At 45.4% G+C, this 140,285-nt stretch overlaps 1 protein-coding gene and 1 long non-coding RNA gene across 2 annotated transcripts; one reads left to right on the plus strand and one right to left on the minus strand.

Annotated features, from left to right (window-relative positions):
- Positions 1–7,724: 7,724 nt before the first annotated feature.
- On the minus strand, positions 7,725–63,583 carry WNT9A (Wnt family member 9A). The gene is made up of 4 exons (XM_031607836.2): positions 63,443–63,583; positions 30,995–31,254; positions 25,918–26,180; positions 7,725–14,645 (listed from the first exon to the last, which is right to left on the minus strand). The coding sequence occupies exons 1-4, from the start codon at positions 63,535–63,537 to the stop codon at positions 14,172–14,174; spliced, it is 1,092 nt and encodes a 363-aa protein (XP_031463696.1). The 5' UTR covers positions 63,538–63,583; the 3' UTR covers positions 7,725–14,171.
- Positions 63,584–67,281: 3,698 nt separating this feature from the next.
- On the plus strand, positions 67,282–75,587 carry LOC149917619 (uncharacterized). The gene is made up of 3 exons (XR_016467568.1): positions 67,282–67,359; positions 75,268–75,373; positions 75,458–75,587. It is a non-coding gene; the product is annotated as an uncharacterized LOC149917619 (long non-coding RNA).
- Positions 75,588–140,285: the final 64,698 nt, after the last annotated feature.

Consider the following 140,285-nt stretch of genomic DNA (forward strand, 5'->3'; position numbering starts at 1 on the left):
GCTTAGGTTGGAAAGGACCACGAGGATCAACACCCATGCCATGGGCAGGGTTGCCAACCACTAAATCGAGTACCAGATCATGCTGCCCAGTGCCCCATCCAACCCAGCCTTGAGCACTTCCAGGGATGGGAAGTTTTTCTGGGCAGCCCATGCCAATACCTCAGTATGCTCTCAGTGAAGAGTTTCCCTCTGACATCTAATCTAAATTTCTCCTTTTTTGACTGTAAAAGTCAGTTTCCCTCCTGCTTATAAGCTCCCTTTAAGTCTACAATGAGATCTCCTTTGAGCTTTCTCTTCTTCAGCTACAACAATCATAACAGCAATTGCCATATCACTGGGTTGATATTTAGCTATGTTATCTTCTGAGAGAAGGATAGAAAAAGAAATGAGAAAGAGAAGGGGTGTGAGAAGAAAGAAGATAAAATCTCAGTAGCACAAGATCAAGTGCACAGCATTAGTCATCTTGATGCAGGAATTAATTACAGCTCTTCTTCAAATGCTGGAATCTTCATCTTTTAAGATGTACAAAAAAAAAAAAAATTGATTTTTCATAATGTTAAACATCTGATTTCTAAACATCAAAAAATTGTCAACTGGCAACAAGCTCAGAGATTAGCTGACAGCTGATTAAGAGGCAGAAGTCCCAGCCAGGTAATACTTTGATTTTTAACATAAAGCTGATTATAGATATTGTTGGATATACTTTCTGAAAACACTCTGTGGAAGGCTCCTCGTGTCCTTCAGGGATCTTTCTCTAGCTTACAAGTACTCGGCCTGGCTTATACATGCCAGGAGCTGAGGTCACTGGTATGAGAAACATGAGGGTGTGAGAAGCTAAGTCTTCATAGGAAATTATAGAAGCTATAGAGTGCTAACGCTGACTTCAGAAACACTTTCATGAAAGCACTGAGAGAAAATACAGTGCAAAGAAGGGAGGAAAAATGGAGGAGGCAAAGTCATGCTATTGATCCTTCTGAAAAAGGCTGTGTCCAACTGGAATCCCACTTACTCTATAAACTGCCCAAGTATATATTAAGTTAAAGGTGGATGGAGGCCAGCAAAGCAGATGTCCTAATCTAACCTCCACCCAACAGGATCCCCAGGCATTTCGCTGTGGCTCGGTGTCCTCCACCCTCTTGATCACTTTGGGAAGGGAGAGGAGCAATGTGAGCAGCAACAAGGTCCCAAGGATGCAACACAAAATACACATCTCATCCTCTCATAGGGCAGAGGACAGCATAGATGGCATTTCCAACCAAAAGTGTCAGAGCAAGAGCCACACTCTTTCCCTTAACGCAAGAATCAGTCAGTATGCTTGGAAATGAGTGGAGATGCATTGGCACAGGGAGGTGGTGGGGTCACTGTCCCTGAAGGTGTTCAAGAAGAGAACTCTCTTGAACACTGAAGGCCTCATTGAATTACAGAATCACAGAATCACTAAGGTTGGAAAAGACCCACAGGATCATCCAGTCCAACCATTCACCCATCAAGATGCCCAAGTCCAACCCCAACCTACCTCCATGGTGCCTGTAGAACCATGAAGGTTGCAAGAGATCATCAAGAACCCCAACCCTAACCTATCCCACTGTGCCCATAGAACCATGGAGGTTGGAAAAGTCCACTAAGATCGCCAAGTCCAAACCCAACCTACCCCCACCATGCCCATAGAGCCATCAAGGTTGGAACAGAGCACCGAGATCACCAAGTCCAACGACCAGCCTAAGGCTGGGGTTACTTTGCCAGTCAGCCAAGATACCCCACAATGTAAAGACCTCCTACTATTGTTTCAAATGTCTTCTTTATGCTTTTTTTTTCCCATGTGTTTCCCTGATAGAAGTAACTAAGCTCATTTTTCTCATCTTTAATCCTTAAAAAAAAAAAAGAGATCTCAGACAAGTAAAGTCTTCTGACCTTCCAAGTCAATCAAGTAGGGTTAACTGCCAGATTTTCCTAACAGATGTTGGAGGATTCCCCAGGGCTGGAGCTCCCTCATATTTACACCTTAGTGTCCAAGTACCACTGTTTTCTTTTTATTCCCCCTCCCAGCAGGCTGCCCAGTCATCCTGGGGCATTGCTCGCATAGAACTTGGTCCTGCTTTAATGAGCATAATCCCTTGAGGGATACTTCCATACAAGTGAGGGGGAGAAATGGGCGATAATTTATGATGAGTGCCCTTGCAATTAGCACCTTGTATCCAGTGCTGCCTGGGGAAGATGAGAAGGCCATAAATGAAAGCATTGCTGGGGCAGGCTTTTCATTCAGGAGCCGCTCAGCATAGAGGCTTCCATCCGAGATTCTTTATCAGTGGTACATTATCAAAGAAAAGACTGAGAATGATCCAAAATACAGATTCCAGACTGCAGTTCTGATATTACCTACCCCACCAAGCTGTCAGTTACGTGGATGAGGGATTTCAAACTCTGATCAGAGCTCATCACAGTTTTCCTATTAACTGAGGAAAGTTTTATATCAGTCCCTGGGTTTGGCATCTTTATAGTCATTGCTGACAGCCATGAATTGTAGAGGGTATACGAATACAGATAACACAAGATGTGAACAGTCAGTGGAGAAAGAGAAGGGTAAAAAACATTCCTGGGTGCTGGAACTTGGTTGGGTATATTGTTAAAATATGAGACATTCCCCAGCCTGCTTTTAGTTAAGTTAAAAGCACACACCCAAGCAATTTATGGGCATGGATCAAATGTTAGTGTAGGCCAAGGACTGTTCCCAAGAGGCATTTTGAACAGAGCCACCTTGTTCTGGAAGGCCAGATCATTTAATAGGTTAGATGGGGACTGTTTTATGCCAGGTGGCATCAGCTTCAGGGCTATGTTGAATTAACTCATGAAGGTGTAGCCAGAAAGCCTATCCTGCTCACTGCACTGACAATGTGACTCCTGGAAGCAGCAGCATAGATGACCTGGGAGAGCACATAGAAAGTGAAATGGCTCCTCTGCTTTTCTGAGCCCCTTTATAACCCAGGTCCTAAGGGAAATGCTTTATTTTGCATCTGACAGCTATCCCCTCTATTACCCTGGCTGCAGCACACCAGTACTATAGCCAGCAGCACATGAGGGAGTCATATGTTTAACATCATCTCCAGCAAGCCTTGATTTCTCCTGCAAAACTGGCAATTGGCAGGAGTGGAGGAGATAGCTTCTAGTACAAGCCAGGCTTGAAGTGAATCCATGAAGGAACACAAAATGATGGAATCATTTGAGTTGGAAGGGACCATTAAATGTCATCTAGTCCAAATACCCTGCAATGAACAGGGACATCTACAGTTTGATGAACCATGCTGTTGTCCCCTGCCTGCTTCCCATCACATGAAGGCTGCCCAGGGAGGTGGTGGAGTCACCATCCCTGGAGATGTTCCAGAACTGTGGAGATGTGACACAGTTGTTGGGCATGGTGGGGGTGAGCTGATGTTGGACTTGATGATCTTACTGGTCTTTTCCAGCCTTAATGATTCTATCATTCCATTATTCTAAATAACTCTATTAGGACCTTTAGGATTCAAAAGTCCCTGTGGACCTTGAATTACATCGCTGATGATGGTGAGTCAACACATAAGACCTGACAATGCCATCTCTTCTCTTGGTGATTAGATTTATTTTCTTACTGCCCATGTAAGACAGATTTTTATCATACATGCCTGTTTTATGGGAAGCTCTGTATAAAACTTGTCTCCTCGTTTTTATTTTTTTCTCCCTCTTCCCATGCTGTTTTTATGCTCACAAATACAAATGCTCTCCTCTATTCCTCTCTGTTCAGTACATCAGTTTCCTAGCTTGGCAGCACATAGAATTCCACAGAAAGCACATCCTTCTGTGCACATCCCTCATATGTGCACCTAGAATTACAGAATCATCATGGAATCACAGAATACTTTGAGTTGGAAGAGACATCTTCCACCAGCCCAGCTTGCCCAATCCCCATCCAGCTTGGCCTAGAGCACTTCCAGCACTTCCAGCTTCCCTGGGCAGCCTGCACCATTGCCTCACCACCCTCATCGTGAAGAATTTCAGTCTATAAGCTGAAGACATCTCTGCTCTTTGCTGATTTCCCTTAGTTCTCATGCTTCCCTGCTTCTCAGTGCATCCACGGATGCTGAAACCACCTTTTTCTGAAGACCTAGCAATGGCCTTAAGGAAAATAATGGGAGAGAAGGGGAAAGGAAACCCATTTTATTTTTCTGGAGGTGTAGTTTCTCATTTGATACTTTTTTTTTGTTATTATTATTTTTAATCCCATATTCTTACAATATGCATTCTAGCTTCACCCACTTCCTCTGTGGGAACAGCTGTCAAAACGCTGCTACATCCTAGGCTACTGCGGCTTTACGACTCACATTAGCAGCTCTTTAAGGGTCTGGCGGAGGCTGGCTGTGAGGTTTCAAGCCTGAGATTTCTCACTACCCAACTGGCAGGAAGTGTAATGCAAGGTCAGACAGGAAGACCAAGGAGTCAGGGAGGTCTATCACAGGGTTTGATGGGCAGTAGACCGAAGGTAGTTTCATGGATCTCCCATCTCCAGTCCTATTACTTCCAATCACCCACTCTTCTTGCTTACAATTACCTGGGCCAAACATCAGGCCAAATATCTGCCAGGTTGCTCAGGCCTTGGTGGTGGTCATTCTCATCCTGATTTGGTCTGGGGCCAGCTGAGGAGCACCCACAATGCCACATTTTGTAAGACCAGCAAAAAGCGAGCCCTAGCACCTACTCCTCTTTTGTTTCCGTCTGTGACCAAATGATTTCGTTCATGCAAGCATATCCAGAGTAAATTCACCCCTCCTTCCCTTATGTCACATAGCCTATCCTTTGCCTAAATCAGCTGATTCTTCATGGATATCGCCCCGTTCAGTTCTGCCACCACACAATACAACTCACCTGTACCAGATTAGCTCAGATGATCTCATTTTAGATGATCTGGGAGCTCCTAAGAATGGAATTCCTTGTGATGGATGGAAGTTCTGTAGAGGCATTCCTCCTGAGAGGGGGTGTGAGGTTTGATGCTTGAGCTCTCTATCGATGAGATAGAGTTGGTAAAGATCAACGTAAGGTGGCCAGTGGTGTCTGAGAAAAGAGGAACTGTGCTCCCAGCTCCACTGGCTGCAAAGGTACACTGAGTAAAAGAGGGACAGAAGGTGACCAGCCCATATTCCTCCAGCTGTACTGTAAATATCTGCATTTAGGCAGATCAATTTTCTTATTAGGCATCAGGTTTAAAGCAGAAAGCATTGTTCAGGGTCTCCGCAGTCCATCCAACCATCCTATGGGATGTCAGCTGCTCTAGGATGGTGGTGCATGCAAAAACACTCACAGTGTCTTTTTCAACAGGGGAACATCACATTTGATAGAATCATAGAATGATTGGCTTGGAAGCAACCTAAAAGTCCACCCAGTTCCAACCCCCTGCCATGGGCTGGTTACCTCCACCAAACCAGGATGCCCAAGGCCTCATCCAACCTGTCCTTGAGCACCTCCAGGGATGGGACATCCACAGCTCTCTGGGCAACCTGCAGGATTTGGTTATTACAAATGCTGCTGCAGTGAAAGCTTTCAGCTGAAGCTTTAAACAGGCAAAGCAACACAGAACAAAAAAATGGATGGCCCATTGGTTATAGAGGGTTATCTCACTGATTTAATTAACCTCTCTCCTTCAGTGGATGCTGTAACTAGTAAGAGTGCAATAAAGTGCATTGTATGCCAACACGAGTGAAGTGCTGGATTGAAGAAATAATCATCTCTGAGGACAGACAATGCTAAGTGTAAAAAATACTGAGGAGCCATTTTGTAGAACTTTGGTTAAAGGCCTGTATGTGAGTGCTGCACCACCATGGAAAATGAGATTGGTATAAGGTAGGTAAAATAAACACAAGAATTTGTGCACACGCAGGAAGAACAAACAGAACTGGATAACTCAGACTTTGTGAAGCACTTTGGAGACACAATCTAGAGTTCTCAAAGTCTTCCAGTGCACCTTCAGTAGCACCATTCCCCTTTTATAGATCTCACCCACCATCTCGGGTTGGCTTTCTGCTTGTTTGAATTTTGAATCGTCTGGACCACATTTAGCTGCCCCAACAGAGTGCCAAACACATGAGGATGAGTACCTGGCCACATGAAGTTGCTGCAGGATAGGAAGCCACCTCCTGCCAGCTGAACTCCCTACTGCAGGTTACACGCTTCTTTATTTTTTACCCCATTCCATGAGGATGCTGTAAGTTAACATGGTTTACTTGAGTGCTGAGGGAGATGACAGGAGTGTTTGTGCCTGGTTGCCTGCCTCAAGTGTAGCACATTAAGCTAAATAGCTTCTTGCTTCATAGTCCATCACCTATTCTCTCAACAAGACCTCAGCCACACTTGTGGTCTACTCCAGAGTTAGTTTGGGATTGGTTCTGTTGTTACTTGGTTGGTTGGTTTTTAGACAGCTTGCACAATCAGATGGAGCTCAAGTGGCTACTGGTTAACTTCTTACCTTCCTTCTTATCCTCATGAAACAATATCACATCTGTGAACCACTGAACATCTTTGGCACTGTGGAAAGCAGTATCTCATTGCATGCATGTACCTACGGGTTGTTCCTCCGAGGCTTTGCAAAACCAAATCACCCATGCTGAAGTCATTATTAGGTTGTGAGATGAACAGCAACAGGCTCTGAATAATTAAAGCTGCCCAACTGAAATGAATTTTATTTATGAAATAGCCGCAGGAAACCTTTGTGAGGAAAAAGACATCTGAGTGGGCATACAATATGTAGACTTCAGCAACAATCTTTTCTTTTTTTTGGTGCATGCTGTCATTCAGCCAGACTAAACTTGAAAGTGTCCTGCCTATTCTGAGCTCCTATCATTCACTCACTCAATCAGAGCAACTTTGCAGTCACAACATGATAGTGATATTCTGCCAAGCTATCATGGCTTCCCCAGCTAAACATGGGGATCACCAATCTCCTGAGTTTGTTTAACATTGCATTGGTCAAAACACTGGAACACACCTGGCCCAGTCCTGAATCAGCTCATACTGTGTGAGGTGATTTCACTCAGAGCAGAAGATCTGAGCTGGGAAAGATGGAAGTGTAGGATTTTGTCCTTGATGCTTACAGGTCATCATCATTCAGAATTCAGACAGAGGCACTTCTTCAGCTCACGGTGATGCTATGAGGACAATTACATTTTAACACGAGGTACTATGCTGGCTTTGACTGGCGGCCAAGACGAAAGACCCAAGATGGACAGACCTCAGAGCTCACTTGACAAGGTTGATCGTCCCCAAGGCTGGGCTTGGAAATGACCTGTTTTCCTTACAGAAAAGGAGAACACTTCCTCCTATGAAGAGCATCAGCACTCCTTCCTCTGAAAGCCCTAAGGCTTTTGAGGAGGGACAGACCACAGTGAGCCCACATCAATGAGGATGCTCACTATTCAACCAATTAACAGTGACCAGTTAATTTTTTTCCAAAGCATACTGGGACCTCACGCTGGAAATATACCATCCTACTCCCTAGGGCATCACTCTTGACTCTCTGCTAGGCTTTCCAGAATTTCAAGGCTTGCATTAGCCACAGATATGGGTTGGTTCCAAGACAAGAGGTTAGGAATAATGCTGAAAGAGACACAAGTGCTCCCACAACCACAGAAATTAGACTGTTTTCAACAAGTGTGAAGAAAGAGGAGCACGCTTCAAGTATAATTTAAAATACATTTATTGTTTCATTTGTTCTGGCTTTTTTGTTATACAAAGATGTTAAATAACTTAAATACATTCTTAACAGTCACTCAGAATCAGATTTATACCTACAAGCTGTACATATGAGGTAGAGAAAAATAACTTAGGCTCCCATAAGACAATGGAAAAAAAAAAATACTAATCCTTCATGTTAGTATTCCCACCTCCCTTTAAAAGGAAATACCATCCCAAGCGTGCAAAACAAATCCTAGACTTTACATTCAAATCTCAAAGGTCTGGAGACTGGGGAGGGGTGGAACAAGGCAAAATTCCCCTCAGATTTGGCAACTGCTCCTTCAAATGGGTTCATGCCTAAGGGGAGCTTAGCAGGGTTTTCCAAGCATGACCTTGCTTAGTCCTGAGTTCACCTCTGCATCTCTACATTTGATCCCTGCTTATCCTGTTGTCAGCTGGGAGAAACTGGCACCTTGGCATTGGCCGAAACACCTTCTTGAGTTGCCTACACTGACTGCAGACAGAGCCATGGCAAGCTTTCAACAATTTCCTTCACTAAAGGGGGATGATTCCAGGCCAGTTGCAAACATCCCACTACACCCAGCGTGTCAGCACCTCTCCTGACTGTCCTCAGCAAGCCCAAGATGAACAGGAAAATTTGGTGAGGGTGTTCCATCAGGTCCCCCTGTCACACACTGATGAGCAGGGGTTTGCCCATTTTTGAAAACACCCAACAGCAAATGACAAGATGTCTTGTTCAGATATAACCCTGCTAGCCTGCTGAATTTTCATGTGTCTGAATCCTTTATGGTCTTCACTTACACTCTCCTCACTCACTGGCCGTGAAGAAACAGTTACAGGAAACCCATCATGATGCCAGAGCTAAAACATGTTTGCAATATCCATTTTCTTTTCCTTCCCTCCCACAAACTCTAGAGATCCACTGCTTTTTGTTTAGACATATTCTCTTTCCTGGAATCTGTAAATAGCTTGGTCAAATCCAGCCTTCATTAGTAGCAATGGAATTGAAAAGGTTATCATTAATAATATTTATGGAACTAAGCTAGACCTGACTTTTACAGTCCTGATCCTGTGCCATATTGAGCCTCCTCTGCGTTACACAGACAGCAATGGTCATAAAATGCATCATTCATTTTGCAGGAAAATACTGCTTTCCAAAAGTCATCACCTAGTTAGCATCCTTAAAAACAATGGCTGGGACAAGCCGACCCTGGAAGCCAGACTCTGCCTACCAGATGTGCATGCAGAAGCAAAAAGACTGGGAATGCAGAGCTTTGCTGCACCTGTTTTAGCAATACAGTATAGATCTAATTTTACTGCAACAGCAACTGAGGAATTTTTCACAGGCACTATAATCTGCCAGAAAATTACCTTAAGGAGCATCTACACCATGAAAGTACCCTTGAGAAATCTGTCCCTTCATCTGGATTCTCACCCAAGCCTACTATGGCCAAACCAACCTAATTTCTTCTCATACATTGGCTAAAGTAGGGCAGCTGAAAAATGATTAAGAAAGAAATTCAAGACCTGGGATGAAGGAAGGCAGACGTGGACAAGCTGGCCAACCATGAATAATCCTCAGAAATTGTTTCTTCACTGCCCAGATCTCCAAACCAGCTTTGGAAAACAGATGCTACATAGCTCATCCCTTGCTTCTAAAGTTGAACAGCAGGCTTCCTGAACTGCTCCAACTCCCCAGTTTTACATTCAAATTGATGCAAATCACTTCTGTTAGATCAAGCCTTGAATTTGGTCCTTTCCTTTTAAACTTCCTACTCACTCAGGTGCTTTCATTCCAGCTACCTTTGTAGAATGCATTCTCCCCAGCCCAACTGATATCAATGGCAAATATTTAGTTATTGCAAATAGGATTTCCTCCCTCCAAAGCTATGCCAACACCAATAAGCACAACTAAAAATCAAAAGCTTGAGGTTTCAGGGTAGGGTTGTTGGGTTTTTTTTTTTGCATTTTAATTGCAAGCTATCGATTCTGTTCATCTCCATAATTCATTTTCAGTGTCCATAAAGAAAAATCCCCTTTAAACATGTCTCATTTCACCAAATGGAGTTTTTTGGGAGCTGGAAGACAATGAGAATGTAACGTTGAGGATTCGTTTTGCACATCTCCACATCCAATATATATGAGTCAGTCACACAGAATAGAAGCTTGTTAAAAAAACAGATGACGGGTGCAACAATTATTTGTGTGGGTTTTTTTTTTTCTTTTATTTCTTTTAATAGAAAATTCTAATATAAAACAGCAAACATTTTCAGTTTGCCTTGTTTACAAAAATATTATATATATATATATTTATATTTCTGACATAACTAAATGCACTATTCAATAAAAATATTCTTCCATCAGCTAACTTCTCTTTAAAAAAAAAAAAATAATAAAAAAGTTATATAAATAATGGTTGCACCCCCCTCCCACCCCCCTTCCCTACCCCCACCCCAAAACTGATCTTGCAAGTCTTGCTGGATCAGCTCAGGAGAACCAACGCTTTGACACTTTGGGGGATAGGAGGTGAAAGGAGATCAGAAGCCACAGACCTCCCCTACACCCATCTATCCTTCTCCAGTTACATTTACTGCAAAAATCTGTTTCTCGGGGGCAGAGAGGGGGGGGGGGGAAGAAGAGAAAAAGTTGCTTTGCACTCGTTTTTGGTTTTTTGTTTTGTTTTTAATGAAGTGATATCATGAAAGATTCCGGGCCCAAATCAACTCCTATAGTAGTTTTGTGAATATGAGCAATTTCATTGAATTGCACTGGAGATCCAGTGGTGTGGGGGTAGAATCAGCCTCTCTGGAAAAATCCAATTTGAAACAGCTGTAACCCAAAGGACAGCAGACAGTGTCTGACAGAGGTTTCCTGCAGAAAACCCAGATCTCAAAAGAGTTTTGAGCAGGTTGACCAATATTCCTTCTACCTACTACGTGCCTCAATGCCACTCGAGCTCCATTGGATTCTTCCAAAACAAGGTTTTTTTCCCCACATTCTCTCTTCAAAGATAAGGCAAACGTCAGAAAATGCTGGAGTTAAACATCCCCCCGTGCCACCCAAGAAACACACACAACAAGGTGAGGGGAGAAGAGGAAGAACCCACATATGCTTTACCACCCTAGGTCAAAAGGCCAAGAAGACAAGTTCTCCTGATTTCAGAGTGTTAGTACATTTTATACACTGCCTATACATTTAACACATGTGCCTCGCTACTATTTAGTCATTTATAATTATTTCTTTTTAACCACAGGAGAATAAACCTTGCTATTTACAATATAGAACAGGCAAGTAATATATCCACATTAACATAAATACAATTTGTTTTTGTGTGTTTGTTTTGTTTTTTTTTTTTTTATGCTTTTTTTTTTTTTCCGGTTGTTTGTTTGTTTGCTTTGTTTTTAGGGTTTTTTTTTTTTTTTTTTGGTTTTTTTTTTTTTGTTTTAAATACTTACAGAAAGCATCCAGGCTTCAGTGCGTGAATTATAATACACAGAAGAGCTCTTTCACTCAGTAGTTCATTCACTCTTTGCCTCGTTCTTCTAGTCTAGCTTTGGCAGCCTGCTCATTGCCCACCCATCTCTCTCCCCCCTCAAACACACCAAGCTACCCTACCCCACAGACACAGGTATTTCCTCTACAATTGATATCCATGCCAGCTCTGCCCTCTCTTCTGCATCTAGGGACTCATTCTCCTCTCACACCAGTGCAATGTGGAGTTACTCCAGCGAGGTCAACGGAGACAGAGACACCAGTGAAAAGAAGGAAAAATGAGGCCCACGGTTTAAATATAACAATAATAATAATAATAATAATTAATAATAATAATAATAATAATGCACATAAGTTGTGGCCCAATATTTAACAAAGAACAAATATCTAAAAAAAAAAAAAAAGAACTGGGCCAGAAATAGTAATTCAGATCCAAAAACCCTCACGTTTTGAGCAGGTTTGGATCCAGCCTTACTTTGGAGGGGAAGAGCTATTCTAGCACACACACATACACACACACACACAAATGAAACGAAGAGTTTGCACATATGCACATGCGTGTGCGTGCGTGTGAGAGAGAGGGAGAAAGAATTTAACATAATACCACATTGAAACCGTAAGAAGGTCCTTCTGAAGGGCTTTAAAATAAATAAACGATCGTTCAATCTTTATATATATATTTATGTGTCTGCATGAGTGTAGATACATACTCGCATGCAGACACTGAATAATAGGTTTTTTAGTCAGTTTGTTTTTTAAACCATTAGATAAACTGCTTGCGAGTGACTTTCAAAGAGGTGCATCTCCCAGAAGCCATGAGACCTTCCTGCAAAACCTCTGTGTCGGATGCTCCACCAGGCATCTGTCGTGGTGGAAGGGACAAATAACTGTGTGTGCACCACTCCTTGTGTGGATTACTCCTTCTGCAGCACTACCACAATCTCCAGATTTGTACAGCAAATAAACAAATATCAAAAAAGAGCCAGTTTGCTTTACTTTGCAGGACCACAGCAGTACTAAAAGTAACCTCTTGTCCCTCCCGAGTTCCCTACCTCTAGATTTGATGCCAATAAGTCAGGTTGGGCTGCAGTTATCTGTTACCAAGAAAAAAAAATATCTTTTTTCCTCCCAGTAGATGCACATAAACAGCTTAAATATTAGTGGCTATTGTTTGGGGAAAGAAAAAAAAAAGAAAGTTAAAAAAAAAAAAAAAAAGAAAACAACACAATGCCTTGAAAAATAATGGTCCATCTTGAAAAACTGCTCTCTTTTTGCTTGGCCAACCTCTACTACTACTTGAAAAACTCCAGCCAGCCTTCCTCTTCTGAGAACCAGATCAATGGTCAGTACAAAATGGGTGGAAATTGCTACAACTGGACAATCAAAAGCTGATATAAAAATAGAATACAATGCCCTCCGCTCTCCAGTGTTTCCTCAGAAAGCTTTGTTGAGGCATTCATCGGCCACTTCCAATCCCAGAAGCACTTTTATAATGACTAATAGATATTATTGCATCAAGTCCTGGATTGAAAATATCCTCTTCAAAGGGAAAAAGAACTGCTGAAGATTGTCATCTATTTCACAGCGTCAGAGCAATCTACCTCTGCAGTTGACTTCTGGCTTCTCTGGCCACTTGTTGGGTTGTCTTTGCGTTGATAAGATGTTCCAAATCCAACAGTTGGTTACCATTTAGCAACTGTATTTTTTAAATACAGTTCTCAATCTAGTGGTTAAAACAAATCTTAAGGTCATAGGGTTTACTACATACAGCTTGTGTCATGTACCACTGCTGTAGTTAAGAGTAAATGGAATGATGACCTAGTAAAAGAAAAGTCAAATCCTCCAAAGGTCCGATCCAGTCCAAAACAGCTGCTGTACAATGCAAGACATTGCTGCGTTCCAAGATGCACTGGAATTTCTCTTGTCCTCCTCAAAAACACATGTCCAAATTCAGCTGACATAAGACAAAAAAGTTCCAGTTTAGATTTCTGAAGCAATTTCCACAGGGTGAATTCAATCATTAAGAGGTGGGAAGAGGAGAGAAAAATGCCATGCACAAAGGGAAAATAAAATTATCTAGTGGTTTGTTTGCTTGTTTTTTAAATAAAAATTAAGACAGTGATAGTGCTGAAGGAAGAAGAAATTGTATGAAAAAAAAATAACACGACTGAAGGACTGGAAGGGGACAGGCACATCTGGTATCATAATGTCTTCCCAACCTCTTTCTTGGATATATTGCCATCTGCAACATGGTGGACCCGACTGTATTTAGTGATTAAAGCACGTGGATATGGAGCTGTCATTAAAAAGCTTACCATCCAAGTGGGCCTCTCTGTCAGAGCCTTGTTTGCTGGATGTGCAGAAGTGTCATTAAAGGAACAACCTCTACAAGGGCTGTTTTTGCTTACCGCACCCTTCCTTCTCCTTAGCTTTAGAAGAGGGAAAAAATGACCACTTCTCATATCTTTGCACTCAAAGCAGAAAGATCTTTTTTTTTTTTTTTTTTCCTTTTTTTTTTTTTTTTTTTAAATCTGTCCAGCTCTCTAAGCCGCTGGGTAAGCTTCAGGAATAAAGCAATATAGGTTAATTATTCCAGAAAAAAAATCTATCAGCTCAGAAGTTCATGGAGGACTGATGAAACAATCATGATGTTCCAAGGGGAAATGATCCATCCAATTGCATGGACGACGAAGGTAAAGGTCAACTGGTGTCTAGCCCCAGTGTGACAGGCACTTATTTCCACATGGTTGGACCTCATTAGAATTCAGTCTACAGGAAAAAACAAAACAAAACAAAACAAAAAGAAAACAGCAACACAGCTGGGTCACCTGTACCCTACAAAGTGCTTATGTCTCAACATAGCTTTCAGATCCCAGAAGGTCAATCAAACCCTGTTTGTCTCCATATGTAGTTCTCATAGATCGTGACCGCCCGCCGCCGAGGGTTGCCATCAGGCAGAAGATGTGTCAGTCTTTACAGGTGTAAACCTCCTCTCTCTGGGTGCATTGCTTGCATTCCACATAGCAGCACCAACGGACCTGGCACTGGCACGGCCGGGTGACCACCCTGCTCTGCGTATTGTGCCCTCGCCCACAGCAGATGCTGTCACAGTTCTTGTCTTTGTAACATTTCCTTCCCGATGTCCCAGGCGAGTATCTGCTCATCAGACAAAAGCTTGGGGAATCGTCAATGTAGACAAGATCCGTAGTCCTTGGGATTTGATCACTGTGACCGGGGATGGATTTCTTAGGTGGGGAAATGTCTCCTTCCCCCGTGGCCTCGTTGGTAGTGCTGCCCACTTTGAGCGATGTCTCGTACTTCTGCTTCAGCTGCTTCCCTATTTCGTGGAATGGAGAGAGCTGCCTCCAGCACGTTCGGACGGTGCAGGACCCAGACACACCGTGGCACTTACAGGTTGTCTCCACACCAGCTTTGATGACCTGCAGACACACACATCCCCAAAAGAAAATCAGTTATGGGGAGAGAAATCAAAGCGTAGAGCAAAAAAAACAACCAAACAAACAAAAAATTCATTAGAAGAAGACTTCTGGAACACAGGGAGGATGACAACACAAAAACCATCTGCTGGAAGAAGACAGAAAACACTCAACACTCTTGAGAAGGGTTTCAGTTTCCAGAAATGACACCTGCCAGAATACTGCTTTACATGGATGGTTAATGACACTACTAAAGCATTCAAAGACGTTCTCTGAAACATTTACCTTACACAGTCAGGGATTAATACACATTGTAATACCTATTTATACATTAATAAGAACAAGGAGTTAGGCTGTAGCAAAGGTGAGTTGCTTTCATGAAGAAAAGGATGAGAGTGCTGCTGGAATCCCCACAGAGAGGCAAGGGCACTCCAGAATGTGTGTGCGTTATGTGCACAACACACAACATCACCACCTTAAACCCATGTAGCTCTGAATTAGCATCGCAGGCTCAGTGGAAATGCACTTAAGCCACGCATAGCATCACACCCAGTTCACTTCATCACCAAGGAAAATCTTCATCTAGCTGCCAGGAAGAGGAATTTGGCTTCTCACAAAGCCAGTTTCAAGGGCAACACATAAGATCTATGTTGCAGTGAGGAGCCCCCATCACATAATCCCTGCAAGGACTATGACAGGGCTGGTGGCCTCAGGGAGGGCTAGGGGAGCAGAGTCTTCAATTCTGCACAATTTCTGCAAAGAATATGGGGCAGACACCCTGCAGAGAGGTGAGGGGGTGTTAAACTTTCAGTCCTGGCTATGAGAACAGACCTCATGCACTAAAGGTTGTACTATCTACCTGATCCTGTATACACAGAAGCTGCCCCACATCAAGCATTTAAATTAAAAAAAAAAAAAAAAGTAATAATAAAATAAAAGAATTAAAGCACTTAGTACTGAGGTCTTCAAACTCACAGTGGAGAAAAGAAAAGGAAAGCATTAAATCTCTGGAAAATGAAGTAAACCCTCCACATTAGTACTGCTACATTGAACTCTGTCTGCTCATACCTCGTCTGCAACTATTAAGGGCAAGGCTTAGTTTCAAATTCTTTCTTAATATATTTGTATATTTAAAAAAAAAAAAAAAATCCTTATATATATATAGATGTCCAAATAAGGATTATCTCACAGATCTCCGTAGGAGGGAAATAATTTGTTCAAGATATCAGGAACTAAGCATGTGTGACTTGCTTCCAAAACATAAGTCATTCTACATATAGGAAGATGCTCAGATCTTGCATGGGGACATCTTGCACAGAGCTAGCACAAAGCATAAATACAAAAGGAAGAACCTGTGGAACCCTGGTATGTGGAGGGGAGAGGAGGGAAATAGGTTATTTTCAACAGAAGCAGCAGCATGGGAAGTAAGCACAGTATCAGGAAGGGAAGAGATGCATGCAGACAGTTTTTCATTTGTTACTCAGCTCAGAAAGAGATGGCACCAGCTTCCTAGATGCCACAGAAGACCATATGTCCATAAGCCAAATGATGCTAAAGAAGTACCCTTTTCTAATTAGGCTGCAATAAAGATACTCCTTGGCAATAAAGAGCATATCCATCTTCTTCTAAATGGCATCTGGATGGTGTTGGACTCAACAATTCTTCTGTGTCCCTTCCAACTTGGGTTATTCCATGAATGCTTTCCCTGACCTTCCCCAGAGAAGGGCTTACTCCTAGGACTAGCCCATGGGCAACATGAGAGCAGGCACGTTTGGACTGTCACAGATAACCTGTATTTTGCCCACAGATTATAAACAGGTATTTATAGCTCTCCCTCCCACCAAAATCGTTTACATTTTGACTTTAAATGGCTGAAGTATAACCACCCCTTAAAATAGCCATCTAGAACAGAGCCTGTTTTATAGAGCTGCCTCCTGTCGAGGTACTGCTGAGAAATGCCCTACACTGGGGCATCTATGGTTTCTAAAAAAGAAAAAAATCTCCCCCTCAGCCCATTATGGCATCTGCCTACATTAAGGCCTCACGACAGCAGAGGATTGGCTCCAATCCATTTCCTGACCATGCGGTTCTTAATTATTTGGCTACACGAGTCCTGCTGAGCACCATGTACAAATGTGCAATAGGTCATGGACTCAGAGCTGGGGTCTGGCCCAATCCTGATATTACAGAGACATTTTTAGAAAGACACTATGCATAATACGTCCTTCAGCAAAGCCCAGCCAATGGTCACACTTCATTCCTGTGACAGCCAAGACCTTTTCAGATGCAATCCAATAATACACAGTAGCATTCAAACAAGTGATGGGTTACAGAGAGAGATGTGTTACTGCTTATAGTACTCAGCTGGGCCAGCTTGGTTAGGGGCTTGTCACGCTTTGCGTGCCAAAGCGTCTAGCCAACTCTGCAAGAAATCCCACAATGTTAGACAAGAGCGTACAGAACACATTTCAACACCAAGAGAAGAAAAAAGAAAAGAAAAAAAAAAAAAAAAAAAACCACAACAAAACAGCAATCCTCAACCATGTTTTCCCTCATATAAAGTCACATTGCACTGGTTGTCCAGAAGTGAGAGCTGAGCTCATGTGAAACAAAGCTCCTATACCTGATTTCACGCCCAAGCCATCAGCAAAATGGGCAACATTGCTGAGATACTTGCAGAAGGGCTACACACTGCACTCATTCTTCTGTTCAGGCTTTTCTCAACCCTCTCGCCACCCCCAGCACCCATGTGCATCTGCTCCACCTGGAAAAAGAGACGAATGCCATTGTGTAGAGATGGGAAAGTAAGCAACCAAGAAGACTTGGCTCAGCTGGTACCCGCAGCCCTTGGCTGGATTTAGAGCTGGGTGAACGAGGCGCAGACATGAAATGAAGGGTGGGAACTCGAACATGGGGTTATTCTTGTCAAGAGACACCTCTCCAAAGCTTAGTGGGAGAGCTGGCACTCAAGGCAGGAATACCAGCAGGTACCCAAGGCAGCACATAGGGCTGGCAAATGTGGCACGATACGTGCTGGAAATCCACATTCCAATGGATCAGCAGCTAGCAGGTGGCCTGAGACCTTCAAGTAGGAATAGGCATGTAGGTTTAGGCACGTTGGCTTAGACATCCAAATCACAACATCCAGCCAGGGTTGACCTCACCAAGGCAGATATCCGGCCTACATTTGAGAAACATCTCTCAACTCCCAGCTGATCCACTGGAGCCAAGGCAGGCAGGGCAGCCTAAAAGGCAGCAGACACCTTCACGGGGTCAGCTGAACATCCCTCCATGTTCCCACGGCTGTGCTGACCACATTTCTGCTCACTAACAGGAGCTTTGGAACTCTGCTCTCAGGGAAGCACATAAACTTAGATATGAGAACGTGTGAGCAGAATCTCATCCTCAGAGTACAATTCAGGTGTCTAAAAATTTGCATCTAATGTTACTTTAGGCACTGTAAAAGATTGTACTTTGCCACCAGCTGCCTCTCCAGACATATCTGCCAGGGCATCTCAAATTTTACTAGGTGCATATATTTAGGAAAAAGTCTTTGGACTTAAATAGCAATGAACAAATCCCCTAATGAATCAGTCCATTGTTTTGTTTTTCCTGGCCCACTCCTAGCTCTTCATTGACTAGTGGCTGAAAGAACTTGGGTGTCATGCACTGATGGACCCAAGTATAAAAAGTTTTCATTGTCTCTATTCCCATGAATGCACCAGCACACAAAATCCAGCATGTGGATTTTCATATGGCCACTGTGCAAGCGTGGTGCATCCCAACCATCCCATAAAGCTTCTCCATGAAGGGCAGGGAAGGGCTCAAGAATGTTACGAGGCAGTTATAGTGAAAATCCTAGAAAAATATCTTCCCCAGACTGCCTCCTCTGCTGCTGTCAGTCACAATCCAGCTCCTCAAGGCGACGTGTGATGGAGAACTGCTGCCTACAGGCCCCTTGCCACCCACCAGCCAAAATGAATCTTGGCAAAGCCTTTCTATTTCCTATCTCATTCCCCAGCTTCCAAAGACTCTCCACCTCTTGTTGAATGGTCCTATCAGAAACACTTGTATCCAGCTCCTACTTATAGGACACTTCGACCTTGCGAAATGCCATCACTTTGCTCACAGCAACATTGGAGAAACTGTTCCCATCTGAGCATTGGGACAGGTGGGTAAATGTCTACAGCATGCTTTCAGACCTGGAGAGATTTCCAGGCTAGAATAATTTCATAGAATCATAGAATGGCCTGGGTTGAAAAGGACCACAATGCTCATCCAGTTCCAACCCCCTGCTATGTGCAGGGTCACCAACCAGCAGACCAGGCTGCCCAGAGCCACATCCAGCCTGGCCTTGAAAGCCTGCAGGGATGGGGCATCCACAGCCTCCTTGGGCAACCTGTTCCAGTGCATCACCACTGAGTGAAAAACTTCCTCCTAATATCTAACCTAAACCTCCCCTGTCTCAGTTAATTCATCCTTGCGACCAAACAGTCTAGGATGCTGAAGATGATGAGACGATTATACTTGTCTTTTCCAACTGTAATGATTCTATGAAACAAGGTAGCTCCTCTTCTCTCTTTGAGGCAGTCACACAGTTCAGAGCCCATCTGCCTCCATCCTACAGAGACGTGAGCCTCTCCTACAACGCACACGACATCACCACTTATTAAATAACCATGTTTCATCTATACAATGCTGAGCAGCCGTGTACACGCTTGTCACATGTATGTATTAGCTTAAATCCAAAGTGCCAAACATTTCATGCCATGTCTTAAACACCACGGCAACCGCACATCAGCAGAGTCACAGCAGCTCAGAAAGGAGGAACAACACCCTGGGACATTTAAATCCTTATTGTGTTATATGCTCTAGAAATATTCCACTATGAAAATGAACTTGAATAAATACAACCAGTGGGACAGGATAGCATCACACATTGAAATTACGTCCTCCCACTCTGAGCAACCACCTGCTCTGGTAGTCTCACAAATAGGATGGGAGTTTGGGAGGAAAATAAAGCTCTGTAAGCAAATCAGTTTGTTTGACTTGGGAACAAAAACCCCCATTGATCTCGTCGTGAGAATAGCAAATACCGACAAAAGCACAATGAGGAAAACAATTATGATACAGCAAGACTGGACTGTCTTTATTGGTGCTTGTTGCTCTGAGGAAATTAGATAGCACCGCAGGACCGCCTGCCCAAATGCCTTTATAAGAGCCATAGGGAAAAGGGATCACAGCAGAGCATTGCTATGCAACATGTAATCCTTCCTCACAACAATGGTTTGCTACGAAGGTCAGACTAAGTGCCCCTGTAATGATCAGTCTCAGACATGCTGCAACACACAATTTCTCAGTGTTTTAGCTGAAACGCCGAGGACAGATTGCCATTCATTCCCAGCTGGGTCACGGGGCTCAGGCAGTGGTTTTCAGACAACTCTCGTCTGGGCAGCAGCAGTGCGAAGCCGGGACGCGGCCGTGGGAATTCCTGGGTTAGAGCCGCGTCATGGCTGGGCTGCGGCTGCGGGGCTCCAACCCATTCGCCATGGTTTGGGAGAGAGGAGGGAGCTGATGAACCTCCGTGGGGTTACAGTGTGCCCAGGGAAAAAGCCTGCCCTCCGACAGCGCTTTGAGGTGCCTCCGTCCTCGACATACGTACCCTCCTTCAATTTAAATAGGATTAGTTATTGTCTCGGCTCAAATATTGGTGTTTGTTTTGGACCACAGCCACTATCCCCATTTCTTCTCAGTGCCCAGACCACTCAAAGACTTGTCGCTTTCCAATGGTCTCACCATTGGGTGAAGGACAAGAGTATCACACAGATTGCTGGCATACGTTTTTTTTCTTTTCCTTTCCTTTTTTTTTTTTCTTCCTTCCTCTTCTTTCTCCTTTTATCTTGTTTGAAAAAAAGCCCTTTTTCTGAGCCTGTCCTCAAACTTCTTTTTCAGAATTTGTGTCCCTTACCACTATTCTTCTAACTCCAGTGTTAGCGAAATACCAGTTAAAACACAACCGCATAAGAAACATACAATAACATAACTCTACTTCAACTTGAGCATGTTAATTCTTTCCCCAACTGTATTCTTATTTCACCTGCTGAGAAAGTTCTGCATAAACAACCAACTACCACTGCTTATGGAACACAGCAAATGCTTTCATCCAGGTGTTGATCCCGAAGCCTTAGAAGGACTTTGGCTGAGCCAATCTCTACCTGAAAGAATCACAGAATCATAAAAAGGCCTGGGTTGAAAAGGACCACAATGCTCATCTAGTTTCAACCCCCCTGCTGTGTTAGTAAGTTCAGACGGATTTGCCTCATCAAAAGGAACAATCATAACACTATTTTTGAGGGTACTGGAAAACTGTGAGATTACAATTGAAAGTACCTGCTCAACAAACTCCAGAGGTTGACTGGAGTCATGCTTTCCAGTGGGAACCATACAAGATAGGGTTGGAGGTGCTTGCAAACACTGTCTCTGCAACAGGAGACGAGGGTGCCAAGCTACACTTGTGTGTGACCTTTAGTGAGTCACTTAATCTTTCTGGGTCTCAGTTTCCCCTCTGTAAAATGGAGATAGAGCAATGAAGAGGGTGGTGCTCTCTGATAACATGTTATGTGATACTTCATGAAGTTCCTCAGACAGATGATAGCAGGGCAAACATCTACCTGATATAGGGAGTCTATCTCCAGAGCAGGAGGCACGCTCAGCCCTTGAGGTCTCTGCCAACACTGTCTTAGGAGAAAAGCCATTCCTTGCATGGACTTCCAAAACAAGCAAGCCAAAAGCAAAGCAAAGTCCATGCACCTCCCACCAACCTCTGCAAAACATCCCACATGGTTTCAGAGATGCAGGTGTAACAAGTCTCAGGACAGGTCTGGAGCCCTGCAGCAACAAGGGTGACAAGGATGCTTCCAAAACATGCAGACTGAAACATGCATGTCAGTATTGTGTGAAAATGATTAAGGAAGCTTCATGAAGGGAAACAATTTTAAAGGGAGATATTGCCCAAAGTGAGATTTTCAAGGGAAGAATTTTCTTGTTCCCCTTTTCCATCCTCACACAGTTTTGCACTGAACACCCTCAGATCCCAAGAAGAATTTGGTTAAACCCCTGACTTTAGGGTCCTGAGGGCAAAGGCTTGCTTGTGTCCCTCCTTCTGAAAGTATAAAGGAAAAAGGGAATGAGAACATGACAATTTTTTTTTCCCTTGGATAATAGCAGCCGCCTTTAATAGTGCCCCTTGGATCTGCAAGACATGCTTGACCAGACATACCTCTGGAAGAGGTCAGCACTCCTGGGATTAAGAAACTTAGCAACGCTCCAGAGAGGGAGTTGGAAAGTCATGTTTAATGATACTTTGCTGAGAAACTGGGCAAATTTAATTAAAACATCACTTACTCGAGCCCAGTGGAACTAATTGAGTGCTCTAATATTCCAACTTTTCATTAATGGGTTACAAAAGAGGGCTGCACTTGTGTGTACAAGGGGGGAAGGGGGGAGGATATAGAGAAGAAGAGAGCCTCAGCAAGGCTTCCTGTGCTTCGTTTAATATAACCAAGAAACTTCACTGCTGGCAGCAGAGCTTTAATGCAGTTGACTTCTCTCCCCTCCATCACCCCCATCCCCTTGACACACACACTCCACTCCCCCCAGCACACATCCTCTCCACCCAAGACCTCTCGGAAAGAATAGCTGAATGAGCGAGAGTAGATTTTGCAAAGGAAGGGAAATTGCTTTTTTAATAAGTGGTCTATTCAGAGCTCCTACTTTTCAATAAAGAGAAGGCTGGAGAAGTCTTGGTCTAATTACCTCATCCTTGCGCTAGACAAGCTCGCCCTTTCATTAGCACTTGAGGTCATATCATATAACTTTGTAAGCCATCATGGGCACAACATGTTCAGTGATTATTTCATTGGTGGTGGCAAAATTATGGCTGGCCCATCAAGGTTGTTAAAAACAGAAGTAAAATAATAATTAAATGAGAACTTCTACCAAGAGACACTAAAACTAGGCGGGATAGGATAATGTCACCCTTCCAGAAAGATGCAAATTGTTTGCTAGTGTGACACCATGGAGAAACTGCCGTCTCGACCAGGAGGGAATAGTGTTTGTTGCCAAATAAGTTTATTAAGCACAAGTCCCTTTTTTTTTGCTGGGTCTCAAGGGACTATTTATACAATTTGTCATGGTTGGGAGTAATTAGATGGGAAGGGTTATATGTTGCTACGAATCACTGAGAGACCACCAAGCTTGTGCTATATCTTTGATAGATATTCCTCTACCACCATCAAACACACATACCCCCATACATACACTGTACCTACACCAGCGTGGGCAGGCACAGCTGCAAGCCCTGTAGAAAAGTATTAGAAAAGAAAGTTTCCTTGTCCAATGCCCAGCACAAGCCCAGTCTGTAGCACAGCTAAAGTTTCAGTTCACGTCTGTATGGTTTCACGAGCAGACATAAAATCTGAGGTTTTGTTTGAGGAAAAACAGTGGGTGCAGAGCAGAAACTCACAAGAGCTTGTCTCTACCTCCTGCACCATCATCAGCTTCCTAAATAACCTGGGAAAAGGCACTCTGTGCCTCAGGCTCCTGCCTGAAATCATCCTTTCCTTTCTCATGGGGACACTTAAGACATTAGAGGCTGGAAGGCCATCTTTCTTATTTAATTGGCACTCTGTTCCAAAACAGCACGAAGCAAAGCTATTTACACTTCTTCTGTGTGGCTACGGATTCACATCAAATCAAAAGAATATGATGTATTACCCAAATAAACAAACTAGATTGCTTCAAAGTAGTTTAGACCCTTCTAGTCACTAGGTTAGTATCTCCAGATATGAAAGAGTTGGAAAGTCTGTAAGAATGCAATCAGCTGATGGGCAATTTCATTGGAGAAAGAAGAGTTGAGGACAGATGTTGAGTTTCATATTTAACTCAGTGTCTTTATGAAGGAAAATGCCAATAATTAAGCCTAGTACTGCATGCTGGACAACTCTCAACTCCCATCCTAACTCCAAACATCTCTGATCGTCATCTCAATGACACCACGTTGTGCCAATGCTTTAGATGCACATATCTTGACAACACAGACATATGTTCTCCTGATCATTAACCACCACGCTCATAAAAGCTTCTTCCTGAAAGTGAAATTCCCTTCTCTGCCTTGCTTCTCAATGCAGCTGTGAGCCTGGTGAGCTGCTTGGCTTGCCTCTCAACCACACTAAGGTACAACTACCCTAGAAACGTAAGCAGAAATCAATTCAACTGCCACTGCAAATAGGCAAGGCAAAGCCGTCAGACAGCAATACCAGCTTGACAGCACGGCGTGGGTGGACAAAAATAGGAATGCTGGATCACTGACCTGCAGCAAAGGTCTTTGACTTGGATCACCATGAGGGCTCTCAGTGTCTGGACAACCGTCACAACTGTTACTCAGCTGTTTAGCTGCAGATATTACATTAGTGCTTAGAAACGACTGCCAAAGACCAGGGCCTGACTGTGCCAAGTAAAGTGGATGCAGACGATGCAAGAGAGTCCCTGACATCTTCCATTGTCCTGGGATCTAAATCCCAGTGGGATCAGGAAGAAAGCTCAGGCATCACGAGGAGATTCCCTCCCTTCAGCTCATCCTTAGAGTTCATTTAGCTTAAAACCACATGGAGAGTGGAGAGCAGAGCTGACAACCAGGTATGTCTAACCAAAATCCAAGACTGGGTCTAGACTCCATGTGGGCATCCTGCCTGCCAGTACTGGGATGGGAGTTAGGACAAACCCCTTGGGAAAGTACATCAGTCCCAGCAGTGCTGGAGGGGAGATGTATGTGGATTTAAAAAGCATTCCCATGGCACCTAAACTTACATTTGTCTGGTTTCTGATGTGACTCTATTATGTGAATCTGGAAAAGGAATAGAACAGAGACATCTCACAGTTCTCTACAGCGTGAAATCACAGCCCTCACAGACCACCTTCCCCATACTCTGTTCCAGTTGCTGCACAGCCAAGCCCAAAGAGTCTGTCCTACAGGATATGCCCTCAGAAACAATCAAACACAAGGATTAAAACAGATTTCATCACTCCGCAGAGCCTGTTTCACATGCCAAAGAGCTGCAACAGGAGTTCAGAGGCACTGAGCCTCTTAATCCAGAGGCAAAAAAGCTGTCAGCCAAAGCCAGACACCAAGTAAATCCAGGATATTTCTAACCCTGATCTCAGCGCTGTCTGGGAGCATCTGGTGGTGGGGACAGGGGGAGACTTTTTGCTGGCCAGCACACACTAGTGGCATTCTCCAGTGCCCCAACTCCATTGCAATGAATGGCATTTAATGCATATGCACAGGAACAACTGAGCTGGGGTGGTGATTCCTAGAATGCACAACTGGCTGGGCAGCGTTTGCCTGGGAAACTGGAGACCCAGGTCCCCATCCCAGCCTCAACCCTCCATCCAATCACACGGACAATAACAAGGCTTGAAGGCTATTTATAGCCTTACAGTATGTCCCTCTATGAGGTCGGTGCAATGAAACACTGATCCTAGGCACCTGTGCTGGCCAATCTGAGCGATTTTCATGTGCAAGCAGCTCTAGGCTAGGTACGTCCAAGTAATTGATGGGAGAAGGTGGAAAGCCCCTTTCTTTCCCATCTCTTGTTGGGATGAGCCTGCACACAATTTGTCCTCTACAACACTCAGGACAAAGCCTCATGGGGATAAGCATGGGTTAAAAGAGCAGGAAATGCTCCAGCATAAGGATAGGAGGAAAGAAACAAAACAAAACAAAACAGACTACACACCTGAGTTCTCTCAGCTGCAAACACAGCATCTCTGGGTGGAAGGCCAAAGGGATTTTTAGGACTGGAATCAGTCAGAGAGGAATAGCTCTGCCCTGGTTTCCCACCAAATACTTGTCCACCAAGTTTTAAAGAAACTTGCCTACAGAGATGCTATGCTATCCATGATCTGCAGCACAAGGAAAGCATCTCTCAATCTCCACCTGCAGTGCTGCAGAGTAAATCCTCTCCTGCCCAACACAACTTGTACAAGTCTAGATGACCTGTCTTGCCATCCCCTTGTAAGACCCACTTCTCCTTATGGAAAGCCAGCAGTCTTTCTCCTCATCTCATGTTTTCCAGACCTGGAAAGTTCCTTTTCTTTCTTTCTGGCATCTCCCCAATCATTTGAAGCACAGTGATGAAAACAGAGCATAGACCTAATCCGACTTCACACCTCCAGCAGAAGGAAGGCTCCACGCATTTTGCATTTAACGACTCACCTTCATGCCCACGAGGTTATTGTGGAAATCCACCCTGGCTCTCAGGTCCTTGTTGGGCTTCCTCCCCAAGAACTCCTTGACGAACTTGTTGCTGTATTTCAGGTTGTCACCGCAGCCACCCCACTGCCAGGCCTCGCGGTTCTCCAGGTCAGGAGCCTCGTCGCAGGTGCAGCGCTCCATCCGGCCCGCGCTGCACGCTTTGGCCATAGCATGTGTCAGCCCTGCAGAGGAAATGGCATAAAGGAAGGCCGTCTCCTTGAAACCTGGAAGGAAAAAAAGAGGCTGCTATAATTGGTGGAAGGAGAAAGGAGTTTTTTTTTTTTTAAAGAAAAGAACCAAGTAACTAAGGCAACTGAAAATCATGAGGAGGTTTGAGCAATGCCGTGCTCAACTCGTATCACTGATGGTAGAGAAGACAACGTAATTCTCTAAATGGTAGAGAACAGGGAATGATGGATCATAGAATGGCTAAGGTTGGAAGGGACCTGAAAGTTCATCCAGGCACAAACTCCCCTCCAGCCCCCTGCTGCTATGGGCTGATTGCCCCCCACCAGATCAGGCTGCCCAGGGCCCTATCCCACCTGGACCTGAACATCTCAAAGGGTGGTGCATCCACACCCTCTCTCAGCAGCAGTGCCAGAGCCTCACCACCCTCTAAATAAAGAATTTCTTCTTAGCATCTAACCTAAATTTCCCCTCTTTTAGTTTAAGTTCATTCCCTTTTGTTCTATCACTATTAAACCATGTAAAATTTCAGTTCCCCTCATGCTAATAAGCTCCCTTTGAGTTCAGGAAGGCTGCACTGAGGTCTCCCCAGAGTCTTTTCGTCTTCAAACTAAACAAGCCCAACTCCCTCAATCTTTCCTCATAGCAAAGGTTCTCCAGCCCTCTGAGCATCTTCCTAGCCCTCCTCTGGACCCGCTCCAACAGCTACGTATCCTTCCTGTATATCCTTCCTATACTGGGAGCCCTGTGCCTGGATGCAGTATTCCAGAAGGGGCCTCATAAGGGCAGAGAAGAGGGGGTCAAATGAGGTGGCACAAATCAGGATTATAAACAAAACCACACCAAAATCTCAGTTATTTGGTTGTCGCTTTGCTGTCTCTGCTTGAAAATAGGAAGAGGTGAGCAAGGTCTGGACAGGCCTTGGTGGTGTCATCATCATGGTGTGGCAGTACTGCTACTAAGGGGCCACCAAACGGAAGAAACCTAGCACAGATTTCCAGTTTGATGACTGGGGTGGAAATCATGAAGGCTTTCCTCTCCTCCCAGAAAAAAAATCACCAAGATTTAATCAGGTCCAACAAAATTGCTATAAAAAGGCACAAGCAATTAGTAATCAGCCTGTCACCCAAGGCAGTACCTCATAGACTTGAAGAAGCATTTGGACCTCAAACTTTTCATGTACAACCGTTTTCTTATACCTCCATGCTCACTTGCAACAGCATCTGCCTCCCCCCAGTGGGTAAACTGAGGCCAAAAGAGACCCATGATTTCAATACAAATGATAAAAGACAGAAATAAAAAAGCAAACATGCCAGTATTTATAGCTCCTCATTCTCCGTCTATGGAAGCAGTAAACGACTGCATATTTGAGATGCAATTCCAGAACAGCTTTGGATCCAACTCAAGAAATCCCCCACTCAAAAATAACACAAGTGGATGGTGACAGTAGTGGATATATCTGTAAACTAGTATGTCAACCAAGGACATGCAGAGACACTGCCAGGTCATTTTTGGAACTGGTCCTTGGGAGGATCATGATAGTCCAAGTGGGCTCATGGGGCACTATCCTGGCCTACCCCCAGAGCCTGCCTTCCCATAGAACAATTGGATGCACAGGACAGAACTTCAGCAGAAGAAAGAGGAAAATCCAGCCCTGGAGAAAGAGGTCCTGTTTTGGCTCAAAACACATTGCGTTAGAAATTGTCCAACCCTCCTACTGTTCACCTGGAAAAGAAGAGCAGAAACCCTTTCCCTCTCAGGGAGGAAGAGAGAGATAAAAGAGGACTGACTCCACACTTGCTGGGGACACAGAAAAGAGTGGTTAGCGTTGAGAAAGCAAATTTGTTTTTTCTCCCCTTTGCTTTCCCCCTTGAAGTTACACCATGTCCTCCAGCACACTAAAAACATCTTCAGCATCACAAACTGTCTCAATGAGGGCGGTTAAGGAATTCTTTATTTAATTCAAACCGCAAAAACCTGTAGATTTGAGGACCACCAAACTCTGGGAAGAAAACACCATCTACGCAGCTCCCATCTTTTATTTGCTGATTCAACTTTTTCTCAGCTAGATGCTAGGAATGCTCAAGAGTGATGCTACCAAGCCTTTGTGTTTGCAAGCTGTAGAACTGCTCTTTTTCCACTACTACTACTCTTTATGCTGCAAAATGGAGAGCTACTAGCATGCTAACAGAAAGTCCCCGATGGAGCAGTGCAAAGAGCCGGGCGTTGTGAGCCTGAGCTGCTGTGATTAGCAAAGAGCCAGGCGTCAGCCTGAGTTAGCAGCTAACACAGATCCACAATCCGCACCAAGGCCTCCCAGTTGGGAGCGCCGACCGTGCAACCTGCCACCACACCGCATATTGGGTTTGACACAGAGCCAGGCTTCCCTCTGCCAATCCCCTCATCAGCCTCAGCTCTCCTCCTCCCCTTCTCCATCACCGAAAGCCCACAGATGCCCAGTGCCCATCAGCGCGGGTATCATCTCGCCCACAGGCAGCTCAGGCAGCTCCCAAGCAAGTCCATGTGACATTTGGCTCTGGCCAGATTTAAAGCCATCTCCGCCGTGCACTATTTGATTGCACCGAGATATGCTGTAACAAGATAATGAGCTTTAAATCAATGCAGGCATTCTGGTGCATCGACAGCCTGCCATCCCCAGCTATCCCCTTTCAGCCCTTTCCAAAATCGTTCGCGAGAATCCGAACAGGATAACGAGTCCCCTGAACAATCTCCTGTTATTTTAAGAAACGGGCCGCATCAGCCCGAACTGCAAACCAGCAGCTAGGCTGTGCTGAGGAACGAGAGGAACAATGGAGGGAGAAAGTTTTCTTAAGTGAAACATTTGTGGTCATATTGGTTTTTTTTTCTTTATTTTCCCTCTCTACGAAGTTCCAGAGGAGGAAAATAAACATTCCCCCACTGATATATTGGAATAGCTGTGTCATAGTGGGTTATAGCCATACCCCTTTGCCCTGGGGGTATCGCTCATTGCAATGCTGAACCAGGAACCAGCAGCTCCTGGAGAGGAGGAGAAAGATTTACAGGGCTGTGAGCTGTGCTGTGGGAACAACACCTGAAGGATTTACAGCATCGGTGGCGAGCTGAGATGCTGCAGGGACATAAAGCATGGAAGAATGAGACAGCAGACAGAGCTCTGCAGCCCTCAGTGCTCCCATTTATTAAATGGGGTCCTGACAAGGGGGTGGGATGGTTTGCAGCAGTGTTTTCCAGCAGCAAAATTTCAGGCTGCTCTGGAATACCCCTTCCCCTCACTGAGGGCAAATCTGAAGGAGCAAGCTGTGGCCTCCAGGTGTCAGCATGAGAAAGTGCTTGAGTTTCCCAAGGCGCCACTAATCCAGGGACTCCTCTGGCATGCAGAGATATTTTTAAACGTCTTGCAGCTCTGGCTGCACCTCTTGGGTTTCATAAGGACGCTCCTTGTTTCCATCGCAGTCGGTGACAGTGCATTAGTTGAGCCCTAGCGCTTCTGGATGGCTCCTTCCCATTTCTTAAGGAACGAGGGAGCACTGCAGAGTTCCAAATTCATCTTTGAGCATGTCAGACTCTGGGTCTCCAGGTCTAGTCACTGAGGGTGAGACTTTCTGGGAGTCACTGAAGCCCTTGAGTTCCAGGGAAGCCACCTGTGAAGTGGGCCTACTGGACTGAAGCTAATGATGCAGTAATAAGAACTGTATTTTGGCAGAAGGACTGGAACTCGATGATCTTTGAGGTTCCTTCCAATCCAAGCTATTCTGATTCCATTCTATAATTTTACTGAGAGGCTGCAGGAGACCTGGGCTACACAAGGCAGTGCAAAGGAAACAGACAGAGCACACCACCTGCTCCTCTAATACTCTTCATCAGCTTCTGGTCATCTCCACCTGAGCTGGAAGCAGTGTGGGCATCACTCCCTGCTCACAGCCAGGGAGCTTCTGCGCAGGTAGAGCAGAGCAGGGCATGGAAGCATTGAGTTTTTGCCTTGCATCGTGACCCCACCACCACCACTTTGTTTTTGGTAAAGGATAAAGCATTTTCCCACTTTCTTTCTTGAATAGGAAAAATAAAATAGTTTTTAGAAGATAATAATTTAAAAAAAAGACAACACAGCTTTGGAAACTTAAATCTCTTCTCCTACACCAATGGCTTGACTTCCAGCAGAAGTGAGGAGCACGCAGAGCTTCTGGATTCAGATGTATGAACAAACATCTCCAGCCTCCCCACAGAGAAGCTGTGGCCAGTGATGGGAGGCAGGCAGAGGTTCCTTTGATACGAGCACATCAGTCACAGCCACAGACTGCACAGATGAGCTAAGCCTGGCTTTGTTTTTACCTTCCACAAAGGTTGGGCTTGTTCAGTTTGGAGAAGAGAAGGCTCTAGGGAAATCTTGTTGAGTTTGGGCAGACTGCAAAGGGAGCTTATTAGCAGGAAGGGAACTGAAATTTTACATGGTTTAACGGTGATAGAACAAGGAGGAATGAACTTTAACTAAAAGGAGAAATTTAGGTTAGATGCTAGGAAGAAATTATTTATTTAGAAGGTGGTGAGGCCCTGGCACTGCTGCCCAGAGAGGGTGTGGGTGCCTCATCCCTGAAGGTGCTCAAGGCCAGGTTGGATGGGTGCTGGGCAGCCAGAGCAGGTGGGAGGGAACCTGTCCCATGGCAGAGGGGTTGGAACTGGATGATCTTTCAGGTCCCTTCCAACTCAAACCATCATATGATTCTATAAGGTTCTTTTTAGAGCCCTGAGGAGACCACTCTCCAGTGACATGAGGATGACTGCTGTGCAAAATGGCAGAGAAGCCCATCAGCACAGGAGATACAAGCAGCCCCAAGCAAACCCCCATCCCACTCACCTCTCTTTAGCAAGCTGGCCCGGTAGCGGCCCTCCAGGGTGCAATTCCAACGCTCAAAGCGAAACTGGTACTGGCACTCCAGTGCACTCATACTGATGGCCTCCATCAGGGTCTCTGCCACGCCGGGGTCCCGCCGGCACATCCTGCGCTGCTTCTTCTCCAGCTTCAGGCGGTCACAGACTTTGTAGTGGGCTTTGACGGCGGCTTCCTCCATTTCTGAGGTCAGAGGGAGGATGGTCAGGGGTTCGTTGCCCGTCAGCCTGCAGAAGAACAGAGGGGTAAAGGGTGAGGATGAGCTGAGCACCCACTGGGATGCAATGGGACAGAAGAGATTTTACAGCAAGGCTCTCTGCAGTCTGTGCACGACAGGGAGGTAAGAAGCAATACTTGGATTTATTTTCTCCACGGAGCTTGTTTGGATGAAAGACCTTGGCAATCGCCACGTCTGTCAAACTCAAAATTGCCAAAGGACAGTTCATTTAAAACTGAAATAGGGAAAAAATTACAGAAGGTACATAAGTGCATGAATTCAGGAAACTAGCAAGAGAGCAAGAACACTGCAGCTACTCTCCTGTGCTCTAAAAAAGAAAATAGTCATTTCAGGGCATCAAGCAGAGCCAGAATCAGCTTGGGAAGGTGACTTGTGCCACCAGACCCCAAGAGACACACCAAGAGAGCACGTACAGCCACTCCACCCTAAGCAGAAGAACAGGAGAGATCCCTACACAAAATTCAGCCACGGACCGAGGCTTGCAAGCAGGATACACTTTGAGAGACGACGATGCCAAAAGGTTTTAACAAGGAAGAATGAGCTCAACACCTACGAAATGACCTGAAGAAATCCAGAAAGACGCGTCCTTCTCTTCTCCCCTGCACAAGGTCCTTGACTCCAAATGTGCAACAAAAGAAGCCAGCGTACTGTTCCCGGTGTCAAGTGACGAGCTGCTGGAAAAGGACCAGGCTGGCATCGGCCCCAGGGAGCAGCAAGGCTGCAGGAACATCTGCTGGGCTCAGCAGTGGGTCGCTGGCTGGGCTGTCTGCACCCCACTCCCCTGGCTCTGCTCTATTGCGGCCAGGTGCCAGTGCATGCAGTCAATGGGGATAACTAAAAAAGGTTTCTGAAGAACCTGAAGGCATATTTCCCCAGCCAAAATGGAAGGAAGAATTGCTTAAAGCCAGAATTAAAACATGCTGGAATGCACTGCAGCCCTGTGCAGATGGGCATGTGCAGCGAGCATAGACCAAGACCCATCAGGAGAAACAAGGTGGCAGGCATGGGAGCAGAGCACACACTCATCACCTTCACCAAACACTGAGTGACCATGGAAACACTTAAAAACCCTCAAGAACAGCAGCCTGATGTTCCTTTTCCAATGAGGAATCGTCTGTAATTCACAAGATGCATCCTGCCAGGAAGGCAATCCCACGAGGCATGCACCTATGGTGCCTTAATTCCCAAACCTCCCATAAACAGCTGGCACTGTCCTGAGCCACAGCCAAGCAATACGTGGTCCAGCTGACAATTATTCCTAATCGTTTAATGAGTTGATTTAACATCAAATCAAGATAGAAGCCAAAGAAATGCAGAGTCAAAGTGATCAGTGGGAAAGACGACAAAGAAGTGACCTATGCAAATTTCCCCAAAAAAAGGTTTTTTTCCCCCAAAAAAATCTGTTCCTAGAAAGATAAAGACACTGACAAATATTAACCCTCACATTTTTGCTCTGCACTGTGTGGACTGCTGCCCAAGGATTTAGGACATCACCTGGCCCTGGTGGCCTCATTAACCACTTATGCTTACGGGAGAGGTGGCTCGATCCAAGCTTTGCAGTAATAAATACCTGTAACAAAATCTTCAGGACATTCATTCCTGGCCCTCATCAATACTTTTTCCCCCCAAAGGTTTAATCCTGCAAGCTTTCCTAGTTGGTGTAAGGGATATCCTCAGCTGACAGAGAAGAGAAGGCGGCATAACTCATTTTCTACCCTCTTTCACCTTTCCAACTGAGCTGGTGAGCAAAATGTCCTGGAAAGCACAAAGTCCAAGTATCATGCAGAAGTCAGGGGGAGTGATACAGGAGCTGATCTTACAGGCACGGTTTTGCAGAGCAACCAGCTATTTGGAGCCCCTTTATATCCCTCCCATTCGATATTTGCCTTTGAGATACTCAACTCATGGATTTCTTACAGACAATCACATGATGGCTGGGATTGGAAGAAACCTGAGAGATTATCCAGTTTCAGCTCCCCTGCCATGGGCAGACTTGCCCCCCATCAGATCATGCTGCCAACCTGGCCTCAGGCACCTCCAGGGATGGGACAGCCACAGCTCTCTGAGCAGCAGTGAAGGGTCCCAATAAGAGTCAAGCCAAATAACTAAAGAGCCTGGAACAAGGAGAAGGTAGAAAACAGGATTCATCCTGCTGCACAAAGCCAGAGGACAGGGCTCTGGCTCCTGCTTTTGATGGAAAACAATAGGAAATGGAAACATTAAATGGGGCGCTGCTGACAATATGCCATTTTCACTGCCATGTGCAAAGGCTTGGGCAAAAGTTCATCAGCTCTGATAACCAGGATAACGCAGGCAACACCATATAAGCCACAAACATTGGGCCAGCATCTCCACTTCCAGACTCCCATTTCACCCTTGCCTGGGAAAACAACACAGAGACACCACACCAACACAATGAATAGCAGAGCACTTCTCCCACCTCCTCAGCCTGTTTCCTGACCCAGCTCCGCACCGAGGAGCACACTATCTTCAGTCCTCATTCATCACAGAAAACGGGCATCAAAAACCAAATGGGCGAGAAACAAGCCACACATCAGTAATAAAGAAGCACAGGCAGAGCTGGTGGCCCCACCTGAAACATTGCCTCAGAGCTGCCACTGCATGGAACCTTTGTAATCCCATAAAGCCCTTTTATGCAACCTAGGCTGAGTGAGGTCCTGTAAGGCAATGGTGTCAGAATTGGATGTTTTCTCAGCTCCTCACAAAAGCTGAGAGAAAATCCTTCCAAGAAAATCTTTCAGGATGGGGGGAAAAATTGGGCTATTTGTTTATTTAATACATTTTTTATTGCTCATCCATTCTACAACTTCTGTTGTTAGAAAGATAGCCAGCACTCTGCGCTATTGCTTTGGATTGAGAAGGCCAAGCATCAGATGAAGGTATGTTTGTCCACCAGGAACCTGGAGAGAGACCAAACAGCTTGTTGCTCACAACCCAGGAAGCTTTAACTCTGTGTAAGTTAACTTTGGTCTCCATGAGGGCTGCAAGGTCGAGGGACAGAGTCTGTGCTTGAGATTTTGACCTCTTTTTCTGTGCACCTCACCTGCCTTCTGCTCTGAGCATGCCTGCACCATCCATCCATACCTCAGGAAGGACCTGGTTGCCCAGTCCTACATCATTCAGGTCAGGGGAACCTCACCAACATCACTCTCCTTCCAAACTCCTTCCAGTTCAATCCTTCACTGGTCTGAAGTCAGAAGTTTATTATCCCCAGCTGTAAGCAGCAAGGACTACTGGATTTGCACTAATACTGCTGGTGGCATTCATCTGCTTTGGTCATACACTCTATGTAGCAATTAGGACTCACTGCCTTTCCCCAAAGATCCTATTTTCAGTTCATTTTGGAAGGCTCTTCATTGCACCAGCTCATCCTTTCATACATACCCCTATATTTTCTCTTACATTACGGGGTCTTCCCTGGTGGGAATTTGAGGAAGACAAGTCAGAGACACGGAGCCTGCACAGATCTGTGAGAGCGCTCTTATTTTTGACACACTCAAGAGTTTCCTCTGCAATTGCCGCCAGCAACATGAGCCAAGGTGAGCTGCGAGGAAACGCCTCTGCTATACCCGCCCGGAATGACAGCCCTGCTGAAATATTGCATTCCTACCCTGCAGCTTCCTTCTCTGCCAGGAGATTTATCTTTGGTACATCTGTACAAGGCCCCAGTTGATTTTATTTTCAGTTCTTCCTTGAATGTTTTTCCTGCGGTATTGCACCTCTTCCGATCCTTGTTCTACTCTATCATCTCCTTCTTTTCTTCTAACAGTAAAAGTTTTGAGAAGCTGAGAAGTAGCACGCACTAACCCTCTTCACTGCAATTCCAAAATTAATGACTCTACAACGCAAGGAGCCAGATGAGTTATGCAGGACTCCAGGCACGTATTATTGCTTCTTCTACTCACCAACCTACAAACCCCCATTCTCTTTCCCACTGCCATTATTCCACACTACAACAAAGCTTTCCTGAGTTGGCCTACCATGCTCCCTCCCCATCCCATAAAGGCCAATGGCTACTTGAAGTGCAACAGGTCAGAAGTCCAGGCAAACTAGGAATGGTTGATCAAAGAATCAACTCTTTAGTCAAATATCTCATTCTAGCCTGTGTGGCTTTGTTTTTGTTTTGTTTTTACAATTCCACAGGTGCCACCATCATGCCCACACCATAACTCAACATTTTCCTATGCACCAAAACCAGAGCTAAGCATTTTTGCTGCAACATACAGTGCTTACCTGTGTTCATACATTCATCCACATCCACTGCCACCTCGCCTTTAGATTACAGAATCAAAAACCATACATGTTAGTTTCAAAATCAACTGCAATTCTCCAAGATACAACACCAAAGGTTTCCTACACTTGTTGAAGTGCACACACACAGAAATTCCATATCTCATGGAACCCCTTAAAAAAGAAAAAAAAAGCAACCATGCAAGGTATTCTCCCAGGATCCAAGAATTTTATACTATTTTTCTGAAAGAGTGGTCAGGCACTGGAATGGGCTGCCCAGGGATGTGGTAGAATCACCAACCCTGGAGGTGTTCAAGGAACGTTTGGATGTTGTGTTGCGGGACATGGTTTATGAGAACCATTGGTGACAGGTGGATGGTTGGACTGGGTGATCTTGTAGATCTTTTCCAACCTTGGTGTTTCTGTGATTCTGTGATTTTTCAGCTGCTACATCTCAATGAATTAAATTCCATCACAAAGATAGACTGATCATAGAAGTATTTGCTTCTTTTAGCTCAGCCTGATCATCAGCTTCCCTAATCCTGACCCTTTGCAAGGTTTCTTCTCATCATCCACAGATCACATCCCTTTATGCACACACCAGTCCTTTTCCTTTCAGGTCATTTCCAACCTCCTCACCATTTTGTGTGTGTGCACCTCTCCTTTATCCTCTCCACACCATTCTCCACAAACAATGGTGACTTGCTGTTGGAGACCATTAAAGAAACAACAAACAAACATTTGGAAACCCAAGTTGTGAATACGGCTATTCTCATGACAAGCATGTCTCAATTGCTATTTTGATCCTTATCTTCTTCTCAGTACCACAGCATGCATGGTAACCTCTCAAACATGGCTCTCCTCCTTCAGAAACAGCACATATCCCACCACACAGACAATTACTAATATTACACACTTCCAGCAACACATGGCATCAGCAGCAGAGCTCTGCAACCCCACTGTACGGAGATGGAAGCAGCCATCCCTTATTCCTGAGGTCCTGGCAAGTAAAGCACAGGAGAAAACACCTCCAGGTGCCTGATTCTGCTTCTGAACATAGGAATTCAGGCAATAAAGAGGAGACAAACTACAGAACAAAGAGAATTTCCAAACCAGTAGATCCTACTTTCCAGGGAAGGAGGCATGAGTATCCATCACTCATGAAGTGTGCTCAGATTGCCTGAACAGATCTACACAGAGAGAACATTCTCTGAGTCCTCTTGCCATCCTAGATAAGGGGACAGAGGAGCAGACCCGTAAGCATCCTGCTACACACACCTGCCAGGCTCTCAGGGCCTATCAAGAGTCATTCCCAGCATCCAGGGAAAGGACTGAACAGCTGCTTCTCCGAGAAAGCATTTGCTGCTGCAAATCTCTAGCTTTTCTTGTCCAGCACAGCCCTCCTGAATGTTTCTAGCACTTGCAGCAACCACTCTTTGATCCCAAAAATCATTAAGCTCTTTTCAGACCCAGGCGTTACCACAGAAATTATTTACATCTGAGTTTCCCATTTTTGCTTCAGCTGAAGTTCATGCTGAAGTCAGAGGACTGCTGAACGCAGTAGTCCAAGCAAGAGGAAACCTCAACAGGGTAGATGTCCCAGCTGAGGAAAGAGCCAGACCCTAACCCTAAGTTCTCTTCGGGATTCTTCTGTGAATGGGGCAAGACAGGGGTGGTTGCTTCCCAAGCACAGAGTGCTTGCTATGCATATAAACAATTTTTCCATATAACTTCATGCCAAATCATGCCTGCAGCTTCTCCTGCACTAATTACACTTCCCCCCCCCCCCAAAAAAAGAAAAAAATTGGTGCATGGCATATGAAGGTCTAGCTACTGAAGGCAAAACAGTTCAATGAACGTGCAGGGAATATGTGACTCAATTCAGATACAGAGCTGTTGAGGGCTGGGGATGCTACAGCACATTCCTCCACCAGGCCCACGGGACCAAGGTGCCCTGAGGAATAGCTATTTTTGCACTGTGGCAACCAGAAACACCACAAGCAAATACTTCAGCTGCAGCATTCCCCACTCATGGCATAAGCAAAAAGGCCATACAAGTTCTGAATGACAGCATTCCCCTGAAGGAAGGAAGAGGTGCTTTCCCTTCTCCCTCCCAGCAAGGAGGGCACAAGCAATCACAGAGAAACCCAAGAGCAGAGGAAGGAACCAAGCTTTGCTCTTCCAACCCACAGTGGTGTGCCTGAACCACAAGGCCGCAATACCCCAACCCTTCTTCCTGAATGAGGTTTGTTGTAGGGAGGGGGAAGTTTCCAGTCCTCACGCTTTTATTTTTGGCAAATAGCAGAGCTGAGATTCACCAGGACAGAGATGACAGGGAGAAGGCTCGGACCAGCCCTAGGAGCCTCTGCAATATTTGGGTCTTTATTGATGATCTGAACAAAGGGGATTGAGTGCACCCTCAGTTAGTTTGCAGATGACACCAAGCTGAGAAGAAGCATTGATCTGCCTGAGCAAGGAAGGCCCTTCAGAAGGATCTGAACAGACTAAGGCCTGTTGTATGAGCTCTAACATGACCAAGTGTCAGGTCCTGCAGTTTGGTCCCAGCTCAATGCTGCAGGCTTAAGGCAGAGCGGCTGGAAAGCTGCACACAGGAAAAGGATCTGGGGCTGTTGGCTGACAGCTGGCTGAACATGAGCCAGCAGCGTGCCCAGGTGGCCAAGAAGGCCAGCAGCATCCTGGCTTGTGTCAGCAATAGCACAGCCAGCAGGAGCAGGTGATCACCCTCTGTTCTGGCACTGGTGAGGCTGCACCTCAAGTGCTGTGTTCAGCATTGGGCCCCTCAATGCAAGACACTGAAGCCTTGTAGTGTGTCCATAGAAGGGCAACGGAGCTGTGAGGGGATGGAGCACAAGTTTGATGGGGAGCAGCTTCTCAGCTCCCTCTGAGCTGAATAGAGGAAGCTCGGGGGAGGCTTTATTGCTCTCTACAATGACATGGAAGGAGGGTATAGCAAGACAGGGGTTGGTGCTGTATCACTGTTAGCTGGGAAAAGACAAGAGGTGACAGTCTGAAGTTGCATGAGGGGAGGTTCAGGTTGGACATCGAGAATAATTCCTTCTCAGAAAGAGCAGTAAGGCAGAGTGGTAGAGCCACCATCCCTGGAGGTGTTCCAGAGCCACAGAGATGTGGCACTGAGGAACATGGTCAGTAGGCATGGGCTGGGGTTGGACTTTGGAAAAGACCTCTAAGATCCTCATCTTTATAATTCTATGATTCCTTTGCAACATACACAGCTCGTGCTGTGAAGGACCCAATAGTTCCCAAATGACCTCTAGAAAACCCTGCTGTTTTGTTTTGTTTTTAAAGAGGCAAGAACTTTTTTTTTTTTTTTTTTTTTCATAATTCAATATTAGCTGGGAGCTCCCAGGTAGTTCAATACCAGGAGCTGCCTGTAACCAAATTCCATTGCAAACAACCTATTTTGCTTGCAAGTGGGCAGAGGCAGGGAGAGAAGAGGAGGGGAAGGTTGTTTCCTCTCCCCTTCATCCTCTGAAGAATGAAACAGCAATCAGCCAGATTTATGGAGGATTTTTAACCCAACTTAAAACCAGCCGGTGAACTGCGGTGCCAGTGGAATGCATGGGCCAGGCAGCAACAGGGGCTTTCGCTGCCGATTTAAGACGGCATTAAGCTTCACCCTTCCCAGCTGGTGCAAGGAATTACTCACCCGCTGTCCCCGGCTGCTCACTATTCTGGCTACTGATGGCTTTTATTTTGTCTTTTAAGCTTTGTTTCTTGCTTAGCGTCTCTGTATTTATCGACGTGCTTCCTATCAGACCTTGCACAGCCTGTAACCGGGAGTTTCAGCGCAGAGAAACAGTGAATGCAGAGCAATGCAATGGAAGAAAATGAAGTAATGAGGCTGGAGAAGAAAATAAAAGCCTTGTTTTGTTTACCTTATTAGGATCTCAGGTCCTTGCTGCAGTATAAAAGCTACTCCACTCCCTCCCTGAATTAGGGCAGTTCATTTGAATCCAACATTGGGCCTAACACCTCTCCATAACTTAAAACATGGATCGCATTCACAAGAACATACACAAGCATCCTTCTCCTTACCTTGCTTTTGAATCAGTTCTGGTAAGGTTGAGAACCAGAAAGCTACATAATAGATCACACAATGCAATACAGCATTTGCACAATATATTTGCAACAAAGAGTTAAACTACAAGCAAACCCAGTTTCATCTGCTCCTACCATAGAGATCAAATTCCTAAGAGGCAAAAATTCATCTGTGATATAAAGCTGAAGCAGCAGTTCTGCTCTCTCATTCTAAGCAAAGAAATCCAAACTTCATGGATTTCTTGGTATCTTCCCTTGTCTGGAGAGAATTGCCCTTTGCAAACAATATATAGTATTCAAAATGTGGAGTGAAGACCAGAAAGAAAACCTCACAGATGTTTTCCAATCATGCTTTTTGCACTGGTGCTCCTTTACGTTCATTCCAGCAGCTTTACAAAGACAACTTCAAGAAGCATCACACACAAGGTAAGGGCACTTCTTCACACAGGCAGTTCCAGTGCCTGGAATAACTCCTGTCCATACTTCTGGCACTCCAACACTCTTCTGCATGAAGCCTACTGACACCCTGCAGACCTATCCAGGGCTGGGGAACACTCATTTATAGAAATCCAACATGCTGACTCAAGCCAGAACAGCATTAAAATAATAAGTGCAGGATGTTCAGACCCTAACATCCCCCCTCCCTCCCTTCCCCAACACTATATTATTAAACTTCAAGACTCTCTATCACCAGCTACTGTGAAACCCAAAAATTTAAATATATAGATTCCAAAAGGGATTAATCACCCAGGTGGGTGATTAAACATGAGGATTCAAGTGCAGCCTCCTGCTTCAGGAAGCCTTTACACCACTGACTGCCCAAACCACACAGGCTATGCCAGGAGATACCACTTGTCCCATTTCTCCTTAGCTTCTCCAGATGCCCACATTTGCATGAAGAAATCTTCATTTCAGCCCACAGCATCAGAGAACAGTTTGGGCTGGAAGGGAATATAAAGCCCATCCAGTTCCATCACCCCCACCAGCTTAGGCTGCCAAGGGTCCCATCCAGCCCTGCCTTGAGCTCCTCCAATGATAGGCCATCCATAGCTCTCTGGGCAGCAGTGCCAGTGCCTCACCATCCTCTGAGTAAAGAATGTCCTCCTCATATCCAAACTAAAAGAGAGATTTAGATTAAAACCATTCCCCCTATCACTATCAGGATAAGCAAGAAGTTGCTCTCCCCTTGATTATAAGGCCACAGTTAGGTCTTCTCAGAGTCTGCTCTTCTCCAGGCTCAACAAGCCCAACTCCCTCAGCCTGTATTCATAAAGACAAGTGCTCCAGCCCTCTGAGCATCCTCATGGCCCTCCTCTGGACTCTCTCCAACAACTCAGCATCTTTCTCATGCTGGGGGTCCCAAGAGGACAGAGCAGAGGGGGACAACCACCTCCCTCACTCTGCTCTTGCTGCCACGCTCACTTTGCCCACCCCACCTCCTCAGCCCCACCAGCCCCATGCAGCCCTCCACCCACAGGCACCCCCAGCACTCCAGGACATGGGCATGCCTCGCACGGCCCCAGCGCCAGCACGGCCAGCATGTGTTAGTGTCAGTCTCTTCCACCCACTCCTGCCAGGGAACGCATCTGACTTTGTAATGAATTGCCCATTTGTCTCTCTAACACCTCAGCCAGCCTTTTGTTAAGCCTTATCTCCCAAATTTAACAGCTCCCTGGTGCACATCACGCAACAGGACTTGGCTTCTTCATTCCCCCTCCCCATCTCCTCCTCCTCCTCCCTGGTCTGTCTGTCATATAAATCGTGCTGTCCATCCCAAACACTGCCCTCTCTGTTCTCAACAGATGCCTCAGTTATGGAGCTGTCCTTGCCCAGACCACAGAGATTGGCAGCAGAGGAAGAAGCTCCTCGTAGCTAACACAGCAGCTTCCCTCGCTGCCTGAGGATAGCCCTACGTGCACGCACACCCAGCAGCACAGCAATGAAATAAAGATTCTTCACCAAACACCAGAATTTCAAAAGCTGGCAGGCTGAAAAAGCCTTTGAGGAAAGCACAGTGAACACAGAGCTCCTTAGCACAGCTCACACTCCTGTTGTCTTGCTTCTTCCTCAAACCCTGTTTCCATGCTCAAGACCTGGAAGTTCCAGCTGCAGTCTTGACATTTTCCTAAACAACTTATGAATAAATGGCAACTTCTAGCAACAAGTGCAGGTTAAGGCTGAATGGGTTTGCATCTTTCCCTCCCCTCAAAACATTTCACCCAGCCCCTATTTTATATCGCACGGAGGTCAGCTCATGGAGCATTTAGATGGTTGGGCGGTTTGACACATCATCTGCTCTATTTTGGGAGCAGTTTATGGCTCTGCAATTCCTCCCCTGCACAGCAGTGATAGCTTTTCCACTCTAATGTCACATTATCCTCGTGGAAGGTTTAAAAACTAGACAGGTGAAAAAACAAACTTTCTGGGCACTGAAGAGGGCAGGATGCATGAGAGCCTCGTCGTGCTGATGAGATGGTACACTCTTATCCTCACTCTGAGCCCCAGCAGGGATCGTGGGGATGAACTGGGAGCACAGAGCATGGTTCCTTACAGAACTAGACAGGAAGATACTCGAAGGCTCTCACATGAAGGTCATCCCCAAACAAAAGTTGTCTCGTGAACATCTTCCTGAAGAAGCTTTGCAGCCCTGAGGTTTAACAAGCCCCAGATGAGACTTTGAGGGTCAGGTCTCCAGCTAAACAAACTGGCTCTGGCCAAAGTGTCAGACTACTCCAACAGGGATAAAACACCAGCACAGGAGACAGTGTTCTTGCTGAGGTAACCCACATACGGAATGAGTTCCAATGAAGCCAACCGATGTCACAATATTTGTCTTACACTCCACCTGCAAGGGCACTGCTAATCACATCTGATGAATACGTTGATACAGATAGCCAAGGTATCTTTAACAGACCCATGCTATTGGAGAATCTTTGCTTGCTTTGTTATAGAATCATGAAGGTTGGAAAAGACCTCCAAGATCCCCATGTCCAACCCCAACCCATCCCACCACGTCTACTGGCCACATCCCTCAGTGCCACATCTCCACAATTCTTGAACAGTTCCAGGGACAGAGATCCCACCACCTCCCTGGGCATCCTGTGTCACTGCATTGCCACTCCTGAGAATAAATTTCTTCTAATTTTTAGGAGTTTATAGGACTACAGAACATCAGCATGAACCTCACCCAGACCTACCTCAGCCTACAATTCAAGAAAAGCCATCACAATATTTATTGTAGAAGCACTGCTTGGGTTGTAAAGGGTCTTTGAGATCATACAGTTCCAACCTCCAAACTTTGTGACTACAGCATATACATCCTTTTATTATACTATAAAGACTTTATATGAATAAAGAGTCAAATTCACCAAAACACTAAAACTCAGGGTGGCCCAAAGTTTTTTCTCTGCTGTTTTGTGGATGAGATAGCACACCATCCATCTTCAGAGCGGTGCGTTTGTGCTCATGAATGGAAAAAAAAAATCCTTTATGCATTGTATTAGAAAAGGTATGTGGGTCACACTCAACGAACCAGTATTATGGAAAGCATTTCCTTCCTGTATTGATCATCCATCCACCCAACTAAGTTGTATTAAAAAGGCAGGGGGGAGGACAACAAGCCAAGTGTTATACATAGCGAATTCTGATTAGATTATGAAACTTTAAGAAGATCTTAACAAGTGGACAGTGTACATTTTACATAATTAGCTTGTTACTTATAAATGCCTTACATAGTGCCAATGGCAGATTTTCACCACCTAAAATAGACCAAAGCTGTTGGATTCAGGAACTGCTGCCATCCCAATTTAGATCAACCCAAATACAGAAACCACGAGGTGGTTTTGTTACACCAAGATTAAGAATTGAATCAGCTCTTGTGTTCCTGGATATTATGTCACTCCGCGAGCCCAATCCTCACCAAATGTGAAAGCTGTTCTTCACAGCCTTTCGATAGATTTCAAGCTCCTTTTTGGAGGAACAGAAACTCACCAAGACTGGACGTAAAGACGCAGCACTATGGGATGCCAAAGTTGCATCCATATTTATTTTGCAGGGAACCGTTCCCCAGCCCCATGAGATGTATGCTTCATGAAACCTGCAGAGGAATTCAGCAGGCCTTGAGATACAAGCACAGCTTGTGAAGCAGGACCTCAGAAATAGCAAGCCAAAAGAGTAGGTCCTTTGATTTGCAAGTTGTCCATGCTTGACATCAAAGACCCAACAAACACAGAGCTACACAATGTTATTCCTACTCAACTCCTTCCTATTGCCTGCAGGCATCTAAAGGGAGAAATGCTATGAATGACATGAGAAACCATGCCTAGTTCAGCAGCTCTGAGAGATGTCCCATAAATCTACACATACGTAAGTTAACTATCAGGGAAAAACAAAACCTAAGCAGTGCCTCTCTTCCAGTCATCTCTACAAAGTGATCCAGGTTGACAGTCCATCAGTGAATTGTTTGTGTAGCCTGATAATACAAGATAGACCTCTCAGTCCAGAACTAGACAACCAGTTTTGCCCAGATTCACAAAGACATTTAGACAACATCTCAAATGTCTCGAGTATTGAATGCTTTTGAGTCCACCAGTGGAACAGAGATGGAGATTTGAAAGTCCTGGATTTAAATTATTGCTTGGAAACTATCTTGAGAGCTGGAAGTGATGAAAGTCTTCATATGCAAGTGACTTCCAATTCAGCCACTCAAGGACCAGGAGATATCAGCATAATTGCATGCACGCATTATAAATCAGTTTCTAATCTCAAAAAGCTATGTGACCACATACTGCAAAGCAGCCCAGTTTTAGATATCCTCTTCCAAATTACCACCTTGCTTCATTCCTTCCAGAAAGAATGATTTCCTCCAGAAAGAAGGCAGGGGACCAGGAGAAGAACCAACTGTGATGAGTATTATCTGGGAAAATTAAAGCTCATTCAAGCAAGGCACTGTACAAGGCAAATTCAGTCAGCTTTTACAGCCTTTCACAAGTCATTGCACACCTCACTTTCCAGTGGTTTCTGTAATGACAGCTAAACATGGAATGAGCCATAATACTTCTAAGTACTCAAATAATGGAAACAAAGCTGACTTCAGCATCAGAGAGGATGCTCAAGGTAAGTGTTCTCTCAATTGCTTGGGAGCTTTGCCTCAGCACCTTTAAAACACTCACAAGGATCCAAATATGTTTCCAGCTGAGTACAGAATCTGGATATGTTTTCAATAAGCCTTGGGGCTACATGGTTAATGGGAACAGTAATGAAATACTTAGTAATTGCCAGATCAGTACGGAATAAAACTAGCACACAATCACATAAAAAGCTCTGTTGCAGTCTGCATGCACAAAGGCTATGACCAAGATTACTCAGCTTCCACACGCACTTGTCAGCACTGCAGGGGACAAGCAAAGCCAGAGATTCCTGCCAATACCTTTGGGAGACGTGTGACATGTACACAAAATCAATTTTGAGGCATCTGTGATAACATTTTAGCACCAGTGGAATTTGTCTAATATGGAAACACTACAAAGACAAATTAAGAAATTTTAAGTAACAGTTTTGCTCCAAGGCCTCATGAACAGCCCATATCTTCCTTTTCAGATTAGCCCTTCACGTCCCAACATGACTGTAGCACCAAACAGTGAGATCCCCATCTGTAGTCTGTTCTATCAGATGCTCATCAGAGCTACTCTCAACCAGAGCAGCAGCTCCAGCCTGAAATGGAGCTCCCATCTGTCTTTAAAATGCATGTGGGTTCACTTCACAACTCCCACAGCCCATTTCTTACAGCAGCTTTAGAGATTGACTCATCCTCCCCAGGATGATATAGGACTTAAGTAAACAAAACCTACCAGAATTGGAGTCAATGGGTTCAAAAAAGAAAGACTGGTAGAATCTGATTTTGAAGTGCTGTAAAGACATTTAGATATACCTCCAAATGCCATAAATTTAGTAGTGATGTTGAAGTAAGAGTAAAGACTCATATTCCAAGCAAAGAAGCTATTTGCCTACAAAGAAGTCTCCCCACCAGACTTTCATAAAGCACAAGGGAAGTGGGACATCAGCTGTCTGCTCAGTACTACATAGCATGTAGAACATAAAATTCCAAAGCAAGCTGAACCACCAACTCCACTTTCCTCACACTGCAACTTCGTAAGAGTTACGTTTGAAGGGAAATAATTAGGAGATTTTACATGAAAGTTAAAAAAAAAGATGCATGCACCGAGATAAGATACTCTTGTTTCTTTTGTACAAACATAAGAATTCCCAGCAAATTAAAGCAAATCACTGAAAAACAGCGTTGCTATTTAAATTGCAAGCTGAAACCCAATAGCACTGCGATGGAACTTGGCTGCGTTCTTCTCTCAGATTGTACGTCCTTCCCTGGGAGACAGTATCAGGTTCCCTTCCCCCTTTCTTCGTCTGCACTTGAGACTTTCCAATTGGACTGAGGTCAAGAAAACCATCCTGCTCCCAGCTATCATCCCTCCAGAGCACGTCTCCTGCCAAGCCCTCCGCCAGGTTATGGGGACATCCAGCATTCTCAACTGGCTCCCCAAGGGATGCAAACCAAAATGCCTCACACCTCGCTTCTTGAAAACCAGCAAATGTGGCCACTTGCAGTCCTGCAGGCTGGACCACAGGAGCAAGAGGAGTAGGATCTCGTTGGCTTCACCAGCTTTCTCTACACCACAATCCCCACAGTGACACTGATTTTCTCAGTGGTAGAGAAAGAAATCCCTCTAGCTTGCTCCCCTCCAGCCCTGAAATAGCAATGGTTGCAATACCCTGACAGCATGTAACTTGGATAAGCATTCAGCAGAAATAACCTGTCACAGCAAAAGACTCACTACCACATCCTCAGGACAACTTTTTTTTTTGTGGAAGCTTATACCTATTTATGTAATCTCTGAGAGTTTAACCAGTTTCCAACACTCATGATTTCCAACACAGCTTTTAGGAAAAGATATTTGGAGCATATAAATAGAGAGGGAATGGCTGTTTATGAGGGTGGATAGCGACAGGACAAGGGGGAATGGTTTTAAACTGAGACAGGGGAGGTTTAGCTTAGATATTAGGAGGAAGTTTTTCACCCAGAGGGTGGTGAGGCACTGGAACAGGTTGCTCGAGGAGGCTGTGGATGCCCCATCCCTGCAGGCATCCAAGGCCAGGCTGGATGTGGCTGTGGGCAGCCTGGTCTGCTGGTTGGCGACCCTGCACATAGCAGGGGGATGGCATTGAATGATCATTGTGGTCCTTCGCAACCCAGGCCATTCTATGATTCTATATCAGTAACAAGCTCTGATCTACTTACGATCTGGCAAGAAGCAAAGTCAACTTTATCAATGGAAATGGCACCTTAGGAAGGAAAGTTAAGACCAAATAACACAGAGATGAGAGGAAGCCTTTCTACCTGAGCTCTGCAACATGATTTCTTTGTGAATCAAAAGCATTCTTCACATTGGAATTTTCCTCCAAGTTACAGAAGGTTTGTAACTAATTAAAAAACCCCTCCAAGTTTCCAAAGTATTTCAAGCAATAAAACCCAGGTTACAGCCTGAAAATAAATCATAACAGTAATATGCGCACGCTTGGGGGGGAGGGGAGGGTAAGATATAAACCAACACTGGAAAAATCTTACACGTAGTGCAGCCAAAATGCCAGTTGATACATGTCACATTTGGGCGCTCCAGGCAACTCTATCACAATGGCTAATAGAGGCAGGCAGAGCTCCAAGAGGAATGCCCAAAGCCTAAGGACGCACAGATGCTCCCCGGAGCCTCAGATAATGGCAATGGCATCCCAGGCCTTTGCTAAATCTTTCACACACGTTCAGCTCCTCAAGCAGCAGAGCAAGCAGAAGGAGGACTGCGACCTTTCAAACGTTGTTACCGGCTAATCCTCCTGGAAGGAGGGCCTCAGAAAACATTTAGATTGAAGCATCCGTGAGATTAAGATGTTTATCCGTCTTGTATTTTGCACATTTAGGATGTCAGTGTCTCCTGGCTGCAAGAGCCCAGGAGGACCAGGGGCCAAGAACGAGGCAAAGGGAAAGGATAGCAACGCTAACAAGTGCTTTGTGTTTGCTAGAAACCTGTCATCGGTCTGCAAATAACAGAGTAAAACAGAATTAGGGGAGATTTTTCCCCAGATGGAAATACCTTTAGCAGCTGAGTTGACAGATCTATGGGGCGTAACAAGAACCAAGCATAACGTGAGGGTTGCTCCCCGCTAAAGCTTTCCAGGTGTTTACATCTGGCTGCAGCCAAAAGCGCCGTGAACCCCGTGAGATCACTCCAGCCTAGCAAAAAGCTCAAAGCCACCTCAGCACAAACGGTAGGAAGGAGGTCAAACAGCCCCTGCTGTGGTGGGAGATACTATGTTAGCGACCACACAGAGACAGAGGTCTCCTCTCAACCCTGGACTGAAGGGAATCTGGCACTAGAATCACAGAATCATTTGAGTTGGAAGGGACCAGAAAAGTCATCCAGTCCAACTTCTCTGCAATCAACAGGGACAGCCACAGCTCCATCAGCTGCTCAGAGCCCCATCTCCTGACCTTGAACATCTCCAGGGATGGACATCAACCACCTCTCTGGGCAACCTGTGCCACTGCCTCACCACTCTTACCGTAAAATACTTCTTCCTCATATCTAATCTAAATCTCCCCACTTTGCATTTGCAGCTTGAAAACTCCATGCACCAGATATCACAGATGAATGGTTGCTTTGCTCCACCCCAGCATAGCCACACCAACACAGAACTGCATCCAACCCCGCAGCTCTGAGCGTGATGCTGCATGGCAGGATAGCAGGGAACAAGTTAGTCGGTGCTTTTGGGGCTATACAGTTCATGTGACTCAATTACAATGTTGGAAAGCCAGTTCCAGAACAAGGATGGTCCCAGTAAGTTCCTACGGATGTCTGGTAACATCAAATGGGCAAATGGATGGATGAGGGGAGAGAATTTCAGGACATCATTGGACATGCCTCAGCAGGGCTTTGCAGCCTCCCCAAAATAGTCCTCATTGGTTTCACACTGAAGGCCCCAGAGCTTGCAAGGCAGGTTTAATTTTAGAGCGCACTCATCGGATTTGCTTACATAATTTTCTTGATTTGGAAGGCTTTCTGTTTTCCTTAGTAAGAAAAGCTGTCCAAATTTATCACGTTAAGCCGGGGGCCACTCACCCATAAGAATATTAAAATATATTGGCCACAATTCTTCTTTTAAAATTTGCATATCACAATTAGGGCTTTGAACAGCTTTAAAGACTGAGGTGGGAAAGAAGCCATCAGAATGGACAAATCCTTACCAAATTACACAGGCATCTAAGTGCAGGGGCCCACAGGGTGCCCAGAAGCAGCTTAAAACAGGGCAGGAAGGGCTCAGAAATGGATCCATTAAGCAGGACGTATACAGACAACACCATCTTTCTGTTAAACAGGTGTTTCTAAGTACCTGAGAAGACTGCAGATGACACCAAGCTGTGTGGTGCAGACAACAAGACCTAGGGATGAGATGCCACTTAGAGAAACCCAGACAAGCTGAGCAATGGACCCAGGAGAACCTGGATGAGCACCTTACTGGGCTGTGGGTGCCCCTGTTTACTGCAGGGAGTCAGACCAGATGACCCTAAAGGATACCTTCCAACTCAGAGATTAGGTGCTGCCCCTGCTATCATTTAGCAGAAGAGCAGCTCAGCCTGCAAATAAGTCTGTTGGATAACCCAGACCTCGGAGGCAGAGATTTAGTCCTGTCCAGATCCTTCATTTGCTCCTCCACCTCCTCAGTTGGTTATAGCAAGGATTCAACTTCTGTGGTTGAATCAACAACGTGAAATCATAAAAAGCCATAAAACCCCCTCAGCAATAATTCACCGCTTGAGTGTTGCTCCCAGTTTTGCTATTGTTAAGCTCACTTCTAAAGTTGAACAGAGGACTGGAGCATATTTGGAGAAGATGTTTAAGTCTGGAGAAGTGTTCAAGTCACAGGAGCAGAAAGACACTGTCAACCCCCACAGCCTGCAGCCAAACCAAGGAAACCCTGCAAACCCCATGGGTACCACAGCACAGCATCTCTTAAACCCAGAATCACAGCAAAGAGACTTCAGATATTTCTCCCCCTACTGAAAACCCACTTGAAGAGCCAGCTCCAGCAGCTCCTTTGCCATTCTGCCCAATGGAACAAGTTGCAATCTCAAGCAGAACTGCTTAATTTATTAAATCACTTAATGCTGCTGCAGGAAACAGTTGAGTCACTGCCCCAGAGGCATTGAAGAAAAGAGTAGATCCAACTCTGACATACATGGGATGGGTTGGGGTTGGACTGGTGATCTTAGAGGTCTCCTCCAATGATTGAATGATTCTACAAAGGCAGCATCACCTCCAAGTGAAAACTGGTACCTTGATGACACATCTCCTTTCAACAAGGCCTCAGTATTCTCTCAGAAGTGTAGTCAGCAAGGTCACTGCTTATGCCTAAAGAGACTTACCGTCAGCAGTTAAGTCTCTTTCAGTACCTCCCAGAGCAATAGACACCAGAAAATCTTAGGAGATGCTAAAGATGAGGTTAATGGCCTTGTACCTTAAAGCACAACTACAGCTCAATCAAGGTCTTCAGAAATGTCCTTGTGCACTGCACTGGAGTTGGACTAGGTTGCCCTTAAGTCCCCTTCCAACTCAAACAACTCCATGACTCAGGATCCCATGGTGCTGAATTCATTAGATATAACCACCAAAACAGACAGAGGACCACAGCTTCACATCACTGCTGCAGGAAATCAAGTCAAAGAAACTAAACGTAATGCAGGACTACATCATAAAATATCCACGTTCTCATTGCATGCAACTCACAGCCAAGCTTGAAGACAACTGGAATCTGAAGAGCATCACAGGGACACAGTAGCACTGACAGCAAAGCAACAACATCCAGAATGTTATGTGCTTCATTAGGGCAGCAGCATGCCTCCATCCTTCCCTTTGGGAATCAGAGCTGAGACATTTAGGGTCAGGATGATGGAAAATAAATTGATGATGCTTTCCTCTGTTGTTGAGGGATCTTAGCCCTAATCAGCATTGGTAGGATTCCCCTCTGCTTCCCAGCACACATGTCATCCAATGGGTAAAACCCATGAGAAAACCCCTGTCCTGCTCAACTCTCTCCAAAGCGATAATTACCTTCCATATTTATACCTTCCACAGTTATAAAGGCAGCTTTTCTTTCAAGTTTCAGGGAAACAGATTGAGCACTTTTGCCACCACAGCTCATCTTCAAGAGGAAACGTGCAGCTGGTGAAGCACTGCCCTTCTATCCAGCAGAGGAAAACCCACGCGACCCACCGCCCTGCATTTATGTGAAAAAGCAAAGAGGTCGGTTATACAAGTTTCAAAAAGCAAAGCCTGGAAAGGGAAAGACACAAAGGAAAGGACGAACAGCTCTATAGCACTGCATCCAGGCACTCTGAGGCACTGACACAGCACAGGGGCTGGTTCACACATCAGCCTGGCAACTGCATGCAGCTCTGACTCTGAGAGGCTGACTGTATTCACCATCTGTAAGGGGACACTCCAGAAAGGCTAATAGGAATGAATTCAGCACAGGAATGCAAAGTGGGGTGGTTAAACCACATCAGCTCTGAAGGACGGCCTCCGCACTGGGCTCTGAAGTGCTCTTAATTCAGTTTAGCCTGATTTGCACTGAAATCAAGTGTGTTAAAGTGAATTAAGGCTCTTTAATCCCCAAGGAGAGCGTTTCCACCGGGGCTAGTTAAGAGCAATTGAACTAATCCACTTTAAAAGTCAGTTCGGATTAGTTGTGCTAAGTGGCTGTGCAGATGAGGCCGGGGAGCACGGACTGTCTGGAGCATGCAATAACCACATCAATCTGCCTCTGGGAGGACAGCTAGAGCCACGCTATTTTGCTTTGCAAAGGCTGGGAGTGCTCCAAGACACTCAAACAAGGCTACTGTAATAGAAATGTCTACTTGTGCTTGACAGGTGCCATCTGGTTGCAAGCAGAGGCATTTTCCACATGTATTTTCTCTGCGTGCCACATATGCAGGGTATGGCCAAAGGGATGCTGTTTTTACAGGCAGCTGAGGGAACCGGGCTGGTGCTCCAAGATGTTTTGGCACCTCTCATCCAGGCCATGCTCAGAGCTCGCTAACAGTGGCCATCTCACCCCCTGTCCCATCAGAAGAGACACGATAGGCTCAGGGGAAGATCAAACCCATCTCCACCCCACACTAACAACTACAGGTTGCTGCCTTCCCATCTGATGCTATCGCATCCATCTCACTCTTACGAGTGACCCCTCACACCCCAGATTTTCAACAGCTTGGAGCAAAATGACTTCAGCCCCCCAACAGAACCAGGAAAGGTGAGAAGGGACAACTGCTCCACAATACCTCTTTGCTGCTGCAGGCAGAAGCACCAGCCCGGTCTCCATACAAATTTTGCCTTTCTAGGAAAGCAATGAGCCCCTGCTTGATCCCAACCCGTTCTTCCCCTGGCTAAGAATAATCCCCCCAGCTGCTGTTTGATTTACACATTGCCATGGACGCACAGTGTTTTTATCGGGTAGATACACGGGGGGGAGAGGGAGCAAGCCTGCGTGTGTTCGTTCTAGTTAATGTTTCCTGTGTGGTTCAAGCTGTTATGCCTCCAGGTATGTTTATTTCACTACTTCAGCAAACCAGCAGACTTTTTAATGGAACTGTTGATATTTTTCCTGGCTGCTGCTCCTCCTGGAGAGGCGAGGCAGTGTACGAACAGAGTTCATTCCTCACCCCAGCCTGGAGCTGCTCCGCTCCTCCTGGGACTGCGGGGAATTGAAGGTTTCCATTGCACTGGTCAGATTTCTTCCTTTGCCAGCCTTCAAGTTTTAGATACACAAACAGAGGTGTTCAGGCAGCTGACAGTAGTAAGAGCAATGCATTGCTGGTGCTCTATGCAAGGGCTGCAGCTGCACAAAACCCAGCCGTGCATCCCCCAAAGACAACAGTGGGTGCAACTTCACCCCTAAAATGAAGCCTCAGCTACAAAGCTTGTTTCAGAGAGATCTTTCAGGCAGAAGCTAGGGGTTTTCCTGCTTCTTCGGAATTCAGAGGTCACCAAGCAAACAGTGGATTCCTCATACATTTTTCATGGCACTTCCTTTAATGCTGCAATGCCAGGAGGAGTACCCTCAGCCTCATCAGAAGGTTCTGCTTCATTAGGCATTTAAACACCGGTGTTCTTTAGCATAGAATCATTAAGGTTGGAAAGACCCTTCAGGTCCTCTTATCCAACCATCATACCATGTCTTTGACCACTCTAGACCATGTCCCCTCAGTGCTACACCTCCAGGGATGGTGACCCCACCACCTCCCAAGGCAACTGACCACTCTTTCCAAAAATAAATTTTTCCTAATATCCAACCTGAACCACACGCCCCCAACCCAGAGCAACTTATGGCCATTACCTCATGTCCTACCAAAGGCATTATCCATAGCCCAAGAGCCTTCAGGGGCCCTGAGACCAGCCCAGCTACCCAAGAGAAACGCACCAAGTCCCTGATTCTGTTCAGAGGCTCTTCCCTCAGTAACAGTCCTGACTTACAAGCTGAAATACCCTGAGATTTAGGCACATACCCAAAACCATGCAGGTGATGGGAGCACAGACATCATCCGTAGAGTAATAAGTCTCCCAAAGTCTCTGAATATGTCCAGATGGATCAGAGACCAATTGGAAATTTGGGTCACTTGGAAGATAACAGTGTAAGCAGACCCACACAAGCACATGTTTGGATAAGGCTACCATCTGCCCCACGCTGGGGTCTGTCTCTACCATCAGTGGAGGAGGTGAGGTCAGCACCTGCCCCCCAAATTCATGCTAAGCCTCTGGATTTTCCTGAGTCAACACAGACAAGCCAGAAGATAGATACAGCCACAGGGATGCAACACAGCCATGCTAATAAGCCATAGGAAGCGTTGGCTCTTTGGTTAGATCCTTTGGTTATTCAGCTCAAGCAGCTGCTTCACCTCTGGCCTGTCAGATGAGCTTGCTAACCACAGACAGGGAAATAGCTCCCTGCTAGCTCCCAGCAGAAGATCCATCTTTGGCAGGGGCTGAAAACACCCCTGCCCCCCCTCCCACTTTTGCTTACAGAAAGGCCCAAAGATGCAGAAAGAGCTGTGCTATTAGTCTGCCAGGTATTTCAAGATCTCACCTTACACTGGGAAAGGATTAGGGCAAGGAAAGAATTTTGTCAAGATTAAGCAAAACAAGTCAGTTCTGTTAAATAAAGTATCAGTTTTGGTCAACTGTCCCCAGAGGGGTTTGGGCTTCAAGGATTGGGTTTCTTGGAGGAGATGGGCAGCCCCCAAGGGCTGTGGGGCAGCAGGGCTTACAGCAGCCCTAAAGCTGAATTTCGAGCTGTGCCAGCCCACTGCCATCAATGACTCTAGGAGAGGTCTGCATAGCCAACACCACTAAGATATGCAAAAAGGATTTACCCACATTGGGGGCATCCTAAATGCAGCAACACTCAGCTGTTTTCCAGTTGGCCACATATGAGGGAGCTGCTCCAAGATGCAGGGGCGTACAGAGCTGCAGTGATGCAGACACCCGTGCATTTTAGGAGGGATGCTAGAAGTCACTGCTGAGGAAACTCAAAGAGGTATCCCAGCTTCCTCTTACCTGGAAGACTTGAGATGCTTATATCTGAGAGCTAAGCTAAGAATCATCAACACAGAGGCCTCCAAGCTTAGCCAAGCTCACAAGTTAAGTGGAAACACTTGTTTTTTTTCTTCTTGACAAGTACTTTGCAATGCCCTCATCCAAGCTTCCCATTGCTTATGGTCATAGAATCAGCATAAAATGGCCTGGGTTGGAAAAGACCGCAATGATCATCTAGTTTCAACCCCCCTGCTATGTGCAGGGTCACCAACCACCAGACCAGGCTGCCCAGAGCCACATCCAGCCTGGCCCTGAAATGTGGTCCATACAAAACATGGCTTGTGCCCATGCAATCAGAAGACTATGAAATTCAAGCAAGATTTCATAGAACTGTTAAGGTTCGAAAAGATCTGAGATCCCCAAGTCCATCCCCAACCCACCATGCTCACTCTGTCCCTCAGTGCCACATCTCCAAGGCTCTTAAACACCTCTAGGAACAGTAACTCCACCACCTCCCTGGGCAGCCTGTGCCAACGCTGCCTCTTTCTGAGAAGTTTTTTCTAATAACCAACCAGAGATTTGCAGAAGCAGAACCAGCTTCTCCAATTTGGAGCAGAAGTGCAGATGTGTCCCCCAGGGCTGCCTGACTTCTATTGCAATACCAAGCATAAGTGTATCAATTAAAATATATAATCAATCTCAGCCTTGCAAAGAGAATTACAGTGAGGATATTTAAAGGTCTGAGCAGACCATAACAAAGCTACACAATGCACGCAGCTCAGCAGGGCTGAGCACAGAGCAATATTTACACTGGGAATTAGGTGGGAGCAGCCCATCAGCACCATTTCTCAGTAACCAATTGGGGAGCCTACAAAAGATGGCAGCAAACGAGTCGTGAGCAACATGCCAGGCCATACACATCACTTTGGAGCAGGCACTCCTGTAACACCAAAGCCAAGGCTACAAGAGGGGGTCAGTCAGCAAGCACCAGTGCACTCCCACACACCCCTAGCAGCATGCCCCCAGTGTGCAGGGATGGAGAAGCATTCACCTACAGCTGACTGATGGCAGCAGGGAGCCTCGAACACTTGGAGGTGCAATTTAAAGAGTAACTACTTAATTTGAGAGGAGACTGGGGCAGGTATATTTTTGAAGACATAGGAGACCCACAAAAGCCAAAGCTGATGCTTTTGGAGAAGAGCTGGGAACAGTTTATTGACAAGAGCTCGGGGTGCTCAAGAAACAGAAACTAGAAATCCAGTGTCAACCATAGACAGCAAGTGTAAAGGTAATTTAATTCATCTGGGAAACCCATCTCACCTAATTACACATTACATGTACAAGCCATTCAAGAAACACTACCACTTATCTCAGTGTGTTTTTCCTCCATCCTAATAGTCCAGCAGAATTAAGCAGACAGAGGAGATAGTTCTTTAATTCATGAGCTGACCTTCCCCAGAAGGACACGGCCTTGGAAACTGAAGCTCTTCACCCTACCAGCTCTGGGTGCTCTACAGTTTGGTCTCCCAACAGCAGATCAAGGCCCTGGTTCAGCACCTGCCCATTTCTCCCAGCACCAAGATGGCCATTTGATGTGGTTTTAAGCTAAGCTCAGGGATTCCTATGTGCATCTCAGTACATCATTCACTTCTAGAGGAAATCACACGTTGCCATACAACAACACAAGAAACTACCTCCTGCTATGCACATCATATGGCCCATTATGCTGCTTCAGTCTCTGGAGCACTCTGAGCAGTTTTTCCAAGAAAGGAAACTTTTACTGCCATTGTGAAAATTGTCTGGCTATCCAATTAATGCTATTTTAATGAGCTAGGCCAAATGAATCTGCTCAGAAAACTCATACCAGCTCCCATACTTCATGACATCTCATCAACATGAGCTGCACACTCCATACTACCTTCCAGCCAGCACTGATTCACATTAATGTGGGATGCTGTTGAGTTTGCATGTTCTACAGAGGGTGCATCAAAGTGCTGTTTTGCTCTGTGTTCTTCCCAAAGGAAGAGTTTAAGGTGTTTCTATTTTATTTTTTTTAACCCATCACCCACCTTCAGCAGCTCAACCAGCAAATATTCCCTCCATTCCACAGAAGAAGGATTTAAGGTCACAAAGAGACTGAAGACCACACAGCACATTCAGGAGCTGTTTGATCCATTAGAAAAGAAAAAAAAAAGAAAACCTACTCTGATATTTTGTTCTGTTGCAAAGAACTCTATCAGCTAAAGCAAATCCCCTACCTGTTGTGTTTGACCATGTAGTCACAAAATACTCCCTGTTCCACTTAGCACACTGCAAACACACATTACAATAAAATGTAAAGCTTACCGAGCTGATAAACTTCATGAGTGTATTTTATGACAGTATCTTAAGAGATAAGGCTCATTAGCACTTTACAGCCTCACTTTACAGTGAAGGAACCTTAAAATCCACAGTTAAACTGGGAGAAAGAAGGGGAAAACTTGAAATCAGGTGACAAAAAAAGGTCCTGAAGGGTTAACCCTTTCCATCCAGTACCATTTCTAGCCCCTTCCCAGCTCAGCCAGCACTGGTCCAGGTCCTGCAGCATGGACAGCAGTCCTCCATCAGCATTTCCCAGCACAAGCTGCTGCTCTCTTCTGCTAAAGAGCTGCTCAGATGGAGAAACCAATGGCATTTATGTGCCACAATGGCTGCACAGTGAAGGCTGTTTCTTATACTGGGGAGCCAGAGGCCTGGCACGGTGCACCCAGAAGCCAGGAACATCAGAGCTCTTGGATTGCTTCTACAACACACACCCTTGGGGAGACCCTGGGAATCTGGCAAGTTGCTGCCTGTCAGAGCCTGGGAATAAGGGTTAATGTATACTTTAACATGAACTCCTCAAGTGCCATCCTACCCATAGTGCTGGCTCCAGGAGATAGCTGCAGCTGTATGGTTGGGCATGAAGAGCCTTCACATTCAGCAGACAAAAGATGTTGTGTTTCAAGTCCTCTCCCATCAAATACACCAAACGTTGGGGTGGAGTGTCCCATTAGTACTCTACAGACCTCAAGTGATCTGAGATCTAATCCACATGCTGAAGATACCACGGTGCCCCACGTAATCAAAGCAAAGGATGGACCTTCTCACATGAGAAGTCCTCACACCCCTGGTAGTCTGACCTACTGATCAACACTCAAAATGCTTCTTCCATAAGGATACTCCAATGAGAACTCTTCAAATGCTCCTCAAGCTACAAAGCTTCCTCCCAACCTAAAACTCCTCTTAAGAAGAAGGGTTCACAGGGATGCAAGTGGGAGACACAGTCAAAAGATGCTCTCACTTCTCAGCTGAGCTTTCTGGAGTCCCACCAGCCCCCTGCAGCTCTGCACCAGAAACCACCTTGTGCAGTGGGAGCACTGCAGTTCAGTACCACCTCTGGTGCTCAGACCCCTCCTCACACAGATACCTTAGTTCAGCATGTCTTCTGCTTTGGCTTCTCCAACATAAAAATAAGGAGCCATTAATTATCAGCATTTCACTTAGAAAAACACCATGAAAACATCTACTTAAATGGGAAGAGCATCCCTCAGATAGGGTCACCTTCTCTAAAGACAATTATATCAACAAGCAGACAGGATTAAACAGACAAGAAAAGCAAAACCTGACAAAGCTCAGCCCAGACAGATTCAAACCAAGGAGCATCCCATTGGATTCGGCATGCCATCTCCCACACCTTCACTTAACCCTCCCCCTTACCAATCCCACAACCTAATTCAATTACCTACCACTGAATAAGCCTTAAGGCAATTCTCATTACCCTGCGATAAAGCACGAGGCCTTTAATTATTAAACACTCATGGGCTTTTCGTGTTGGGGTTGTAGGGCTGGACTCCCTTTTATTGATGTTAGCAGCTTCCAGAACACAAGTTAATCATTGACCAGGCCTTTCACCAAGCGACCAGAGTCCTATAGATCCCTGGTTTCCAGTTCTGCATCAGCAGGCACACTAGAGGAAATCAATGGCTGCCTCCTGCTCTGCCAGCTACACATTTAATCCTTAACGAGCCATCTTCTGCCCCAGGAATCATCTGTAGCATTGGTGTCCCAGCCAAAACATGCAGTGTTTGGGCACTGGGGCTATGTACAGCACTTACCTTTATGCTCAGTTCAGAAAATGGCCTGGTACATCCTTCAAGAGAAGGGAAGCTAAGGTCATCCTCACATCTCAAACAGGATGAATCCAAAGCATGAGTCCAATATTACTAAACTGGTGCTCTGCTCCATTCTCTGCTTGCACTGCAGGGAGCTTCCAGGTTTCCTCCTATAATGTAGAACCACGCTGCACACTCCTGGGCTTGTTAACACCCTTATATCCCTTTCCAGCAGTCCCAGCACCACTTTCAAGTATCTACAATGCAAACGCTTCTGGGCATGAGGATTCCATCCTCAAAGAAACAAGTTTCAGGTTAGGCAGTTGGAACAACATATTTTCTGAAAGAGCAATGATGCATCAGCACAGGCTGCCCAGGGAGTGGTGGAATCACCACTGAGGGACATGACCAGTGGGTATGGTAGGGGTGGGTTGAAGCTGGATTTGGAGATCTTAGAAGCCTCTCCCAACCTTCACGATTCTATGACAACTCACACAGCTCTAAAGGAGCAGGGAAAGCAGCCAAGCCCACCCTCCCTACAACAAGCAAAACCAGAAATTCAGCACTTCGAATCCAACACCACCATCTCAGAAACAGCAAACTCACTCCTTCCAATGGGGTGGGATGGTCCTCCAGCCTCCCCATGCTCCAGCTGCGTCTGACAGCTGCATTCCTCTCTCCCTGCCCCAGCCCAGGTTTTGTTGTTGAGCTGTGCTGTGAACCAGCTGCTCTGTCTCAGCCACGTCAGGGACAGCCAGCATGTCTGGAAAGCACAGCACAGCAGTCTGGCTCCGGGTGGCTTCCCAGGAATTCATAGCACTCAGAGCTGCAGGGTGGGTGCGTGGCCCCACACCACCATCAAGTGACAGGTAGGGAAATTCTTGGCATGCAACAGCAACGTGAGTACCTCCTTCTCTGGAGATATTCGAGGCCCATCTGGATGCTTTCCTGTGCAACCTACAGTAGCAAGCTGCTTTAGCAGGGGGTTGGACTGGTGATTTCCAGAGGTCATTTCCAATGCCTACAATTCTGTGCCAGCAATCTGAGGCAGCACCCACAGGCTTCATTTCATTGGAGGTGGCATTCCAGCTGATGCTATGTACTTGCAGTGACCCTACTGAGAAGCTCATGCTAGCTCACACCCCCAAAAGCCATTCCATCAGGATAGTCACCAGCACATGGACATCCATCCAGTTCACTATTCATGGGTTTTGGTTGTGAACTGAAGAGCACGTTCCACTTTATCAAATCATTAAGGTTGGAAAAGACTACTAAAATCACCAAGTTCAACTGCCCACCTACACCAATGCTGTCCACTAACCATGTCCCCCCAGTGCCACATCTCCATGGTTCTCCAACACCTCCAGGGACAGTGACCCCAGCACCTCCCTGGGCAACCTATGCCACTGCATCAGCACTCTAAAAGAAGTTTTCCATAACATCCAACCTCAACCTCCCCAGTGCAACTTAAAGCCATCACCTCTCATCTTGTTGCTGTTACCTGGGAGCAGAGGCCAACCCCCACCTCACCACCTTTCAGTGAGCTGCAGAGAGCAATGAGGACCCCCCTTAGCCTCCTCTTTTCCAGACCAAGCAATCCCAGCTCCCTTAACCACTCTCCAGAAGACGCTCCCTGTCTCTAGCAGCACCCAGGCAGTTCTGCACCCACTTAAGCAACAACAGCATTGCACACTTCCTGCACCAAAAACCCCACCGTGCAGCACAGAACTCACTCTCAGTAGCAATGCATTGGTAAATTAGGGCAAGCTATGCTCCCCTCCCTCCCTCTCCCCCACGCAAGCATTTCAGGGTTCCTGTTGCCTGCGTGCAGCGTACGGATCAGTTACATTATGAAGAACATTGCAATCTGTCAATATAAACACTATGTAAGCATGAGCCACTGGTAACATTACTACTGTCTTGACAAGCGTTTGCAGAGGGGGCAGAGCTGCCCAGCTCCTTCTGGGGCCAGAGAAAAGCAGAGCAAACCCCAAGCTGCAGAATGCAACACTTCCAGCTAAAAAGGGGAAAAAAAGTATAACAAAATGGAGCCAGGCTGTAAATCAGAACACCCAGAAAGAAACAGAAGGGATTTGATTTATGGCCCCAACAGGTTGCAAGCTCAGAGCCACGGAGCAGACAGCTCAGGAAGGCAGCGAGCTCCTTTCCAGCTCTCCATCCTGCACACACACTGGGATGAAGTCAATCAACCCTCCTGTCACCCCAGCACAGCTGATCTTGTCATCTGCCACCTCCAAAGCCCACCGCCCCCAGCCCATAAAGGGAGGGACCCACACCCAGCACGAGAGAAGTAGGAAGGGGAGGAAAGTGAAATGCAATGCTTTCCCAGGGATCCCAGCAGTCTGGGCTGCTCCAAGCAATCCCCCATCAGCCTGCTGTACTGTGGTGGAAATTAGCTTTAAGGCAGCCCAGCTGCAGAGGAGAAGGCTGAACACTGAAGCAGGCAGCGCACTGAAACAAGCAGATCTCAGGTAGGCTCCTCTCCAGGCATTGCTTTCCCTACAGGGTCAGCATAGGCAGCACATCCCACACATGCTCCAATCCTGAAATGCACCCCTACTATCTCACCCAAAGCCAGTCCCTTCCTGCTGCTTCCCTAAAGTTTGGGCAAACAGGTCCCTGCTGAACAGGTGCCTACAGGGACTTACTCCGCTCTTTGAGCATCAGCAGCACTATAGTTTTGCTGTACTCAAGGCTTCATTCATCCTCCAGCACATCCCAACCAGGCAGTCTCCAGCTACAGCACATCTGCCCCCCAGCATTGCAGACAGGCATAACTACACACCGACACAATCTCCTTATCATGTAGCCATGCCCAATTTCTGGGCATGTGCACTAATTCTCTAGCAGGCCACACATTTGCAGATACTGAATTCTTTCCCTGAAATAAGACATTGAGGATGGGGAAGGGATCACCTACAGCTGTCCCTGTGCCCCATCAGACTGCAGAACCAAGCAGCCACAACGTGACATCTGCCCATTGCCAAGGATGCTGAAACCCAGAGCAGGGAGTCCAGCAGGTCACTAAAGCATCATGGTGGCTCTAATGACACTTTGGATGGAGCATCTCTTCCCATGCCTGGAAAGGGGGCTGGAATCATTAAACCCACTTCAGTATTCCAGTTCCCTGCACAAACAAAGGGGCATGCAAGTCTCATATCACTTCTTTCAGGAAAAAATATGGGAAGATTCACATTGGAATAAACCTGGAGCAGATCTTCCATGCACACGGCCACTTCTCTCAGCAGCACAGCCAGAAGTTTGAATGCCAATGACCACATGGCACCTGCAGAAGCATCAAACTCCACCAGGGGTATTCCCTTGCATCCTCAACAAGGAGGATCTCTGGGGTGGACAAAGATCAGCAGCAGATGCTGCTTAGAGGCACAGCAGAGAGCAGCACGCTTTGCATAAGCAAACCTCCCTGCACCACAGCAGCCTCAGAGCCCATCTGGCCAAGCACACATCTGGCAGCATCTCCTCTCCCCTCCTTATTGCCAGCAAGGGAGTCTCAAACCAGAAACAGCAGCTGTCCTGAGGCCCGGGGAATTACCCAGCAGCACAGTCAGGGCATCAGACCCTGCAACACACTGCACTCTCAAGTTCAAACCTACACTAGCCCCACGAGGCCAAGAAGCAAAATCCTAGAAGCCAAATGACTAGGAGAAGTTACCTGCTGCACTACAGCAGATACCAGCACTGCTTGGATTAATGGGAAAGTTACAGCCAAGCTCCTTACGAGCCCCATCAGTCCCTGAGGCACAGTACAACTGCGCTGTGCTGGTGGTCTCCGGCAGATACATGAGCTGTGGTGGGGGAAAGGGCTTTTCCCAAAAACCTGCACACACAGAACAGGCGGTTTCCTTGCAAATGCAGCCCCAGTGGCAGGAAGTTAAGCAGTTCTTGAGTTGGAAAGAGAAGATGTGAAGTAGCACTGTTTGGAAAAGTCTGCCAGACCACAAGCAATGGACAAGCTTCGACACCGGGATTTGTTTTACTGGAAAGAAGTGGGGGGAAAACCTCAAGACATTCCCTGGGGCCGGTCCAGTGGCTCCTACCAGCGGTCACAATGCAACATCCTAAAGAGAAGCAAGCAGCACCGTTTCCCCAAGGAAAACAGGGTTAACAAAAACCACTCACATCCCACACCCCAACCATCACGGAGTACCACCACCCATTTGGGTAGGAACTTTAAGACACACCCTACAGACACCCCAAAAAGCAAAGAGGCACAGGCAACACGCTAAAAGCCAGCAGACCCTCTGCTAGGAGAAGGATGGGGAGGAGGTCAACTTTTGCAAAGCAGTAAAACGAAAAGATTAAGGGATTTTTATGGGGTTTTACAGGGGTTTACGGACTCTCCCAGCGCAGCCCGGGGCGCGGATCCACCTGCGCAGCGCGCAGCGGGCGCGGAGTTATGGCGCCCCCTGCCGGCCGCCGGGCAGCGCACAGGTGAGCGCTGAGAGCAGCGGCGGCTCCGCGCCCAACGCGGGGAGATCCCCCGGCTTTTAGGGGAGCAAACATCGGGGACAGGATGGGAACGGCAGGCTGAAAATAGCAGCGTGCGTCCCCTGGTAAAATAAGAAAAAATTAAAAAGTTACGAGCCCCATAGGAGCGATGGTGGGACCAACGGGTCTGCTAGCACCTGTGCTCAAAGCAAAAGGAAGGAGAAGTTTAAAGCAGGAGGAAAAACAGAAGTTTTTGGGGGGTTTTCTCCGTTCTAAGAGCACGGCAGCATTCAGGAAGAGCCGCCTGCCCCGCTGCAGAGCGAGTGCTGCCTCCATGCTGAACACGCAGGGGCCGGTGGGAACGAGGTGCGACCCGGGGACAGCGAAAGCAAATGGGGGGACAAGGAGGTAGGGCTCAGAGCTCCTATGGGGAACGCTGTCAGCGCGGGTGGAAGGGATGCGCGGCACTTCCCGGCAGCAAGCAGCATCCTCGGGGCGAGCAAGGTGCAAAATAGCCTTTTGTAAAAATAATAATCATTAAAAAAAAAAAAAAAGCGAGGGGTACAGACTTCGGCCGCCGGGCACCTACCCGAAGTAGGCGGCGGAGGGCCGCGGGGTGCAGGCTAGCAGCCCTAGAAGCGCGCAGGAGGAGAGCCATCCCAGCAGGACGTGTCCATCCAGCATCTTGCAGCGGCTCCGGCGCTGCTCATCTCGTTCCCCCGCCGCGCCCGCTGCAGCCCCGCCGCCCGCGCCGCCTCTTATAGCGCGGCCGGAGGAGCGCGGCCGGCCGGCGGCGGGGCGGGGAGGGGCGGGGCCAAGAGAGGGGGGCGGGGCCACGGGAACGGAGGGATCGGGCCAAGTGGAGTGGGGGCGTGGCTTGGAGACAGGGGGCGTGGCCTGGGGTGGAGGGGCGTGGCTTGGGGTGGAGGGGCGGTGAGGACACGCCCATTTTGCTTCTAGGGCCGGGAGGAGGGAGGGGAGGGGAAGGGTTGGGTGTCCCTGGGATGTGGGGGGTTTGGGGGCTGTGAGTGGGGGTGTTGTGCAAGGGGAGTGGGTGTGCAAGGGCTGAGAGTGTCACGAGTGGGGTGTTGTGCAAAGGGGTGGGTGTGCAAGGGCTGAGAGTGCCACGAGTGGGGTGTTGTGCAAAGGGGGGTGGGTTTGCAAGGGCTGAGTGTGCCACGAGTGGGGTGTTGTGCAAAGGGGGGTGGGTGTGCAAGGGCTGAGTGTGCCATATCTGGGCTGGTGTGCAAAGGATGAGCAGTCGTGCAAGGGATGGGTGTGCCATGAGTGGGGTGGGTGAGTGATGGGTGTGCAAGAGGCAAGTGTGCAACAGGTGGGAGGTTGTGCGAGGGTAGGGTGTGCAAAGAGCAGGTGGGGCAGGGCAGAACAGGTGAGCAAGTTCCAGTTGTGCAAGGGGTAGGCAGTTGGTAGGTGTGCAAGGACCGGATGTGCCAACACTGGGCTGCTATGGCACATCCTTGTGCAAGGGCTGTGTGTATCGCATCTGGGCAGTTGTGCAAGGGCTCAGTGTGGGAGAACCAGGCAGCCGTGCTTGAGTCAGGTGTGCAAGGGCTGACAGCAGTCCTGCAAAGACCAGGCAGCTGTGTAAAGGGTCAGTATGCAAGGCTGGCCATCTGTGCAAAAATGCTCTTGCAAGCTCTAGACACTTGTGCGAGGGCTATAAATACAAGGGCTAAGCAAACCTGCAAGGTTATCCGTGCACAAGGGCCGACTGGGGCATGCAAAGGGTGAGCAGTGTGGTTGGGAAGCAGTTAATACCCGAAATGTCAGCCCTTGGAACCGCTGCTGCTCTCAACGTCACTCTCACCGTCACGCTCAGCTCACACTTAGAGCACCTGGCAGCAGCTGAGAACAAAAAGGGTTTCCTCCCCAGTGTGTGTGTGTGTGTGTGTCACACTGTTGAGCCACCCCGTGTCCCCACAGTGATGGACATGGGGCCATGAAACCCTGAGCAGAGCTGTGCCCAGCTATGTGATATTCAGGTGCTGGACAGACCATAGGATAACCTCCAAGAGCAGCCTGTAATGCACCACGCCAAGCACTGCACATCCATATGCTGGGTTTGAGGTGTCCCAGTGCAGCTCAGCATCCCAGTGGATGCAAGCCATGCTGGCAGGAGCATTGCTCTGTTGGATCTGCACGGTGCCATAGGGCAAGGGGGGGTATCTCAGTCCCTTCATTGCAATGCTCAAGGTAAAGCATCCCCTGCATCTTTGTGTGCAGGTTCTGGATGGAAAATGGCTTTCAGGCTCAGCAGACAGCAATACTGCATTAAAGCCCCATCTAGAGGCCTTTCCTCAAGAAAAGTTTGGGAGAAAGCGACCAGATACGGGGTCACAGTGGGTGTCTCCATGATCCCACCTTAGCTTCTCCAGCGTAAGTACGTAAGGACATAGTAACAGCAATATAGGAGGGGAGGATGAGCGTGGTTATATATTTAGCATCAGGAGGCCTTGCCTGAGTGTTTCCCTGCTGGAAAAGTGTAAGAGTCACCCTTCGTGTACATCCCTCAGAAGCTGGGGTGCCCACATGGGGAGAGGGGAAGGAAACTCCGGTTCCTCAGGCAGAGGTGTAGGGATGGTTCCTGGAATGGCAGAGCAGCTCTTGGCCTTACTCATTTCCTTCTGCCCACAGCAGGTCAGGGCGATGCACCGGGACATGCGTGACACTTTCCGATGTGAGACAGCACTGAAAATAGTCCTTGCTTCTGCTTTCAGCAGAAAGGGGAAGGCTAAGGATGCTGAAGTCGTCGTGGATGCATTGCTGGGGGACCACGCACCAAAGCTGGGTGCAGCATCCTTCCAAGACTGTGTGATGGTTTTCCAGGACCTGAAGTGGTTCCCAGGGGGGAAAAAGCCCGGTGCTTCAGCTCAGTATGGTGGCCTTGGTGGGTGTCCACAAAGCCACCGACAGCAGAGGGCAGTGCCACATCAGCACTGTTGGGATGCATTTGATGTTTCACTGTTGTATTTCCAGGATGGAGGGAAGCAGCCAAGTCTGATGGTTTCAGTGACAGTTTCACAGGACAGCAGAAAACAGTGCTGTTGGCAATGTGGTAAGGTCTTCTTTAGGGTTGAAACAAGATATTGGGCACAATGAGAGTGCTGGGCTAAGTAGTGGTCACCACTGATATTTTTGTGTTGGGAATCAGCAGCGGATATACGTTTTAAAAAGAGTTTATGAAACTGAGGGAGACTGAGTTATTACAGGATCCAGTAGTGATGGGACAAGGGGGAATAGATTTAAATTAAAGGAGGGGAGATTTCTGTTAGATGTTAGGGGAAAATTTATTACTCAGGGGGCAGTGAGGCACTGGCACTGCTGCCCAGAGAGCTGTGGATCATAGAATCATAGAATGGCCTGGGTTGCAAAGGAGCACAATGCTCATCCAGTTCCAACCCCCTGCTATGTGCAGGTCGCCAACCAGCAGACCAGGCTGCCCAGAGCCACATCCAGCCTGGCCTTGAATGCCTGCAGGGATGGGGCATCCACAACCTCCTTGGGCAACCTGTTCCAGTGCATCACCACCCTCTGGGTGAAAAACTCCTCCTAATATCCAACCTAAACCTCCCCTGTCTCAGTTTAAAACCATTCCCCCTTGTCCTGTCACTATCCATCCTCGTAAGCAGCCCCTAATTAGTTCCCCCTAATGTTTATATGCTCCCTTCAAGTACTGGAAGGCCACAGTGAGGTCTCTCCAGAAGCTCTCTTCCCCAAGCTAAAAGCCCCATCCCTGTGCTCAGGGCCAGGTTGGATGGATGCTGGACACCATGATCTGGTAGGGGGCAACCAGCCCATGGCAGAGGGATGGAACTGGATGATCTTTGAGGTCCCTTCCAATCCAAGCCATTCTATGATTCTAACCCCTCCATCTGGCTGGCAGCATCCAGATTCCAACACTGGGACCTGATGTCTCACCACTGGGGCCAGCCCTGCCTCCCATCCCAGTGTCACAGGGTGACAGTGCCCTGTAACAGCCACCAGGACTTCCTCAGGCAGCCAAGGCAACCATGGCCTCCCCACCAGGCTTCCTGGGCACATCAGAGCACAGGGCATCTGCAGGGTGACTTCAGGTTTTCCTGCTCCATGACTCAGCTCTTGAGTGGCTCAGACTGTTCCTGTTGCTCCGGAGGCTTCCCTACCCCAGAAGAGACCTTACCACCATCCTTGCTAGGATTTTAGAAGGAAACTTGGCTTCCTCTATGGTTTGGCGTTCCCCTCCCTATGGCTCTGCGTGCTTTTCCCTGTCCATCCTCCACACTGCAAGAAGCGAGGACGTTTGAACAGCACTCCCAGGTTTTGCTGCATGAATCGAAGTTCTCCAGCGTGGTGCCTCCAGCTCAGCGGGGTGGTTGAGTCATAGAGGGAAGGAAAATACCCATGAGGTCATCTCATTCATCCCTTGCTGCCAGTTCTGCATGGGTTCCCCACTGGATAGTTGGCACCTGCTCCCAGACCAGAGTAACTCAAGCAAGGCAGCAAGAGGTGGGGACCTCACCGGGCTCTGTAAGAAGCCTTCAGCTGTGTTTCCTTCCTCAGTTTCCTTAATTAGAAGTGGGCCTGGCATTTATCTGCCATCCGGATATGGTCTGAAATAACAGACAAGAGCCAGGCTCACCGCCTGCCCACGGGTTTTTGGTTATTCCACCATCCCTGGGACCACACCATGCAATTTCCAGTTACTCTTTTTTCACCATCACGTGGATTTCCAGGGTGTTTCCTCACTCTGAGTGATCACACGTGGGCTCAGAGCCAGGATCTCACTTCTTTTCCACTGGGCAGCTGGCATCACCCTGGGGACAGCCCTGAACTTCAGCAATGCACTGATTTGTCTCTGTTGTATCTGTTGTACTGCGTTGTTGTGCTTTTTGTGTTTGTTGTGTTGTGCCTTATTGTGTTGTGTTTGTTGTGTTGTGGGTTATTGTGTTGTGTTTGTTGTGTTGTGTTGCTTTGTGTTTGTTATGTTGTGTTTATTGGCATGCGTTGTGTTTGTTGTGTTGTGGGTTATTGTGTTGTGTTTGTTGTGTTGTGTTGCTTTGTGTTTGTTATGTTGTGTTTATTGGCATGCATTGTGTTTGTTGTGTTGTGTTGTGTTGTTGTGTTGCTTTGTGTTTGTTTTGTTGTACTGTGCATTGTATTGCGTTTGTTGTGTTGTTGTGTTGCTTTGTGTTGTGTTGTGTTGCTTTGTGTTTGTTATGTTGTGTTTATTGGCTTGCATTGTGTTTGTTGTGTTGTGTTGTTGTGTTGCTTTGTGTTTGTTTTGTTGTACTGTGCATTGTATTGCGTTTGTTGTGTTGTTGTGTTGCTTTGTGTTTGTTGTGTTGTGTTGCTTTGTGTTTTTGTTCTATTGTGTTTTATTGTGTTTACTGTGTTGTGTTGTTGTGTTGCTCTGTTTGTTGTATTGTGTTCATTGAGTTGTATTGTGTTCATTGAGTTATAATGTTGTGTTGCTCTGTGGTGTTTGTTGTGTTGTGTTGCATTGCTTTGTGTTGTGTTGTACCTGCCAGCACCCAGTCCCCCAGGGCCAACTTATTTTAGAGGGCAGAGATGTGGTTCAACTATGCCCATTGTTTCCATTGGGAACCAGTTTGAGAGCATCCCCTCAGGCTCTGGGTAGTGCAAATCACTGCAAACAAGGAGAACCTGGTAGCTCCTGTCTGGTGTGTCCCCAGCTGTCCAAAAGAAGAAAAGGCTCTAAACCAACTGCAGTCTGTTACTTTGGAGCTATTGAAGGCAAAGAGCAAAGAGCCTACCATGCCATAGCTTCCCATAGAGGGCAGGGATGCAGGGACACAGTGATGCTGTATGTCCCAAGTTATAGGAGGTGGGGCCACCAGCTTTGTCCCCTGAGACCCATCTGCCATGGGGTCCAGGATAGACCAAGCCATAGCCCATTGAGCTATGCTATGCCTGCTGAGTTTTTGCTCATTCCTCTCTGATTCTGCCCCAAAATGAGCTGATCTGATGGAAGCATACAGAATCAGGCCAGGGCAGAAAGCTGCCATGGGACAGATCCCAAGCAAAACCCCTTACCAAACCTCAATAGGCAATAGGATTCTCTAACCCTCGTTCCCCTCAGATACCTTCTCTTAACTGATTACAGAATCCATTTTAAAATACTTTGAACGAGGTTTAACCACCAGGTCCCCAAGCACCTGTTAGATGGCAGCTATAGTCCACCCAGGCTGGATGGGCATTTTGAGCAACCTGATTTAGAGGGAGATATCCCTGTCTATAGCAGGGGGGTTGGAGCTGGATGGTCTTAAAGGTCCCTTCCAACTCAATCCGTTCTATGATTCTATGATTCTAAGTGTGAGCACTTATTCCTGGCCCAAGGTGACAGGCTCATGCAGTTCTTTTCTGAGCATTGCCAGCTCTCAATAGAGTCAGACAATCTCATAAAATACATCCACAAGGAGCCTCAGGAGGTCATCTGGTCCAGGGTGACTCCACAGTAGGACCAGCTCCTTTTTTTAATTCGTATTTTTGTTTATTTTTTTAGCTCTCACACATACGGTCTGATTTTTGGGTAGTCCTGTGTGGAGCCAGGTCGCGTGGTCCTCATGGATCCCTTCTGATTGGGGATATGCTATGATTCTATGCTTATCTTGTCCTGTTGTGCCACCAGGAGGAAAAAGAAAAAAAAAAAAAAAAGAGGAAACTTCAATAAAAAAAAACAACAGAGCTGCATCTTATGCAAGAAGGGTGATCTTTGGGAATATTCACCTCTTTTTCCCTAATTTGAAGCTACTGTTGGTGAGTTTAGCTAAAGGCAGCACCAAGCTCATGGCTTTTCTCTATGGAGGGAATGAACACTTTCACCAAGAGGTCTATGAGCATTGCATGAATCGAGTCATTGAATCATTAAGGTTGGAAAAGGCCTCTAAGATCCCCAAGTCCAACCCCAACCCACCCCACCATGCCCACTGACCACGTCCCTCAGTGCCACATCTCGATGGTTCCTGAACTCCTCCAGGGGCAGTGACTCCTCCTTGGGCAGCCTGTACCAATCTGATACTGGTGATAATAACCCCAAGTATGTTTTCATATGTATTCTTCCTGAGCTGTGCTATGATCTTGCAAAGGTTTTTCTTTTTAAATTCGTTGGTAACATCAACGTAAATCCCTCTGAGTAAACCCAAACAAATTATCCTTAACATGGGCACCTTTCTGGTGTGATTTCATGGAGAGTCAGGGACTTCATAGTCTGGGCCAGAGTGACTTTGAATGCAATTAGTCCCAATGCAAAGTAAAGCCCTGTTGTCTTTGTGTCAATCAGACATACTAGGAATGAATGTTTTTGTTAGACAAAGCTGCAGGAGGTATTCTTTAGGTCTGAAGGAATAGTGTCAGGCAAGCAGGGATTCTTTTCACATTAAATGGGGAGGATGGTGGCCCTGCTTGTGGCAGGGGGGTTGGAGATTCATGATCCTTGAGGTCCCTTCCAACCCTGGCCATTCTGTGATTCTGTGATATGCTGTAAAACACAGTGAGTTACCAGCCAGTACTTCAGGGTGTTTACTGATAGTTTTCTTTCTTAGGAAAATCAACAACCAGATAGAAAAGAGAGACCTGAATCCATGCAGAGTGGAAGGAGAGTCCCTGGCTGAGCTCAGCAGCTCTTTTTAGCTTGCTGATAACGCTGTGCATAGAATCATAGAAGCAAAGAATGGTTTGGAAGGGACCTCACAGCCCATCCAGCCCCAACCCCTGCCATGAGCAGTGTTGCCACCTACTAGATTATACTGTCCAGGGCTCCATTCAACCTGCCCTTGATCACCTTCTGGGTGTTCCTAACATCCTAGTCATTCCAAATCTCCCCTCTTTTACTTTAAAACCATTCCCCCTTGTCCTACCACTATCAGACTGTGTAAAAAGTGGTGTATGCAGTGTCAGCCCTGATAAGCCCCTGGCCGTGGTGAGCTTGTTGGGGAGATGCTGGAGGTGGTAGGGGACCAACAGGAGATGGGAAATTGGAAAACTTGGGGTTGCAATTGCACAAGAAGAGGCCTTAGGGGAACCCATAGTTCAGTGGGGGGTTACTGTGAGGGCAGAGTTCAGGAAACTGCCTAAAGATCCATAGAAAACCTCATTAGTTCTGCTCCTGTAAAACTTTCTGTTTACCTCATCCTTAGGGTGACAGCTGCCCTGGGATAACCCGTTCCTCTGTCTTTAAGGTCACACACCTTACCACTGTATTGTAGGAATGGATGGCAATGACCAGGGATATGTACAAGTCAAGGGTCTTTGACCTTGAACATATATTAACTGTGCAAGAGTCCTGAGAGGGAAAGGGAGAGACACGATAATGTTGGGGAAAAAAGGGAAAGGTGAAAGAAAAAAGGGTGAGAGAGAGAGAAGGGATAAGAAGCTGCATTTCTGGAGCCCAACAGGACCTTGTTTGTGTGTCCTGGCAGTAGTCACTGTTTTACCCTCAGAGGGAGGTGTAGGGAAATGTGTGCACCCTCCCGAGAGGAAATCCCATGGAATCCTGGAGCATTTTCAGCTGAAGTTTTGTAATATGTGGTGTCCACGTTTTCTAACCATAACTGTCATGTTGCCATTCACAATGAGATGTTTCAAGTTCCTCTAAATAATTACTGCCCTTGTTTTATCATCATCATCATCATCATCATCATCACCATCATCATCCTTTTATCTGTTCCTAGTTTCTTGTCACCATCTCATTTGTTTGTTTTTTTTTCCTTGCTGGTGAAGGACAAGCCATAGCATCTGCTTTTCCTGGACTGCCCTTATGGATGGGGCCAGATGTGGCTGGGATGGGATGGTGTGTGTTGAGTGTCAGTGAGTGGTCATGGGAAGGAAGGAAAGAACAGAGCATGTGTAGGTGGATGGGGCTGGAGAAGCTCATTTGGATCCAGCTCTCTCCACTGCCTTCCCTGTGAAGGGATACAGGATGCTAGTCCATTTTTTAACATGGCAAAGAACAAGACCCAACAACAGTGGAGGAAGAGTAGATCTGGATAGTGTGATAGTGTATGTTTCCTTTCCCTTTCCCTTTCCCTTTCCCTTTCCCTTTCCCTTTCCCTTTCCCCTTCCCTTTCCCTTTCCCTTTCCCTTTCCCTTTCCCTTTCCCTTTCCTTTTTCCTTTCCTTTTCCTTTTCGTTTTCGTTTTCTCCTTTTCCTTTTCTTTTTCCCTTTCTTTTTCTTTTTCTTCTTCTTCTTTTTTTTTTTTTTTTTTTTTTTTTTTTTTTTTGTAATGGACATTGAATTTTTCAAAAATGGATATTTGAGAGGGAGACAGAAGATATTCACAAATTCATGTTGAAATGTTTTGTGCTGGAGAAAAGGCAGAATAAAATATCTGGGAAAAAAACAGCAAGAAAGCAAGCAAGCAAGCAAGAAAGACATGACACATTTCCCTACTGTAGTCTCTGGACTTAATCCTGACCCCACTTTCCAATTCTCTTTTCCAATTCTCTTTGGGGTTCAGGATCCCTATCTTCATCTCTCTTCACCTCATGCCGAGGCTGCTTGAGTTTTGTGGAGAGGTGCCAAGAGCACGATCCAAAACCACTCACTACCTGTGCTTGAGTTGAGATGGCTCAGAACAGTGGAATATCACTAGGATATTTACCAGGGGTCATTTCCTGAGTCCTGCAGCATGGCCACCTATTCATGCCACGCAGGTTAGCCAGCAAACCCATCCTATTGAGCGTCGAAGCAGAAGGAATCCAGCCATGAGATCTGGCAACCCGTCAGCTGCAAAACAGCCAGAAACAAACTGAGCAAAAATATTTTTGTAGTCACAGTATCAAGCCCACCCATTGAACCTGTGTCGGGTATTTTCCAACACTGCAGAAATTCTCTCTTAGATTTTATTTTTAGATGAAGGGTGATTTCGGTCATGTTATTTCACATTTTGGACATTTCATGCTAATAAAAGGGTTTTATTTGATGGCTTTTAGTTTTCTTTTAAAGATTAGTGAAGCAGGCTTGTGATTTATTGAGGCAACTGAAATGTCATGGTCTTGAAGGCTGTTGTCTGGTCTTCAGTTGGAGCTGGGCATGAGAAGAGTGACAGATTTTGGCTAATGAGCCCCCAATTAGAAAAAGTTTCCCATCAGAGAGTTCTCCAATCCCATGAGCAATGGGAGCATTTGAAAAGAGATGTCAAGCTCAGAAGTCAGCACGGTTGTCATGGGTCTGGTCAGCCATGATGTTCCTGGATGGGTGTTGGGAAAAACACAGAACCTATTGGTGGGACTCACCCACCTCCATTCACAGATCTCCAGACACGTGTCCTGCGTCTGCTGGTGGGCACATCAGGCATCCAGGTGGGACAGGAAGGAATGATGTAGGAGTGAAGGGAGACCTGTGTCTCCTGCAGTTGCAGGGCATCTCAAACAGCACTAGATGAGCATATCTGGACACTTGAATCACTCCTCATTGACTGCACTGAGTATTTACATTGTCTGTAGAGGGAGCTTGGACACCCAGGTTGCTTGTAAAGACTTAAATGTTCCTAGGGTTAGGACTGTCTAAGTAGAGTAAAGGATCATGTATGCTATGCTACCTGTCAGTTGCTACTCCGGCTCTCTGCCTGCTTGTTCAGTGTTTAATACCTCCCTGCACAGCCAGGATGATGAAATAATCATTTTGCAATTTGCCAGCTGCTGCTCAGGCTCTTGCTAACCTTATTCCAGCCCACCACATCTCTGAAATCCTTTACCACTTCTTTCCATCTAAAGTAGCAGACAGAATAAAAATGCCAGCTCTCAATAGGTAACTCACTCCTGGGGAAAATGTGAATATCTGTACTGAGCTCGCTGGTGCAGCTGGGGTGGTCTCCAAATACAGCCGTTGCCATGGCTCAGGGCTGAACTGTGTGATGCTCTCATATTTAGGCATTCAGCTATGACTGATCATGGGACACTATCATGATAAACAGGCCTCCAGAACTGGCCCCAAATCTGCCAGTTGATATATATTTGGACAGTATGGTTTCCATTCTGTCCTCGAATGAGATTCACTGAGTTTTGTGTAGATGTCTACAGTGTAGATGTCTCCATCAGAAATAGACTAGGCTTCCAACACAGCTATTGGAGATCTACAAAAGTAAAGGATTTCAGATCATAGTGCAATGGGGAACTCTCTGTTTCACTATTCCCTAGAACCCTGAGATACGCAGAGAGGTACCTCATCTGACAAATGTACAGCTTGCAGAACATCTACCCATTCCAATTCCCTATAATATCCTGAAGAAAATGTCACAGTGTTTGGTATCTGTCTCTCATCATGACTTTGACATCCTGATGGATCAGATTCCCCCATCATTCCATCACATCACAATTTCTCCTTCTCTTTAGAATGTAGAGAAGTGGAGAATTTAGTACCCTGAATTTCTAGCAGCATCCCCAGGGAAAATGATAGACAACTAGTACTGGATAATCCATAGAGCGAAAATAAAAGATGATGGTTGGACTAGTAATGCATATAAAGGCAAGGAACACAATGCAGGGATTAATTGGCACTGATAAGCTAGAAAGGAACAAATAATTCTGCCCCATGCAAGAACTGAAGGGTGCTTCACCAATGCCTCCCACTGAGCAAATCTGTGGCATAGCCACAGTGGCTATGGAGCTTGGGCATCGCATTTCTGCATCCCCAGCAAAGCAACACGCAGACAGATGGCATAGAAAAGCAAGGGTGAAGGATGAATGGCAGCTATTAAGCCTCCTGGGGTTTGATACAGAGCATGGATTTGGGCAGGATTCCTTTCCAAGGTCAACACAATGAAAATCTTGGGAGCAGCGGCCTTGGAAGCACGACTGGCCACATAAGAGTCCAAACTGAGCTATTCCATTGCAATATCCGCACGGCACTGGCAAGATGGACAAGTCAGGGTGCTTTCTGTATAGGACCCATTGTTCAGCAAATCAGAGAGCCTTCCTCTGTGGTTAATGGGTCAGCAAATTCTGTTGCTTTAATGGTTAATCATCTACTCGCATTGTTCAACGAGTAAACCCGTGCAGATAATGCTCTGTGCCTACAGTTCATGTGACAGGCTTCCCAGCTGTGAGCAGGGAAAGTGTTTGGTGCTGGGAGAACAGCAGAGAGGAGGAATGCTAAGCTCCAAACTGTTGGAAACATCTGGAGCAGTAACACGCATAAATACATATGTATGTCCACATGCAACCACACGTGTGCACGTGTAAAAATGTGTGCATGAACAGACACACAGATCCACATAAAATAGGTCCAATCCCAGACCATTTGACAGCTATTAAATGACTGCCAGATATCACAGAAATGACTACATGTTGCCATGCACATGCCATGCCAGCATCTTTTATGCACCGAGTCAGGCTGAAGACCAACAACACGTAGGATTTCAGAGTCTCACTAGTACCTCTCATTCCTTTTGCACAGGCACCATACAGCTCCATACTTCTGGATTCCAAATTCACACATCTCATCCCTGCATTGTATGCTGTCTGCATAGATCCAGCAAAGACTGTTTGGACCTCAGAGTCAGGTAGCCAAATTCTATCACAAATATCCTTGATTTGCTGGTGTCTTGCTTTGACATCTTTAAAAAAGTGAATTCTTTGAGTCTTAGGAGCACTGGAGTCATGCAGATGAGAAGTTATATGTTGCCAAGGTCGTAGCAGGAATTCCTGGATCCAGTCTTCTGATTTACTACGTTCAGTCAATCAAACTACACAATTATGTCTTGAATTAAAAATCTCTTTTTCTGTGGCATTGACAAATGGACACTTTAGCTTGTTGAGAGTAATGGGGATTTCAGTCTAAACTACTCCAGTTTGACAAGGGTTAATTTCATGTCTGGTCTAAACTGAGCATCCAGCCACACTTTCTCCAGATGGTCACTACCAGAGCATGACCAGTGTCATCCCAAAACAGGTGTCTCTAAGAGGGGATGGAAGGAATCACCGACCTTTGGTATGCTGGGGTTGTGCTCTCTATAAGTGCCATTAATACATTCCCATCTCCCTCAGTAGGATGCAGTGACTTTTGTATATGGTAAATCCCACAACCAGGCAACGTAAGACTGGGTAATCATTTTACTGCTAGATGAAAATAGACACATCTCAAACAATAGAGCTCACAGGCCAGACAAAGGGTTCCCCACAGCAGCCTTGAAATGCTTATGACTCAATACACTCGATGCACTTCAAGTCCACTTAGGAACAGCCGCCTTGACTTTGTGTCATCATCTAGGGTGGTAAGAGGTAATAGGAGAATGGTCTACAAACACTTGGAGTGTTTGTTCCTCCCAGCGGATACTTGTCACTTGGGAAGTACTTCCAGCCTTCCAGGTTATGGATGGGTGGCTTTGAAGTCCAGGTCTACTTCCCGACTGGAGAGGCACCAACACCTCAGCCTTGCCAGCTTCTTTTGTTGTCAACGAACACTGTGATGGATGATGGGGAAAGGTCATGGCCATGAGGTTAAAGGATCAGCAGTAGAAGTTAGTCCCTATCTCCAGAGACAAAATGGGCTTAAATCCTAAAAACAGTGGGCAGCCTGTATTTTCTCTGCAAGGAAGTAGATTCAGACTTCTGGCCTAAGCTGGCGTGGATCTTTTTGCCCTGGTTTCAGACAGAACTTCTTCCACTTGCCCTTGTGCTACCAGTATCTCCATTTTGAGAGCAGTCTGTGGGACACAGCCCACAGCCTTGCTGATGCAGATGAGCCTTTGCCAAAATAGCCAATTCCATAAAATTAAAGGTAACAGAGACATAGACCTGCCCTCTGGTTTCGCTCAGCAGCCATGAAGCAGAGCTCTATCTCCTATATTCCAGGATTTGTTCTATTAATACATATGAAAATTCAGGACGCTTTACTCATCTCAAGGCAGGAATCTGTGCTTTCTTCCTAGCAAAAATAAGCCTTGACCTGTCTCAGGCTTTCTATACTCACAGGAGTATAGAATCATGGAATCGTTTGAGTTGCAAGGGACATTTAAAGGTCACCTAGTCCAACAGCATGACTCCTCTAGAGAGGAGACAGCAACTGAGTTGAAGAGAGGTCTCAAATAAAGCCCTGTGAAGGGTAATGGAAGGAATGGAATTGTTGTAAGACAAGGAAGGAGATGGGGTCAGTGTATCCACTGCTGAGAAAGGGAAAGAATAAGCTCATCTAGATGTGAGGAAACAAAGAGCTCTGAATGCAGTAACAGAGGCTGAAGTTAAACATTAGTGTGACCTGTCTGCAGACCCAGCAGCAGCACTGACCAGGCTGCAGTGGGAATGGGTCACTTATAGAACACCAGGCTGGGTCTCCCCAGCCAGGGACTTCAGGACATCCAGCAAAGCGTTCTGGTGCCCAGGGAACTAAAAGTCCCCTGCTCACCAAGGTGAATAAATCAGTTGAACAAAGAATTTTTTACTCAAAGGAGAAAAGGAGAAAAAGAAAAACTCCCCCCCAGAATGCCCAACACAGAACATTGCAATGTGATGCAAATGACCAGGTCTCTCCGCAACCACACTCCTCTTTCTTCCAGACCCAAAGTGTTTTTCAGCTAAAGAAAAGCAGCAGAGTTCAAACATGCGTTTCTTTACAATGTCATTTCTCTTCCCAATGTGATTGCTGAGGAAATAACTTGGGTCAAACTACCCGGACACTAATTTTCGGTGATTCCCCTTCTGAATGTCAATCACTCTCCCATAGCAAGCAGTTTTATATTAAAACTTCCTAAGTGCTTCACATGAGCTCCATATGGCCAGAGGCAAGCCTGGCAAGAGCCCAGGGCTGCTCATTCATAGCTAGCCAGGAGACTGCTGGTCACAGAGCTCTCATCCAGGAAAATCATGATGAGATGGAGACCCACCTTCATCTCCCAGTCACCAGATATTCACCAGCTTGGCTGTTCCTTTGACATTTGCCACTGCCAGTTAAAGCTCTGCTGACGATGGGATGCTTTTGGATGAACCATGTAGAAGCAGTAAAGATTGGGTTTGGCTATTCATTGAAGAACGTTTTGTTGAGGTTTTTTTTTGCTGTCTACATCTGGAGGCACAATTCAGTTGCTTAACACAAGTCTGCAATGCCATCTAAAACATCCTGTGGGATCTCCCAACAACCTCCAGTTGCCACTCTGCCTGAAAGCAGGTTTCCAAAGGTCCTGTTTCCTGCAGGCCACATTCATAGGGATGTCCAGAATGCCTCAGTAGACATTCACATTAAGGCAACTGAACCAAGCTTTGTGGTCTCTATATGAACAGATATCTGAACTCCCATTACTGAACTCCAGATCCATGGAGATCTGATCAGTGAGGACTGTGGGGTGGTTTGGTCACGCTCATATCTCTGAGTCTCTTGCTCATGCCAGGGAGAGCAGCACAGACCAATGTCAGAGAAAGGAGCTCAGCTACCATGGCATTTCCACTAAGGACATGAGCAATCAGTCAGATATGCTTGGCAGACACTCAGTGACTGCTTTACTTCATCTTACTTGAATTGACTGGATTCAGAATAGCATTTTGGGGGTACCTTTATGGGGCCCACTGGCTTTCAAGTTATGGATTAGCTTGCACACCACTGCCTGATACCCACACGCAAAGCAAATTTTGACCTTGGAAAGAGCCAGTAAACGGACTGTTTGTGGTTCTGCATTTGCATCCTTCCATGTATGCCAAGGATGCTAAGGGAGCTCTGATCACTGTTTCTCCAGTTTATTTTTACTGTCCATCTTCTGGTTTTTTTTATGAATCAATGCCAGTTTCCTAAGAGAAGCTAGTAGGAAAACTTTCTGCTGTGTGCACTGTAGACACTGGACATGCTGTCCTATTTCTTTATGTTGTTCAGAAGGAATCACACAACACTGGACCATGTACACAAGTCACACACTGGATGGTTTGCTTTGAAACATTTGTCCAAGTTTTTCATTTTTGCATGAAATTAATTTATGTGTGTATCTAAGGATGAGATATGTATGTTCAGATCAATCAGTATGTAATTGCTGGAATTACTTTATACTTTCTAAGCCATTTCTGGGAAAAATGTAGTTTTCCTGGGAAGCACATTTAATGATGTAGATTTGGTCATTTTGGGGCAGCCAACCTGTCTGGAGTGGGGATGCCATGCAGATGTCTGGATATGCTTTGCACCATTCTGCTTGTCTTCAAACTAAGAGAAACTGCTCTGGTCTGTTCTATGTAGAGGCAGAAGTGTTGCTCAGGCCTCAGGTTGTTGGGCAAGCATGAATTCAAGACAAAACACTCTATCTCTAAATGACTGTGGGGGTTCACATGTGATGTGGTGGCTTCTTGCTGGGGTGCAGGGTTCATCTCAGGTTCCTCCCACAGCAGATTCCCCATCACCTACCTGCCCTCACTTCATCTGTCCTGCTGCTAAACCTGAAAGTGGGTTTAGAAGAGGGTTGAGGGGCTCTGCTCTTCCCTCTCACTTTACACAGCTGCTGGCACCAGATCAAAGAGACAGGACCTGCTTGTCCCATGCCAGGACCCCCTGGGGATGGAGGGGAGCACATAGCTGTCAGCACACAAGGGCATTTTGGCACCTGTAACCGTGTGTGTGTGAGCATGCAAACCACTCCTGGCCTGTAAATCATTGTCAGCATTCACACATATTAGGCCACAGTTCAGGGACTAACCAATGAAGCATCCACTCTCAAATATGCCATTGCACCCCTGATTTACGAGCAGCCACAGCACAGCACTCCCAAGGCAGATCCTCGTGCAAGTTCAGGGAGGCACAGAGAAATGAGAAGTTTTTGGGAGCTCCAGGAAGGGAAAAGAAATACAGTTTTGTCATATTCAGATGCTTTGCACACGGAAGATACTGATTTCACCAGCAGTCAAAGAAATGACAGAGCACACTTACAGCACTGATCAAGAGTGAGACCAAATGGTTCTCAGCACCACTTGGCCACTACATGACCATGCCCTCATGCTTGTGGTTTGTATGGGAAAGACACAGCAAAGCTTGGAGCATCACAGACCATCAGCAGTTATCTGCAGGGAGATTTTGTGCTTCTTAAGCACAGTGTTGATCGTTAATGTGAGCTGGAGCCAGGTAAACAGCATCATCAATGGAAAACGCAAAGATCACCGTGGTCAGCTTGCATAAGCCTTTCTTAATCCCCTTGTTAAGCTTTTTATCAGCCCAGGGACTCTCTTTCCTCCAGCTCTACATTCTTTCTGTGTCCCAGCTCCATGCTGAACAAGTGTTTCCCATCTATCCATCCCATCCATCTCCCCACAACATCTGTACCCCCAACAACATCTGTCATGACCCCTCACTCAGCCAGACACCTCCTGAGGTCCTTCCCAACCTGAGATGTACTTTGTGGCTCTGTGATTAGTGTGCAGCTTGGCCCAACTCAAATAGTGTTAGGCAGGGTTTCCATACACCACAAGGAAGGTAGGAAAAGGCTGGAGAGGGTCTCCCAGTTATAGTGAAAACAATGGGTATTTTCTCCCTGAAAAACCCAAGACTTGAATATTCAGAGTGAGAAAGGATAGGTTTCTTCTTATTTTGGGCATCCAGGAAGACTTCTACCCTCAGATGTTGGAGTGGTTACATTGAAATGTCACTTTTCCCTGTTCTGGGGGAATAAATGCTGTTTATCCTCTAAGAAAGGATGATCCTTCATCTGAACATTTGACTAAATTCGTGCTCTGCAGATGTTTACAGAGGCTTATGTCATTTATGTAGTGCATAATAGGTGCATGTTATATGTAAATGATGTATCTGTGCAGGTCTGAGCAATAGGTGGATGGTTGGACTGGATCATCTTGTAGGTCTTTTCCAACGTTGGTGTTTCTGTGATTCTGTGATTCTGTAATGTCATTTTGAAAATGCCATTAGTGAGAGGTAAACCAATGAGCAACTCAAAATCGTTTTCAAGTCCTGCTGTTGATGAATGGCTTCCTGTGAAAGGCTGGTCTTAGCTCTTGAGCAACACCACCTCACCACATTGTAGGCAATGGAGACATCCTGGGCCATCTCAACCAGCTGAACTCTCCTTTCTGATGTGGGGATTTCTGAACAAAAAAGAGTGATGCCATTAATGAGCACAAGGCTGGAAACAGAAATGCTTTGACAAGTGTGACTAGCGATAGTCTTGTGAAAATACAGAACTAGTGGTACTGCATTGAAACTGAGCTGACTGGGCTATTCTTTGATGTCTTTTTTCACGGGGCATAAGTAATAATTCTAAGGCTCAGAGAATGAATCCCACTCACCAAATGGTAGCCAGCAGGCCAAAGCAAGTCAAAGCACCACTCTCCTCAAATTGATTATTGCATCATGTCTGAGGACAATTAATCAGCAGAAAAACTCTGCTGTGGGTGTCTTTATTTCTGTCTTTTACATGTTGAGGTTTTAGTGCACACGGGAGTGCAGATGACTGCTGAAACCAAAGAGGAATTCCTGTCTTCCTCCTTTTTCCCCCCAGATGTGGTGTTTTTCCACCATTCTGATGGATCTACTGCTGCTGCTAAATGCTGCTCTGGGAGTCCCATGATTCACTGGTAGGCAGGGGAAGAGCAGCTGATGACCTCTTCAAAGCGCTTTGAGTCACTGCATTATTAATAGCTTCGTTTTCTCAGGCCTGTATCACTGAATGTGGAGAGTTCAGGGATGGACAGACTGCCTTCAGCACTGGTGGGCATGGAAAGTGATGGGAAAAGCTCAGTGCTGTTCACCCCTGGGGTCCCCTGCTTTGGAAGGTAGGGAAAGCCCCAGGCCTCCTCTGAGGAACCAGTGCTCCAGGCTTTGTTGGGATATCCAACAGGCTTTTACTATGGAAAAGAAGTAGAATAATAGGAGACTTTCTCCTGCACATCTTCTGGTCTTTTGCTAAGGGCTGAAGGTGGCCCCAGACATAGAGCTTTCCCCAGGACAGCATTCCATAACCACAGCCATAGGAAGCCTTCATCCCAGGAACTCGGGAACCACCTTTCAGAGAGAACTTACTCTGCTAGGCTGAGGGCGGTAGGTGTGGCAATGGCCCCATCTATTGGCTATAAGGGAGATCTCAACACAGAGATCGTGAAATACGATGATATAATATGGAAATACCCATCTACTGATAGCTGGGAGTGAAACTAGATGTGGTCCTTTTCAACCCAGGCCATTCTGTGATTACATTCTATAACAGCCCTTAGTCTCCTGCTTTTTCCATGGTTGTGTGGGCTTCTCCAAACACAGTCCCACCGTTTGCTGGAATAAACACATCTGTACTGTACAACTCCAGTGATTACAAGTGTAGAGAGAAAGAGAAATCAGCCAAAAAAAAAAAAAAAAAAAATGGCCTTGCTAGATGTAATACAATTATTTTAGTGCTTTTCTCTGCAAGGCAGAGCATCGAGATGAGGCAGTGAAATGGTGCAGGAAATAGAAAGCAGTAAGAATAAGACTAAGACTAAGAGACAGCTTTTCAATACATCCATGAGGTGAGGAATTCTGTGGCCTTGGTGGAGCTGGCATGAGAAAGAAGGGGTTAAAGCCATCCCAGCCATCCCAGTAGAGTCACCTGCACCTATAGCACTCCACTGCCTGGCCATGGAGGCAGAGAGTCCTGGGTGGATTTAGCAAGAGCTGAGAATGGGAGGAACAGAGCATGGCAATTTGGAATACTGGGTTGTATTGGCAACATAGCTGTCAGTCATCAGCCAGGCTGGGAAAGCTGCCCCTGTCCTCCTCAGCCTGCTTGGCACAGCACCTCAACCCAGCATCACTTGTCCTTTCGTCCACCTTGGGATGTGGGAATGTGGGATATGAGGCATTTGTTAAGGAGCAGATATGGATGTTCAGAAGCTGGATAAAGCTACACAACAAGCCAGCAATCCATGAGGCCCATGGGAGCACGTTGGGGGGGGGGGGTTTATACCAGGCAGAAGAGCGTGTGCTGTATCGTATGGGGATGCACCTGTTCCTGTGCGATGCTCCGTGGAGAAGCAGTGCCATCTTCTGGCAGATGAGACCTTTCCCAACCAGCTCCAGCAGACGAGCAGTGCTCTGATGGGGACCCGTCCGTGTTTAACACCAGTTTTCAAGATCAATTCAGACAGGGAGAGAGCCTCTAGAAGACGTTCCAACATGGTTTGTACTGCCACCACATTTACACTTCGTATTAACGTTGTGTTTTTTGGGCTAGGTTCTATACAAAAGTAAACCCTACCTGGGAGAGCTGAAAATCTACCCCTTTTTCCTCCTCATTGCAGTATGAGGTGATTGTGGTGTGTTGTATGAGCTCTATTTTTGGCTTCTCAGAGACAGCACAACATAGAGGGATAACACAGACCCTCTACAAATGTCACCATGAATGATCTGGGTTGTAGTAGTAACTTCAGTCCCATTTTGTTTACTCACTGTTTTGAGAGTGAAGCTGAAACTTGGGGTATGAAAGTGGCTTGGGACCATCCTAAAGCAACTCATCATGTGATGCTAGGATGAATTGCTGGGAAACAGACCCTTTAAATCACAGTCCTTCCAGGCAGTGGGCTCTCCTTACATAATAATCAATTCATTTAATGACTTCAACAGTCTGTTGAGTGATGATGTTGGATGCAGCTATGTGAATTGCCTACAGGTCATGGAAGCACAGAATCATTGGATGGTTAAGGCTGGAAAAGACTTCTAAGATCATCTACTCCAACTTTCCACCTACCACCAGCAATGTCCAGGGAAAGTTTGATCCAAAAGGACAACGTTAAGAACTGGAAAGGCAATAGGTGTCCAAATCCAGCAGAACATCTCTCTGTAGATAAGACATCTCCAACTGGTTCCCTGTGCCTATTGTACAAACATCTACAGTTATTTCTGAGCACTGGCAGAGTGCAAATTCATACTATCCTTAGAATTCAGGACATGATTCACCTACCTGGAGGCAGAAAACTACAACCAGTGAGATAAATCTCCCCTAAAAAAATGCATATTTCTTCCTGCAAAGGATCTTCAGGGATTTATGTGGATGTGCTCATATATTCTATTGTGTGATTTCAATCTGTGGAGTTGAAATACTGCCCAGCTTTTCCCAATCCAACCTCCCATTGGCAGTCCCTATTAAGGACACTTTAAGGAACTCATATTCCCTTTCTACCTGCCCAAGAAGAAGAAAATCAATGGGCTATGATACTTTCTCCTGATGCAAACCTAACCTAACATCGCAAGTACCTACACGGGTGCAGGGGCTTTGAGGCTGAAAGGTCTCCTCCATTCCAGCATCCTTCTATTGCCCCCAAAGCCATTTTCCTGGAGCTGTGAGCTCTCCCATGGGCACTAGGTGGCAGTGGCTGTTTGCATTCCGCAGACCTAGCGAGGTGAGGGGCAGTTGAGGATGAGAAGAAATAAATCGCAGTGCCTTGAAACAAGGCTGAGCTGCAGCAGGGATGGATGGTGACTGGAAACCCACTGGAATCGCTGCCTAGTGAGACTGAGCTCCTTTTCTGTGGCACAGGAGATGTGGGGCTCAACCATTCCTGGGACACGTGGATCCAAACCCTCTTCACAGAGTCTGACCTCTTGCTTTCTGCAGTGCAGGAAATGCATGCAAAGCTGTGGAGAGCACCATGGCTGGTGCTGACCAACACCCACATTGGGAATCCCCCAAACATTGTCTTACACTAAGAGCAAGGGAGGTTGCAGAGCATTTTACTGGTGATTCTCCTTTTACTCTGTAAATGCCATATTTACAGTCACATTCTGGACCAGTTGTTGGGAATTATCAGCTAAAAGTTTGCAGTGCTGTTCCAGTCACTGTGTGAGATGCAGTTGCATTTCTGATGCCTATAAGGGGATTTCTAGCAGTACACCATTTACCAGCAGAACTCTGCAAAGCATTGAAGGAAGGAAGCAACCAATACTTTATTTCAATACCGAAATGAATTACACATTTTTATGCATGAGCAGCTTTGTCATTCCAGGGCAGAAAGCATCCTGCTATGTCTGCATGGAAGTGGGTGATCTCCCACACAACCATTCCCAAGAAGAGCATTTAACTGGGCACAGTTTGTAGCTGGCTATTAAATGAAGCAGACAACTAATCTGATCAATCATGGTTGGCCCAACAGTTGCATTCTCACCACTTTATTTACCTCCTGAGGTAGAAAGTCTTTGGGTAATACAGGGAAACCTTGGAGAATCCAGGCCTTGGGACACAGAGGAACCTCTCTCTCTCTGGTTAACCACCACTCTGATGTCTTTGAAGACTCAGAGCCATACCTGAGCACAACATTTTGTCTTTCTGTTTGAACACAGAGCATGGGTGGAGGCAGTGCATGTCCCTTCCCTCAGGCCTCAGTCTTCCACCTGATGGCTGCCCTATCTCTTTCCATCTCTACAAGGTTTCTACATCTCTATGACTTTCCTCGTTGACCTCAGTTGTCACTGCCACTGAGAGTCGTTAAGAAAAACTCAAGAGTCCAGGTTTTAAAAAGCCATCAGATTCTAAATGGTTGTTTTGAATAACAACCTTTCACTTTCACACAGAGTAAGGCTATAGTGGTAGCTTTAGGGGTCAACCCTCAGGTTGGATATTAGGAACAATTTCTTCTATAAAAGAGTGGTCAGGCATTGGAATGGACTATCCAAGGAGGTGGTGGAATCACTGTCCCTGGAGGTGTTGAGCAAATATTTATATGTTGTACTAAAGGACGTGGTTTATTGGGGAAATATTGGTGGTTGGACTGGGTGACCTTGGAGGTCTTTTCCAACCGTGGTGATTCAATGATTCCACCAAAGAAGGAAAAAATGTGCTTCACGAGGTGGGTCTCAAAGTAGTGACACATCTTTGTATCCAAATGCAAACAGGGGATAAAATAATATCATTAAAAACAAAACATAAAAGGGATTTTCTGATTTGTTTTTGTGGATCTTCTAATTGCATGCAAGGTTGGCATGCCACACAGGCGTAGGACAGTGAGAGATCATTTGTGATGGGGATTTTTCCTTTGGAGCATAACATCCACTGACATTCTACAACTATCCCTTGTGGTCCATGAATTGTCATATGTTGGCACGGTGGGGCAAAAAAAGAAATGTATTTGCAAATTCACCTCCATTTAAGTCTGCTTTTACTGGCTTCAATTATGTGGCTTTCATTCAGTTGTTTTGGTACCTTGACTTAGAACAAATTAGAGCTCCCTGACTGATTCCTATCCTGTTCATCATGTTGAGCATCTCTTACTCACCACCTCTCAGCAATGGAATCCTGATATTTTTAATCTGTTCCTCTTCTTCTCTCTCTCACACACTCTTTAATTTTGATAGAGGGTGGTTAGGACATGTGTACTCCAAGCCCTATTTTCACTTTCTTTCTAGATATACTCTGACTCCCCTTCTCTATTGTTTTATCATGTTGCCTTTTGTTTTGTTTTATATTGTTGTGGTTATCTGGTTTTTGTCCATCAAGGGCACCAGCTTTACTCAGAGTGATGGCAGTCCATGGATGGTGACCATCAGTGTAGGTTCTTCAATGGCATCACATGGATACAAGCAACAAGCCTGCAGGCTACTTGTCCCATTTGTCTGATGCCCATCAAGCCCTGCTCAGCCTAAACCATCACTGCATTTGTACCACTTTGATACCACATCCATTAACAATGCTCTAACCAAAATGCTTAACTTGGATGGCTCTTCTTTCTCTACCTCCTTTAACAGGAATTGTTTTTCTTCTTGCCCAGATACCTCTACCTTTCCTCTTCCCTGTTCTTCCCATCTTTTCATTTTCCATCTCCTTCAGCAGAGTTCAGCACTTTCTTCCTAATTTTGTTTTTTAATTTTGGGCTGAGGCTCCCAATGGTTCCTCCATTGTACCTGGACCCTGAGAAATCTAGCCCATGTGTCATGGTCCTTGGTGCTTCAGTAACCCTGCAGGCTAAAGGAGGTGACAGGCTGCTATTTTACATCCAAGATGATGAAGAAAGCTTGAAAATTTTTACACTTTGCTGGTTGTTGTCCTCAGTCCCAGGAAAGAGACATAGAGTTGCATCTTTTCAAGGATGCCAACAGTGATTAACAGCAGGGACTGAGCAGAGCTGGCACTGCTCCACCACGTTCCTCGTGATGGAAACAGCATTAAAATGGCTATCAGTCAAAGTAGGTTCAAATGAAGACATGTGGTGTTTGATGGTGCAAAGCTCATGGGAGAATATTTCCTCCAGCCATCCAAGCCATCTCCAGCCATGTTTCTGACACACAGATCCAAGAGGCCTTTCCTCTTCTTCCCTACCATTATAAGAGGAAGGTATTACTCTTCTCTTGTCACCCACATCTCACTTAAAAAGCTGCTTATGTCCATTCTTCAGCTGTAACCTTACACTGGGAAGTACCCTTGCTAGTTTTAAACAAGGTCATTGGGTCCTTTGCTTCAGGGCATTTTCCAGTCACTTTGCTGAGATGAAAACACTGTAGTGTCAACCACCCTAAAACTCGCTGTCCCTTGTATCCTAGGGAGCTCCAGACTTTGTATTGCTTCAAGACAATGCAGACCATCTATTTTTAAAGTCAAAACTATGAGGAAACTCATGACTCCAAATGTTCTTGATTCCTTAAAATCTTGCAAGTTCTGGGAGGAGGAAACAGAGGCAGAAAGAGCTGACTCCTGGTGTCTGGAAAGTCAGTGGTTCATCACTCAACCTGTGCTGCATGTGCAGGCTCAGACTTGTGCAGCTTTAGCTCTGAGGAGTACACAAAGGGAGAGAAGGAGGAAGCATCACCAGAGAGGGCTAGAATCATCTGCAGGGCTTTCCTAGGTGGCAGCTGAAGGTCCCATCTCAAGTAGGTGCTGATGAAAGGCAGCATTGCCACCACGTCCCAGGGCTGGGAGCAGAGCCATCCCTTTGCTGGGAACTGCAGGGTTGGGAAGTGATGAGCCAAATACTTCCAGAAGAGTTTCTGAATCAACACAAATCTCCCTAAAATTGTAGAGATGTTACCTACCATGGGAACACAGCCCTAGGGTACCTCTGTCCTCCTGTCCCTGGGAAGTGCTGCCCAAAGTCAGGGCCATGAGGAGCCAACAGAAGCTCCACAGCTCCCTAAAAAGAGAAATAATATGTAGTGCTCTGCAGCCTCCAGATTTGAACATGTGCTAGCAGATAAAGATGTGTTTCCAGATGCTGGATAAGCTCATCCATGATGCAACAGTGGCATACAGGTGACCCAGTCCCACGTGAAGACCTAAGCACTTTCTCTACCTGACTTGGTTGCAGAGAAAGAACATAAACCCTTTTTCTTGGTGGAAAAAAAATTTGCACAGCTGCCAATGGGGCCAAGCCCTGCAGTTTCCATACCCTTCTTACTCTGCAGAGCCAATGGGATTTCTAGGTAGGATCGAAGCCAAGCAAGGCTGTTTGGAGGCAGAGTTCTCCAAGCCCTGAGATTTCCTTGCCATTCCCATGAAAAAATCAACCCCAGCAGAGTCCAGCTCTGCAGTCTTGCTGAATCCAGCCAAATGCAACCCACATTAAGGGAGTTGCTCTACATTCATATTGAAAAGTTGGTGCTTGCCAACCTTACGTGCCTTCAAGTTCTTGTTTTAAACTCCCGAGCAGTGGCCCGAGGAAAGGATTGTGTTAAGGAATATGTTCATACAGTGCCTGGCACTGGGGGGTTCTGGCTCATGACTGGGGTTTGCAAGTGCTCTTGCAAGACTTGTAAAGGGCTGCAGTGCATTTGAAGTCTGGTTTCCTTGGGAAACTTGGTTTAGCTGATTATGTTGTACGTCTCTATCCGCTCATTTCCTCCCCTCCAACTTCTGAACCCCTCAGCCAATCCCAGCCAAATTTGGCAGAAAGATAAAAGTTTCAGAGAGATTAAGTTGTATGAAAATAAGTGTACAGGTAAGGAAGAAAGACCTTATTACTGCGTTTCCCCTCCTTTCCCCCTGGGAGAAACGGGCTGCAATACAAACTCGACATTTACTTGCCAGCTGAGAGCCCATGTAGGAAGGAGGAAGACAGAGGGGACAAGAAGCATTGCTATAGGACCATTTCCCACTGAACTACTTGTTGTGTTGGCCATGTCACTTCACGTCCAGAGCTTGGAAATGTCATTTAAAGTGGCGTGAAGAATGGAAGAGCCCAGCCTTGATCTGCAAATGGTAGGCTGAGAGCAAAGTAGAGCAATGCAGCCTCATGTAGAGTTGTCCTTCTATCCTTACAGCACTCAATGCACAACCCCATATAAGATCACAGCCGTTCCCATCCCACATGTATTGCAGACCCATGCAGCAGTCTTCAGCCTTCACTAACACTTGTGATAGAGCAAAACGGGCACAAGCATCTCACCACAACCCCAAGTCCTAGCGTTTTGCCCCATTTTGCCAGGTGACCTTGGAGTTGGGCAAGAAACCTTCTGCAGGTGTCACTCCTGCACGATGAGTAAAGTCACCAGAAGAAAGTCCGGGACAGGTGGCCACCCAGCAACTACATTAAGACATCATAACTTGGACTAATTTGTAAACAGGCTGAAAGAACATCCACCCTCCCTCGAAGGGGAAGAAATGTCTCTTTAAAGCCTGGGGATATGACCTCTTGTCCTCTCTGTTTATAAGAGGGAGGAAAAAAAAAGAAAGGAGGGAGAAAGAGAGAGAAAGTCAGACTTGCTGCCGTATTAAAACCTCCCCCCCACCATCAGCTTTTGTGATGAAAATGGTAAGAGACACTCTCCAGGCACTGTTTTTCTCTCTTTGTCATTCAAGCTCTGCAAGGGAGAGCTCCTTTCTGTTTATTTCCCAACTCAGAGCCCTTGTCAACACCTCGCTTGGCTGAGGTTTTAGCACCTTGGTGGGGTTTTTTTGTGCTTTTCTTTCTTTCTTTCTTTTTTTTTTTTTTAACCTGCTCATCCAAATCTGCCTATTCTTTTTCCTTCCCTGAGCTCGGGATTGTCTTTTCTTCCCACTGATTGGCAACAAAGCTTTCTCTTGTGACACCAGTGTCTCATAATGCAGAAACACCAGGCAACCCCCTGCCCACCCTTTTCCTACGAGAGCAATTTTCGGTATCATAGAATCATAGAATCACAGAATCATAGAATGGCCTGGGTTGGAAGGGACCTCAAGGATCATCAAGCTCCAACCCCCCTGTATCCATGACTCCAAACCTCAGCCTCTCTCCACTCTCTCCCCCTCTCACACTGCACAGAGCTGGCAGTACCCACTGCTACACAGCTGATCGTTTCCTTAACCACTCTGCCATCGTGGTATTTCACACTGAGCTGCCTGAAAATAAATCTGACATCAAACCAGTAGGCAATCTAACAGCCTCGATGCTCTTCACTTCTAAAGCACATTACAAAGGAGTTTGGAAACTTCCCACCGGGGCACCACTGCAATAGAGGAGATGCTCCCAGGCTTTCACACTGCACCCTACTTACTGCTTTTAATGTACCTTAATTAGCCTTACTCCATGTCTGAGGAGAAGTCACTCCAGTCTGGGTAGTTTTTCAGTCTTGTACTTGTCAGCAGCACAGAGAAATCCCTGTTTAAGATGCGTATCGATTTGCAAGCACGAGGCTAAATCCCAACGCTCATCCAGGGCGATAGCATCGCTGCGTTTGAAAGAGTGGCATCAGGAGCACATTCACAGAGGGCTAAAACTCTGCTTCCAATTTGAATTTCTTTTATTTTCACCTGCAGGAGGAGTGAGGAGTGTGCCAGGCCCTTTTTAAAGAGGTTGTTTGAATGGTTTGTGAGAATGTGATTAGAAAGCTGCAGCATTGCTGATTCAGTGCTTTAGTAAATAATGTTTCTGTTACTTATCTTTCTGTTTCACCAATGCTTGAGATCCTTATTTTTTTTTTTCTTATTCAAGTGTATAGCCCCAAAACTCTCTTCTGTAAAGAGGAATTGCATGGAGCAAAGTAAAGACACTGTAATTTTAAAGCCAGTCCTTATCCCGAGGGTGATTTTAGTGGGAATCTTTTCCCCAAAATCCCTTTCTCCTCCTATGGTTCCCCTCCAAGAGCTGTATTATTGAAATTCTGGGGTGGTTTAGTCTGGAGAAGAGGATGCTCAGGGGAGACCTTATTGCTCCCTACAACTCCCTGAAAGGAGGGTGTACTAAGGTGGGGGTCTGCATCTGCTTCTGGGTAACAGCAACAGGACAAGAGGAATGGCCCTAGGTCGTACCAGGGGAGGTTCTGGTTGGGTATCAGGAACAATTTTGGGTCTGAAAGAGTGATGATGCAGTGGCACAGGCTGCTCAAGGAGGTGGTGGGGTCACCATCCCTGGAGGAGTTCAGGAACTGTGGAGATGTGGCACTGAGGGACGTGGTCAGTGGGTATGGTGGGATGGGTTGGGGTTGGACTTGGGGATCATAGTGATCTTTTCCAACCTTAAAGATTTGATGATTGTATGTTTGTTGCAGTATTGACAATTAATGGTAAGAATCACATTGCTTGATTTTAACTTTAACTTTCTAGAACTGGGCAGGTAGGCTACTTGGGCTATCTCTGCATGTAATGAGAGGTGGCTGTGGGACACAATGACCCCCAAAGGCCATTTGATTATACTCAATGGAGGAATTTCACTTCCACAGCCAAGAACTCCCTTTGCATTTGTACTATTCACAAGTTGCAGTCCCCCTTTTGGATGCTGAGATTTGGGGCGATGGATGTCACCAGAAAGGGATGCAGGACCATCCACCCCCAAGACCCTAAAATGTTCTGACAATTAAAGTGGTTAATAGAAATTAATTATTACTCCCTCAGAAGGATTTCATTGTATTCAGTTACTACCATCTAAGCCTGCATCGCCCTATGGAAGATTATTTGTATATATAATAGTAGGTTCGAGCTCTTGGAGATAATCAGCTTTCACTGATAGATAATTAACAGGTTTTTTTTAATCTGAATCTGGCCTAGAGAAATTTGACATGAGTAAACACACATTGCACACACACAGCTCAGGTTAGGTATATGTTTATTGAATTCAAGTCCTCAAGGGAAGATTTCCACCGACCAGATCATTCAGTCCCTAATTGGGAATATTTCTGGAGTTCTCACAGGATTGCTCCTTACAGTTAATGTTGCCTTCAAAGGGCCAGCTTGCCTTCAAATCAAATTGTTTTTTCCCCAAACCACATTCCTCATGGGAAAGAGCCTCACAAAAAGCCTTCCTTGCTGTCAGGACCCACCATCCACAGGAGCTCTGCAGAAGATGATGGAAAGTGACAAAGTCAATGTGTTTAATAGGAAGTGACAAATTGTTACCATCACTCCCAGAGGATATTTTCCCTGCCTGCTCCATACCTACACTTCAATGGGGCAGGGCCAGGCAGGTTGGCATCCCACCGACTCTGTGCTGTTGTGTGTGCAGGTGACAAGGACCTGGCTGCTCAGTGGCACTGTCCTGGAGCACTGAGCCTTCAGAGAACTGAATGTGAGAGGCTGGAGAAGAGATAACACCCAAGAGATAACCTCCAAGGCCATAACCCTACTCTCCTTCAGACAGCCCACCATAGAGTCAAGCCCTTCACCTCACATCTGGGGCTCTTCTGGCTCTTGAGCAGTGAGCAAAGGAAACAAAGCCCTGGTGCTGCAGCACTGCTTGCGTATTTGGGCTGTTCTCAGGTCTGTTCTCCTGCTGTACCACTAGGTGGGCCAGAGCTACACGGTGAGAGGCTTTCTCCTACCTCCTGCAGGTCACCGGCACGCAGGTGATGGGGGAAAGGGACAGGAAGGGCAGGGGTGCAGGAAGGGAGCAGGGAAAGATGTCAGGGAGCTTCTGGTTTCACCCCAAGCCTTGCTGTTAGACAGGCCCTAGATGGAGAGGACTCCTGTCCTGACAAAGTGACATCTCAGGCACAACAACAGGGCATGGACTGGTGGCAAGAGCAACAGCACAGCCCCATTGCCAATTCAAGGCTTGGTCCTACCACCTACTGCCCATCTAAAGCAGCTAACAGTGTTAGCAGGTAGAGCTGCAAGCACACACAACAGGAGAAAGGAACCTCCCCCCCCCCCCAAGATAGCTGTTTTCTTCACTAAAGGCGAGGTGGCAGAAGCTCCAGTGTATAAAAGGCCATAGGGAAGGAATCTCCATCTGCTCTGCTCTGCAGCAGGTCTTGCACAGTGCACTGCAGCTCTCTGGATGCTCTGCTTCCATTAAACTGAAAATCAGGCCCTGTGTCTTAACCCTTGCCACCTTTGGTTCTGGACCTCATGCTTTCAACTGTCCTTCATTTCTCTCTGAGTTCTGCCTTCAGAGAGCAGCAGTGTCATCTACTTAGTACAGAAATGCTTTGATGGGAAACCAGGAGCAACCAAAATCCCAGCCTGCCATTGGCACAGAAGAACCTGATGGGTCAGAGCTTTTTGGCATTGTCAGATGTATGCTGTCCACGTGTAGCTGGGGACAACTTGCACCCTACAGAGGTGAGAATCTCAGAGCCCGGAGAAAAAGCAATAGCCTGTAGTTACCTCATTGAACTTCAACCATCTGGAGACCGAGCACCAACTGGAAATGAAATCCAAAATAGAGAAATGTACAACACCAAATACAGTCCAACCCACCTACCATAGGCTACAGCCTTCAGTCAGCTGTGTTGCTCAGGTTTCTTTTGCTCCATTGGCCGTAGAAGCAGCCAAGGGTATGGGAGCAGGGTTTGCACTGCTGCAGTCTGGGAAGTCAGCAAACAAATCTGGTGATCACCCTGCTGGGCACCATGGCAGGTTGTCACTCCACCAGGGCTGAGATTTGGTGCCCACCACTGAAGATCCACAACTCAGAACTTCTCCATAAGCAGTGCCAAGAGCAAAGAAGCCAAGGCAATGCAGCAGGCATAGAATCATAGAATCATTAAGGTTGGAAAAGATCTCTGAGATCACCTAATCCGACCATCAAACCCACCAAAAGCCAGATCCTGCCAACCCTGAAATATGTATCCAAACTCTGGTCCAAATATTTGGAAGAGATGTGGATGGGATGGAACCCAATGGACAAGCATGGCAGAGCTCAGCCAAAGTTTGACATCAGGCCCTAAAAACCCCTCTCAGAAGAAAATGCTGCTGATTTCAGCAATCAAATGCATGAAGTCCTGAACCCAGACAGCCGTGGCAGCCTTTCTCCTGGCTCAAACACAATTTGTCCCTTAAAGGGCACTAATTCAACAGTACTGCTGATAAAAGGTAATGAACCTAGAGTAGTTCTCAGCTCAGAGAATAGCTACCATACACCCAACTGCCTTTTTATCAGCACGATTGAAAGCAGTTGGTGTCAGAGCAAGTGGCAGTGCTGCCTGCCGAAGGAATCAGTGTGATCCTGCTTTGTGTGTGTGTGTGCCTATGACAAAGTGGATTATCTCCATCCTGCCCCGCCAGCAGCTGCGGAGCTGAGAGGGAAAAGGGAGAGTGTCTGAATGTGTCCCTTCAGGTGAAGTTTTGGTGCTTCCTGGTGGGAGGGGCGGAGGCTTTGGGGGATGTTTAAGTCTCTCCCCAGGAACAAAAGGAGGAGAGATTAGCTCGACCCCTGCGAGGGATGCGTGTCAAACCCTTCCTCCTTGTTTGCACCTCACCCGGGACCCCCACACCAGGGCTGGTGTCTGGGGGTCTGTGTGTGTGTGTGTGTGTGTATGTGTGTGCGTGTGTTCCCGTCTGCAGTGTGAGCAATTTCACTTGAAAAGACAGAGAAATCCCCTCCTTTGAAAGTCTCAGCGTTTGGTTCTTTCCAGTAATGCTATAATTGGATGGGATTTTCTCTAATACAGAGGGAAAGTCCTTAAGATGATTTTTTCACACACACACCGCCGCCGCCAACACCACCACCTTCCTCCTTTCTTCCTCGCCCTACCTTATGCGACCAAACTCCCTTCTCCCTCCCCACATCCCATCACCCCCAGTGCACCCAGCAGCACCGACGCTGCAGGGATTTAATGGGAGAGCATCGGTCCCTCCTCTGAAAGCAGCGAGCTCGGATCGGCTGCAGCTCGGCTACACGGGGCGATTAGATCTCAGCACACTTGCCAGCGCTCCCATTTGCAATCACTTGTCATCCAAGCCTAAAGAAAATAATCAGGGCCCGACCCCTGCCAAATTCCCAATGATTTAAATATCCCCGTATGAACTGCGTTTCTGGTGTAATTTCACTAGAATGAGTCTATCTTTCCATCTAGCTAAACACAAACACATCTTTATATGTATGCATATAAAGCTTTCTGTGTGTAAATATAAATATTCCTTGCGAAGGGAAAATAGGTATGCAATCCTTAATGAGAAAGAAAGTGCATTTTGATTTGAGCAAAGGCACGGTTGTGAGCCTTCCTCCAACCGAGTCTTTAAAACCGTACCTCTCTTTGTTCCGTGTGAGCCACAGAGATGTTCTGATCCACAGATAAAACGAAAAACCGTGTCAAGCAAAGAAACTAAAAAAGAATAGCAATAAAAATATAGATATTAAATTAAAAAAAAAAAAAAAAAAGGTGAAAACCCAACCTGCCGCATCCGCGGACCCCAAAAACGTCGCGGAAAATGGGATCCTTGCTGTTATGCTGGGGACAAAACATCCCCAAGCCTATCCAGCGTGCCTCCATCCTCCTGCTTGCTCCTCTCCAACCCCTTTCAAACGATCCCAGGGAAGGGGAACGGCTGTCAGCTGGGTGACACTCACTGACGGACACCGCCAGCTTCCAACAATGTGTCCCAGAGGAGCAGCAAATCGAAGCGCACACCCCGGCCGGAGCAGCTACGTCTTTATAATCATATTCCCAACGATGGCTTTCTCCTTCTTTTCACCCCCAATGAAAAGATGAGGGTATCAGAACCCCACTCACCTCCCCCCCCTCCCAGCACCGCCACCCGCAAGGAGAGAAACGGTTGGCGATGTGTAAAGAGAGAAATGAAAATAAAAAAAACAAACAAGCACAAAAAAAAAAAAGAAGAAGAAGAGATCAATGACTGCAGCCCCGTGGGGTGGATCTGGTGGATGAAGTCGTTTGCGGCGGAGCGGTGGCAAAGTCCGGGCTGGGACTGCAGCAATGGGGATGGTGAGGATGGACCCCGTTGGGATTGATTTGCGTGGAAGAAGTGGATTTTGGAGCAGAGGTCTTCGCTGGAGCTGTGGGATCTCGGGTTGGTTGGAGTGGTGGGGAAGGGGGGTGCGTGGTTGGGGTGTGTGTGTGTGTTTTTTTGGGAGGGGGGAAATGCTCTATTTCTTTTTTTTGTGTGTGTGTGTGATCACGAAGAAAGGAGGAAAAGGGGAAGGAAAAAAAAAAAAAAACCAAGAAAACAACCCAAAGTTTCTAGAAAGTTGGTTCAAATATTGGGAGGGGAGGAAAAGGAAAAGGCAGAGCGGCGAGAAGGAGCAACGCGAGAAAATAACGATTTAAAAAGGAAAAAAAAAAAAAACAACTTCACACTTTTTTTTTTTCTTTTTTTTTTCTTTTTTTTTTTTTGCATTTTAGTCACTTCAACCCAGGGAGCGAAATCCGGGCAGGTTGTTATAGCTACCCAAATCCACAGGGGTCCCCCCTGTCTATTTAAACCCCCTAAATCTTCCTTCCCCTTTTTAAAACTACATTTTATCCCTTGGCTTGTGGGCCAACGTGCCCCCTAATGAGTATTAAAACACTATCTCCTCGCAATTAGCTCATTCCTGACTTCGCGCTCCTGATTGACAGAACAAGCCAAAGCATCAGAATTCTCCCTTTGGCAATAAGTGCTGATTGGGTCCTTTTTAAGAGAGCTACTTCAAACTTTTTTTTTTTTTTTTTTTTTTTTTCTTTTTTTAATATTTGCCTTCAGTGCTTTGGCTGAGAGAAGGGTTTTTTTTTTTTTTTTTTTTTTTTTTTTACCTCTCCGAGATTTTTTTTTTTTTTTTTTTTTTTTTTTCCTTGAGAGTAGCAGAGGAAGGGAGAAAGAAGAGAGAGGATTTACCTGGTCGGGTCGAGTTCACTTCATTTGACTTCTTCCTTTTTTTTTTTTTTTTTTTTTTTTTTTTTTTTTTTTTTTTTTTTGGAGTTTGGGGGGAGAGAAGAATAAATGATTGTTATTATTCTATTATTAAAATAATCATCCCGCCTCGGAAGAAAGGAAAGTTTTGGCAACTCCGGTTTAAAGAGGAAAAAAAAAAAAAAAAAAAAAGAAAGAAAGAAAGAAAAAAAAAAAGACAACTTTTCATCAATGGCCTCTTTTGGATATTTCCTGTTTCTCTGTGGGTTGAGTCAGGCTCTGTCAAGTTACCCAATCTGGTGGTAAGTTTTATTCTTCTTCTTCGTTGTTGTTATGTGTGTGTGTGTGTGTTTTTTTTTTTTCCTCTCATTTTCATTTATTTTCCCCTCCTCTGCTTTACTCTGCAACCCCTTGCGCTCACCGTGACTTGAAATTCTCCTTTCGTTGCCACTCAGCTAAAGGAGGTGGGATTGTTCCAGCGCCAGCAAGTTCTTAGAACCTGCATTTCACCTCTTTTATTTATGCATTCGCTTTGTTTATTTTGACTGGGTTATACCTGAGCTCTCCTTCTCCCTCTGTAGCAGAGCGGGAGCGATCGGAAAGTTCTTCTGTGTGTGCGTGTTGTTTTTTTTTTTTTTTTTTTTTTTTTTAAAAAAGCGCTTTGATCCTCTCCTGTGCAGAACAAAAGGCGCTGCCTGAATTAAAGAGATAATGATACAAGTTGACATGAGCATTTCAAGGTGATTTCGAGCCAGTCAGGTGGAAGAAAGGGGGGCAGAGGATGGAAAGATGTCTTTTCCCCCCTTCGCTTTAAGGGATATGCAGGGAATGAATGGGAAGAAAGAGGTGAGAGGGGCACAGCGACCTGCGCGGAAGGCAGCGGAAAGTTGCGCGGTCCCAACTGGGAAAAAAAAAAAAAAAAAAAAAGGCATTTTCGGACTCTTTTTCCTCACCCTACGCCTTTAAGAAGGCTTTTTTATTATTATTCTCTCCCCCACCAAAAAAAAAAAAAAAAAAAAAAGCAAATGGTGCAGGGCAAGGCATGTAACTGCACGATCTGCTCTAATTACCCCGCGGAGGTAATTGGGCTGAGGGAAGCCCTTAGAGAAGGGAGGGAGAGCAGAGCGGGGAAGGAGCAAAGAGAGTTTTGCGCTCCTCCGGCGGCTGCGCGGGTGCGGAGCGGTCCGGCGGTGTTTGGAGGCTGTTGGGATGGGGGGGAGATCGGGGTGAACCCGCGGAGGGACAGAGCTCGGGGATGGAGCTGGGGAGGTGCTGCTGTGCACCGGCAGAATGTGTGTGTGTGTATATATATATATATATTTATGTCTATCTCGGTTGTTCTTTTGACGCGCCTCTAAAGGAGGGAGAGGGTTTCGGGTGCGCTGAGCGCGGTGTGTTGAAGGCAGAGTCCCTGCAACTATGTCAGGTATGTCTGAGAGCAGAGGGAAATCGTTGGGATGGGAGAGAGGCCATAAAATGCAAATGCGCTCTTGGGAAGACAGGCAGAAAGAGCAGCACCTGGACGGGAGTCATTAAAAAGCGATCTTTTATTCCCAGCCACCATCTAACTTATAATTAGAAACTCCGGTTGCATTCCTGATTGGAGAAGGAAGCGCATTCCTCCAATACCAACATAAATATTCCCCTGTCACCCGGCGAGGGGCAGAGCCCGCAGTTCGTGGGGTTCGGGGTGCGGCCGGGGGGGGACAAGGGACAGGAGTTGGTCCCAGCGCACATCGGCTGTGTGCGGGGGGACCGAAGCGGTGATGCTTTTTCCCCCTCCCTCTCTATATTTTTCTATTCCCCCCTCCTTCTCATCCTTTCACTCGGTGCCGTCCGGCGGTTTTAGACGTTTATTTTGCAAAGAGAGCAAAATCCCCTCAGGCGATGGAAATGCGAAGGTTCGGGGCAGGGATGGGGGAGTCGGGCCGGGCGCTGTCCCGCTTGCTGCTGCCTTCCCCCCCCCCCCCCCCCCATGTACATCCCTGTCCCACTTTATTTATCATCAAAACGAGACATAAAACCAGCAGCCGCCCCTTGGCCGGACCTGGGGGTACTCGGGGGGGAGGTGTGTGAAGGGGCCGAGGGCTGCGTGGGGGAACTTGGGACCGCCCCGTCCACATCACAGGGGTGGGAGTGCAGCCCTCTTCCTCCTAATCGTTGTGCTCTGCAAGGACAGCTCGCTTCCAAATTTAGAAAATACACAGCCTATCTTTCTTTTATTTGAATTGAAAGCTGTCTTTTTTCTTCCGTTTTCTTTTATTATTATTATTATTATTACACATTTTCATCATTTTTTTATTAATTTTTGGTAGGGAGAACAGAGCCAGAAATGTTTCACTCTGGGAGTGCAAGCAACAAACACCTCTCCTCAAACATCACTTTTTAAAGCCTCCCCAACATCTGCTCGCAGCCACATGACTGCTCATCATCCCTCATTCCCCATCCCCAAATTGTCCCCACTACGAATAAGAGTTCCTAATAAGAGTTCCTAATTAAAACATAACCTCACCCCAACGTGCGCAGAGCGATGGATGCTCACTCTGCTCCCAGCTTGAGCAAAAGCAGGGACTGAGAAACGATGCTCCCCCGTAGGGTTTGGTTAATTATTCTCCTGGAGGAAAGAAATTGGGGGAAACAGCAAGCATGTATCTGTCAGGGGGAGCAAGCAGGCATGTGGCTGTTACTGTAATTGCCTCCAAGCAGAGCCTCCTGCTCAGCTCTGTTCGAGTTGCCATTCCCACTGTGGCATAGAAGCACCTGCTCAAAATGGGGCTGTGCAGTGCTGGGTGGGCTCTGCACAGCCCCCGGTCTGTAGGGGGGGGGGGGGGGAATGTAGAATAAGAGAAGAGAAAACGTGGAGAAAAAGGGAAAAAATCCCCCGGAGCTGCTGTGATCTGCCTGCATCCTTTAGTGAGGATGTGGGGGGAAAGCCGCGAGAGCTTTCTAAAAACAGATAATTCCTAAATAATGTCCTTTCAGAAAGGGAAGAAATAGGATTTGGGAATAATGTAGAAGAGATCGGATGACAGGGAGGCGGGTGCTGTTGGGACTGAGATTGTAAGTTAAGTTTGCAGGGACGTGCTGGCGTGATTTATTGCGGCACCGGCACTCCATGGGACTTTCCCCAGCACAGCACTGCACTGCACCGTGCCACTTAAAGCAGCCCCTGGAGGCTCTTCTGCATTCAGATCAATAGCAAAATAATAATAATAAAGCTTTATTTATTTCAAATGTCTAAGAATAAAAGAAGAGAGAGCAGAGAGGGCAGAGGAAGGAGAATTAGGAAATGCAGAAGCAGCATTCACGAACAGAGAGGATTAGATGTCCCCTGTCCTGCTGGGTCCAAGCACAAGTGGTAGCACTACATTGTTACTGCTTTTCCCAGCTAACTTGCATCGTCTTGACTGGCTGGCTGCACATGCAGTGGAAGAAATGCATATATATTTTATTTCTTAGCAGATGGCATGAGGTCAGACTTGGTTTGGGGACAGTCAGAGAGTGCAGAAATGGCTGGGGAGGAAGAAGGGTTCAATTCAGGAAGAACGGTGGGATGCAGGTGATGCAATGTGAACTGGTTGGGGTGCACTGGAAGTCCCACATGAGATATCCTAAGATCATTAAGGTTGGAAAAGATCGCTTAGAGCACCTCGTCCAGCCATGAAGTGGAAAGATAAAAGTATCAGAGGTTGATAGGTGAGATCTGGTGGAGCTCCCATCTCATCTGCTGCTCTCTGTACCAACTAAGTGAGGTGGGAGGGCACTGGCCTCCTAATAAACTGGGTTAAGAGATGAACAATAACACCTCGCAGCTGAGTGAAAGCAGCATCACTGAAAATGGACAAGAAGGATGTGTGTTCAGGACATTTTCCTAACTTCCACCTCTTTTTCCATTGATTTTAGCTTCTTATTTCTTGTTGTCCAAGAGTGGTCAAAGCAGCACTGTTGGTTGAATCATCCATGTCGGATGAGATTGGCCAAAGCTGGTGATTTTCTGCAGTAGCCATTTTGCAGCCCAGAAGGCTTTGAAAAAGTGATCCATTATGTCTTTCCATTCCTATTCCTTGTGCTTCAAGAAATACGAACTTATGGGAGCAGGGTGGGAGGGCAGCCTCACCATTGGTAGGATACACTGGAAGAATTATCCCAGCAATATGCAGGTGCTACAGCTGAATGTGTCCCTGAGAGCTGAATGGCAACACTGCAGTAAGAGCAGTGCATGGATGAAGTCCTAGCTTGTGCCATGTTTCAGGTCTCTCCTGGCATTTGTCTACCTTAGGGTGGGGGAAACAGCTTCCAATCTGCACTGGGATGGGTGAAAGCCAAGCTGGGTTCTGGATCCCATGGAAAACACAATTCTTTTTTTTTTTTCATGACAAATCCTAGAGAATGGAGCTGAGTCTTGGCAGGCTCCACACTTGAGAAACCAAAGCTTAGGTTTGGCAGAGAGTGAGCACGTTAAGTGAGAAATGATCATTCCTCGTTAACCCGGAGGGAAGCAGAGCCATGGAAGGTCACCCAAGGGACAGCATGAGCCATGCACATCAGACATCAGCGCTCCTAAAGCAACCTGTAGAGCTCAGAAACATGAACTGCATCTAGCCCTTCTTCCTCTGATCAAGTAACTCGAGCTGAGGATTTTGACATTTCCAAGGCAGTGGTATTCATCTTCAATTTCTCTGCTACTGCAGCAGGTTGCAGTGTGATGTTAAACAGCTGACATGATCCTCTGCAGAGGTGGTTGCATGCGGTGCAATCCCTGTACATGTGCTCCTCTCCCACCCTTGCCCCAAGGGTTGGGAATTGCCTTTATATATGTAACACCTATGTTACAGCAATATCTTACATGGCCCCTTTCTGCCAGACAGTGTGTCATCACAGAATGATGCTTTAGCCTTTTCTCAGATACCAACTCTCTTGTTATTTTGGATATTCCTAAGCACAGCAGGGGTGATTTGCACCCAAGCAGCATTGGGCATAGAGGGCACATGGGCTGAAGAGATCTTTCTGTATCAATGTAAGTAGTAGGAAACTGATCCTGCCTGGCCTGTGCTTGAGGTGTAGCATGCAAAGGCATTGGACCAAAGCATTGGCTCTAACAAAGAATAAAGAAATGTGAATTATTTTGCTCCCCAGCCCTTTTCAGGTAGCTCTATAGTCAAAACACATCCTTTATATACCTTTGAACACTTCTAAGACATCTCATCTGAAAATCATTGAGCACTTAGTAACATGGCTTAGGCACTGGTAAGTGTCCAGAAAGGTAAAAGATGCGTCCAGATGTGGAGGAGAGACATGGACATTCAGAGGAGGACCACAAAATTGGTCCAAGGGATGGAACATCTCCCCTGTGAGGACAGGCTGAGAGAGCTGGGGCTGTTCAGCTTGGAGAAATCCCCAGGGAGACCTGAGAGTGGACTTTCAGCTCCTAAAGGGGGGCTGTGAGAAGGAAGGGGACAGACACTTTCGCGGGGTCTGTTGTGATAGGACAAGGAGCTGTAGGTGCCCCTATTCACTGCAGGGAATTTGGACGAGATGACCTTTAAGGGTCTGTTCCAACTCAAATGATTCTCTGATTTTCTGTTTCTCATAACCATTTTACAGATGGGTAAGCGGAAGCAGAAAAATTTAAAGGCCTTTTCCTGGACTACACTATTAGCACTGCCTGGCAGGGATGGTTGTACCAGCAAGATAGTCATTTGTCTGGTTCACTGAGAGAAGGCAGGTCTTATCTTCTTCTTTCCAAAGACCTTTCTGCACAGATTCCATGTTCATAGGTGCTTTTCTGTGCACAACATGAGGCAGAGTAGAGAGGGTGGTTGCTTTGGGACAGTAGATGTTAATGTCATAGGTAGGTCCCATCCTCCTATCCCAGCTCTTGTGCCACCTTGATGTAACATTTTACCCATGCATATAGCATTTTCCATTCTAAGCTGTAAAGCTAGGCCTTGGAAATGTATCATGGAATCATAGAACGGCTTGAGTTGGAAGAGACCTCAAAATCATCTTGTTCCAAACCCCTGCTGTGGGCAGGGTTGCCAACCAGTAAATCAAGCACTAGATCAGGTTGCAGAGGGCCCCATCCAACCTGGCCTAGAGCTTGGAAATGGTCACCATCTCTGCTTTTTGTTTGGAAAAAAAAAAATCAGACATTTTGACTGATCTCTCAAGAGTCAGGCTAGAGAAACCTTAGATTTTACTTTGAGTCTGTGGTCTCTTTTAGGAAAGGAAAGACAAAGATTGCTGCTCTTGCCCTGGGTGTGCCAGGAGAAACAAGGTTGGTATCACCATCCCAAATCCATGGGATCTTCTACCAGCTCAAATCCCTTTTCCTACAACTGCAATGAGCTAATTCGGCTCAGAGCAGCAGAGAAAGGATGATGTTCTGTACTAAGCCTCCCCAGGAGCAGATGTGTTACTTTCGTGTTTACAAGAGGGTGAGAAAAGCCCAACAGGACAGCTGTGTGTCCACATACCCACTTCCACCTTGCTCAGCACTGGCATTCCTCAGGGAAATATGCCCTTGCTCGTGTCACTTGAGTGCATGATTCAAATATCCTAGCCACGTTTCGTAGGACTTTTTATAATGACAGCACTTAAGCAGCACTGCACAAGTGTGTTACAGAGGGAATCCTCCTGGCTCTGAGTCACAGGAGCTCCATTTGGACAGCTGGGTTTCTGCAGTGAGTGCACTGAGCACAGGACCTCAGCAAGCAGGGATAGGTTGGTCCTGCTCCCACCAAACTCCATACCAGTTTCCTTGCTGGAGCAGGACTGGGTTGATGTGCTTGCTCAAAGAAACCCCCTAGACAGACTTGGAATTGGAGAAAAGAAACGTACAGATCTGGAGATATTCACTGCAGAGACAGGGAAGAGCTTTCTAGGCCCAGATATACCCAGAATGTCTTTGGGAATGGTGAAGCTTGGTGCTTTCTGCCCAGCCAGGTGGGGCTGGTGTCACAGTGATGGTGCCAGTAAAAAGGCCCTGAATCACAGTGGAAGTTGAGGGGAAATAGGAGAGGGAGAGGTGTGGACCAGAGCACGTGTATCTCATCCACGTGCTGTGCTCAGATAAGGCTGGATGGAGCACAACCCAAGGCTGTGCTAATACTCATTCACTAATAACATCTCTGCTCTTCTGGCACCTCTAAGATCCAAATGAAGGCTCAGGGTCCATCAAATCCACATCAATTCAGCAGGACAGCATACTGCAGGGAGGGCCTCCCCCAACAGCCAGGGCTTTGCTGGGTCAGGCCCAAGGTTAGTCTGCTTCTGTCAAATGTTTCCATCCAGCCTGGGTCACTCATACCAATTTTCTTCCCTTCTGCCCCCTTTAAAAGTGGCAAGGTTTGCTGGTTTGCTTTAAATTCTGTTATAACCTAAGCACATGTAAAAAATCAGCAGCTCACCAGTTCGCTCCAAATTCTACCAGTGCTTGCAAAAAAAAAAATACAAAGGGAGGAAAAGGAACCAATATGTTAACTCCCTTGTTTTGAACTCCTAACATAGGGCACTGCCTTTAAAAATGGCCTTTAAGCCAGGGGAGAGCGTTATGCATCACAAAGACACTGTTTGTCTCTTCCCCTTGTTTGCCACCTGCATATTCGAAGGCCCTTTCCCACTGGGATGTTGCTGATACCCAGGAAAGCACTTTGCATTTGTAGAGCCCAGGCCATCAAAGAGTTCAAGGTGCCTTTGGTCTCCTCATCACAGTTTCTGTTCTGGTATCGATGACAGTGAGTTGTGCTTTTTATGATATAGTGTTTTTTGCTTGTTTGTTTGTTTGCAGGGATGCTGTTAATCTTTTCCAGTGTGCTTACTCTTCTTCCCAGCCTGTATTGGTGCAAAATGCTTTTTCTCTCATTGCATCTTTGTGTACTCTGAAGCTTCACCACAAGGTCACGTCCGTGTGTGGGCTAGTTCCCCTCTCACAGACCTCACAAGGTGTCCCAGGTATCTGGGATGGCCCTTTCCCCCCTTCCATGGAGGGAAGTCAGATTTTCCTCAGAGCCTCAGAGAGCGCCTCAGGGGTTCTTTGAGCTCAGATCATGGGAGACCTCCACATTTCTAGCCTGACCCCGTGTCTGTCACAGGATATGGAAGCTCAGCCCTTCCCCACGCATCAATCCTAGTGTTCAGTTTAAGCCTGTCTTGCAGGAAAGGCGTCTAATCCCAAAGTGAAGATGCCTGGTTTTCCATCAGGTGCCCAAGCGTAGGTGTCTACTTTCAGTTAAGATGGCTGATGGCATCCTGTTAGTCCTCAGCGGCCCGGAGGGGATCGTATAAGATCCAGAGATGCCATGCTCCTTTTTGAGCAGCAGATGGAAGCCCATCAAGTAAACCCTACAGCATCTCAGTTGCCCTTGATGCCTATTTGCAGGCAGCTGAGTGAAGTCTCAAGAAGGAATGAACTTTATTCATTACATGTCTGCAGTTTGGATGTCTCCATCCAAGCCAGGTGCTTTTGGCTTCGTTTGCACTTTCTGGTGCAATTCATGTGTCATTCCTTTGATGGAACATGGGACATGACTGGTTAAACTCTCTGTTACTCTGAAAGAGTTGAGGCAGTCAGCTCAGAGACATCACCCCCATGGGCATTGCTCAGATTGTTCCCAAGACAGGGATTCCCCTTTGAGAATTTCCTCATTTCACTATTTTCTTGCTGTTAAAATATAAACTCCATTTCTAAGTATCATTGCCTGGCTAAAACAAGCCTAAAATCAAGTCTTGGACTTTATCTTCTCCCTCTATTTTAACAAGCTGCTTAGTGCTCAGTGCTTACTGGTGTACTGGAGTGGGTGCTTCAGCAATATGATCATACTGTGCTTTCACAGCAATGTGCATGCCTTCCAGCCTAAAACTACCCCTATCCTCAGCAGTTTCACCCCGTCTTATATTCTGCCATGTCTCAGCACCACTGCTGAAAGCCTAAGTAGCTCGAATGTTTTGTGGCTTTCTCTGTAACACGTTTAATCCTGTTTCTAATCCAGCACAGTCTGGAGCACAAATACATCTTCCCCAGCTCTTTACCTTCTGCTGTCAAACACACCCAGAGCCTTCCATCTTCCAACCACATCCACAAGTCATTGATGCAATGGGAGGTTAACTGAAAACTTGAAAAATAAGATTCAAAATGGCATTCTTGCATCTCCATCAAGTCGTGTCAGCAGAGGACATAGTCATTCCTTAAGAGTTGAATCTGCATTTCAAAGAGTTTGTCTGGCTTTGCTTTACTTTCAGTTCTCTGAAACCAAATCCTTTCTCTTTTCCCAGTCTGAATTTCACATTTCCAGTTTCAGGTTTCCTTTCCACCTCTTTTAGAAGATACGGTTTTAATGGCAGAGGTTAGGCATTCTCAGGCTGCCAAGGAATCTGCTGTTATTCAACAGAATTGCCATTCTGGGACACAGCAGTGAGAAAAGGCAGAAACCACTTCTGCTATAGCCAAGCCCAAGGAACAAAGCCAAGCAGCAGTGAGCAGAGCAGGACTTTCTTCTGCTACCAGAAGAGTGCACCTTGTCTAATAGAGATATTTGCTAAGGGGTGGGAAGGCAGGAACGAAACTCCTTGAACAGCTGCCAAGCCCACCATTCAGTTTTTCCCTCTGTCCCCAGACGAGCAACAATAGAGCCTGTTGCTAGACACTGTTGTGTGGCACGACAGAGAGCAACTCCAAATCCTGGCAGTCTGAGGACACACATAAGGGAGCGTTTCTATTTTTTACAGGACTGTATTAGCTGGGAAGAGGTGAGGCAGTGTAAGATCTTGCTGGACAGGTGAGGTCCTCTCTGAAGCCCAGTGAAAAGTGATTAAATGTCAAACTATCAAATAAGGTCTGGAGAATTTACTGGGAGACCCACTGTTCCTTTAGAAGCATGAAAATCTGTTTAATAGGTGTTAGAACCAGATGATTCCTTCCAACCTAAGCCATACTGGGAGATCCAGGTTTGATCCCTGTCCCTTTTGGAGGAGAATCTTTCATGTTTAGCAGTCTCTAGCAAGTTCCCTTTAGAGTTATCAGTGAGAAATAGGATGCAACTCATCTGACATATGTTAGGCATTTTCTTTTGGATGGGATGAATCACTCCCCAGCTGTGCCAGTTTTCTCACCATTGCCTGCAACAGGATCCTGGATGATGAGGTCAGACAAACATATCTCATTTTATATAGATGAATTCAGCTCCTTTTTTTTTTTTTTCTCTCTGATTCCACTCCTAAAAGTGTATACTCAGTGATCCAGATAGACATGTAGAAAGTTAAGAGGATATTCCCATTGGAAGACTGTTTTTTAAATCCCATTAGGCAGTTCTTTACATCGTTAGAGATTGAAATAGCTATAGAAATCAGTCACTTAAAGACCTGGTGTTGCATTCCACACTGGTATAGAAGAGTTTATAAAAATTCCCATATAATAGAAGGGCATTTAAAGAGATTTCTTATGAAGTATCATCCTCTGGCACATTCTTCCATAAGAAGAGCAGACTCGGTGCATTTGTTTTGAAAGACTTTACCTTACCAATCCATACCAGGAGAGCAGGGCACCTGACTTTGACCCTGCATAACACAGGAGTGCTGCCTCTCCTTGTGAGTTGGCTTTGTAATGCCAATGGTGAGCCGTTCTGTAGGCTCTGGGAGCAGTGCCCTCCTGATGTCAGGTGCTAGGAGTATGGGCTATAGGTATTTTGATGTGTGCGTTGATGTCTATGTTGATACACTGTTTTTTTCTGCTAGTGAGGAATCTGGCCTTCCTTGACTCCTATTTACAAATAGTGTCAAGCTAAGGAGAAAATGGCAGCCTGATCTCCAGGGCAACATTAGCAGAGGCATGGTTTGGCTACCATATGGAAAGATTTGCTGGGGGAAGTGCTCAAACAAAGCAATGGGGCTACATGGAAAAAAGGCAGAAGTGAAATACAGGGCTACTTAGATGTATAATTCCTGTTTTATGCCTGAAACGTGTTGAGTGCACTGCTGCAAGCTGAGCAATCAGCTGATTTTATTGAGCTGCCCCTTGTCCAGGGATTGCAGTGATGGGTCCATTGAGCTCATTCTGAATGTAGGAGAAACTGGATTAGCTTTGCTGCTTTGTTGAATTGCTCACTTCTCTTCACAGAGGAAGGAAGGCGAGCAGCACAGATATAACTGTCTAACTGTTAGGCACCTTAGGCTAGTTGAGATACATCCCACTGTGGGTCTGCAATAATAGGTACAACAACTTCTACATCATTAAATCATTCAACCCAGAAATCATCTCATTCACCCTCAAGTGCCACAAGCTGGGTTCAATCACAGCCACAAAGAAGCAAAGGGTAGGAGAGGTAGTTAGCACTGAGTCATTACTAACAATAATATCAGCTGGACGAGGAAGGAGTTTGCTGGATCACAGTGTTTTTCTAACAGGTCAGGTCATGGATATTAGCAGATTGATTGCAAAACTTGAAAGTCACTAACACCAGGAGACAGAGGGTGCTGTGGGAGTGAGCTTTGGCCTGAAAGAGTAATATGGACCAGACAGATGGGGGCAAACATCTGAGCTGAAAGAGAATAGATAAGACACATTAGCAGAAGATTAGGAATCAGGCAGGGAAATGCTAATTCAGTGCCAACTGCAATCCATGGTGTAACTTGCCCACAGGCATAAGGGAAGTCTGTGATAGAAAGGAGCAGTGAGTCCATCTGTCCCATTGATGCACTGTGAGATCTCAAGTCTCCTGGTGAATGAAAGATTCCATTTCAGTTGAAATATAAAGCAGTGTGTTGGCAGCACAGCATTCTAACAGTTCCACTACTATTACATGTAAACTGCAACGTCCACCAGCAGACTTTCCAAATTGTGGGATGGAAACTAATTCAAGGGTTATATAGTCCAGCATGCATTTACAGCCACAAATACATCTCAGCTAATCTACCTGTAGTGTCTGCCACCAACAGTGCTGTTAGTGGTCTACTACCTCTGACACTGGCACACATCTGGAACAAATTGAGAACTTTGGACCTATTGTCTGTTCTCCAATAACAGATTTTTTGCAGGCCAATACAGGCTCCTGTTTGGGTAACTGCATGGAAGAGCTCAGTTATGTCCATTTTTAGTACGAGAAGGGTAGGAAAATCTGCAAGACCTTGACTATGTAATGAATTGTAAACTCTGTGTTAAACCAGGGGAAAAGATAACCTGGGGTAAAGCACTTCCTTAGGACACGAGACCTCTGGTCATCTGTGTTCTCTGCCCTACACAAGCCTAACCAAATAGCTTGGTGACCTGGATAGATGAAAATAAGCTGGAAAAAAAAAAAAAAAAAAAAAAGAAGAGGAATGACTTTTTCTGATAGTTTCTAGCAGAGACAGGCTGCACACATCCCATGTCTATGTGCAGCATGAGGTGATGGAGCAGAGACTGGAATACAGAGGAGCTGTGCTGGACTCACTTTGACTCACTGTTTGCAAAAGAATTGGAATAATGACAACAGCCAGGGCAGCAGGACACTCATGAGTCAGTATGACAAAGATCATGAGTGAAGAGTTTCAGTTTGTCCACTGTACTGTAGGGACGTACACAACACTTACATACTTCAGTCGTGCTGAGCACATCCTACCCCATGTCAGAAGTGGACATCTCATCTGAAGTAGTCATCTAAGTTCCCTTTCTAGTCAGTGAATGAAAACTGACACTTCCTCACTGTGATTCACCAGACCTATCCATGATGCCAATCGCACTGCCAACGCATTGACTCTCTCTGTAGCAGCTGGTCTCTGTGCTGGTGATAGAACCAAGATGATTGCCTGGGTGGCTGGCTTATAGGTTAGGTCAAATGCTAAAGCTCTATCATTCTCAATTTCTTAAACTCATATGGATCCCTCAGCTATGGGACCCCATAGATAAGGAATTTATGTTTCTGTAAAAGTCTGTTCTTTTTGGTTTATTCTCTTTGCTGTGATGTTAGCCTACAGTGGAAAAGCTTGTTCAAGAAACACATGCAGAAGCATCACTGGTCAAATAAATAGTCATTTGGATTAATATTTGGAACCAGTAAAGAACTGCTAGGTGGATGTGGGACGTGGCTTAGTGGGCATGGTGGGGTTGGGTTGGGCAAAATGATCTTAGTGGTTTTTTCCTACCTTCATGATTCTATGATTCCATGTACTGTGATAGATACTACTCTCAAGAACAACCACAATTCTGAAATAACTGCAGCAAGAATCACAAACTCATATTGCCTCCTCCTATGCCTGTGGTACGTAGTGATAAGGAATTAGCTTTGATTTTTTTGTGTGTTTTCCATTTAAAGACATTATTGAATACCGTGTTTGTAAGAGCTTAAGCTCAAGAACCTTCAATTCTGTGAACATGGAAGGTGACTAAGGTTTTATGTAAGAAAAGATCTCACTCAGCTTTTAAGTGAGTTGGAGATTTCTGTGGTTCTGCTGAACTTGCTGAGAAGATCTGCTCAAACTTCTTCACACATTTGGGCAGTTTAATCGTCAAATTCCCAGACTGTTTCTGTTACTGTGAATGCAGAGAGGTTTGGCTCATCTCAGATTTCCTGGACCTTTTGGAAGTCAGGGAAGATGCTTGGGGTCTTCTTTGATCCCTTTTAACTGCCTACATTTCAGGGCTGTGCATAGGTTTTGCTGTTAAAACTCCTTGGTTGCTAAGTTAGGCATAATGATAACTATCAGGAGGGAATAGATATAGACACCTCAGGTGTCATATGTATTATTTCCAGTCAGCTTTGCCTCTTTCTCTGTGAAATTCAGACCCTTTGAAAGTTTGTTTAAAATGCAGAGGTGGAATGGTAGAGCTTATGCAGGGAGAAGGATGTCCTTCAGTGCTTTGTGGCACTGGAGGAACTGGAAGGCTGGGAGCAGGGATGGACTCCTGGAAGGCTCTCAGCTACCTTGCTCCATCTCTCACAGCTGGTTCCTGCAGAAGCCAAGGCTCAAGCTGTCTGCTGGACTCCTCATGACATTTGGATCCATCAGACAAGTGAGCTTTGTCTGGCACAAGTTCTGAGAGATGCTGAATAGGCACAAGTCTCACAGAAACAGGCAGCTAAGTAGAAGAGACAAAAAGGTTGCTCCAAACTCTGTTAAAGTCAGGACTAGATTTCCCTTGAGTTTGACCTGTCTTTGGATTCAGAAACTTTAGGTCTTAATCCTGCAAATTGCTTCATACTTTGATTCCATGCCAGGGAGGTGCTGCTTAGCCTTGTATTTATCTTAAATATTTGAGCTTTTCTGTTCATTTTCTATGTGCAAGCAGCAATCTGGGTCACACAGGTTGAGATCAAGCCCGAGAACAGGGAGAATCTTTCCTGTGTTGGGCTGATACATAGCACATCATTATTATACATGCTATCAGGGACATACATTAATAATGTATGTAAATTATAGGCATATCTCTTAGTCCCATCTCTTATCCCATTGCAGGAGAGAGAAGGAACCCAGTTAAGGCTTGTATATATCTGACAACATGTAGCAAAACTTGGCTAGGAGCTAGATGGGGTTTTGAGGCATGCAAAGGCAGCATTGCAAGAACGTTTGTATATATCCTAATGGGCTTCAACATTTGCAAAATCCATCTATACAGTATCTATCCTGATCTGCACCCAGGACTTAGGTACTATGGGTGTTAGGTTGAGAGCTTCTGCTCCGAGCTTCACACGTTTCTGGCTGAGTTCCCAGTGTTGGCCAAAACTCAATCAATGTGAATAATTGATTTGGTAGTTCTGTAAAAAAAAAAAAAAAGAATAATGCGTTGGTTAGTCTGTGCTGCTGAGATTTAAGAAATTTGGGTTCAAATTCCTGTTTCAAATCAAGGAGAGGAAACTTATGAAACTCATTTTCCCATACCATGGGTGAGTGCCTTAACCACTAAGCTGCTGACTGTGTACAAAGGGGACATTGCGTCCTGTAACTTCTCTTTGGGAATGGCACCTTAGGGGATGGGCACATGAACAAATTACCACGAGGTAAGTTAGGGTGTGAACTAATAAGATGCCAGTTTTTTTGTGGTAACTGCCCGTGTGAATGCTCTTACCCTGCAATAAATGCAAGATGGTTCATATATACCAGGGGGTAAGAACATTCACATGGGTGTTCACATGGCTCACGCCCCAGTTTGACTCCCAGTAACTTGGGGCTGTGCCTCTAACCTCAGTACCCTTAATACTTCATCCTGGGAAAAAAAAAAAATAATAAATAAATCAAACTTTTCTTTTTTATCATATCCCCAAATCTTCCAATTTTACAGTTCCAATTGCAAACATTTTAACATATTTTTGGTTTGCCAAGAAGTATTTGCCAAATTTGATTCCACTGCTTCATTCTGGCAGAGAACAACTCCTGAGAGCCTTGCAGCCAGCTTAAACCAACACGGGCAGATCCTCTACTGATGCCTTACAAGCTTTGTCTGCCTCGTAGTCAGAGACCTTCTGGGCACTGACATAATGTTAATATTCCCATTTCTCACAGCCAGCCCCTGAGCTCTGAAGAGGTTTAAACATGTGGAGATGCAAAGTTAGGTTTATAAAACAGTTTAGCCATGTGAAGAAAAAGCGTTGTGGTTGAGAGATGAGCACTACGTGCAGGTTGCCTGGAGGTCAGTGGGTGCTCAGCACTTTTTCCATGCACTTCTCATAGGTCTGGGAAATGGCCACTAAGGATGGCAACAGCTCCAAAGAGAAGACCCCAATTTCTGTTCCTGGTATACTGGTCTGGGAGCTTTACAAGGTTGCAGAGATAGACAATTCTGCCTGGGAACAGGCTGGGTATAACTGCATAGACCCAACTGAGTGAACATCAGAAAATATCCTTAAAGTGTTCCAGGAACTGGACTCAACATTCCAATCAAAAAACACATGCTTATGTGGTGGGACTTTGTCTCATGATGACCCTAAATATGACTGACTCAGGATCTCTTGAGACATCTCCCTAAAAGTTATATTGGAAAGATCAGTTCATCTTTGAGGCAGCACTTGACTAACGTGGAACACTCTTGTTTGAAAATAGGGCTTGCTCAGAGACTATGAGGACACCTACTATTTCCAAGCACACAGAGAGTAGTATCCGTACTCTCTATTGGATGAGCAGCACACTCCCCTAACAGACTTCTGTGGATGGAATTCACTCACTTAATTTTAGCTATGTAATGCTTAAATATCTAAGCAAATCATCTTACCTCCCTCTAGAACGATGGGCATCTTCTGAAGGCGATTCATCCTTCCTTAGATAGATATCTTTGGTGGATGTGATGAATCACTGTCTGGAGTTGCCTGTCTTTCTCCATCCCCTCTAGAAATAACCAAAACACCTAGCTTTTAGACAGCTAATGTTGGGAGGTATGACTGAGTGCCTGAGCACCCAGCGATGTCATTGATGCGATGCCAGTGGGTGTCTGGAAGGTTTTTATCCCTATTTTAAGAGCAGCTGATGAGAAGGCTTAAGTGTTTCTCAGATCCTTGGCCTTCCTTGGTGATACTGCGTGGAAAAAAAAAAAAGAGGTGAAAGGCCCAGATGGGACAAATACAATACAGTACTTCCAATTTAGGTGCATAAAGAAACTGAAGTATATACAATTTTGCAGAGCTATTTTCAGAAAAAGAAAAGTCTTCCATTAAAACTGAAAACTAAATGGGAAGGCAAGTCTATCCCAAATAATGAAGAGGTCTTGGAAAGAATTGAAAATGACATCCTTTTCCATGGGAAGAGAGTTTTATAATCTGTCCAGAGTAGAAGCAAAATCTGCCAGGTTTTAGCTTCAGGATGAAAAACAGGATATTTAGGCCAAAAACTTAACCGGATTCAAGAAGATTTTTCCAAAGATCTTTTTTGAGAATATTTACAAAAACTGATAATTTGCAAATTTCTATAGGGCTGAAGCATTGTTACCAGCCTGGTGTGCAAAGTGCTAATTCATTTATGGCTGCAATGTGAACATTATTATCATTGCAGCAGAAATAGAAGAATTTTTTCACCATTGCACACTTCAAAGGGTAGTTTATGGTTTGTGACTGGCCAATGGCTCAGTGTAACTTTGGTGATAGTTTGAAGATACACTAGATTGATTTGCCAGTTGTCCACGCTAACCATCTAACCGTACTAAAAGGTAATTTATCAACCTCTCCTTCTGAACTCCTGATTTCTTTGTTTTAATTATTATTTTTTTTCTGTGTGTCTTGGAAGATGTATGTCATTTTAAAGTTAAACAGCTTGTCTATGGCTTTGATATTAGTTTTCTCTGTAGTGACTAACTCCTCCAAAAGTCAACTTAGCCCACTCTTCCTAGCTGCTTATCTTAAGACAGAGCAACTTGGCCTTAGGAGGCACGGATCTCTCTGTAACGAGGACAGAAGAGTCCTGAATGATATCACTGACTGAATACCTAAATTTCATATGGCTAAAGAGAGGCAAGATGATGTCTATTCCAGGCAGCCAGCATTGGCATGAGCATTGGTTTCTTCCATGAGAATGTATGAGGTTCCAGCCCTAGTGAATTGAGAGGTTTTGGCAAATCTGTTGAAGTCCTGCAGCTTGAGAACCTGTCTAAAGCTGAAATGGTGTGAGCTGGCACAGCCCTATAGCCTAGAGGATGGGGACTGCAGCTGACAAACATCGCACCAGTGGAATTACAGTGCAGATGAAATATGAGGTCATTGTGGCTAAGGAAACTACGGAAGCTGCTTGCACAGTTTTATGGCTTGAGAAGTTTACTAGTACCTACATGTCTTTTCAAAATCTAATTTTGCTAACCCTGACTCCAGGGAAGATTTTAACCAAGCTATGAATCTCTAGAAACTTCCATCTTGCTTTGCTTCAGACCTCTACAATGAGAAAGTCTCTGTCTGCAGAAAGGTTTCATAAGAATAATCCTTGGCTTTTCATTAAGGTTTTGTGGATGTGCATACAGTTGAGGCAACCTGGAAACTGTGAGATTTCCTCAGAAATCCTGAGCAAGTGAAAGGTGCCACTGCAAATAATGTGGCTTTGCAGAGAAGGGGCTCAGCCTCCACTGACCTTCACAGTCCCATGGCAATTTTTTTTTTTTTAGAATAATGGACTCTCCCATTCCTGGTATTATGGCAAAAGTGTTAACATTTAATTTCTAAGTAAATGCAAACTTCAGCTTTGCAGAAGTTACAATACTGACCTCATCTTTTCTGTTCTTGAAACGTGAGTCTACTTTCCTGTAGCTTTGTGATGTCAGAACATCTTTCCCTTCACTTATTTCCTGCTCCTTGCATTGCATTTCTCCTACCTTTCAAGAAACTTTCAGTTATTTGCACAGTGTAATCCAAATATATGCAATGCTTAGGAAGTCAGAGGGGAAGGTGGGGGCAACCAGCACTGCTCTTTAGCATAACACAGGTCTGGCATTTCCAGGGTTTTCTTACAAAGAACCTTATCCCAGAGGTAACTGGGGACTCCTGCAGTCCTGGGTAGATAAGGCATAATTGCTAAAAATTTTGTGTGCAGGGAATTCAGTAAAGCCAGAACTGCCCTATCAGACACATTTCCATATGCAGACATCTGTGTGCCGATGTCTCAGTCTGTGAACAGAGTGCCATCCTGAGCATCTCCAGCAGTAGCTGACTGGTGTTTCCACCCTTTTGACAGTGGGCCTGAGATGCAAGGCTCTACAAGCTTCTCTCTTATGATGATGAGTACTTCTCCAATATTTTTCCTTGCTCATCCAAACAACTCGCTATGGACTGAAATTCCTTAAGGGGAAGAGCTTTCAGTTGTGATCAGAAGCGGTCAGGAAGGAGGGAGATTCCATCCTTTCCCTTCACTGCATTTCAAGTCTGTTTTTGAGGTGAGTTTGGTTGGTTTCAGTGAACTGCCATTGGAACCTCTTCCACTGCTTGATAGAGAAAAAAGCCTATATAATGTAATCATCTGATCTGGAGTTTGTCCCCCTGCTGTTGCCCTATGGACCTCTAAAGGTCTGGGACACAAACAGTTGCCATAATTTATTCCAGGCCTCGTAATCTGTCCTGTACTTGGTGAGATAAGCCAATCTCTCCTGATGTTAAAACTGCTGTTGAACATGTCTCCTACCTGGGCAGCAGAAAACATAGATGTGATGGTGGAAAATGTGGATAGCACCTCTCTTGAAAGATGTTTTTTTTAACAGCAAATAGTAAAGAGGCTGTGTTTGTCTTAGAGGAAGCTGGACTGTCACTGCAGCTATGGATAGGGACATTAGTGACCTTTATTTCTTTCTCTCCTGGTCAGAAACAGGAGTACTATAAAGTCATTTACAAAAATGTATTTCTAAGTAGTGCATGTTATTGTTTGCTGTTAGGTGCAAATGTGTTACGAGGGATACTGGCTGCCTCTAGGTAAAGAGATTTGCAGCTCCATGATGCAAGCATCTCTTAATGTTTTAATCTGGAATTCAGGAGCTAGGTTTTTTTGATTGCTGTTCTTGTTAGATACTTTCATTTAAGCAAAATGGACGTGTTTAGAGGAACATTGGCTGACACCCACCATGTTGTAGAGGGGTATTGGTGTGACTGCTCCCTCTCCTTAATACAACTTCTAGTCAATTTTGTACTGCCTGAGGCTCTAGCAGAAATTAGAATCTAGGTCTAAGGGTTTGCCTGTGTGTGGAAGTTATAGCAAATTAAACTCATGATCAAGTTTCTGCGGTGTAACAAGTTACCACACATCAGCTGACCCTTGGTAGCTGTCTGCATGCTCGCTGCTAGCCTGCAGCAAGTCAGGTAATTAGACTGTGCTTACCCACAATAAAAAAGGGTTAATTTAAATCACATTCACTAGCATTTGCTGTAGGCTAGCAATCCACATACATAGGATTGTGGGTCAACTAGCACACTGCAATTTGATCTTCACCAGCTTGACCATGAGATTGAGCCCTAAGTGGAGACCTAAATTTATCATGCATTGATGTCTGTGTATTGACTCCTTCAGGAGGCACTCTAGGATGTAGTTATTCAGACATCTGCAACAGATTTCTCATTCTGACTCCTTTACTGTCAAAAGAGATGAGAAATGGATGGTACCTGGTAACCCATTTTCCCCATCCTAAAGAGTGTTTAAAACAAAAAAATCAAGGACCAATTGCACTGTACTCCAAAAGGGCATATTTCTTTTCATTGCTGATAAGAAAATCTGGATGACTTGCTCATACGTAGACTTCTAGATTGTAGATGTCATCAGCTGATCAAATGAAGACCACTTCCCAGTCTTCTCACAGGCATTTGAGTGTTGAGTGCCACCCAAAGGCCCTCTGCCTGCCAGTTCAAAATGAAACTCAGGTCCCACAAAAGTCCTATCTCATAACTGTCAGCCCCACAAGTATACCTCAGAAGCTCTGCCATCTCAGGTGAATTGGATCCTAAATGCAACTTGACCCTTTTCAAAGAAGAACAAACTAATTTTCAGACAATCTTGGCGTAGATTATTCAAATGCAGATGCAGCTGTCTATCTGTATTTCAGGGTTAGTGAGAAATAGGATCATCAAATGGCTTAGTTTGGAGGGGACCTTAAAGATCATCTAGTTCCAACCCCTCTGGCATGGACAGGGTAATGTTTAATAGGTAGTACTTAATAATATATTTGTAATCCATGTTGCTATGCAATGACATCTCCCGTAGGTAAATCATTAGTGATTTCAATACACGTTCTATAGACGTATGTGATGACTCAGAGAACAGGAGATTTCCTGCAGAAGACAATTCCTGTCTTCACTTGAGCCAAAATAACAGGAAACTTGCCAAATTCCAAGGTGGCTGTGTACCTGTGCCCACAAGAGATCAACAGAGAGGTTGAGAGTTGTAGAAATAATGAACCAACCAAGCTTATTTTTAAATAGTTCTCTTTCAATTGCTTGTACAGAGGTTTCCTTTCCTAACATAGATTGTTCTTACTGTCGCCTCACTTTTGTAATTCCTTATTTCAGGTGCAATCCTCATCATAGAAAAGAAAAAAGGGACTTTGGTCTAATGCAGCTTGTAGTGAATTTTCAAATTCAGCACTGAGAGTGTGGCTGAACACAATTATCTACAGCCATCTGAGATTTCCTTGGAGTCCACATGCTGCTCCAGGAAGGTACAGGCTTCCCATATCACATCTGCAAGCCTTGTGCAGGAATCTCACGTAGGATCAATCATGGAGAAGTACAGTACATGCAGCTGAATTCATTCCTGAGCCTCAGACTCAGATACTTTAACTTGGGTTTCTACAATATAGATGTCAGTATCTATGTCTGAGCCCCGTTCCACTCAGTTGAGCTTTAAGGCACAATATAGTTAGGTACACTTAAGTGTTTAATGCTGTTCAGGATACTCAGTGTCACCTGAGGTATCGACGTGCTTCAGCAAGGCAGGCTGGAGCCAGGTGGATACGTAAAGTCCCTCAAAGGTACTCAACACACCTATGCTTAAGGAATTGAATTCCACTCAGGGAATTCAAACAAGCGCATACAATTTCCTTCAAAAAGTAAATATTAGTAGTCTTGCTATAGAATGTCTGCTTCACAACCAAAAGCAATATTATGTATAAAATAATTTTATGTAAATTATGCACAGCAATGAACATTTATCCTGGTAGTGGGAGTGAGGTCTACTAGCCTGGACATGGAGTGTTGTCTATAACCAGACATCCTGGGAATTATTGACTGTGGAATCAGTGGGGAGAAATAAGAAAGAGAAGAATTAACCATCTTCCCAAGTTTCGGCTCAGTTCATTCGGATCAGGTTTAGCCTGTGTTTGGGGAAGTGGAAGTTGACGGTGCCAGAAACACCAATTTTTAATTGAGTCATTCAGCATTACTGCTTTAGAGCTGTGTCTGATTACCCCCGAAGAAGAAAAATACGGTCTGTTGGTCTTATCTAGAAGAATAGGTTGAGTTGTTGCATAGGATAACCTCAAGTTTGCCACCACAACAGCTGCACTAAAGTTGAAGACAGGAAGGTTATCAAAGCATTTAACTTCATATAGCATTAATTAAAAAACTCACCATCTTCAGGTGACTGCAGTGCAGCTGCTGTGGCTTAAGAATTTACCAGCCATCAGCACTGCAGCGTTCCCTGGTACACAGGACCTCAACTTCATCTAATTTCAAGGTGAAAGGGAGAGACTTAAGCTTATAAATTCCCCCTCTCAGGAGGAATAGGCTAAGAGCACTTGCTTGGACAGTGGCAGCAGTTCTGCTGGCAGGCAGGAACTTGTCAATTACTTGGTCTCATTCACTGCTTGCCAATAACTTGCTTCTCATCACCTTGGTGAGTAAACAGAGGGAGGCAGAGCCCCTACCTCTACATTTATGAAAAATGTTACCATGTCAACGTGCACAACTTCACATAGACACAAGTGAATGGATCAGCTATGTACAGACATGCATCCTTCAACTTAAATGTGCAATGCAAGGTGACGGGAAAGAAGAACACACATGATCCAATGCACTGAGCCCTTGAATTGAGTTGATACGATGATCTGGCTCCAGTGTGGGTGCACCTGGACTACTGTATTTCATCCCCTGCTCATGCCAGGAGGATCTTGACAGACTGGAGAGTTTTCAAAGAGCCAGAGGGTTGGAAGGACTGATGTTGATGAGCAAAGATTAGCAAGAACTAATCCAGACCAAATAGTGATATGATAATAATGTGATAATGGCTCTCAACCATTTGTCAGGTGCATATAGTAAGGGAAAGCAAAGGCAAATAATTTCACGGGGACATAACACAGGGAATATAGCTAGGGGGCACACACAGGGAGCAGTGGACATAACAGGATAAAGGAAAGAAGAGAATATCAGTTAAATTTAAGGAAGGCACCTTGACTGACTTTCCAGAATGTCAGAGTGTAGAGGAAAGATTTTTGTTCTTTTTTTAATGTTGGAAGTCCCAGAATTTGGCGTGTTCAGCATGGTTCTAGGCAAGATCACAAAGAATTTGTATCAGAAATTTCCATTTTATGAAATACATTATAGTGTGTGACCTTATAATTTCCATCTAGTGCCAATAAAATGCTGTGAACAGGTTAATGTGCCTTCATGGTGTTAATCACGATTCCAGTGAACAACTGCATTCCACAAATAGGATTTTTTTGACTTTTTTTGATAACTCAGGTGTGGTAGGCTGAATTGCCTCCTGGAATTGCCTTTCTTTCCATCAGAACTAGTAAGAATTGGATAATTAGGTGAAACTAGGCATCCACACTTTAGAAGGAAAACCTTAAGTGAGCCAGAATGAACAACTTGAACTGCAAATGAGCAGTTGAGAAGCTCTGGAGTGTATGAGAATAGACTAATTGGTCAGAAATACTGAGATGAGTGCTTTACTCTTTATTTTCATAAATGGGGATGAAGTGAAGGAGGAAGCTCCTGCCCCTTGGTGGAGGACCTAGATATTTCCATGTTTTAGAATTCACTCTCAGCAGGAGATGGTCATTTTCTTATCTTCTCATTCATAGTCAGCGTGCAAGGGTTGCTTCTGCAGTAGATGTAAAAAGACCCTTAGGATCAATGCCATTTAAGTACTGTGCTACTTCTCTCTTTAGCACCCATATGAAAAGTTGGGCAACCAGCTCTTGCCATCAAAGAGTCAGCTGTAATGAAGGAGCTTCTCACAGGACATGTAAAAAGGCCAAAAGAATGCATATACATGGGCCAAAAAGCCACAGCTCAGTGGCTGACTTGATGAGATAGAAGGGAATATGTTGCTTGCAAGATCATCTACAGAGTTCCTGAGGCTGAAGTTTCAGCATTGTGTTAGCTGCTGGGTTGCCTCGAATGCTCACACCACTGTGTAGATACAAAGGTATGGAGCTGGTAGAAGCAGTCAAAATGGGGTAGGTATTTTGAGAGACAGAGTAGCTGCTAAATGCCTTTAAAGACTCGAGTCCTCATTTTCTGAGAGTCCAGGAGTGCTGTTTGACACCATCTGTCTTCCCTCAGTGCTGATAGAGATCACTGGATTCCAGCCGTGTTGTCATGTCACGTTATGTATTGCTCCAAAATACCTTGGGATGAGATTTATACAGAAAGCTGCAGAGGACAGAGCCCGGATGAATTATGTCTGCAATGAGTCCCTTCCAGCTGAGACAAACTCAGGAGCAGAATTTTGCACTTCCCATCCCATTGGCAGACAAGTACAAGAACAGATCCTCCCCACCCCTACTCCCAGCACTGGCTGGACTTCATGGTTCATGTGCACATTGCACGGAGATCCTCATGGTCCTTAGGCAGTAACTCTATTAGGTGAGTCAAAAATGGAGCCTCCACCCCGTTGGCCGAGCTGTGCTGAACTTGTCTCAGCTGGAAGTGACTGCATATTTTACCTTAGCTACTGAAATATGATTGATTCCAAGCTGAGGCGTGACATGCAGGTTCCTAGCTCATGTAAGCAAATTTGCCTAGTGAATTTGGAATGTTTCCCAGACGCTGAATTATCCAACTTAATTTTTTTTTTTTTTTTTTCCCTCACCTTTGTGACATTGTATTCCAGAATCTGAGAAGCACCAGGAGACAAGATTTCAGATACCAACTTTTGGGTCTGAAGTACTCCCTTTGCTCACTATAGACCTATCTGTCCAATCTAGTGACCTAGTGCCTCACAACCTGGAGTAGAGACCAGTTTGGGCACATGGAATCCCTGCCATGTACCACTGTTCCCAAGATTCTTGGGTCATTAAACAGCTCTGAGCAGCTCCAAGGTTATTATCAATTATTCTAGCACCTGGATTAGTCCCTGCTCTGTCACCTTATCAGTAGTAGAGTCATAAATTTGGCCTCTGTGGTTCTTATCTTCTTGCTTTAATCAAATCCCTGAATCTCTATAGTGTGCTAAGTTGATCTCATCACACTGTGTCAGTGCCCAAGCTCAGTCAGAAGGCAGAACTAATGCATGGCATGGGATGTGCAAAAAAAGATGACCAGGATCCTGTTCTATGTTGTCCTAAGCCCTTGTAAAGCTCTGTAACCACCTCACACCAGGAAATGCTGCTTTCACTGAGAGCAGATGGAGGTGATGCTCGTACAATGAAGGAAACGTGCAAAATGCCTTTCCATTTCTATTCTTCAGGAGCTGAGCTCCTGGTTCCCTGGGATCAGTGGAGCCTTTTCTGGATTTGTATCTGCAGGAACAGTGCATGTGACACTGGGCCCCTCAGTATCTTGCACAGGACTTTTTCCTGCAGCTGTGTAAGCACCAGATCTTAGACAACCATGGGCCTCTTTTGTTCTAGATTCATCTGAACTACTTGAGCTTGGCAAGCTGAATTTGGCCTGCCAGCCATATTTCCTTTCTGGACTCAGAGTACTGTGCTTCTGTTTGGGCTCTACTCATCACTAGTCTTTGGGTCACGTGGATCAGGCTATGGATCAAGCCTTCCATCTAATGAAGTGCATTATGTGCCCACTTTGGTCTATGACTGATGTATCATAGAGATCCTCAAAGAATTTACAGCTTAGTAACTGATAAGAAGAAACAATACCATTGATAATCAAATTCTCAATGAAATCTATTAAGAGGGTGATTACTGTTGGTAAAGTATCATAGAATCATAAAATCATTGAATGGCCTGGGTTGAAAAGGACCACAATGCTCACCTAGTTTCAGCCCTCCTGCTATGTTCGGGGTCACCAACCACCAGACCAGGCTGCCCAGAGCCACATCCAGCCTTGAGAATAGAACTGAACACAGATTTATTGGAAATACTACTCTAAACAGTGATTTCTTACTTTTTTAACTTTTGGAGATTTTCATGTATTTAAAGTATGGATGTCTGGATTTAAAGCAGTGGTGATTTCTTCAGTGCAGGATCCAATGTTACTGCATCTTACATAGGAGAGCCTTGATCATGCATGAGATTGCTCATTTCTATTGCATTAAATCTAATCCCCATGAAAATGTTGGTTAAGTAAACCACAAGTTGAAGCATCTGAGACATCTGTCTTTACATACTTGTCTTTTGAGCCCTGGCCTTGCTGGGGTGTCAAGCAAATCAGGAATAAATTTAATTTACCTGAGAGTCTGAGAAAGAAAATCCACCTTTCTATCATTTGGTCTCTCTTCTTGAGTGGATTGAATGCTTTAAGGTAGAAAAGTACACCAGTAATCAGGGGATGAAGCAGAAAATTTTATTTGGCATTGCTCTGAAGACTGGTAGGAGGAAATTTTTTGGTGGAGTTAGGGGGATTCTCACACAGAAACAGAAATGAAGCCTCCCCCACCCAAATCAATGTTCACTGATGCTCTGGTGGGTACACCTGAGTTAGAAGTCAGGTGTGCAAAATGTGTTGAACTTACTTTTTACAATCTGGTTATGGGCATGATTTGTATCTTCCAGACCCTCTCAGAAGATAATAAATTCAGTGATGTTGCTATGTTCTTGTGCCTGACATGAGCCTTTGTGAGCCTCAGTGTATCACTGCAATAGGGCTCACTCATTAGTGATCATCTAAGCATTCAAAGTCTTTTTAATGCCCTAAGTACCTGGCTGCTTTCACAAAGGGTTATGGTAACATTATTCCCAGTTTACAGATGGGAAATTGAGGCAAACCAAAATGCCCAGTTTGACTCCAGTCCCACAAAGAATCTTTTGTTCAATGGAGTACTGAACCCACAGTCCTCGAGTCCTCAATCCATGCCTTAATAACAGTGCCATCTTCCCTCCTAATTAAAGATAGTTACTGATATAATTGATCCATGTGCACACTGGGATGATTACTATCTCAGATCCAATGTCAGCTCCATTGTATACAGGTTCATAAAACACTTATCTTTTGGTGTTGAAGGTTCTCCATCTATAACAGGAGGGTTGTGAGGCTTCATTAGCCCGTGCTTGTTAAGTTCCTATGTGTGCCTCATCCAGAGGTGGGAGCCTGAAATTATCATTCTTAAGGTCAAACAAAAACTGGGAAAAATCTGCTGCAATTCTGATTGGCAGTGTTTGATGATTAAAAACATGATTCATTCAAAAGCAACCCACGCCTTTCAGTCTGTTCCCAGAGCTCTGGCGCCAACCAAATTCTGGGTACCGAAGAGACAGTTCTGTCTTGTCACAGCAGGCAGCACACAAATTGGAGCAGTGCCTTTTCCTCTGCTAACACGGGGTGTCTTTCACCAAGGTGACCCAAAATGCATAGGGTATCACCTATGCAGGGAAAATCTGGGATGCAAAAGCAATTCCCGAGCAGTATGTCATGGGACAATGGAACCAAGGGGCTGCAGCTGTTTCCAAAGAGTGTTTTTAGTTTAGGGCCTTTGCTGATAAGTGATTAGGTGCTCTAAACAAAAAAGTGGTGCTAAAAGGATCAACAAGGAAAGTCAGTGCTGAGTGGGAGCAATTTACCGGTGAGAATCAACATCCTTATTCCTGTAAGGTTGAAGAAAGCTGGTAATTCCAAGGCATAAAAATCCCTTTAAGGCTTGCCACATCCTGGTTTCAACCAACACTGGGATGGGTGAAAAGCAGGAGGGACAGCACTGTAAATCCATGATCTTATCCATCTCTCATCCATCCAACTATTTATATGGCTGTAGATATAATACCTTTGTCTAAGGCAGATCTTGGTGCTCAGCCCTTTTGAGGGCTTGTGGTGAAAGCTCCTCTGATCAAGGAATTTTATAGCACTTGGTGATAGGGGTCTTTATGGCCTGAAGCCATGGGCCATCTTGGGCCTGATCACGTCAAATTCCTTACCTAAAACAATAAGGAGGTTGAGTCACTACCTGGGTGGGAAGTCTTCAAGGAAAGCCAAGTACAATTCTGTCACTTCAGGGCCATTATGACCGTGATGTCTGAGTTACACCTGGTCACTCCTTCATCAAGTCTAGTATTTGTGTTTTAGATACAGCATTTAGAAGGACGTTCAGGGTGGCCTCTTCTAAAACTCCTGTAGTCCACATTCAGACCACTGTTCTTAGACCTTAGGGGTCCAGAGGAGAGCCACAAAGATGATCAGGGGACTGGAGAACCTCCCCTACGTAGACAGGCTGAGGGAGCTGGGCTTGTTCAGCCTGGAGAAGAGAAGGCTGCAGGGTGACCTCATTGCAGCCTTTCAGTACGTAAAGGGAGCCTACAAACAGGAGGGGAATCAACTCTTTGAAAGGGTAGATAACAGCAAAACAAGGGGAAATGGTTTTAAGTTGAGGGAGGGAAGGTTTGGGTTGGATGCCAGGGGGAAGTTGTTTGCTGTGAGAGTGGTGAGGTGCTGGAACAGCTGCCCAGAGAGGCTGTGGATGCCCCGTCCATCCCTGGAGGTGTTCAAGGCCAGGTTGGATGGGGCCCTGGGCAGCCTGGGCTGCTGTGAAATGTGGAGGTTGGTGGTCCTGTATGTGGTGGGGGGTTGAAGCTTCATGATCCTTGAGGTCCCTTCCAACCCTGACCATTTTGTGATTCTGTGCATACTATGGCATACTATTTGAGATCCATAAAGTAACAACCTGAGTCTCAGAATCTCAGAATTGTAGAATAGCCCAACCTGGAAGAGACCCTTTAGGATCACTGAGACCAGCTCCTGGCTCTATAAAGGACCATCCAAAAATCAGACCAGCACTCGAGTTATCTCTGAGTCACTAGAAAGAAGCTCTGTTAATACGCAGAGCCTCTTGTGTCTGTGACTACATTCAACCTTGTGTCCACTTTCTTTGTTGTCTGCAAAGGAAGGAATGATGTAGCAGGTTTGGAATGGAGATGGTATGAATCCATCATTGCTCTCTGAAACATAGATGACACAGCAAGAATTTTTTGTCCAAGCAAGATATTGCATATATTATCTAATCACAAGCACTTCAATGGGCTTTCTCCAGCTTTTCAATATGGATTTGGTATTTTGGTAATGTCCTCACCAGTGCTGTGTGCAGAGGATGTATTCTCTTCTGCCCTCACTTTCTACCCAGCCTGTTGTGCTCAAAATTTATATTGTGGGGGTCAAATGCCTGAAGCCCCACATTCCCTTGGAGCCTCAGCATGTTTTATGCCACTCTGCCACCTGCATTTGGGGCACCACAGTGGTTCTATGTGGGTACCAATCCCTCACTGCTCTCTCCAACTCCTTCTCTCCCCCCCTTGGCTTTAGTGACCTACAGACTTTTTCAGAAATTATGTTATAAAGGGTTTTTTGGACCATTGGTCCTTTTTTTTTTTTTTTTTTTTTTTGGAAGATCTCAAAGAATTTCTGTTAGAAACAACTGCCCCTGATGCTAATTGCCAAGCAGAATCATAGAGAGCTGTCAGCTGTGCATCTATTTATTGTGTACTGCATTCATCCTACATATTATCATTTAGACTTCTTCATTCACTCTTATTCTTTATATTCTGGCAAGAGTGCTGTCTCAGCAGGGTTACTTTTATCACCTATATTTAGCAACTTCATCTTAAAATTCACATTTTGTTTAACTGTGGTTACTACCATTAATTACATTACAGCTCTTTCATTCCCCATGGATTCAGTCTTTGTATCATCCGTTTCCTTTTTGGTTCAGGTAACAGATTTACGGTTATTCATTTGCTATTTAACAATACAGGAGATTTGGCATTTGACCTATTTGGCATTCTCTTTTATTCCATCATCACTTTGGGATTTATTACAAATGTTAGCAGCGGTTGTCCAGAAATATCCTAAACTCCATTCTTTATCTCCTTGTTTATCTATACATGGCTAATTTGTTATTAGGTACTATAAATGTACGTTTGTGATGTCTGTGAGCATCTTTGTATATTCCCTAATCAGACATTAAACAATAATTTATTGGTCTTTTTCTTCTTTAACTCTACTTACTAGTCATGGATAATTCACTGATGACTTGAGCTTCCCTTATCACTTATCTGCCTTACTTAGCCCTCATTTATAATCAGCATACTCACAGTTTCCTGCTCTTCTCACACTGTTTCTGAGTGCATGTGAGAACAGGGAGAGTCTGAGATCCACCAGCACTGAGCTATGAGCTGCTGAGTGATTTTTCATCCCTCCCATGAGATTTCACCTCTGTGGCCATTGTTTGGGAAAAGCACAGAGTTCACTTCACCTAAACTTTGCATGCCAGCCCATCCAATTCTCCTTTTACCCTTCCTGCCATAAGCTGTGCTTCCATGCTCCTCTCTCACAGCCAAGGCAGAGGGATTAATTCCTTTTCCTCGCACAGAGCTAGGAAATGCCTACGCTCTGTACCATGAACCCTCCACAAATACATCAAAAACAATTTCAGACCCACTCCCAGCCTTCTGTCACTTAGCATCTAACCTTTCAAGATATTCCCCATCATTTATTAATTGCGATACATTAGCCGCTGCCAGATCCAAGGAAGCCGAAAGGTTCGTTGTCCTAATCACTGAATGAGCATCTAGTGAGAGACAGTCCCTGCCCCGGAGCACTTCAAATCTAATCTGAAGAGACAGGAAAAAAGGTGGGTGAATTGAAGAATTATGAGTATGCCACATGTTAGCAACTCCTTGCCCTGGATCCCTGGCAGATTTCCAGCCCCAAAAAAGGGACCTGACTGCAGGTCACCACCTCAGCAGTGCGGGTTGGAGGGGTGGAATGCTCTCTGCTCTGATTTTGATACCAATGAGGAACTTTTTAGGGGGCATTTGCTCCTCATTTCTGCAGCTGGGAAATCGAAAGGAGCTTTTTCCTTCTCCCTGCTGTGATTTTGACGTGTGTGGACACAGAGGAGGAGCGGGGTTTGCTTAGGCAAGGCACCAGTGCTGACTCCTGCTATTTTGCTAACTGTGAGCTTGGTTTTCTGCTTGCTGCTGCCTCTCATCCTACCTCATTCCTGGCCTCTTTACTCTCTCATTTGCACCTTCGTATCCTGCCTGACTGCAGACGATGTTTTCTACAACTGGAATCAGCTCCTTGACATTTCTCCATAAAGCTCTTAGCACAATGGGAGCCCTAATCTTAGACTCAAGTTCAAGGCATAATAGTCATAATTATCATTATAATAACAATGATGGAAAGATTTAGAGAAAGCAGAAAAAAAAAAAAAAAAAAAACCTGTTGCTAACAGCAAGGAAAGATTAGCCTGATCCTGGAAAGAGGTGTGCATAAGCAACTTTTATTCACCAGATAGGCTTTCTACTCTGCCTACCTACTGCAGGGAACCTGCTTTTGCAGTGGGGTTGGACTTGATGATCCCCAGAGGTCCCTTCCAACCCCTCTGGTTCTGTGATTCCCCTTCCAATGTGGCACATCACTGAGCTCCGGTCACACTCTTTGTGATGGAGCATTTTGTAGGGGCTGAACAAGCAACTAGATGCAGTTATAAAGAAGTGCAGGAAAGTGCTTTACCTACACACAGGTGTATGAAAACCAGGGAGTGGATCACAGGCATCCACCAGGTTCATCAGCAGAGGGTGGCTGAGGCCTCATGCAGACAGAGGTCAGCATTTGGCCACTTACAGGGTATGTAGGACGGGGTTAACAGCCAACGTGGGCATGTAGGGCTTTCTCCCTCTCCCTTATTTCTTCTGAGCACACCAGATAAATAGCTCCAGGTGAAGGCCTGCCCATTCTTTATGAAGCAAAACGTGCTGTCGGTGTAAGGAGGCGAATCTGTGGCCCGGGGCACCATGTGCAATGTAATGTGTCTTGAGTCCCTTGCACGGGCTTGTTTGAAATATGTGTCAATAACACCAGCAGCAGCAAAAGGAGGTTGGCGTGGGGAGCCGAGGGGAAAGCAGCTTTGGGGTGGGGGAGGTAAGACCCCATTCTGCTCTTAAAATCCTGCAAATCTTCTCCTCCCTCCCCACCAGCAAATCCCTCCTTGGTTGGTGAGATCACCCTCACTGCAGTGAATACAGAGCAAAGCACTTCCAAGAGTGCTCCAGCATATTTTCTTATTTTCTTGCATGCTCGTTTCCAGCAGAAGGAATAAAATCTCTTGCAGGGAGTGGGTGAAGCTTCTAATCATTGTTTTTAAGGAAGCAAACCAAACTCATATTAAAAATTATAGAAGGGGACTGACTTATTTCACCTCATAGTCTCCTATTCCAGGTAACATGCAAGTTTCACTCATTCTGGAAGACTCCCATTAATACCTTTAGCACCTGTGTCAAGAAACTCATATTCCTCTTCCACGAGCACCTACAGTGCAGCCCATAATTTCCACCTCTGCCACAAGCAATTGGCTCCAGCAGCACCAGCAACTCTTATCAGTGAAGATGGTTAGCCACTGGAGCACATCCCCAGGGGAACTTGTAGATTCCCCATCTCTGGGTGTTTTGGGGTCGAGACTGGGTACCCTTTTGGAAGAGGTGACTCAGCCAAATCAAAGTTCCTGGCTTTGATGCAGGTGAATCCTGTGTTGAAATGTGATGGCCAGTGGCACCAAGGAGATGAACAAAGGAGTAGTTGAGTTTGGAAAGTATATAAATTGATGAGTCAGTGAGATTACAGGGCTGCTGAAGTGAAACTTGAAAGAAAGAGCATGTGAGATTTCTTTAAGAATTTATGAGGAGCTTCCAGACCTTTGCAATGCTCTCTCACCAGTTTCCCTGCTCTGGTTCAGAAAAGCTATCTTGCAAAGAGACAAGCAAAGGGAGCAGTCCTGAACCTTCAGTTCAGCACTGTATGTCTCAGTGGGAGTCCTGTCCTGGACTACAATGGGAATTTCTGGTTTTAGGTGCCTGTTCCTGTATTTGTTACACTTCCCATGCAAGGCCTCCTACTTTACTTCAATCTCCCTTCTGATCTCAGTAAGTCTCTCTGGAGCTCCTCCAGAGCCAAGTCCTTGCTTGGCCAAAGAGTTTGGTATGGGTGAATAGCAACCTCCTGTTTATCACTTGACTGCACTACTCTGGACTCAAGGTAGGATTCATCTCATTAAACACCCCCAGTGTCAGTAATTCATATCTGAGTTATAATACCTATAGAGTGGAATCCAGCATGTTACTTAGAATCACAGAATTTTGAATTGGAAGAGACCTTTAAAAGTCATCTAATCCAACGCCCCTGCACCTACAGCTTGATTAGCTTATTTCAAATTGAAACAGAATGTAAAACTAGGCCAGATGAGTCGTGTTTTAATTATACCCTCTTCTCTACATTGGCTGTTTGGTAAACGTGGGATGGCTTGCTCCAGTCTTTGCTTTAGATTTCTACATAACTCTGGGCTGAATCCCATTCAGCCCAATGGGCCACACCAAGCCACCCAGTTTTACCATAGACTCCAGACAGTGCCCACGACACCCACATGGGGCTGGTAGCTTCCACACAGGTCCTACAGGAAGACCTGTCCTACATACAGTTGTTGTGGCACCTGGGTGCCAGATAGGATCCCCATGGGCAGCTATAGGGACATGAGACACTCATGTGCAGTCAAATTGCATCTTGAAATGTCTCTCCAGGTTTTGGATAGTTGATCCACCTAGCTCTGAGCTTCTGATTTCCAGATATCATTAATACTAATAAGAAGAAAAGATAGAAGAGAGAGCTTCTTTGGGGCACCCAATGTTTCTGGCAGAGCTTGGGTGTGCTAGGACAGAGAAATTTTAAATCGTGCTTCCACTGACAGGGATGTGTCAATAGGTGTGTCTGTGCGTGGGTACAGGGAGAAAGGGAAGGAACAGAAGGCAGAAAACATCTGATGGTGGCATCAACGATAAACACGTGCTTATGTTCATGGCTTTGCTCTCATTGCCGTGTCAGCCTTGCAGCCCAATAGTTAAGGATAGAGGCTGTTCTTTCAAGAAAGCTGTCTCTTTGTCCACTTGATTTAGTTACAAATGAGGTGATGTCCAGTTCAGCTGAAGTGCTTAGAAACCTTTAAAACCCTGACATCTTTCTGCTGTCAGATCTCCAGACACTGCTGAGTCATGTAAAATAGTTTATCCCCATTTATCCCTGCTAAGCTTTGGATCTTAATAATAATTTGTGAAAATGAGTACCATTAATTAATGATCTGAGCATATCAGTGCTCTGATGTAAATGCTCTGTTCCAAATAGTACACCGTGCTTTGTTGCAAATAGTAAAATCAAGAGTTGTGCAAGGCCTTCTGAAGTATGAAGTCTGAATATCACTTAATGTATTGCTTCTCTAAAAGCCTTGAAAACTTAACGTCTGTTCTCCAGAAAACATGGAATGCTGAAGATTTCTTTATTTCTTAACCAAAATGAGTTGCTATAATTCTGATTTGTTCAACTGAGTACTTCAGGCCAGACAAAACATTTCAAGATTTGTACTTGTCAACGTCCTAAAGCACATGAGATTAATAATTACATTAATAATTATGAAGGTAAAAATTGTTTCATCGTGGAAAATGCAAAGATTAAACTACTTGTACTAAAACAAAATATTTCACTGCTTTTGAAACTAAAGAAAAAGAACGAATGGTGGAATGGTGGTGGCCCTGCATGTGGCAGGGGGGTTGGAGATTCATGATCCTTGAGGTCCCTTCCAACCCTGGCAATTCTGTGATTCTGTGATTCTGTGAACTCCCGGAAAATGAATATTTTAACTTAATCTCACCTACTAAAAAATCTCAAGTAGATGATTGTACTAGTAGGAAGGAAAAAACACCGTGATGGTGCAGGTTTCCATGCATCACAGAAGAAAATGGCAAACACACATAAAAAGCTTTGGGGAATTTATGTTTTTGAGGATTTCAGTACAATCTCATCCTGAGCTTTAGGTTTTGATTGAGTGTTAATGGAAAGGAAACGCAAGGGAATATTCCTGCACAATTTCTGTCTCTGTCCCTCCTACAGAAGGCACCACTGGTTATTTAGGATCTAATCCTTGTGCATGGGAAAGCCATAATCTGCAGGATGAGCAACCAGGGTCATTGCTGTGCAGCTCTTTGGTGCGACAGATCTGCTCTATTGCATGAATAGAGCAGTGAGCTCCAGCTGAGGAGTGCTGTGTGGTTTCCTGTGGCTACTTGGGCTCCTGGTCAATGTCCAGAAGTTCCATATGAGGTTTTCTAGGGAGATGGGGCTGTCACCATCCCTGGAGGTGTTCCAGAACCATGGAGAACTGAAGGACGTGGTCAGCAGGCATGGTGGGGTGGGTTGGGGTTGAACGTGGTGATCTTAGTGGTCTTTTCCAACCTTAACAATTCTGTGATCCCATGAGATTTATTTATGAGTTGATTTATTTTCACCCGTGGAGCTTCCTTCCCACAGCCTCACGTTGTCACTGCTCAGATCTCCTACGAAACGTAGTTATTAACATTGCATAATCCCCCAGCAACATCAGTGCATCGGTTCTGCAGGTAACAAGAAGAAATCCAAGCTGGAAGGAAGCCATCTGCTAAGCTGAGTGACCCTGCAGCTTTATTATTATTATGAAGAGGAGGGCTCGTCTCTGGTTTCTAAAGTAAACACAGGAGGTATCTTGGCACAGGAGTGTGCAGCAGAGAGCTGGGATTGCTTTCCCAAATTCTTGGCCGCTTCCCTCGCTGCATGTCAAAGCTGGTATCTTTGCCTAATAGTGATCACCCCTCTGCGAGCTGATCACTATCTGGCAGCCTGTCTGCATTTCCCCAACCACTTTCAGAAAGAAATCATTAGGGCTGTGCTGCTGTGCAGGTGCAGCTCCCAGCTGTTGCAGGCTCCTTACCCCGAGCACAGAAGGATAGCAAGGGAAAACAAGCCCATTGCTACGGTCATTGCTCTTCATCCTGCCTCCTATTTCATCCTCCCAGTCGGAAATTTGGGGTTAGCTTTTCCTGCTCTCAGAACATCTCCCCACCCACTTTCTTGCCTCTAAATCTACACGCTTCCTCTCTCAGCCCAGTTTCTCCCCTGACCACCACCAGCCTTCTTTCAGCCAGCCGCTGGGTCACCAATCTCACTGAGAACTTCTTAGGCTGGAGAGTGGTTATGCTGTTCTGAGGAACATCAAGGCACCACATCTGCTGAGTCACCTGGAGAAGGAATTCTTTGAAACTTGGCTCCTGGTGTGCGAGCACCAAACTCCAATACTTTTAGGGAGAGGAAACAGGAGAAGAAAGCTCAGTCCTTCTCTGCGGTGGTGATGGGTGGTTGGTCATGGTGGTGATGGGTTGACAGTTGGAATGAGATGATCTTAGAGGTCTTTTCCAACCCTAGTGACTCTGTGATGCTGTAGTTCAGAAGTTCTCCAGTCTTCCTGTAGAGAACACATCTGGGTCAGTTGTTTAATGAGTCAACAGGCCGGAAGAGTTTTTCATTCAAATCACCCTTTTTGGACAAATAGACCTTTAGAGTGAGTAGCCTTTTTTAGGCCAAAGAAGATGGCAAAGAAAAGCAAGCTGCTTATGAATAGATTCACATACATCTATCCATCTATCTGTCTATCTATCTATCTATCTATATGGCTTCTCATCTCAGAAAAAAATTACAAAATATTGAGTTAATGTTATGCTGTTGACACAGACATAGAAAGTTTGGGAGTTTTCCTCAGCAAACCAAGAAAATTAGGCTGCCTTATGACCTGTTCCACTCATTTCAGAATAAATTTGGGAAAATAAGGGAGATTCAGTGCACCCATTTCAGCAGACAAGATTTATCCACAAGCAGTGGTAGAGAAGCCAGCACTGCAAAATGAAGTTAATCTTTCCCTTTTTTCCCTGCATCAAGTTTTATTGCTCTTGTTATTCTCATTATTGCTCTGTTGTCAGAGAAGATCTTTGAGAAGTTTTTTTTTTCATTCTGAAAGTACATGCAAATGCCAGGACATACACTGGCATTTTTCCTGTACCTCTGAGCGACTCATCAGTTCGTGCCTCCTTAATTTTACTGGGATCTAGCTGAAACATGTCAAAGAGACATGAGGATTTTTTCCAATGCAAAATAGCTTCTTTGCAAAAAAAATAAAAAATAAAAAAATCCAGATGTTCTTTTACTCCAGAAATTGCCACTGAATTAAAACAAAACAAAACAAAACAAAACAAAACAAAAAGATCAACAAAAAAAGAGCAAAAAAATGTTGGGTCTCATGGCTTCATGGCTAGATACTGTGGAGCCTTGCAAAACTTGTTCTGATCTCTGAACAAAGGTTGACCTTCCCTTAGGTTGAGATGTGCCTTAAGGACTTCCCCTTGTGTATTCTCTGTTGTCTTAACAACATGTCTTTTGCTGCAGCCTTTCCAAAATAGACGGAAGGAGAAGTTCAGGAAGACTCTGCCTTACAGTGCTTTCCACTTTTTCCTTATTTTTTCCGTAAAAGACAAATACAGACCTGGAAATCTTTGTTGCATTTTTGGATGAAAGATGTTTTTCTTCCCTATCCAGTTCTTATGTCCCTTTCCCATCTATGTTTGGGCCAAGAATCAGATGAGTATTCTCCATAGCCCTACGTCCATCCTGTGTATAGAGGTGATCTTCAAAGATGGTGTAAGCTGCATTCATACCTACGTTGTGGCTTTGGAACAGCTGATTTTAGCACTGATCTGGTTTGGAGCTTGTTGGAGGAATCGAATGAAATGAATCTGGTAACATTTTAGACCAAAGAAGGATTAGACTCTATGCTGAGCTAATGATGGATGGGTGATATGAAAAGTGGCACAACCATAATTTATTGTGAAGTAGCTAGATGGAATTTTGATGGATAGTACTGCTAGATTAAAAGCTCTTTGGGGCTTGTTATCTTTTTTTTTTTTTCAGTTCAGTGGTTGAAAATGGAAACACCTTTTTGGAAACTCAAGTGTTTGATCTTTTCCCACAGAAATAAAATCATTTAATTAAGCTTTGAGTATTTGAGTATTTTGAAGATAAAATGTTTTTACACATTGTAAAACTGTATGCAAAACAGCCCCCCATAAAACTGTGCTAAGGAAGGTCAGGTGAATATAACTCCCTGAGTGCTCAGGGAATGTGCCAAACTACATAGATTTAAATCCCATTGATTACAGTGGTAACTTGAAACACAGACAGTAGGGCTTGTCTAAATCAATGCTTCCCACATTTTCCTTAAGGAGCTTAAGACAAAGTGTCCATGGGATTCATTCGAGTGAGAAGGGGAAAGAAAAAGAGAGAGAGAGTGTAAAAGGAAGGAAAAACAAAGAGGAAGAAAGTTTATGGCTCCGTAAACAGCTGTAAGCAATGTCTCTGGTCGGGTCAGACCGGTCTGAGTTGACAAGGCAGTGTCTCCAATTATACAGCATGCTGTAGCCTGTAAAAATGAAATCAATTTGTTATTTTTCTGGGAGAACATTATAGCGTGAGTTCACACATTTGGTGAGCCTGATGACTCAGTTAGAGCCAAAGAGGGAACGCACAGACGTGTGTGTGTGTGCATAACAGGGCGAGGGTACGTGCATGTGTTGTAGGATCAAATGCATCTTCAAAAGGCATCCTTGGAGGAAGGGGAGAGAAAAGTAGGTAACTTGGTGTGTGAGATGAGTGGATGGGACAGAGAAAACCATGTTGTTCTTATAGGGCTACTTAGACCAGCACAACACAGCTTTCTGTCCATGATTCCCATTTCAAAATGGGTTCCATCACTAAGGAGTTTCAGGATAAAATTCCCCCGAGCACTTAAGCACTTAAGCAATTTAGAAGTCCAATTCCAATCTTCACAAGCATCTGAGGTCTCTGAGCCCAGTCCTCCAAGGTATTTAGCACTGACATAGCCCAGAACAGACCTCAGTTCAGGGGGATGAGCGTTAATGAGAGGTTTGAAACCACAACATATAATTTATATTGCTGATCATTTTAAAAAGTTCAGGTTGGGATGCTCTGGGGGCTGGAGGGAGAACTAGAAAGAATAAGACTAGCCACACTCCTAATTATTATTGAAATTCATAGTGGGAGTATAAATACCTATCTATAATGTAGACATTTTTCTAGTATTTGCTTAATATATTGCCTTCTCTCTTCCCTCTGTTCCACTAATTTATCACACCTGACCCAGAAAATCTGTATTGTTGTTTTTTTTCTTTTTTAAATGTAAAACTTGATCCCAGTGCCCAAGATGTACCCGTGCTACACAGGGCAGAAAGAAGCAAACACACACATGCACACATACTTTCCATTTGTCATGAAACCCTTGTAGGGGTTAGGCTGGGAGAAGTCAGAAGTGAGGTAGCAAAGGTGTTTACATGAAACTTTAAATTACTCTTCTTTCATTTGCAAGTAACTGTTGTTCCTCATCCCGGGTAAATTTATCCATCAGCAATATCATTAGATGAGTTCATTGTAACCACGAGATTTACAGCGCTCATAAACTGCAGTGTAGGTGGCAGATTAAAATGTTAAGGCTTATACATCTCTAATACCACGTGCTGCGATCCTGGCAAACCTTACGAGGTAAATGGAGCTGCATGGAGGCAGATCTCAGTGGGGAGACCTCCAGGGAGAAGACCCAAACGAGGAATATGGTATGAAACCAATATCAGGGTCCTGGAGCCAGGCTTGAAAACATGGTTTGAGGGGCCATTATTCTGCTGGATGGGTTGTTTTTTACATGACATGTACACCAGAGGAGTTAATTGCCTTGGGTAATTAAAGAGTTCCTAAGACTTTTTGCAAGGAACCAGGTTGTTAATACTCGTATTCTCTCCTGTTCCCTTCTATTGTGTAGATCCTAAGGGAAGACAAAGTCAAAGCAACATCTCTTGCACTCAGAGTGGAAGGTGCTGAGTGTTGTGGTGTGCCTTAGTTCCTGTGGGAATTTACTGTCCCGGCCAAACCTCAACTCAAATAATTATACACAGCTTTTTTAGCATCCACGTGAAGCTGCCGTTAAGTCTGCTGTTTTCCAAATCTAGACCCAAACTGTTGGATCTAGATTTGGAAAAAGCTGCCACGTTCACATTAGGGAGAGCTGCCACCCATCACCGGGCAAAGACTTCCCTCGGTGTCCTCCTAGCAGCCCTCAGGCACTTCTGAGGTTCAGAGAAAATGGGTGAGATTCCAGCTCTCTCACTTCAGCTAAAAACAAGGCGTCTAATTTACGCTCATCGCCCAAGCTTTTCCCCAGCCCGTGCTGCCTCCTGGGCATCTCCGTGATTCAGCCCACCTATCTGAGGCACCTATCTTAGGATGGGCCCAATTGCCCTCTGGAGGTGCTGATCCCGCTCCATGGACTCGAGGAGAGTGCTAACTTGGCTGAGATGCCTAACAACTTTTAATGGTCAAAGTCGGGTGAGATGAGTCCCACGCTCAGAGATCCTCTGATGAAAGGTGCTAGAGAAATACGATGCTGCATCATCATCACCATCGTTATTATTAATGCAGAGTAAAGGTGAGAGAATTATTCATGGGAGAAAAGTTACCTCCGTGCCTGTATATTTACAGGATCTGACCCAGCTATACAATTATGTACATACTTTCAGGGCTAGAACAGAAAAAAATAATTAAATATAGCACTAGTCCTCTCCTTCAAGATGAAAGAAGAGGGATTGTAACAACAGAATTGAAAAGAACAGTTAATCCAGTAGTTTTCAGCCTTTTTTTCTTTCCAGATCAGAAAAAAAATCTGGAAGTTCAGCACAGTGAACATTGGCTAACAACCAGCTTGGTTTTCTTCATTCTTTCTGTGGACCTTTCAGGAATAATCTCTAAATATAAAAATGCTCAGAGACCAGAAGGTGAATACAGTGCTGCAATCACTGTTATAGACATTCATAGATCATTCATCTACGTGAAGGTAGTTTTCAATTTTTCAAATTTTAGACTGAAATATCTTCAACTAAAGCAAATTAAAATTTTGATTGTGATTCATGTGTTAAATTACTTGGATCTGGAGCAGTTTTCACGTCTACAAGGAAATCAAAAGCATCCAAAAGGAAAATAGTTAGCAGAATGATATACTTTTCCGTTTAAGATGATGGGTTTGGGTTTGCTCCTTTCCCTTTTTTTCTTTATTCTTTTTCTTGGAAAACTCGTGGTTTTCTATGAAAACAAACACAGATCTATTAATTTTTCTGTCTGCTTACCCATCTGATCTCTGATCTGGTGATTCAAGTCTACAGAAGTGTTTCAGAGAGCCTGGAAACTGTTGTATGCCATAGAAATGGAAAGGAAGAAATGATAGGTTTATCTACCTCTCCTACACCTAGTCCCTGTCTCTGACTGAAATGCTTTTGGGTACTTTACCAGCTTCCATCTGTGCCATTGGATGGACACCATCGCTCTTCTTTATGCATGCCAGCCCTGTAAGGCACTCTGTCTTTGTGGGAACTGAATCAAGGTTAACGTACATGTCCTATTCTTTGAGTGTCTTGAACACTCAGGTGCCATTGACCTTTCAGAGCAGCCTCAATTTTTTTGAAACTTCAGGATCTCCGAGTAGCTGTGTCCTCCCCAAACATATTTTTAGCATCTTCAGGTACATGAAGTTCATGTTCTTGACCTCAGCAGCCTGTAGGGGATGATGGTTAGGGCACCACTGCGGGCCAAATTTGGGTGTTGTAGGATGAAGAGCTGTGCCCACTCATCACCTGCAAGCAGCTTTTCTGTGAGCTTTTCTTACCTAGTAGCAGGACTTGTGAGACAATGCTAGGTTTTCCTTATAGGACCTAAGGAGGTCCTGACAGGACCTATGGAGACTTCTCCAGCCACCTTCCTCATTTCAGTCTTTTAAGATTCATGAAGCTGAGTGCATTGTGAGTGAGAATCATTTTGGATAGATTGCTCTGTGGCATGGTAGGGAGTTAACAAAAAATGAGGGAAAAAGGAAAAGAGAGTGAGGTGAATCTCTAGAAATCTGAATGGGTAGAGAGAGAGGATTTGGAGGAGTTCTGTCATCCTCCTGTTAGGGAAGACCATGCAAAGGGAGCAGAGTGCAAAAAGACCCAATGCATCTGGAAGTGAACATAAATTCCCTTCAATATAAGCAGATGAACATCCTTTGACTTAACTTCTGCTGCCACTGTCCATCTGTGTAAAACAAAAGAACCAGTGTAACTGCTTGTGCTCTGTTTTCAATATTCATTGGGGAGTTAAGTGCTCTCTGTTCTCATGCTGGGTTGCTGCAGAGACGTTGCACTCTTGCTGTACAAATTCAATTAAAGCAGTTACTTTACCTGTGTCCGGGATCCCAGAAGGACATCCGCTCTCAGCAGCACTTGGAGCCAGCAAAAGGCCTCTCCAAGATGAATAGCAAAACAGAGCCTCTATGGAGTTCAAGAATAACAGAATTCAGGAAGAGGCAAGTAGGCGTACGCGCCTCTACATGCTGCACCTGATGCGTCAAGGACTTTTGACAGCCAGCACTGAGAAGGTAGTGACCTTGAAAAGTTGGTAGAGTGGTGCTGTACAGCAAGGTCATCCAGAACTCAAGCCTTCCCTTTTTTTCATTCTGAAGAACCTATGAGAATATATTTCCTGCATATTTCTTCCTCATAACCTGACTGAGGTGTCCATTCCAAGAGGGAGAGTACATGTAATTTATTAAGAAGGTGGCCAGGTACTTATCTACAACCACTCTGCTGAAGGAGCAGATAGACTGAGATAAGGGAAATGAAGAGCTCTCTAGGTGTGCTGGCAAAAAAATGCTCACTGGAGGTTGAATTAAATACTTCAGGGCATGCAAGGCTTAAAGATAAGCCAAGAACTTTGGCTGTGGACTTACAGAATAGTGTTTTCATGGCTCCTACTGAGCTAATGGCAAGGAAAAGCTAATTGGTTTGAAAAGAATGGCTCTTCGACCCTTTCCCTTGGGTCAAACTTGAGCAGTACCTGTAAGGGGAATCAGCATTTTTGAAAACTTGAGAGCTTCATGAGTTCTCCAGTGAAAAAGAAGATGTTGGTGTCAATGCATCCAGAAAGAGCTGTTGCTTAAAAAAGTTGAAGATGATGACTGGTTAGACCACAGTATTCACTACTTGACCCATTTCTTGACACCATCTTTTCAAAATCACCATCATGCAGAAGATGGCTTTGAAACAGACCATAGGAGAATGGGAAATGCAAAATCATTGGAAACAGGAGAATGAAAGATGGGAGCTACCAGAAAGTTGGATAACACTGAAATGAGATTATGATCTTTATAGTCTTTCCAAGTCTTTTCTAATGGTTTTGATTGTTGTTTTTCAGGTGTTGGTGGATTTTGTTTGCTTGCTTACTTGGGATGGGCTAGGTTAGAAGGTTCATAAGGTTCATATCTTGTGATCAATCTCCTAAAGATGAGTTGACCTTAGAGAGAGGGATAAAGTGTTTACATCTGGATTCTGGTAGCAAATTAGAGATCAAAAGAGGGTGTCTTAATTGATGTTATCACACTCCAGAGTCTGTAAGTGAGACAGGTAAAGGACTGTACCTAGCTGTGTTTAGCAGCAGAGGCACTGTGCATGGACTGATGTAGAGATTCCACCCTGTAGCTCCGACTGAAAGTCAAGTGACTGCACACTCCAAATTTACATTCACTGTCTCAGTGCCTGATGACGCCTTGAGAACAAGACTCTTGCATGAGATTGTCTTTTGCAGATTAAACTTTCCAGACTGTAACACAGATCAAAGTAAGGTGTGACTGTTTCCCTGCTGCATTGAGAAGGGAGCAGTGCGAAAAGCAATTAAAAGTATTTCTACATGTTTTTTAATTTTTATCTTAGATGATCTTCCCAACAATGGAAACTAATAGTTGAGGGCATCAACCTGTAAACTCCTCTTCCTATGATTTGTGTTTTCACAGTATACCACTGCAGTAACTTCCAAAAGACAAAGAGGCA

The sequence above is a fragment of the Phasianus colchicus genome, chromosome 6 (assembly GCF_987193195.1).
Source record: "Phasianus colchicus chromosome 6, bPhaCol1.hap1.1, whole genome shotgun sequence".
Classification (NCBI taxonomy): domain Eukaryota; kingdom Metazoa; phylum Chordata; class Aves; order Galliformes; family Phasianidae; genus Phasianus; species Phasianus colchicus.

What these genes read in the sequence shown, in the direction of transcription:
- WNT9A (XM_031607836.2), bottom strand. Translation starts at nt 63,537, where the DNA reads ATGCTGGATGGACACGTCCTGCTGGGATGGCTCTCCTCCTGCGCGCTT. An exon ending in GGCCAGCTTGCTAAAGAGAG is followed by an intron (nt 26,181 to 30,994) that starts GTGAGTGGGATG and finishes TTTTCCTTCCAG; the next exon opens with GTTTCAAGGAGACGGCCTTC. An exon ending in ATAACCTCGTGGGCATGAAG is followed by an intron (nt 14,646 to 25,917) that starts GTGAGTCGTTAA and finishes GTGTGTCTGCAG; the next exon opens with GTCATCAAAGCTGGTGTGGA.